This window comes from Cervus elaphus, chromosome 2 (assembly GCF_910594005.1).
Source record: "Cervus elaphus chromosome 2, mCerEla1.1, whole genome shotgun sequence".
NCBI classification, from domain to species: domain Eukaryota; kingdom Metazoa; phylum Chordata; class Mammalia; order Artiodactyla; family Cervidae; genus Cervus; species Cervus elaphus.
This window is the reverse complement of record NC_057816.1, coordinates 24616809-24760987: the sequence shown is the minus strand read 5'-3', so window position 1 is coordinate 24760987 and position 144179 is coordinate 24616809. Positions and strand designations below refer to the sequence as shown.

Here is a 144179-nt window from a genome sequence, read left to right as displayed (position 1 = left end):
TCCTTTCTCTTCCTACCCTTACTCCCACATGGGAAGAGCATATATAAGTGACTGAAAAGACAAAGATGAGCACCAACATGGACAGCCTGGCCCTTGGTTCCGTCAGTAACTCAAGGCCCATAACCATCACACCCATGTGTAGGAGGCAAAATCTGTGTGTAAAAGAATTTGACAAAGTTGAAACAGAGCCTCTGCATGTGGAGAATATGAAATGGATTCACTCCAGAATGAATATTCTGTCTCCATCTCAACTCTGGGATTCTTACCTTTTGTGTTCTACCAAGACCCCACACACAGAAGTTCTGGAAAATGGCAAGAACACAGGCCACGGAAGCAGAGGGGAAGCTTAGGTTCCAGTCCCAAGTCTGTCACTTATTCCAGCTGTGTGGCCTTGGGCAGGTGACTTCTATAAGACTGCTTCCTCACCCCTAGTAGAAAGAACGACAGCGCCTTTGCGAGGTTATTGTGGTTTTGGATATAACCTCAATGAGAGGTCCTTCAGTGCAGGGGTTTGGAGGACAGGCTCTGGGCTAGACTGATCAAGTTCATATCCCAGGCCCACGTTCTTCTAGCTGAGAGACCCCGAAACAGTTAGTTAATGTCTGAAACGTCTCTGAAATGAGGGTGCATTTCCTGAGAAGTACCTGCCTGAGTTGTGGAGAGTATCTTAGTCTGTTCAGGCTGCCACAACAGAGTACCATCGACTCGGTGGCTGATAAACAATATATTTACTTCTTATAGTTCTGGAGGCTTGGAAGTCCAAGATCAAGTTGCTGGCAGAATCAGTGTCTGGTGAGGACCTGCTTTCTAGACTTTTCTAGTCTTTTCATAGTAACCTCACATAGTGGAAGAAGACTAGAGAGCTCTGTGGAGTCCCTTTTATAAGAACACTAATCCTATTCAAGAGGGTTCCACCCTCATGAACATCTCCCAAAGGCCCCACCTCCCAGTACCATCACATTGGACAACAGGTTTCAACATGTGAATTTGGGGAGAGGGGATGGGGCAAGGGATGCGAACATTCAGTCCATAGCAGGGAGGGTCACCCTATTTCATCAGATGAAGTCTCCACTGATTCTGAGATACCCGATGTTTTATATTTCAATAAGAAATAAGAACCACTAACAGTCACCCTGAGAGCATACCGCTGGTATGCCGCCTGGGCTGGAGAGACAATCTGTAAGATGACAAAGTCTTTCAGAGATGTTAAAGTGAATTATTATCTCAGAATTCATTCAGAATAAGATGAACAAGTTTTTTTAGGTAAAGCCCTTGAAATGGTATCTAGCACATAGTAGGCACATAACTGTTGCCACTTTAATCTGAAATCATTTTAGAACCATTCCCAGGTGGCTCAGTGGTAAAGAACCCATCTACAAATGCAGGAGACACAGGAGATGCCAGTTCGATCCCTGAGTCAGGAAGATCCCCTGGAGGAGGAAATGGCAAGTGTTCTTGCCTGGAGAATCCCTATGAACAGAGGAACCTGGCGGGCTACAGTCCACAGGGTCGCACAGAGTTGGACATAACTGAGCAAGCGCACACTCACTGACCTCATACCCCAGAAGGAGGCTGAACCACTCATGTCTTAACACATTGCCCTTTCCTGTTTCAGGTCTCAGCCCAGTCCTTCCTTTTGCTGCCTCTGATTTGGAAGCAAGGCGGTCTTCAAAAGACAACTGTGCCAAAAACCTCTTTTCCACACGTGGGAAACCAAACTTCACTCGACACCCATCTCTCATCAAACTGGTAAAGAGCATAGAGAGTGACCGGAGAAAGATAAATTCTGCTCCCAGTAGCCCTATCAAAACCCACAAAGGTATGTTTGCTATCATGTCAGGGCTCTGCTTGAAAGAATCCCTCTCCATCTGACTTTTAGCTTCCTTGATCCCTCCTCGGGACTTGCTAGAGAATTGTTTGTTTCCATAGTCCCAAACACACTTGAAACCCAACTTACATATGAATTAAAGGATAAAATGTGAATTGTGGGGTTTATCATTTAATTACTGTGTGATTTGGGGGAGGAGGGCAGTGCAATTTTTCTGTTCCTTTGACCTCAGTGATGTTTCATTTGTGTGAAGATTCATTCTTTTGCTTTGACCAACTCCCTACCCCACCTTCTTTTTATTTTACCAGCTGAGAGCTCTCAGAATTCTGCACCTTTCCCGAGTAAAATGGCTCAGCTCGCAGCTATCTGCAAAATGCAGTTAGAAGAGCAATCAAGGTAGGTGGGCAACGCTCTTCAGTAACAGGATGCATCACTTTACATTGCATCATTAGGATTACTTATTTCATGTAAGAATAGGCAATAACCTTGGAAACTGGTGAGAGAATCGTCTCTAACTCATAATGTGGAATCATGACAGAAACTATCTGCTAGTTTCATAAAAGCGTAGCTTCAATCTGGGGCAATCTAAAATGGTAGAACGTTTTAGAGAACATGTGTTTCCACTGTCTCATGTTTTCAATCTTGTCTTTTAGTGAACCCAGAAAGAAAGTGAAGGTACAGCTGGTAGGATCTGGGCACTGCAAACCTGTGGCCCCTCTGGACACTCCAGCAAATGCCGAGCTAGAGATGTCGGCACCGTCCCTCATCCAGCCCCTGGGGGTGGTCCCCCTCCTCCCCAGCCCGTTGTCACCAGCAGTGCCCGTGATCCTACCTCAGGCCCCTTCGGGCCCATCGTATGCCATCTACTTGCAGCCTGCCCAGGCCCAAACTCTAACGCCACCCCCAGGCCCGAGCCCCACGGTCTGCCCCACCACCTCTTCTAGCGCTATGAGGTCAGAAGACTCCGCTGATGCCACCGGTGAGAATGCAGACGGTGACTCCCCAAAGTCCAGTGCATCCACCAGGCCTGGAAGTTTGCCGCCCGGGCTGGAGAGACAAGGTGCAAAGAACCGAGAGAGGGAGCCAGCTGGAGAAAAAGGCTCAAAGAGGGCGAGCGCGCTCGAGGACAGTGGTTCCAAAAAGAAATTTAAAGAAGACTCGAAAGCTCCTGAAAATGTCTCCACAGTAAGTACAGCCTTGAACTGTGCAAAGCTTTAGGTACTCCCCAGTTGATTAGGAGGGACTCTGCTGGCTTGTGAAATTTACCAGAGCAAAGAGCAGTCTCCCAGAAAACAGGGGAACTGTTCCTTAGCGTCCCATAATCCAAACAAGGCCTCGGACAGCTAATCCCCTGACTGGGATGGCGGCAGGGGCATTTTTAACCTTTGGAGGAAGGGATTATCTGCTCTCTTTTTAAAGCACCGTGGGTGGTTGTCCTTAAGTCCATTTCTCTGTCCCCCACTGGAATGCAAACACCTGCCATGAAAGTCTTAAATAATTTACAAGCAGACGTGACCCCAAATGAATGGATGGACGCATAGGGTTCCTCTAACTCCTGCTTTCTGAGTCATTACTTGATATTTGTTTGACGTCATGTAAGTGGCATCTGTGGCCAAGCAGAGAAATGGCTCCCCCCCGTTTTTACTTTCTTCGTCAAATTTAAACCAAAATTTCCATGTTGTGCAAAAAGAAAAATCAGACTTAGCTTGGCAAGGTTTAGGTGTATTTGATGCATTGGTATCTAGATGTTTTGATGTTCTAGACAGTTTTTTCCTGGATGGAGTTTAATTCGGGAAGGAAAGAACATGTATTGGCTGCCTACCCACATGCTAGATGGCAGAAGTGTTAAGCACTTTTGCATACGTTATCTCATTTTCCACTCTGGGGACAATTGTATATGAAAGACAGCATCACCAGATAAACAAACATCACTAAACATGGAAGCAGAAGTTAATCTCTCATTTTATCCCTGCTGTTAACTCAGGTTACTTTACTTCTCTACGTCTTGTTTTCCCACATCTATAAAGAATTTGTTCTGCCAGTTTTTCCTGATTGTCTACTGGGTATGAAGCACTGGTGCTCCGGATCAAATCAGCACCTGCCTTTGGGGATGATTGCTTTTGAGAACTTGCCCCAGGGCCTTATTACAGTTTTTGTGAGGTTAAGTGAATTTATGACATGATGATATACATAAAGGGGTTTGTGATCCTTTCAAGGCACTATAGAAGCTGAAGGGTATTATCTGTAACTGTTGTTGTTAAGGAGGCTTTAGAGTCTGTCAGATCTTCCCTGAGGATGGCCTCCTAGTAACCATTCAAAACATCCATTATCTTAGCATAGTATCATTTTGCATTTAATACACATGCTAGGGGGAAAATCACAAGGCTTCAGCTTGATTTGATTTTCTGGGAGGTCCATAATCTCTTTGGGGCAATGGGTATGATTTAATAATGGTCTCCTGTTGCTCACTTAGTTATTCAGGATTAGGGTTTTCACTGGATAGATTCCTCACACCCACTTCTCTTCTTTTCATCTCTGACTTCATTTTGACCATTTCTTTTTAGCATGGACTGAGCAGCACAAAGAAAGGGAGAGATTCACGTGTTAATTCTTTCAACAAACATTTACTGAGAATCTACACTTCTAGGGGTGGAGAGAAGAGAGTATACAAACAAATGCAAGCATATCAGGTAGTGAATAATAAGAAATATAGTGAAAACAAAAGAGGATAGTGTCCTAGGAAGAGGGGTAGGAGTGCTCATATAGTCTGGGTGAGAAGATGTACAAGTGGCAATATGTCAAATTATTTTCATCCTGCTACTTTAATAGTTCTAATTTTAAAAAAGGAATTGGCATTATAGATGAAACAATTTTATGATGAATGTAGTTTATAGGAAAAGGAAAAGTAATTATTATTAGAGTTTTGCTGGAGATTTGAAGAGAGTTAAACCAGAAAACATTGTACTATAAGATGCCAAAGAGCAACTGTTGGTAAAACACCTAAATCTACCCCTTGAAAATTCTCTATTCCTGCAGCCTTCAAGGAACCTGCTAGTAAAGATATTGAACAGAACCAAGCATCTAAGAAACAAAATTGAAAGTTTGTGGTACCCCTTAGCACTGGGGATTCTGACCGCACCTATTAACAGCTAGATCAAAACATAGGCCGTTGTTTTGACAGTGGTGAGAAGAAAGATCTGCAGGGAGATGAAAGGTGGGCCTCTGGTTTACAAGGGCTGCTTTTCGCTTTTACCAGTCCTGTTCCTGCTAAGACCGATCAGACTTTGCAGGCAGCTCAGCCACCCATGTAGGCTCTGTTGGAAAAGTACTGTGATGAGCAGGCGTGCTGCAGACACACACAGCCCAACACTCTGGCCATTTCTGTGTGGAATGTAACTTTATTCCCTAAAGCTTTTTCTGCGTGATATTTGGACATCTAATATGAATTAATCAGTTCTCTTATCTGTCATTTTTGAAACCTGGTATCCTGCCCTTTCATTTGTATATTATACAAGTGTTTGCTTGGTATCATTGGAACCTAAAGTACTAGGGGGAAAAAAGATCTATAGTTGTATAATTCCTTTATTCCAAATCAGGAGTCAGCAAACTTTTCTGTACAGATTGTGTGGTTTAGTCACTAAGTCATGTCCAACTCTTTGCGACCCCATGGACTGTAGTCTGCCAGGCTCCTCTGTCCATGGAATTCTCCAGACAAGAATACTGCAGTAGGTTGCCATTTCTATCTCCAGGTGATCTTCCTGACCCAGGGATTGAACCCACATCTCCTGCATTGCAGGCAGTCTCTTGTATTTCAGGTGGATTCTCTACCAACTGAGCCACAAGGGAAGCTTTCTGTAAAGGGCCAGAGAGTAAATGCTTTTGGCTCTGTGGGCCATAAGGTTTCTGTTACACCTATTCAACTCTGCCATTGTAAAAATTTTTTAAAAAGTAGGAATGCATCTGCAGACAATATGTAAATGAATGGGCATGGCTATATTCCAGTACAATTTTATTTGCAAAAACAGCCAAGAGGCTATATTTGGGCCTGTGGTTTGACATTCCCTTTCTCTAAATCAACATTTCTTAACATGTTTTTTTTTCCCTTAAATACCAATATTACCAAACATTTAGTTGCTGAATAGCCTGGGAAGTGTTATATGATGAACACTCTCTTGGAGATTCACATTGTATGCCATCATGAAAGTCCCTTAGAAATTATGTCATAAAGATTCCATTTTCCTTTGTTGAATTCAACATTTCCCCAAACATAATTTAACTATGATTCAAGTAGTACCTGCTTGCATCCCATAGAAAGAACTAGAGTCCCTCAGAAGAGTCTCTGGGAAATACCATCCCACATAATTCAAGAACAATCACATAATAACCCAGCAGTGCCACTACGGTATCGGCTGCATTCAGCTTGTTCTGACAGCACCACATCATACCAAGAATTCTGGAAACAGACTTAGGATGTTGAGGGTGGTGGGGAGTGCTAGGTAAATCTTGCCCTTAAGCAGACTCAGTGCTAACTTTAGGACACTTCCTAAGACCCCAGCTGGCATTTAAGAAACATGTGGTTATTCAGGACAACCGTTGGGATGGGAAGGACGGATACTGTCTTCAAAGAGCCATAGAGCTGGCCTGCCGTGGCCCATACCACTGAAGGCTTTGGTCTGATGAGACAACCAACCACCAAGGGATATTAGTCCCAGAAGAGGCACGTGGTCATTTTTCTTCCTGTTGTTTTTGTTTGGTCGCTTACTTGTGTCCGACTCTTTGCAACCCCATGGACTGCCACGCCAGGATTCTCTGTCCTTCACCATCTCCCAGAGCTTGCTCAAACTCATGTCCATCGAGTTGGTGATGCCATCCAACCATCTCATCCTCTGTTGTCCCTTTCTCCTCCTGCCTTCAACCTTTCCTAGTATTAGGGTCTTTTCTAATGAGCCCGTTCTTTGCATCAGGTGGCCAAAGTATTGGAGCTTCAGCTTCAGCATCAGTCCTTCTAATGAATATTCAGGATTGATTTCCTTTAAGATTGACTTGTTTGTCTCACCACAAAGAAGGCTAAGCGCCTTCTTTGGAAGAATGAAAGGATGAGAGAGTGAAGTGATTAAAGGCCTGCCTTCCTTGCAAACCCAGGAAGACTGCTCAAGGGACTCTCAAGAGTCTGCTCCAACACCAAAAGTTCAAAAGCATCAATTCTTTGGTGCTCAGCCTTTATGGTCCAGCTCTCACATCCATACATGACTACTGGGAAAACCATAGCTTTGACTAGACATACCTTTGTCTGCAAAGTGATGTCGCTGCTTTTTAATATGCTATCTAGGTTTCTCATAGCTTTTCTTCCAAGGGGCAAGCGTCTTTTAATTTCATGTCTGCAGTCACCATCTACAGTGATTATGAAGCCCAAGAAAATAAGGTCTGTCACTTTTTCCATTGTTTCTTTCTGTATTCCTGTGTAAAATAAACCCTTCCTCTTTGTTTTCTAGACCGTGTTCCCATCAGGATACCTAATTCCTCTCACCCAGTGCTCAACCCTGGGGGCAGAGTCCATTCTGTCTAGTAATGAAAACTCAGGTACACTTTCCCCAAATCACAGGATCTACAGCTCCCCGATTGCAGGTGAGTGTACTTGAAAACATCTTTCAAACACAGTCATTCTCAAGCTAACTTGAGCCTTATATACTTCTTGGAAAAATGCCTGTGCTTTTAAGATATTCTCCTGCCTTTTCTTTCCAGGTGTTATTCCAGTGACATCATCTGAACTCACTGCTGTTAATTTTCCCTCTTTTCATGTAACACCTTTGAAGCTAATGGTCTCACCAACTTCCATGGCAGCCGTCCCTGTCGGGAACAGCCCGGCTCTCTCTTCGAGCCACCCAGTTCCCATCCAGAACCCAAGCTCAGCCATTGTAAACTTCACCCTGCAGCACTTGGGCCTCATCTCCCCCGGGGTGCAGGTGTCTGCCAGCCCCGCACCCGGAACCTCTGCCGTGTCGCCAAGAATAGAGGCTGTTAGTGTCACACCCGAACATGCAGGCGTTCAGCAAGGAAGGGCCACCAAGTATGACTCATCCATCCTGAGCCAGAACCAACCAAATGGACAATCAGCTGTAGGGACAGGGGCACAACAGGTGAGAGTGTGTCCATTCATTGATGTTTTTTTCTCTTTCAGTTATTAGGTCCCAAATATCAGTATCATGGGAGGCTCATTTTTGCTTTCGGACAAGGAAAGGATGGGAGAAGGAAATGCTTAAAGGCCTGCCTTCCTTGTAAATCCAGCGAGAATGCTCAAGGAGTCCAGATTATGGGGTTATCATGAGCTTTTTTCCCCCTTAACAAAAATAGTTGAGAGTGTGAAACTCAGGCAGACTCACTTAGCAGATTTCGGAGCATTCGAGGTTCCCATCATGTGACACGTCCTTCCAGTCCACTTTGCTGAGTTTGCCGGGACATGTACTTGTCTGTTTGGGTCTGACTTTTCCCCATTCTTCTTTCTAATCAGCCTGTTCCTGTGACACCCAAAGGGTCCCAGCCAGTGGCCGAAAGCTTCTTCCGTACTCCAGGTGGACCAACAAAGCCAACAGGCTCCACCTGCATGGATTTTGATGGTGCTAGTCACACCTCTGTAGGAACTCTCTTCATCCCACAGCGAAAACTGGAAGTCTCAACGGAGGATGTCCATTAATTGACATATTTGGCTTCGTTTAATCTTCTGAAGAGTTGTTTAACAGAGAAGATGACCTCAGACTGATTTGGAGAACACGTTCTCTGAAAATACTGTAAATACGTTGAGGGTTTACTTAATTGCAAAACCGACACTTATTTTCATACTTAAATATATATATATCCACACAGACATATAAATATATATTTGTATTAAGCTAAGTTCAGCCATCAGTCCTACAAAATAAAATGTTGAACTAAGGTATATTAACTTCTGGGGGAAGGGGTTCATTTTTTTCAGCTGTGCCTATCCTATTATGCCAAGTAACTGTGTTACTTCCCTTTGGGTGAACCTGTGACAGGCCTAACACAGCGCTCTCTTCAACTTTGCACAAAGAAAACGCTGTGATGTATAATGTATTTTTAAATGGGAGAACTGTAGCTATATTTTTTTGTAATTTCTTTCCGCTGTTGTTGCAGTAAGTCTTTTTGTAAAGTTCGCAACAATCCTTAATCAAGTCTATGGAAAAATTATTTATAAAATGTATTTTTAATCATAAGTTGTTCAAATTAAAACTTTTCTAAAATGTATTTAACATCTTCATTTGGCCTGTTGGAAGAAAGTCTTGGTATGGAGCATGCATCCTGGTTCCCCTTAGATATGCCAAGCTTATCACCTATGTTCTTCCCCTCTTTTGATCCTGTATATGGCTCCACTTTTACAGAAGTGAGAATGGCTTCAGAGAAGCCGCTGCTTGGCCAAGGACAACCAGCTTAGTCCTGTGTGCTTTCCACCACACCCTGGGAGGTTGGAAATGAGAGGTGGGGGTCGGGGTGCTCCCTGCCCTACCCTAGCATGGCCAGCATCCACCCCAGGCCTCCCACTGTCAATAGAAGAGGGGCTGCAGTTACAGTCCTCCTTCCAAATGGCCCAGCTCCAGGGATGGGCAAATAGGATTCTGATTTCGAATCCTATACACACAAGGAATTACCGCATCAAACCCTCCATGAGCTTCAAGAGAAGGAATGAGCTACAATGTGTTCAGCATGCATTTTCTTGATCCTCTGGTTATGTGATGAATTGTACCTTAAGAATTGACACGTGCCTTCTCTGGTTGGGGTTCTTAAAGGATCATCATAATATCTATTTCCTGCATGTTTACTAAGTGCCAGGCATCACCTTACACATTCTAAAGGCATTACCTCTACAAGCTAGTATGACAAGGTCACTGAGGCTTCCAGAGATTCAAGCAGCAAGTCCAGGGTCACACTGCGAGTTTATGCAAGGACTTAACCCATGTCTTTATCCATTTATTACCCATCTGTCTCCAGATGCGTGCCCAGCAGCTCTAGGAGAACCAGGCACATCATTTCAGGGTAATCTGAATGTTTATAAACTCACCCCTTTCAAATACATTTGGTTTGAACAACCAAGTACAGCTAAGAGGGCAGATTTTCTTGCATTTTTTAAAATTTTTATTGAAGTATAGTTGACCTCCAATGTTGTGTTAGTTTCAGGTGTATAGCAAAGTGTATCAGTTTTACATACGCATTGTTGTTCAGTTGCTAAGTCATGTCCAACTCTTTCATTCCTTCCAATGAATATTCAGCCGTGACACCTTGACTACAGCCTTATAAGAAAACCCATCTAAGCCATTCGCAGACTCCTGACCCACAGAAACTAAGAGATAATAAATTCACACTGTTTGAAGACACTAAGTTTGCAGTGATATTGTCATGCAATAACCAACACAGCTACATAACCCACTGGTCTTCATAGATGTCTTTTTCCAGTTTATCTTATTATTGTTCACTGGTTTTATAGGCATTCATAGAAACAAACATCACTGAGACACAGAAGCCCCAAAGGGTTTCATGGGAGAATCACTCTCCATTTTTAAAGCTGGAAGCAACTTTAAAGATGCCAGATAGTAGAGTGGACAAAGTTACCTGCCCAGCACGAAATTTCTTCCTCAAACTGCCTCCTGAATTTCCTCTTAAGGAATAACTAGGTGGAGCCCAGCGGAATGTAACTGGGGTTCCCAACCCATATCAAGTAAAAGGGGGCTTGTCATCCAGTCTAAACCAACGTCCCTGGAATTTGATATTCATTTCATCCTTGCAGTAGCATTCTTACTACTCTGTCCCCACGGCAAGACTTGCTGGGGTTCCTGCTTCCCAGCCTCTGGAAAAGCCATGACACCTGCCGGAGTTCAAGCGTGATTTTCAGTCTCTGCTGACGCTGCACATCTTAGCTATCCTTCCAAGAAATGTCCTTTGCGGCAAGCGGCTGATCACACCTGTGACTGGCAAACAAAGGACCCTTACCAGATCACAGAGTGAAACTCAGAGCCAAGGTTTCCCAGCTCCCGGACTCTGTTCCCTGGGCCTGGTGAAATCCACCCAAAGGCTGAATAGAAGAGACCCTAAGAAATGCTTGGTGACAAAAGGTCTGTAAAGTCAAAGATATGGTTTTTCCACTAGTTGTGTACAGATGTGAGAATCAGGCTAGAAAGAAGTCTGAGCGCTGAAGAATTTATGCTTTCGAATTGTGATGACTGGAGAAGACTGTTGAGAGTCCCTTGGACTGCAAGGAGATCAAACCAGTAAATCCTAAAGGAAATCAACCCTGAAGGTTCATTGGAAGGACTGATGCTGAAGCTCTAAAACTCTGGCCCATCTGATGCAAAGAGCTGACTTTGATCAGAAAAGACTCTGAGGCTGGGAAGGACTAAAGGCTAAAGGAGAAGAGGGCAACAGGATGAGATGGTTAGATAGCATCACTGACTCAGTGAACATGAATCTGAGCAAACTGGGAGATTGTGGAGGACAAAGGAGCCTGGCTTGCTACAGTCTCAGGGATTGCAAAGAGTGAGACACAATTTAGTTACTAAACAACAGCAGTAGCTGATTCATGTTGTTGTACAACAGAAACTAGCACAATATTGTAAAGCAATTATCCTCCAATTAAAAATTTAAAAAAATTAAAATTAAAAAAAAAAAAGAAAGAAATGCTTGAGCTTCCCTGGTGGCTCAGAGGGTAAAGAATCTGCCTGCAATGCATGAAACCCAGGTTCAATCCCTAGGTTGGGAAGATCCCCTGGAGAAAGTAATGACAACCTACTTTAGGATTCTTGCCTGGAGAATTTGATGGACAGAGGAGCCTGGCAGGCAACAGTCCATAGGGGTGCAAAGAGGTGGACACAACTGAGCAATTACACTTTCACTTTAAGAAATGCTTATCTCACCAGAAAACGTAAGCAACTCACATATGCTCAAATGAATGCAACATGCTATTCAAAATACCTAGAAGGGTAGTGATAGTACGAAGAAGAGATGCAAGTAACCCAGGGAATTAGAGCATCAGAATTTGCTGCAGAAAAAAAAAAAAAAAATTGTTTAAACCCAGCTTTAAAACAAGTTTTCCTCAGCCTTGTCCTTTTCAAGCGATTAGTGTTTCTGCAGATAAAGGATAAAGAGATTTTCAGAATTTAAGCAGATAAGCTGCCTGAGCAATCCTATTAATTATACAGAAGAGTGTGGGTTGACTGCAGATTCTTTACTGTATTTACCACTGACTGGTAGTTTTTAAATCTTGAGAACCTAAAAGAAGAGATAAGCTGGAAAGAAAATTATCATTATTCTAGGTTGAAAAAAAAAAAGTATCAACCTTTTAATCAACTTAGAGTGATTTTATATCGCAAAGTTCTGTTGAGGGCATTCAGGTCAATTACTTGCTCAGTTGGATCAGTAACTAAATTAGATTTATTGTGATTGTCAACAATTTGTAGAAAAGTAGGTAGAGAATATATTATCAGTGTCCTTCAACAGTCAGGTAATTGACTACATTTCTGAGAGATTTCAAGAGAATCTTCCATATTCCATGAGTTAAGTTCAGAGTCCAATCTGCCCTGCATAATCTGATTTCTATTTTAAAAGCATTATTTTAGTTCAATCTCAGGTTTCATTCCCCCCCCAAAATAAAGCATTTATTCAATTTTTACCATATGCTCAGCATTGTTATGGTAAAACAATGCCAATTATCCTACTTTTGATAATAAAATATCCTCTGTGACTCTTCTAAAAGTTTATCCTTCATAAATTTTTCATTTTAGTTACTACTAATTAAAGTCTTTCTAAAATGATAATATAGCTTTCCAGATTCCTAAACAGAGTACTGTGAATATAACTAAAATATAACTTTTATAAAATATAACTTTTCTTCATGTTTCAGAGGTTCATGAGCATTATTTTATTAAATTCAAATTCAACAAACAATTTTGGGCATCTATAATAGAGTAATGTCCCCAAGGGCTATCAAATATATAGGTCTGTATCCTCCTAAAATTAATGGCTACAGAATAATTATGCTTTTCAAGTTCTGTTCTTCTGCTTCTCTTTCTCCAATTTTGATATCAGCTTCAACTTGCCTCTTTCTTCTAACTTCATGATTAATGAATCTCTCTCCTAACCTAGGAATATGGAAGGATTCCAGGAGAGCTGATGTCACCTCACTCACCTTTATAAACCAAGTCAATACAGAGGGATGGATAAAGATGCGGCACATATATACAGTGGAATATTACTCAGCCATCAAAAAGAATGAAATAATGCCATTTGCAGCAACATGGATGAACTGAGTGTCATACTGAATGATGTAAGTCAGACAGAGACAGAGAAATATCATATGACATCCCTTATATGTGGAATCTAAAAAGAAATGATACAAATGAACTAATTTACAAAACAGAAAGAGATTCACGGACTTAGAAAATGAACTTATGGTTGCCAGGGGGAAGGGATAGTTAGGGAGTTTGGAATGGTCATGTACACACTACTATATTTAAAACAGATAACCAACAAGCACCTATTATATAGCACATGGAACTCAGCTCAATGTTATGAGGCAGCCTGGACGGGAGGGGAGTTTGGGGCAGAATGGACACATGTATATGTATGTCTGAGTTCCTTTGTTGGTCACCTGAAACTATCACAACATTGTTAACTGGCTATACCCCAATACAAAATAAAAAGTTCAAAAATAAATAAGCCAAGTCAATAGATTCCTAACTACTGACAGAGCACTCTATTTCTCTCCTGTGGGGTCAAGTCCATGAGCTTCATCAGATGTTTCTCTTGCCAAATAGTGGTCCTTTCACTGTCGATACAAATCCAAAATTGTTGATACTAGGAATCTGGGACATGATGGAGTGCCAGGATTGCTGAATATAAATTATATACCTAGACTCATGATCAAAATCCAATACTTAGACAATAAGAGCATTCCTACACGGAGATATTCTGAGAAATAGTACATGTCTTAGATGTACTAGGAGAAAGGGTGGAACTAGATAAATAAAAGGAATCATTTTTATTAGAGCATCTACTAGTATACCTACTCCAAATCAGTATTATGGTCTGATTACGACTGGCCCCATTTACGAATGAGAAAGCAAATATGTAGCTTTTCAGAAAGTATAGCTCCAATCCCACAGTAAGTGTACAAAGCCAGCATGCATGTGCAGATCAGCCTGGCGACAAAGCTATTCTGATGCCAAAATATCCCACGTACCAGAGCTCCGTCACACTAAAGCTGTCACACGTTTTCAGACTGTGGTGAAACAGGCTGATTCCAGATTGTTCATGACAAATGAGAACAGAGCCAGGAACATTACTCTCAAAGCATGACAGCTATTTCTATTTTAGGCTCCCTACCTATAGTGATTAATGTGGTATCAAGTTGCTTAAGCCAAAACACCATTTCACAAAAACCCCTTCGTGTAATGGCTGTGCTTCTGAGTTCACCAAAAGAGGAGTGCTTGGCTCCTTGGACTGACAGGTTGGTGCCAGCCCTGATTCTCCATTTCACCCTTTCAAACCTTTACTCGCCCAGCTCCTCCTACAATGGTGCAAGGTCTAATTCCTGTAAAAAAAAAAAAATATATATATATATATGTGTGTGTGTATATATATATAATATATCCCTTATCGAGGTTCTGCTTCTCTGATTTAACCCTGACTATAAAACACTATGCAGCACATTTAAAAGGAAATGGGGTCGGTGGAGCTCCAGAGGTGACCAAGGGCTGTCTAGTGCCCAGTGTGCAGAGAATAGGATGTGCCAATATGTTGGCACTTTATAAGTTGTGGGTCATTTTGGTTGCCAAGATTTTCGTAACTGCAAATCCAGGAGCTAAAGCATTTTTAGGTCAACGTGTCCTTTACAAATGCGCTGCATGTAACTTAGTCACTGCGCACCCACTGCAGCATCTGACCCGGCTCAGTTATGATGCCAGGAGACTTTGCATCCGAAATCTCACCTGCCTCAGCTCAGTCAGACAGAAAATATGTGGCTTGGGAGCCAACGGCTGGCTTCTGGCCCCAGCTCTGACCCCCTAATTAAGACACATAACTGTGCAGGCCTGGTTTCCTCTTGTATCATTAGAGGTGTAAGCCCAAGGAAATGATTTCTGAGGTCCCTTAGAAATAAATTTTGAAAGCATGTTATGAAAAGCAAATTTAAAGTCCCTAGTGATTCCTAGCACATAGCAGAAACTGCACTCAACCAAAAGAAGTTTGTCAAATATATGGGAAAGGGATAATCCTAGAGAGAAAAGGAGCCACTTAATGAAACCACTAATCCTCAGACCTGAAAATACATAGTCTCCCCTCCTGGCTAACACCACATAAAGCAGATTGAGAATTTGTCACTGCTGTTATTACAAGAAGTTCTCATTTCCAATGAAACTCATCTTACAGGTTGAAACTCTGTTCGTTTCCCTGTTGGTATTACTATTTGATTTTGCCTATCAGTTCTATATATTTTTGGTCTGCTCTGTGGCATTATTTGAGACGACCTATGTGATCCAGAGCAACAGTTACATATTTGAAGGAAATGTATAGACAGGCACCTCCCTTAACAAGCAGCTTTCTGAATGGAATAGTCTCAACATAGAGCCTGAGGACTCATGGTTGAAAAGGACCTTAGAAATCATCTCATCCAGGGCTTCTCACACTTCCAGCTCAGATCTTAAGTCTGAGTGCCCCGCCCCCAAAACTGGTGCCAGGTTGGCTATATCAGAAACTGAGAAGCATCTTCTACAAATTCTTAGATTTCCATCTTCAAGAGATGAGTCTGGGAATTTTTTTTTTTTTTTTTCATTTTTATTGGAGTTAGTTTCTACTATACAGCAAAGTGAATCAGCTATACGTTTGCATATAGTCCCTCCTTTTTGGATTTCCTTTCCATTTAGGTCACCACAGAGCACAGTAGAGTTCCCTGTGCGGAACAGTAGGTTCTCATAAGTTATCAGTTTTATACATAGTAGCAATAGTATCAATCCCAATCTTCCGTTTCCCCCTTGGTATCCATACATTTGTTCTCTATGTCTGTGTCTCTGGAATTTTTTTTTTCTTAAGCTTGCCAGCTAATCAAATTTGTTGCTAGGTTTGAGAATAACTCTCTGCAAGAACCATCATTTGGCATTTAACTTGTCATTACAGAATTTCTGGTGCTGATCAAGACAGAGCGAGCCCATTATAGCCTCTCTCTCCCATTGATTATAACTAAAACCTCTGGAGAGAACACAATAGCAACTAGCTGAGGACTCTGAAAAATGAACAGTAGCAAGTAGATTGAGAAGGGAAGTCAAAATCTGAAGAGCAACTGGTGTGGCAGTGAGATGACTTGGTTTTTCTTTCCTGTATCTCTTGGCTTTGATCCAAGGATGGGCTAAGGCCTGCAACTGTTCACCAAGTATAGACTGCAACAACAAATCAAAAGGAAACCCCCTTTTCTTTCTTTTTTTTTTAATTTTTTTATTTTTACGTCAGACAGGTAATGTGCCGATGTCGTAACAAGGTTTGGAGGGAGGCACATGTCACGCAGCAGCGTGAGCACCCAGTCATCATGCTCATGAACTACAAAAGGATCAGAAACCCCCTTTTCTAACTGGAGGATCAGGAAAGTGGGCTTGCCAAGCAAAGAAGATGGGAGAGAATCTCTTTTTCTTTTTCTTTCCCTCCCAGACCTCAATGCCAGCCAAAGTCCTAAAGCTTCACTGTCATGATGGTGGCCGCAGAGTTGTGGGCACCTAAAACTCAAACAACCATCTCTCAGTTTACACAAAATTGGGAGAGGAAGTCCCAATGGCCTGAAGAGTGTGGGAGGATTCCTGTTATCTTTCTCTCTTCTTCCTCTTCATGTTGCCTAGGAAGCACCACAGGTGCTCAGAAAGTGCACGGGCTAAAATTCTGGGAGAAACAGTGGGTTTCTAGCCAGAAGACTGCCAAAAAGGACCCTTGAGAGCCAGAGGGAGTCAGGGAAAGTCCGAGGATGAGAAAGTTGGAGAAGGAAATCCATTAGTTCCGAATACGAACTATTACCAGTCTCAGACTCACTCCTGGGTTACACATTGCGCAACACAGACCCAGAGAATAATGGAGAAGGTTTTGGAAACTCAGTTATGATGTAAGTCACTGCCCAAGGAACAGATAAACACCTGAATGGTGCATGCGCTGGGCAGACACACAAGCACAGCAGAAGCTTTGAGAACTGAACTGACGTTGGAACCACCCCTCTCAGAAGGCAAGACACAGCTTGGGGTACGAGCCTAACCAGGTACATTGTCTACTAAAATAAACAAACAAAAATTAATGATCTCCAGAGGATTTTAATACAACCCAGAATCTCACAACCTAATATTCAAAATTCCAGAATACAATTCAAAATTACTCGACTCACAAAAAATGCAACAAAGAAAAGAGAAAATCTGCACAATTCTCAAAGGAAAAGAGCATCATCAGATGCCAAACCCAAGACAATCCAGGTGCTGGAATTATAAAGATTTTAAAGCGATGACTATAACCATGATCCATGATGTTGGACACTCTTGAAATGAATGGAAATATAGCTGTTTTCACCAGAAAAAAAAAAAACAGAAATTATAGATAAGAACAAAGTGGAAATTTTAGACCCTTAAAATAGAGCTTCTGAAACAGAAAATTCACTGGGTGGCTCAATAACACAAATAAAAACTAACATTCTCCAGAGATTTTAGAGGTACCCAGAATCAACAGAGATCAGAAATAGACCCATACAAATATGGTCAATTAACTCAATATAATTTTTTTATAAAAGTGCAAAAAAGTTTTAATGGAGAAAGAATAGTCATTTCAGCAAGTAGTGACAGAACAGTTAGACATCCATACCCACAAGAGTCAACCTCAACATACACCCTATGCCATATACAAAAATAAACTCATTATGGGTAATATGCCCAAATATAAAGTATAAACCTATCAAACATCTTGAAGGAACCATTGGAGAAAATCTTTGTTATTTTGAGTCAGGAAAAGTTCTTAAATACAACCTCCAAAACATCCATAAGTAACAAAAGACATTATTATTAACCTGGACTCCATCAAAATGAAAAATACGGAGTCATAAAAGGCTTTCGAGACCAAAAAAAAAAGAAAAAAGTCTTTCCCCCATGGCTCAGCAGTAAAGAATTCACCTGCAATGCAGGAGACGAGGGTTTGATCCATGGGTTAGGAAGATCTCCTGGAGGAGGAAATGGCAACCCACTCTAGTATTCTTGCCTGGACAGTCCCATGGACAGAGAAGCTACAGTCTATGGTGTCACAAAGAGCTGGACACGATTGAGCAAATGAGCACACACACACATTCATAAAAGGCTTTAAAAATGTTTTTAAAATGAAAAGAACATCACAGACTGGGCAAAAATATTTGAAAATCACATAACTGATAAGGAACTTGTATCCAGAATATATAAAGAACTCTCAAAACTCAACAACAAGAAAATAATCCAATTTTTTAAATAGGCAAAAGATTTGAACAGTTTACCAAAGAAAATATATGGATGGCACATGAAAAGATTTTCAACATCATTATTCACTGAGGAAATGCAAATTAAAACCACTTATTAGAATAACTGATTAAAATACCATTATTAGAATGACTAAAATTTTAAAATCAAGAAACTGATCATACCAAATACTGGTAAGGATATAGAATATGGAGTTCTCATTTATTGCTGATGGGAATGCAAAATCATACAGATTTTGGGAAACAATTGGGCAGTTTCTTATAAAATTAAATATGGAGTTACTTTATGACCAGAAATTCTCCTTGGTTTATTTACTTCAAAAAATGAAGAGTTACGTTCACACAAAAACCTATATGCTGCTAATGTTTGTAGTATTAGTAGTTTATTCATTCTAAACTGGAAACAACCCAAACATTCTTGAAATTTATCCTAATTGGTGTTCTCTGAGATTCCTAGATCCATGGTTTGGTGTCTGGCATTAATTTTGGGAAATTCTCAGTTATTATTGCTTCAAATATATTTTTTTCTGTTCCTTCCTCTCTTCTGGTACATTATACCTTTTGTAGTTATCCCACAGTTCTTGGATATTCTGTTCCAGCTTTTTTCCATCTTTTTTCTCTTTGCTTTAGTTTTGGAAATTTCTGTTAGCATGTTCTCATGCTCACTGATTCTTTCCTCAGTTGTGTCCAGTCTAGTAATGAGCCCATTAAAGGCATTCTTCATTTCTATTTTGGTATTTTTGATTTCTAGCATTTCTTCTTGATTCTTTCTTGGGATTTCCATCTCTGGATTTCCACCTATCTGTTCTTGCATGTTGTCTACTTTTATCATTAAAACTTTTAGCATATTAATCACGTGTGCTCAGTCACTTTAGTCACGCCCTAATATTTGCATCCCTATGGACTGTAACCCCACCAGGCTTCTCTGTCCATGGAGTTCTCCAGGCAGTAATACTGGAGTGGGTTGTCATGCTCTCCTCCACAGGGGATCTTCCCAACCCAGGGGTTGAACCTGCATCTCCTGTATTGCAGGCAGATTCTTTCTCACTGAGCCACTGAGCCATAGTTGTTTTAAATTCCTGGACTGACAGTTCTAACATTCTTGCCATATCTAAGTTTGGCTTTGTCTCCTCAAACTCTGTTTGTTGCCTGTTGACATACTTTGTAATTTTTGTTGAAAGCGGGATATGACGTACTGCGTAAAAGAAACCCAGTAATCATTCTCATGAGATTCTCAGAACCTACTTGTAGGTTTCTGTTCCAATAAATTGTGCTTCTCTGTATCCACCTATCTCTCTCTTCAATTTCAGGAGCAGTAGTCTTTCCTGTAATCGCAATTCTCTGATGAATATAAGAAAAGTTGTTGATTTTCAATTTGTTCAGCTTTTAAATTGTTGTTAGGATGGAGACATGACTTCCAAGCTCCTTACATGCCACACTAGAAACCAGAAGTCACTTAGATTTTCTTCAACTGGTGAATGGAGGGACAATGTGGTATATCTGTACAACGGAGTACTACTCAGCAGTAAAAAGGAACAAACCCTGGATGAGTCAACGATATGGGTGAATCTCAAACATACTATGCTGAGTGAAAGAAACATGTTCCAAAAGGCTGGATAGTATATACATTCATTTACATGGCATTCTAGGAAAGTCCCAGGCTTTCCTGATAGCTCAGTTGGTGAAGAATCCAACTGTAACACAGGAGACCCTGGTACAATCCTTGTGTTGGGAAGATCCCTTGGAGAAGAGAAAGGCTACCCACTCCAGTATTCTGGCCTGGAGAATTCCATGGACTGTCTTGTCCATGGGGTCTCAAAGAGTTGGACACAATTGAGCGGCTTCCACTTTCACTGGGAAAGTAAAAACTTTACGGTAGAGAACAGGTCAGTGGTTGCCAGTGCTAAGGGATGGGTGTTGATTTGACTACAATGGGGAAGCACAAAATAATTTTGGAGGATGGTGATGATTCTGTATCTTGATTGTTGTGGTAGTTGTAGGGGTCCATGCATTTGTCAGAATTCATAAAACAATACAATGAAAAGTTCATACATTTTAAATAATTTTTTTAATTGCCATTATAGCAGCCCATCTAGATTGTTTCCAAACTCTGCCTGAAGGTTGCCTATGATGAGGAATTTACTTTTTTCAGAGACCACTGATCATATTATTAAAGAATTTCCCCATAAATATGCTGTGAATGGATTACAGATTGTCAAGATATTAAACATCTCAGCCCTCAGGCAGGCAGGAGTCACTGAACCACTCTTTTCTACAATGAGCTGTAAAAATTCTTTCATTTTCTATAATTGCCATAAAGTTAAAAAGGATGCACTGTTAAAAGGATTTTTTATACATTGAAACAATATCAGCCTATCTATAATGTCTATTCTTATTGGTCCTAATTTTTCCTTGAAACAAATGTATTGTTTCCTTATATATATTGAAGCTCATCAGGTATTTGAAGATTTGCTATAGGTTTTCCTGCTCCCACCATCACCAGTTCTTCTCTGGTTCCTTGGGCTGTTCCTCACACGGCATATTCTAAGATTCTTTATTACCTCCTGGAACATGATTTTTATTTTCAGTATTCCTTCCCAATCTCCAGAATATGGTATTCAATTTTCAGCTAGCGTAGGATCTATAAGGAAAACATTTTTTACTGAAGTTGGTCCCCTGCTATCTACCTTCCCATATCCATCAGAAAGTGAAAACTGCAATCTTTCTTTGCAGACTGAAAATACTACAGTGTCTCATGATGTTCGAGTTTTGTGGTTTAACTGTACTGGCTCTGTGGCCTCTACGAGTTCTTGGAGCACTTTCAAATTCTAGCATTTGGAGACAACTCACTAGAAGGAATTCATAGACTCAAAATATCACCAAGCAAGTCAACAATAACTACAGCACAACCACCAGCAGCATATCTCAGCATCTATAAAAGTACCCACATCTATAAAAAGATCCACAGTTGTCACACCATATACTTGGCCACCCTCCACCACCGTGGCATTCTGTAACTAGAGCTCCTTATTGCTCTGACCCCTTTCTTTCAAATACTCATGGGGCAAAGCTCTCCTCTCATCCAGGAAACAGACCTTTCTTGGGTTCCAGCTAATCCTCTTAGGAAACTGTTCCTCACTCACATCAACTCACCGTCTACTTAACCCACATTCCAGCTGACAGACGTTGCCATAATATTATATATACGTAGTCAGAAATAAATTTTATCTACTGTGGGTTTGGGGGACATTAGTTTAAATCCCTTGGTCTATGACCTCAGATATAGCAAAAATGAATTTAAGAAATTAACTCACACGCCTATGGATACCAGATTATTTTTGACAAAGGGGGCAAGAATATACAATGGGAAAAAGACAGTCTCTTCAATAAGTGCTGCTGGGAGAACTGGACAACTAAGCATAAAAGAATGAAATTAGAACACTTCCTAACACCATACAAAAAGATAAGCTCAAAATGGATTACAGACCTAAATGTAAGACCAGAAACTTTAAAATTCTTAGAAGAAAACACAAGCAGAACACTGTATGACATAAATCATAGCAAGATCCTTTATGACCCACCTCCTAGAATAATGGAAATAAAAACAAAAATAAACAAGTGGAACCTAATTAAACTTAAAAGCTTTTGCATAGCAAAGGAAACTATAAATAAGGTGAAAAGACAACTCTCAGAATGGGAGAAAATAATACCAAATAAAACAACTGACAAAGGATTAATTTCCAAAATACACAAGCAGCTCATACAACTCATTACCAGAAAAATAAACAACCCAATCAAAAAGTGGGCAAGAGACCTAAATAGACATGTCTCCAAAGAAGACATACAGATGTCTAACAAATATATGAAAAGATGCTCAACATCACTCATTATTAGAGAAATGCAAGTCAAAACTACAATGAGATATCACCTCACACTGATCAGAATGGCCATCATCAAAAAGTCCACAAACAACTAGTGCTGGAGAGGGTATGGAGAAAAAGGGAACCCTCTTGCACTGCTGGTGAAAATGTAAATTGCTATAGCCACTATGGAAGACAGTATGGATATTCTTTAAAAAAAATAGGAATAAAACCACCATATGACCCAGCAATACCACTTCTAGGGATATATTCTGAGGAAGCCAAAACTGAAAAAGACACAGGTACTCCAATGTTCATTGCAGCATTATTTACAATAGCCGGGACATAGAAGCAATCTAGCTATCCATCGACAGATGAGTGGATAAAGAAGCTGTTGTACATATATACAATGGAATATTGCTCAGCCATAAAAAGGAACACATTTGAATCGGTTCTAATGAGGTGAATGAACCTAGAGCCTATTATACAGAGTGGAGTAAGTAAAAAAGAGAAAAACAAATATCGCATATTAACACACATATATGGAATCTAGAAAGATGGCACTGATAAACCTATTCTCAGGGCAGCAATGGAGACACAAACATAGAGAACAGACTTATGGACAAGGGCAGGAGAGAGGAAGGAGAGGGTGAGATGAATGGAGAGAGTAGGATGGAAGCATACACACTAACGTATGTAAAAGAGATAGTCAATGGAAATTTGCTATATGATTCAGGGAACTCAAACCAGGGCTCTGATGTTGAAGCTGAAACCCCAATACTTTGGCCTGGCCACCTGATGAGAAGAGCTGACTCATTTGAAAAGACCCTGATGCTGGGAAAGATTGAGGGCAGGCGGAGAAGGGGACGACAGAGGATGAGATGGTTTGATGACATCACTGACTCAACTGACATGAGCTTGGGTGGACCCCGGGAGTTGGTGATGGACAGGGAGGCCTGGTGTGCTGCAGTCCACGGAGTCGCAAAGAGTCGGACACGACTGAGCGACTGAACTGAACTGAACTGAAACCAGGGCTCTGTAATAACCTAGAGATGTCAGAAAGTGTAGGAGGTGGGAGACAGGGGACATAAATACATTTATTGCTAATTCATGTTAATGTCTGACAGAAATCAAACCAATATTACAAAGCAATCATCAATTAAAAATAAATAAATACAATCTTCTAGAAAAAGAAATTGGCTTGAAGTCTCCCAACCCCAAGTCATCCCCTCAATGGATCTTTGAAACACATCCTGCAAGTTATAACTCAAATCTGATGACAGATGATTTCCCCAACTTCTATTTATAACTCTTAAATCAAGGAAATACAAATGAAAATAGTCTATTTCTATAGGTTAGAAAGAAATTTCTGGATAACAAGGATTTCTGCTAAACAATTTAAAAGTAGAATTTTGCTTGAAAAGATCTATTAAAAATGAGACCGGATCCACAGAAATGGGTTTCTAGTCTTACCTCTGCCATGAACTGAGCTGTGTGCCCTTTGGCAAGTCAGTCCCCCTTTTGGATTTCTTTATTTACAAAATGTTCATGCTGGGAATTCATGCAGTGAAAACAGAATAAGGATACAAGTCACAGATGGAAGAAAACATTTGCAAAAGACATATCTGATAAAGGACTGTTATCCAAAATATACAAAGAACTCTTAAAACTTAACAGGAAGAAAATGAACAACCCAAATAAAAGATGGGCAAAAGCCCTGATCAGACACCTCACCATAAAGACATGCAGATGGCAAATAAATAGATGAACAGATGCTCAATATCATATGTCATTAGGGAACTGAAAATCAACACAATACACCTTTTAGAATGGCCAAAATCCAGAAAACTGACAACAGCAAATGCTGACAAGGATATAGAACAACAAGAACTTTCATTAATTGCTGGTGGGAATGCAAAATAATACAGCCATTTTGGAAGATGGTTTGGCAGTTTCTTATAAAATTAAACGTATTTTTACCATATGCTTCAGCAATTGCACTCCTTAGTATGTACCCAAAAGAACTGAAGACGTTAAAAACCTGCACATGGATGTTTATAGCGGTTTTATTCATAACTGCCAAAACTTAGAAGCACTCAAGATGTCCTTCAGTGGAAGAATGGCTAATAAACTGTGGTACATCCAGACAATGGAATAATACTAAACACTAAAAAAAAAAAAAAGAAAAAGCTATCAAGCCATGAAAAGACATGAAGGAAGCTTAAATGCATATTATGAAGTAAAAGAATCCAATCAGCAAAGGCTACATACTATGTGATTCCAACCACATAACATTCCAGAAAAGGCGAAACCATGGAGGCAATAAAAAGCTCCAGAAGTTAGTGAGTGAAAGAGATTGAATAGACACAGCATACAGAATTTATAGGACATCGAAACTATTCTGTATGAAAATATGACTGTGGGAACATGTCCTTACACATTTGTCAAAACGCATAGACTATAAAACACCCAGAGTGAACCCTAATGTAAAACTATGGAATTAGGATGATAATGATGTGCAGTGCAGGTCCATTGATTCAGTCAAATGCACCACTTCTGTGCAGGACACATATCAGAAGAGGCTGTGCATGTATATGAAAATTCTCAGTACCTTCCACACGACATTACCATGAACCTAAAATTCCTCTAAGAAATAAAGCCTAGTTTTAAAAAATAGCATTTCAGAATACTAGAAGACTTTCAAGTTTCCTGTACACAAAAGGAAATTGTTAGGTGCTGTGACATCACTTCACTCAACACCTTGAGGATTTCCAATTCTCTTTGCCCCTGTGACATACTGTAGACTGCATTCCTCAAAGACTTGAGTTTAAAGCCCCACCTCCAAGCATCTTCTCCTTCTCCTCCAAACCATCTTCGTGTACCACCCGACCCCTTTATTCTCTCCTCCATCTTTCTGAAACCATCAGATCTACTAATCTTTCTGAGGTCTTTTTCTTGGCCTTATGCATGGCCTTTCAACTTTAAAGGACCAAAGCCCTAACATTTTGTCAGTAAGGAGTTTTCTTGTTAGTTAATTTTGCTTTTTTTTTTTTACCCTATATCAAAAACTCTTGCTTCATAAAATATTTGGTACTATCTCTAATACATACATTTTATGTAATAGGGCCACAGTAGGAGAATGGTGTTTCTATGACAATATAGAATGCCTGCTCTTTTTGCTAAGGGACCATCACACACAAAAGGAAATAGAGACTTACTTTCCCTAACTAGAAAATAACAATATTCACATTTTAGAACTAGAAGACACCTTAAAGTCATTTGGTCCAGCATGAACTTTTGGCTGTGCTGTGCAACTTTCAGGATCCTAGTGCCCCGACTAGAGATTGAACACACGCCCTCGATAGTGAAAGCATGGAGACCCAACCACTGAATTGCCAGGGAATTCCCAGCATGAACATTTTGTAAATAAGGAAATCCGAAAGGGAGACTGACTTGCCAAAGGGCACACAGCTCAGTTCATGGCAGAGGTAAGACTAGAAACCCATTTCTGTCCATTCCAACCTGGTGCTATTTCTACTTCAGGCTGTATGGAGTGGTTACATGCTTAAATAAGGAACTTCTTCTTGCTGATTTTGTGCTGTCTCTTTTGCTGTTTATCTAAGATCTGGAAGGAATTTAGCCCTTTCAAGACTTCTCAAAACCACTCAGTTAGATGAATAAATTCAACCAAAATTTTTCAAATGCCTGCAGGTGCCAACACAGAGGACACAAAGATAAATATGATGCTCTCTGTTCCCCTAAGGAGTTCACTATCTCATGAGCCAAAATGACATATGACAAATTAGCCAAAATTCCTTGAAGGAGGCATGTGAAAGGAGTGTTTGTGGGCCAGCACACAGAGTGGCATATCCCACGTGGAAAGGGGCAGGTGAGGAGGCCTGCACTGAAGAGGTGGCATTTGAACTGCTCATGGAAGGCCAAGGAAGATTCCACCCGAGGGGGTAGGTAAGGAGGGGAGGACATTCCAGGCAGAGGATGGAGTGTGAGCAGAGCAGAGAGGCACGATAGAGGGCTGGCTATTTTTAGAGAATAGTGATTAGCTTGGAGAGGCTGGAAGATAGGAATAAAGGAAAGTAGGGTGGTGGGAGAAAAGGTTGGAATGCTAATCTGCGGCTAGAAGAAGAAACGAAATGCGATGTCAAAGTTTTGGTATGACTGCATACTAATGGGGTGTTAATGGGGCAGGGGTCTTTTTGAAAGCTCCCATTCTCAGATATGTGTTTCCAAAGACAGACGTTCTTGTAGCAGCGTGAGAGATGGAAGAGAGGTGGGGAAACTGAGCAGGAAGCTTCCCAAAAAAATCTAGGCAAGACATCTGAACTAAGACAGTAAGAGAAGCAGGCATAAAAAGAAAGACTGGATCCAAAAGCATTTCTATAGTTGATATGAGGGCTTCGCTGCTGGCTCAGTGGTAAAGAATCTGTCTACAGTGCTAGAGATGCAGGTTTGATCCCTGGGTCGGGAAGATCCCCTGGAGAAGGAAATGGTAACCCACTCCAGTATTCTTGCCTGGAGAATTCCATGGACAGAGGAGCCTGGGTGGGCTACAGTCCATAGGGTTGCAAAAGTGTCGGACACGACTTAGCGACACAACAGCAACAGCAAATTGTTGATATGTGTGAGCAGTGATAGATGCCACTCAAGCCATAGCAATCACTCCTAAAATGATCCCACTGATGCTCTTCTGAACCTCCTTGTGTTAATCTCCATCTGTCAATTTGCTGGCCCTGTGAGACCCACCTAAGGGTTTGCACTGCTTCGGGCTCCTCCTAGAGGCTTTACCCTGGCTGAACAGTGAATATAAATACAGCCTCTACTGAACCCCAGGGAACATTGATGCAAATTAAGCCCTGCTAATCTCTCAGGGCAAGGTGAAGTTGAGTTGCTGCTTTAACGGCAGGGTTGTTCTGACCTGCAGGGGCCTGCCCCTGCACTGTCCTCTCTCCCAACTACACAGTGAGATCAGATCAGCTGAAACTTCCCTCAGGGCATTGGCTCTGAGGCAGAGAACTGGAGCAGGTTCTCACTTTACCATTTACTGGCTATATGACCTTACCTCTCAAATCAGGTTCTTCATCTGTTAAAAAAATAAAAGGGGGGGGGGGGGCGGAAATAATACAGACTTCTCTGGTGATCCAGTGGTTTTAAAAGTCTTCACTCCCAATGCAGGGGCCCAGGTTCAATCCCTGGTCACGGAACTAGATTCCACATGATGCAACTAAGACTTTGCATGCCGCCACAAAGATCAAAAATCTTGCATGCCGCAACTAAGACACAGCACAAATAATAAATAAAAATAAATATTTTTAAAAAGAGAAAGGGAATAATAACACCTATCTATACCCTCCCATTGCTTGAGAAACAGAGAGAAAGGGACAGAGAGAGGAGAATCACATCTGAGAGAGAATCAAACGCTCGATGATGCCTTTAAAATAAAGGGGTTATGTAAGGAACCCTGTCATCACTACAATCAGCAGGGATATATGGTCATAAAAACAAAGAGGCCAGTAAAAAAAAAAAATCTGAACGATGCAAGTACATCAATTATTTGTTTCTCCAAGTCTCACTTCATTGCAGTGAGGATGACTATATATATATATATATATATATATATATATATATATATATCTTGGGGAAAAGGAACCATTTTGGTGCTTGTTGCTTTGCCCATTTCTCTGCCTTTCATGAAAGAACCACATGGCCAGGGGCAACCTTTGAATGGTAGTTTTAAATTAACTCTCTCTTGGAAATAAGAGCCAATGACAAATGTCAGACCACTGGTGCAGGAGAAATAGTGAAAAGCCCTATTTACTCTAAGAATGCGGCTGACGTTGAATACATTATAGTCCAATTATGTTTCTTTTCAGAGTGGTTTGGAGGAGCGGATGGAAGCTAAGATTCCCAGGCCTGTAAGTTCTCCCACTGCACATTTTCTCTGTGTCTGACATGGTTTAGAACAGTGGTTTTCAAAATGGAAGGGAGGCCAGCATCCTAGACAGCATGTGAAATACTAGAGCATGAGAAAAAGAATTAGAACATTTATTTTTATGCTTTTTAGTGCATGGTATGGAGTGTGTTTTATAGTATATATGACAGTAATATGTTGGGGCTTCCCCCGTGGCTCATAAGGTAAAGAATCTGCCTGCAAGGTAAGAGACTTGGGTTTGATCCCTGGATCAGGAAGACCAGGAATGGCCACCCACTCCAGCATTCTTGCCTGATGAATTCCAGGAACAGAGGAGCCTGGTGGGCCAAAGTCCATGGGGTCTCAAAAAGTAGGATGTTACTGACTGATTAACACTTTTTCATGGAGTGTGTTTTATACTGTATATTATAGTAATACATCTATAATTTACATATATATGTGTGTGTAAGGATATAAACAAAAATGTTTACTGAGGGGTCAATGATTCAATGAATCTGGGAACCAATGTTGTAGAAGGGATTTGAAATTCTATCTGGGTTTGAATTTCCTGTCTCCTTAAGAGATCTGTGTTTCCCAGTGACTTCTCAATTTTTGGTTATCCTAGGTGAACGGAAGGGAGGAAACAGTGATTCTAGTCCTGATATTGCTACTGACTCACTGTTGACTCTGCTGTATGGCCTTGAGGGAGTTACCTAGCTTTCAAGAGCTGTATTTATTTCATTCCTCACTCATGGGTATAGTAATGGGTACAGAAATATTTTCTTTACAAAGTCATTGAGAGAATTAAATAAAATACAGCTTATTCTGATCTGGGTATAAAGACTGTTTTCAGGCATGTATTTAAAATCATCATCCCATCTCATCCTCTTGCCTGATCTTATTTGTGTTCTATGTTTCACAAGTGACTCATTTGTGACTATTCTGGGGGAACAATGGGGCGGGAACAGTGGGTTCTGATCCTAGTATTACTATTTACTCACTGTTGAGTCAACACTCAGCTAGCATTGATTAGACACCCTGCCATGTGTCCAGTGCATGCTTAATATTATCTAGTCCTTGTAGAATCCAAAAGGCATTTGCTTCATTTTTCAGAAGAAGAAACTCTAGAGCAGTGCTAGTTAATAGAACTTCTGCACTGATGGAAACACGCTACAGCTGCACTGTCCAAGGTGTAGGCAGGAGCCACACGTGGGCAGTAAGGGCTTGGACTATGGCTACTGTGACTGCGGAACTGAATTTTTCATTTTGTTTGATTTTAAATAATTTCAATTCAGCTGCAGGTGACTACTGGCTACTGTATTGGACAGTACAATTCTGGAGACTGCTGAGCTAGCATTCAGGTACAGGCAAAATTGACCCTGTTATGGGCTGAATTGTTCCTCCCAAATTTCTGTCGAAGACCTAACCCCTGGAACCTCAGAATGAGACTGTATTTGAAGATAAGGCCTTTAAAAATAAAATGAGGTCCTATGACTACTGGGCCCTAAATCCAACATGACTGGTATCCTTTTAAAGAGAGAAGATTAGAACATAGACACACAAGGGGGAAGACCATCTGCAAACATGTGAGAAAGATGGCCATCAACAAGCCAAGCGGAAAGGCCTCAGAAGAAACCAGCCCTACTGACAACTTGATCTTGGACTTCTAGCTCCAGAATTGTGAGAAAATTAATTTCTGTTGTTTAAGCCACCCAGTGTATGTCTGTTACAGCAGTTCTAGCAAACATAATTTTCAATTATGTGTAAAACCCAAAATACTGTCATGGGTTAACTCTGGGAAAGAGAGTAGGATTGTGGGAGGGCACATTCTTGGCTTTTGTCCCACAAATACAGTTTGTGGGATCTTAGTTTCTGGACCAGAGGTAGAATCTGTGCCCCCTGCAGTGGAAACACAGGGTTTGAACCACTGGACCACCAGAGAAGTCCTGGGAGGGCACTTTTACGATTTATCCCAAGTACATCTTTACCATTTAGTCTTTCACAATAAAAACACATTCTTGTGTTACTTGTGTCATTAGAAGACATTTTTATTTTAAGATCAGAAACATTAGAGTCAAACCTAGATTTTCTGGCTCCAGAAATTACTCTACTGTACACATTGCATTTCCCTTTGAGCAAAATAAATCTCTTCTTTAGGCCTTAATATTTGGACTGATAAAATGAAAGTTGTGGGCTACATTTGTGACTTTCAAATTTTGTCTCAAAGAGGTATTTTAGAAGCTACTTTAGAGGTTCAGAGAAAGGCTATGTAAGTAGATCACCTACGTTTTTCAAGCAGTGAAGTTCCTATTTTATTTGATTTATATATTTATGTCCCAGTGAGGCTTCTCTGATAGCTTAGTTGGTAAAAAAAAAAAATCTAAAAAAAAAAAAAAAAAAATCTGCCTGCAGTACAGGAGACCCTGGTTCGATCCCTGGGTTGGGAAGATCCCCTGGAGAAGGAATAGGTTACCCACTCCAGTATTCTTGGGCTTTGCTTGTGGCTCAGTTGGTAAAGAATCTGCCTGCAATGTGGGAGACCTGGGTTCAATCCCTGGGTTAGGAAGATCCCCTGGAGGAGGGAAAGGCTACCCAGTCCAGTATTCTGGCCTAGAGAATTTTATGATCTATACAGTCTATGGGGTTGCAAAGAGTCAGATACGACTGAGCAACGTTCACTCACTCGCTATATTTGTGTCCCATTTAACACTATTTATAGAAAATAGTATTATAATTCTAAAAAAGACACACCAAAGTCTGGAAGCTGCTTTCCCTATATGACTTCTAAGTTCCTTCTAACTTGAACATCCTAGAGTACTTACCATTTCAATAACAAACACATTTTTGTATGAAAACACAGACTAGGGAAATCTCATATTGGGTTTTGCTGTATTCATATTTGTGAAATTATCACAAGCTTCTTTACAGTGAGGTATTCCATCAGTTAACCAACAGCTTTGGGTCATGTGATTAACAGGCTAATACGACTGATTTGGAGGGCTGGATTTCACACAACTCTTGGTTGGGTATTACCCACACCTAATCTCAACATCCAGATCAACACTAGTGGAAAGTACCTTTCCCTAAGAAACAGATAACTTGAATTTTGATCTAGGACCTGCCAAGTCCTAGATACACAGAAGAACTGTACAAAAAAAGATCTTCACGACCCAGATAATCACGATGGTGTGATCACTCACCTAGAGCCAGGCATCCTGGGATGTGAAGTCAAGTGGGCCTTACAAAGCATCACTATGAACAAAGCTAGTGGAGGTGATGGAATTCCAGTTGAGCTATTTCAAATCCTAAAAGATGATGTGTGAAAGTGCTGCACTCAATATGCCAGCAAATTTGGAAAACTCAGCAGTGGCCACAGGACTGGAAAAGGTCAGTTTTCATTAAAATCCCAAAGAATGCCAAAACTACCGCACAACTATACTCATCTCACATGCTAATCAAGTAATGCTCAAAATTCTCCAAGCCAGGCTTCAACAATATGTGAACTGTGAACTTCCAGATGTTCAAGCTGGTTTTAGAAAAGGCAGAAGAATCAGAGATCTAATTGCCAACATCTGGGGGATCATTGAAAAAGCAAGAGAGTTCCAGAAAAACATCTCCCTCTGCTTTATTGACCATGCCAAAGCCTTTGACTGTGTATATCACAGTAAACTGTGGAAAATTCTGAAAGAGATAGGAATACCAGACCTGCCTCTTGAGAAATCTGTATGTAGGTCAGGAAGCAACAGTTAGAACTGGACATGGAACAACAGACTGGTTCCAGATTGAGAAAGAAGCATGTCAAGGCTGTATATTGTCACCCTGCTTATTTAACTTATAAGCAGAGTACATCAGGAGAAATGCTGGGCTGGAAGAAGCACAAGCTGGAATCAAGATTGCCAGGAGAAATATCACTAATCTCAGATATGCAGATGACACCACTCTTACGGCATAAAGTGAAGAAGAACTAAAGAGCCTCTTGATGAAAGTGAAAGAGGAGAGCAAAAAAGTTGGCTTAAAGCTTACCATTCAGAAAACTAAGATTATGGCATCTGGTCCCATCACTTTATGGCAAATAGATGGGGAAACAGTGGAAACAGTGGCAGAATTTATTTTTTTTGGCTCCAAATTCACTGCAAATGGTGATTGCAGCCATGAAATTAAAAGTCGCTTACTCCTTGGAAGGAAAGTTATGACCAACCTAGATAGCATATTAAAAAGCAGAGACATTACTTTGCCAACAAAGGTCCGTCTAGTCAAGGCTATGGTTTTTCCAATAGTCATGTATGGATGTGAGAGTTGGACTATAAAGAAAGCTGAGCACAGAAGAATTGATGCTTTTGAATTGTGGTGTTGGAGAAGACTCTTGAGAGTCCCTTGGACTGCAAGCAGATCCAACCAGTCCATCCTAAAGGAAATCAGTCCTGAATATTCATTGGAAGGCCTGATGCTGAAGCTGAAACTCCAATACTTTGGCCACTTGATGGGAAGAGCTGACTCACTTGAAAAGACCCTGATGCTGGGAAAGATTGAAGGTGGGAGGAAAAGGGGACGACAGAGGATGAGATGGTTGGATGGCATCACCAACTCAATGGACATGAGTTTGAGTAAACTCTGGGAGGTGGTGATGGACAGGGAAGCCTGGCGTGCTGCAGTCCATGGGGTCGCAAAGAGTCAGACACAACTGAGCTGAACTCAAGTCCTAGATCTGGCCTTGACCTCATGGCCAGACCTCATGGTCTGGCCTTGAACAAGTTAGGCACCTGTTTCTTTAGCCATAACATAAAGACTTGGTCTACTGGGACTTCCTTGGTGGTCAAATTGGCTAACACTCTGTGCTCCCAATGCAGGGGGCCCAGGTTCAATCACTGGACAAGGAACTAGATCCCATATGCTGCAACTAAGACCTGGTACAGCCAAATAAATAAATGTATATATTATATATATATATATAAAATTTGTAAAAAAGAAAGCAATTTGTCTATTAAACCTCTGAACTTCTTGTCAGCTATCAAATTCTATAATTCATTAAGTCCTTGATGCTTGATCAAAACACATTTGCGCTTCAGGCAGCGAGAAATTAGATCTCAGAAAAAAAATGTGGGTTTACAAAGATTTGTCAAGACTTACTTTAATAGGATGCACAGCCATGTTAAATTCTTAAATCGAAAAAGATAACAAAGTAACTGAAAACTTTGGAGACAAAACTTTTCCTCATAGGATAGCAAGCCATGAAGTGACAGGACTTTAATGATTAGCTGACCTTATTTTCCCAAGCTGCTTTGAAGAGATTATCTAAGTATCATTCCAGACACCCATCACTCTTATTTTTAGCTCTGAGTTTCCTTCACAAGAACAGTGACCTGTGTCTTAGAGTTCCAGAGGGTGCCCAGATATGGTTCATGATTCATGTGCAGGTACTTTGCATTGATTTCCAGGAAGGTCAGGGGAGTGGGAGCCTGGAAAAATGATTTTAGGTGTAATATCCTTCCTTGGTTTTGTTCCTGTTCCCCCCACTTGATCAGAAATGCATACTCCACAAATTGATCCCTGCATGCCAAAGGCGATTGGCAAATACAACAAAACCCAGGCGATACGGTTCTCCAAGGGCCTCGCAGCTGGTGTGGGGGGAACGACACTCAGGGCTTTGGTCACAAGCTATTTTCAGCCTCTGATAGCAGTTGTGTTACTCATGTCTCATTCACCCCCTCCCCTCAGCCTCCCTCCCCTTCCCTGAACCGCGGGCCAAGGCTGGTGACGGCCCCCCCTATTTAAAGAGGACGTGAGCCCCCTTATGCAGCTGAGCCGACAGAGATCACAGACAGGTGAGTGGAGCGAAGGGCATCAGGCCTGGAGATGGGCTGGCCTGGGGGCCCGTTGGGACTAGGAGGGGTCCTGTAGAGTAAGGGTGTGTTTCACAGAGTAAGTGTGTATTTCTTTCAAGTGCCACCAGCCACTCTGGTTCTGTGTGAGGAGGCTCAAGTTATGCTCGACTCTGGGGTGGACCCAGTTGTCTACAACACTCCTAAAAGGGTGATTAGCATTTGAGGGTGCAAGGAAAGCTCACAGAGAATGAGTCTGGGATCATTTTTGGTCTAAAACTATTTTAATGGAATAATGTTTCTTATTGTCTTAGTCAAAAGACGTGCATTCTGGTCCTAGGATCACGTAAAGAATGATGTGTGACTTTGAGAAAGTTCCTGCCCTCAGGGTCTTGGTCCCCCCTGCCAGGATCAATATAAATGAGCTGACATTTTCCTAAACTGTGAAGCACTGCGCAAAGTGGTTACAATAGACATGATACAGCAGAAGCCACCTTTCCAATGCTTAAAATACAAGGATTTGTTCTTTTTCAAAAGGTGTGAGTGAGTGACTCAGATTTCTACAGTTCACCTTATCCTGTCTTGTACTTCAGTAAAACTCAAGAGTCATTGATTTTAAAACTGATTTTATATCCCAAGGATGTTCAGCAACAGGCTTGCTCTTAGTCATTTGAAACTAATTGAAACAAACTCCCCCAAAAAGACATGGCTCTGTTGAAAATCCATTAAAATTTCTGTTTCCTGGGAAGATAATTCCTAGCTGGGGCTTGAGGGGTGATTCCCATTGTTTCCTCTAGATTTCAGTACAGGATTTTGCTGTTGCTGTTGTTGTTATATCCCAGGGAATGACAGGCATGAGTGTGGCTGAGAATGAGAAACAAGTGAAAATGCTGCCCAAGGATCAGAGCCTCTAATTCCTGTTCCCTTCACTGAGCCAAGGTGATGGTGAACAGGTCTGAGGACCCCTGTCTCTGCAGTACAATTTACAATTCATTGCCATCGATGAGCTTGTACTGACTGTCTCCTGAATGCAAGGAAGGATGGGCATCAATACAAAAAGGGCAAGAAAATGGGGAAAACCTGTGTCCTCAGTTTATAATATTTTGGGGACTGAACTGCAACGCTGGGTACATTCAATTCATCACAATGTATATAAAACTTCTTTATGACCCAGAAAATGTTAGAGATTCTTCTGGCTTGACTTCGGTTCCATTCTGAACAACTCAGTCCTTAAAATGAGCCCTGCCTGTTGGTAGGGGCACAGGTGACCCCCAGGCTCAGCACCCTCTCAAACGGGCAGACAGCTGCTCCGCAGCCCCCCACACAAGCCATCCACTGGAGATGGAGGAGGTAGGGGGTTGGGGGACAGAGAAAGAGAAGGAAAGAGTGAGCAGGATCTTTCAACAGACGAATCGCTACCATCCTCTTGGAAAAAGTGGAGACAGACTCTTGGGAGAATACAAATTCAGAAATCCTGGGGGGCTTCCTTGGTGGCCCAGTGGTTAAGAATCCACTTTCCAATGCAGGGAATGTGGGTTTGATCCCTGGCTGGACTTCCCTGATCTCTCAGTTGGTAAAGAATCTGCCTGCAATGCTAAAGACCCTGCTTTAATTCCTGGGTGGGCAAGATCCCCTGGAGAAGGGATAGGCTACCCACTCCAGTATTCTTGGGCTTCCCTTGTGGCTTAGCTGGTAAAGAACCCGCCTGCCATGCGGGAGACCTGGGTTTGATCCCTGGGTGGGCAAGATCCCCTGGAGAAGGAATAGGCTACCCACTCCAGTATTCTGGCCTGGAGAATCCCATGGACTGTAGAGTCTATGGGGTCGCAAAGAGTCAGACACGACTGAGCAACTTTCACTTTCTTTCACTGGGGATCTAAGATCCCACATGCCATAGGGCAACTAAGACTTTGTACCAGCCTGCACACTGCAAAGAAGACCCAGTGCAGCTAAAAAAAAAAAAGTTCATGCTTAAAAAAAAAAGAAAGAAATTCTGGGAAGGAAATAGAAACAAATGAAGAGCCTCAGCCATAGAGGCAGTTCAAATTCTAGCTTTGAATGTCACTTCTCTGAGTTTCCATTTCTGAACAGTAAAAATTAAAGTTAGGACACCTATCCCAAGGGCATTTGTTAGAAACAAATGGAATAAAGTATGAGAAACTAGTCTGTAAGCTTAGTAAAACTGGACAAATAGTCAAGGCCTCAGAGAAAAGGCAAAATCGAACCCGGGTCTCCTGCATGTGCAGGCAGATTCTTTACCATCTGAGTCACTACAAGTGTGATGATAGAAGTCGAAGCAAATAACAAGCTGACCAAGAGTTAGATGATTAACCTGTTTTACAAGAGGAAGGACACAGACAAGGAATATAATACACAGGAAACAGGCAGACTTCCAATTAGAAGTGTGCCGCTCAGATTTTTGGGAGTACTATATCCAAGAGCAGGACTTCACAGCCAAAGAGAAATGGGATGCCTTCAACTGTGAAGAATCACAGTTATTCATCGCAATGAAGGAAAGCAGGAGAAGAGACAATCATTGTCTTCTTATTGGGGCCAAAAAAGACAGAAGCTTCCCTGAGCCTGACCAGGGACCTGATCATGGGAAAGGGGGAGGATCATGAATTGTTGGTTGTTTACTGCCCTGTGAACAAAGTTAGTCTATTTAAGTGTCACCAAAAGTTCTGCAAGACATCATTCTTCAGAGGAAGTAACGAAAGTTCAAAGAAGCAAAGTAATCACTCAGGGGCACACGGCTAGGAAGTGGCTGAATCAGCATGCAAACTAGAGTGCAACATGGTCTTTAAAAACAAATTATAAGGGCCAAGAGAGAACCAAGTGAGTTTCTGTCAGTAACAGTCAGCCACATCTCAGAGACGATTTCAGAAAAGATAGAATATGACCCGTGCGCTACAGCCTTAGTGTGAGGGGCAGGTGTGTCTACTCTGTCTGAATTTTAAAAGAGCTGGGTTTATTTTTGTACTAGGATTAAGTGACCTATGCTCCCCGGGCTTTGAGAAAGGGCCTCTGGAAGGGGGACTTCATGTATTTCTTCAGAAGCTTAGCAGGAAGCTGCTGACCTTGAATGTCCTACCCAGGGGGAGCCCCAGTCTCCCTGGGCCACAGGGACGCTGTTTGGGTTCACTGCTTCCCTTCCAAGTCCAGAGCACCAGCAAGGTCAGCGGGTATTAGGCACCAGAACTGCCAAAGTGAGGAAGTGGGTGACCCGGGGCACAGGCTCAGGACCCTGCCAATGTGCTGTCCCTGGTGCCAGGCATCCTGACCCCTATCCCCCTGCCCCCCAAGGAGGCTTCATCTGTTCTTGGGTATAGCACACTCTGAAGGCTGAAAAACAGAGTGGGTTCACAGTCTGAACAGAACAGCCATGGAGAAGGAGTGGGAAAGATTTATTTAAGAAAATGGATTTTAGGGACTTTCCTGGTGGCCCAGTGGCTAAGATTCTGTGCTCCCAATGCAGGGGGCCCAGGTTCAACCCCTGGTTGAGGAACTAGATCCCACATGCCATAACTAAAGATTTTGCATGCTGCAACAAAGATCGAAGATCTGGCTCAGCCTAGTAAATACATTTTTAAAAAAGAAAAGAAAATGGATTTTAAAACTGGAGATTAAAAACACTAACAGTAATAATGAAAGCAACTAAAATTATTAAACACCTGCTATGTGTAAGCATTTATATATAGTATCTTCGCTATTACTGCTGTCTTATTTAACCAAAAACAACCTTCTAAGAAAAGCCTTCTCATCCTCTCTTTATGTACATGATGACACTGAGCTCAAAGATTTTGAGTAATTTGCCCACAGTTGAATAGATAGTGTTTCTTGAACCCTGGTTTGGTTCTTTCCAAAGCCCTTGCTTTCCCACATTATCTGTTTTACCTGGATGAAGAAACTAAAGAGGCAGTATTTAAGAACAAACACCTCTGGGCAGCTTCTCTGCTAGGTGAGGCTCCAATCACCAATCAGATCCCTAAATCTGTATCAGGGCTTGAAGCACCCTTGAAAGGGCTTCACTACATTGCAGACACTTGGCCATCCATCCCAAACTAAGTCAAGAGGGAGAAAGAACTCTCCAGTCCTAAAGGAGCTCTTTCCATGTGTGAGGAGCACTGACTCTAAGAAAGTCCTTTATTTTACTGAATTGAATTCTGCTGCCCCATTACTCCCACCAGTGAGTACTCTCTCCGCCCCACGGAGAGATGACAGGTCAGTAAGACCCCAGTTCCTGCCACCTGTGAAGGTTGGTTAAAGGAGTTGCCAACCCTGGACCCCTCTCCAGGGACGTGGGACACAGAACCAGCTTAACTGGGGCTTGCATTATGGTTCTGCTGCTTACTGGCTACGGGACCTCAGACTTTAGCTTTAGCTTTCTGTGCCTCGGTTTTCTCATCTACAAAATGGGAATCACAACATTTGCTCTACAGGGCTGTTGTATTAAAAGTAGCGTATATAGAGCAACTGACACTCGGTAAACAATAAATAGTAGCTAAGGTTAACAGAAGCACACAGCTTTGGACTTAGAGCCACCTAAGTCCCACCCTAGCCATAGGACACAAACTATCCAAGTATGGCCGGAACCACTAGCCACCTGAGCAATGTAATTTCCCTCAGATTCCTTGCTTCTGTCTCTAAAGTGAATGTTGTAAGCACCTATCTTGAAGCGTGGCTGTGAAGATTAAATGAGATTTGCCACAGGGCCTGGTCCAAGGGCCAGGCTCCAGACAATTTGACTCAATAACAACATGACTATATTAGTACTGATTACCACTTAGATTCCAGATATGTGTTTCTATGATCCAAAATCTTTGCTTCAGCCAGTGTAGACAATTTAACTCACTATGTGGAATCAGGCCTCTAACAGAACAACCAACACTGAGATGAAAACAGCATTGTCGCTGGCGGTGTCTGCTCAAAGCCCATGGCCTAAGGATTCCCTCCCTGGGTCTTTAATGGACCCCTAATAAAGAAAAAGCAGAATCACTGAGCACCCATGTTATCTACCTCACCCACTTTTGCCCTAAGGTATTACCTTTCAGCTCTATAGTTGGTAGTTTAAAAAAGAAAAAGTATTGAATTAGGAAGAATGTGTCCAAAATACACAGTACAGTAATATTTTTTAAAATTAAGACAGATGTGTGACAACTTAGAGTTATTGCAGGACTCATCAGCTTTTACATTTTATAATACTCTGCAATTTCACTCACTCAAACAACTACCATCCTCCCAAAAATAGTGAAATAGATGAGACTCTTATGCCTATTTTAGAGAGAGAGATTGAAGTTCAGAGAGCCTGCATGGTTTTCCCAGATCACACAGCTTCGAAAAGGCCAGGCAGAACTAGAACTCTGGCCTCCTACATCTTGTTTACTGTCTTCAGTCCCCACAATAGCGCATTCCCAGTATAATCTCTTCCACAGCATTATTCATTAAGAAATCCACCCAGGTAGCTCTCACTGGGACCTGGGTGTTCAGCAGTCTGGAGTCCACCCTCTCCCTAGTTGACACGGTAGGGTCTGGCATTCTCTTTCATCCTCCTAAATCCCAGACTGTCCCCTGTTTTAATCCTGACTCACAGACAAGACCATCTCTGGGCCTGGCCCAGGGAGTAGCGCCAGGTGATGTGATGGAGACTCTGATCCAGGTGACAGATGGAGCTGAGTGACGGGCAAGCCTATATTTGGTGTCCCACCTTCAGTGACCCTTGCCTGTGCCAGGCAACGCTGATAAACAAGTGGCCCATCCCTTGTACCTTGCCAGAGTAAACTTGCACTCCCGGCCTGGCTCGGGGAATGTTGAGACACAGGAGGAATTCCAAAGCCACGCGAGAGGCTGAGAAGGTTAGGTATGTAAGCCAAGACCTAAAGGTTCTTTCAAATCATAGGGACTTAATTAGCAAATGGGTTCTATTTGAATAACCTGAAATAAAGTGAGTTAACAATGACTTACTGTTGAACAGCTTCTCAATGCTGCTTTAAATTCCATCATCTTTCCATGACCTTCACAAGGATCCTGTGAGGAAAGTGCAGGACATAACCTTGTCATTTTTCAACCACTTTCAAGGCCGCAAGGTCAAGATTAAAACCTGTGTCTTCCCATTCAGGCTGCTTTACAACACACTCTGCCTTTTGGCCATTGAGCATCCAAAGAAGAAATCAGAGACATCTCTTGCGTTAAGCCCCCATAGCTATGCTTCCATCTTTAGAAGTGGAACAGAGCACCTGTTTAATTGAATGCTTATGGATTTCTATTTTGTGTCCTGATGTCTTGATAAATGTATGTCAGATATTTATGATCACTTAAAAACAACCTGTGCAGGCTCCATTACCTTGTGAATAGCTATTATCTGTAATCTTATACTTACTTTGAAAAGTACCATGTGTAGACAACTGCTGAACACACACGCACAATCCCCCTAAGAGGCATCTCTGTCTCCCATTAAATTGCAAGACATGCCAATGAAATCTCCATTGAAGACGTGAAATGAGAAATTTGACCTGGGGTTGTTTTCATTGAAAATTTTCATGTCATTAATTTCACAAGTCACATTTCTAGATATGTGTGACATTTCTTCTCTATTTTATATTATGTTGAAACTCAGGATCAAAATGAACACGAGCAAAATTACATGATTCTACCCTTTTCCAAAAATGTATCATCTTTAGTTAGAGAAGGATGGATCTTCGAAAAAGAAGTTGGCTAAAATATTACCCCCAAATGTCTACTTTTCATGCTTCATCTTGTGTGTACATGAGGTCACAATATTAAAAATCTAATCTGCCCCTGAAAGTAAATATAAACAATTTGAGCTCTTCTGGGTGTTTTAAGATCACCAAGCCTCTCTATGTGCTCTTTTCTGTGCCTGAAATGCTCTTTTTCCTTTTCTCTGTCCTGTAAACTCTTATCCACCTTCCAATCCCCATTTAGACGTGATGTTTTCTGTGATCCTCTAACAACTCACTGCTTTCTTCCCCAATCTAAATGTAGGTAATTGGGTAAGTCATTTCCTCCTCTAAATTTGCATAGCACATCCCCAAAGACTCTTCTCTGGTACAGAGTATTCTGGTTCTTGCCTATCTTCCTAGATATCTTCCTAGAATGTAGGCTTCTCAAGGCTAGGGGATGGGACACAAAGTATCCATCTTTATAAGCTTTCTCCTCCTCGATTCTCTCACCAAGAAATTAGAGCAGTATCTGACACACGACAGAACGTGAAAGGTAAAAGTGAAGTCGCTCAGTCGTGTCCGACTCTTTGCGACCCCATGGTCCGACTCTTTGCGACCCCATGGACTATACAGCCCTTGGAATTCTCCAGGCCAGAGTAATGGAGTGGGTGGCCTTTCCCTTCTCCAAGGGATCATCCCAACCCAGAGATCAAACCCAGGTCTCCTGCATCACAGGTGGATTCTTTAGCAGCTGAGCCACAAGGGAAGCCCAAGAATACTGGAGAGGGTAGCCTATCCCTTTCTCCAGAGGATCTTCCCGACCCAGGAATTGAACCGGGTCTCCTGCATCGCAGGTGGATTCTTTACCAACTGAGTTATTAGGGAAGCCCAATACATGACACATGATAGGTGGCCCTAAATGCATGGTGATTAAATGAATGAATGAATGAATGCAGACTTGACCCCAAGCCTTTCAATTAAAAATCCATTACTCTTGCCACTCTATTAAACAACCTGAACTATAGAAATAGCACTAAAGGTTTCCTTTTTAAAAAAACGTTTTAGGGAATTTCCTGGAGGAGTGGTTAGGGGGCTTCCCAGGTGGCTCAGTGGGTAAAGAATCCACCTGCAATGCAGGAGACAAAGGAGATGTGGGTTCAGTCCCCAGGTTGGGAAGATCCCTTGGAGGAGGGCAAGGCAACCCACTCCAGTATTCTTGCCTGGAGGATCCCACAGAGAGAGGAGCCTGGCAGGGCTACCAGTCCATGGGGTCACAAAGAGTCAGGCACGTCTAAAGCAACTGAACACGCATGCATGCCAGTGGTTAGGACTTGGCGCTTTCATTGCTAAGGGCTCAGGGTTCAATCCTTGGTTGGGGAACTCAGATCCCACAAGCCTCATGGTGTGGTTATATTTTCTAAGATTTTACTGGATGAAAAGAAGAGCCTGTTTCTCTGAGAGGAAGGGTAGGATGTTTCTAGCCAACCTAACCCATTTTTGGAAGCAAGGAAAGCTCCTTGTAAAGCATGTAGATGGAGAGTTTCCCTTTTGTGCTAGTGTTGGGTTCCATGATCTGTTTGCTGTTTACCTTCTGTTTCTTAGCAAAACCTGTCTCTGTTATGAGGCTGGAAGACACAGTCCATACCAGGTGACCCAGGAGGCTTAGTGTTAATCGCCAACTATTATAAGAAGGTGACTGGCTTCCTGGAAGGGAAGGAGAAAGTCGAAGCAGCCACTTGGAATGGTCTGATAGCACTTGGTGCCAATGACAAGATGACACACCAGGCTTCTTACAAACCAAAGGACCCCAGAGAAAACTCAGCCCCCTGGGAGTGACAGGATTTCAGAGATTTCACTGAGCATTGATAGCTTATTTTAGAGCTCCTCTGGGGAAATGGAAAACTGGATTCATTCTTATACACAGACACAGAAGGAAAGAGGAATGATGCCTCTCCTAGTCTGATATCTCTTAAACACAGTTCTCTAGTAAGGGGACAAGGGTGGCCTAGGGCTGGCTGTCAGCAGCTCCTGGCAACAGAAGGTGCTTAAAGGATGTGGGCAGACTCACAGGAACATCACCTGGCTCCTGGAATCACACTGTCCCTGAGAGCAGTGATAAGCACCTTCCTGCACATCCTCTAAACAACTCTGTGAAGCAGCAAAGAAAAGAAGGACTCTCTTCATAGCACAGGTAGGAAAACAGATGTAAAGAGACACTATGAAGTTCATTTCCATGCACACGGCAAGTTGCCAGTAGCCCTAAAGGCAGGAGGTAGGTTTCCAAACCACTGATCTAGTATGATGCCAACATAGCTCATTGCCTGGGCAATGATATTTCTTAAAAAGGAATTAATGGGTAGATGAAATGAATCTGAAGAGAGTTTTAAAATATTACATATGTATATATATTTTTATCAGGGCTTCCCAGGTGGCACTAGTGATAAAGAACCTGCTTACCAGTGCAGGAGACCTAAGAGATGTGGGTTCAATCCCTGGGTGGGGAAGATCCCCTGGAGGAGGGCAACCCACTCCAGTCTTCTTGCCTGGTGAATCCCATGGACAGAGAAGCCTGGCAGGCTACAGTCCATGGGATCTCACAGAGTCGGATACAACTGAAGTGACTCAGCACACACGCAAGATTGGCGAAGGCTTTGCTAACCAAAGGATGGTTCACTCCTAGCAGCATCAGCCCATCCTGGAGTCTGAGACATGCAGAACTTCCTCCCCTCCTCAAATCAACCAAAGCAGAATCTGCATCTTAGCAAGATCCAAGAGGACTCAGGAAACACTTAGCTAGAAAAGAATACCATCATCATAGGTTCTTTCCACTTCTGAAGGAACAGTTTTAAAAACACCTACATGGAAGAAAATAACAATACTGAATATTTGCATACAATTTCAGATACACAAAACCAGTTTATCCATTCTTTCTGAAAACCCTGTGAGGTACACAGGAGCAGTGACTATCAATTTTTAACAAAAGAGGAAACTGAGACCCACAGTAGCAAAGTGACTGGCTCAGAGCTTGCTCTGAGTGTCTGAGCTTATCCGTCGACTTACACACAGTAACCATTTGCTGAATGAATGAATGAGCCACCAACAAACTGGGGCTTGACCCTGGTCTGCAGACCATCGCATTACCAAGGGTTGGTTCATTTTCTTTTTTTTTCTTATTGAAGTATAGTTGATTCACAATGTTGTGTTACTTTCTTCTGCACAGGAAAATGAATCCATTATAAATATATCCACTCTTTTTAATATTCTTTTCCCATACAGGTCATTACAGAGTATCGAGTGGTGTTCCCTGTGTTATTCAGTAGGTCCTTATTAGCTATCTATTTTATATACAGTACTGTGTATATGTCGACCATGATTGGTTCACTCTGGAGGCCACCTAAATTGAGGGTATTTGCTTTATATCCTGCTAGACTTGACCTTGATCAGAGCGTCTTCAAGATGCCTAACTGGGGTGGAGGAGCGAAATGCGGAGCCTGTGAGAAGACTGTCTACCACGCGGAGGAAATCCAGTGCAACGGGAGGAGTTTCCACAAGACCTGCTTCCACTGCAGTGAGTTGGATGTGAACACCATGACAGTCCCTGAGCGTACCAAGGGCACACCAAAGCTCACCCTTAGCCACAGATACTATGATCAGCTGTTCTCAGCAGATGGCCCCGGGACCCACGGCATCAGCATCCCCGGGGACCTTGTTAGGACTTTCACGCTGGGGCACCGCCTAAAGAAGGGACGGTGCTCTCCTGAGCACCCCCTCTCCAACCACGTGCCCGGCTCAAAGGCAGTTTCCCTGCAGCTCAGAATCAGAACAAGCTCCCAGTGGTGAAAACCTTGACCCCGTGGCGACATTTACAAAGTGTGACTTGGCAGAGAAAGGAAGCCATCACTTATCTGCAGCCAGGGTGGACTTGGCTCAGTGGGTTGTTCCCACAGGCCAGCGGTCGCTAAAGCCAGCTGCAATGGGTCTTTCCTAAGAAAAAGCCGGTGTCAGGCGAGGGGACAGCAGGGGCCGATTCTGGAAGGGTCAGAAAGGGAAGAGTTTGGGGCACCATCAACTTGACAAGGGGAATCTTTACTGTCCCCTGCTGGACACAGTTTCACAAATGTCAAAACTAGGGGGACATTTAAGACCCTGTGGTCCACCCGGGAGCCAGGCTCTGCCCAACTCATGTGACTCTGGACAAGTCATTTCTCATCTCTAAGCCTGGGTCACAGGCATCTGCAACAGAGCCAGGAGCAGAGTCTGTACCTTCAGACTCCCAGTCTAGTCTCCTCAACCCGACTGCCTTCTAGTCTCCTAGCAGCTTATTCCTATTTTAGCAGAGCAGTTCTGTTTTGGGCACTTACCTTCTTTGCTTCCCTCCAGTAGGTCTGGCTTAAGGGTTAGTCTTACTGGACATTTGGCAGACGCTCTCCCTGCCTAGTGCTCCATCCACCCTCATGTCTTACCCAGCAGCCGCAAGGCATCACGCTGCCTCAAACTGTTTCAAACAGAACTGCAAGGGTCGGGCTCCATCTGTTAGGGCATGGAGACCCTTCATCCTCTGGTAACAGTAATGTTTTATCTGCTGCAGAAGTTTCCACTATCCTGTTTCCAGGATACCTCCCACAACAAATATAATTCTCACCGAGCAACAGGGGAAAACGCTGCTTTGAGTGATTGGATTGGTGAATTTACCAATGCTTTAGGTTTTAATGATGGGTAATTAATTTTAAGTCATCATACATCCATCAGATTCACCATTATCACCACAATTATCCAGAAGTTGTTGCTCAAAAGGATTTATTCCATAACCCTCTGACTTCTGTCCCAAAATAGCGAGTGTTCTTTTAAAAGAGTAGGGATAAGAAATACTGGAAAGAACATTGGAATTGGAGTAAAAATGACTAGGGTTTGAGTTTGAACCCTGCCATGCACTATAACTGTGTGACCATGGAAGTCATTTCACCATGGTGAGCCTCAATTTCCCCATTTATAAAACAGAGATGGTTATACCTGCCACACTAGTTGTTATAAGAAGAAAGCTGGGGTTCTTCGCCTGAAGTCCAGTTCTCTAGGCCTTTATTTTCCTTTCATCAACTTGGATATCTGAGTGGGAGCAGGCAATGATAGCAATGCTTTCCATGGTGAGGGGTGTCTTGTCTTTTCCAGGAAGCAGGAAGATGCCCTATTTAATGGACCATGTAGAAAGGATGTGAGCATTTACATCCCTTTCAACCCTTGGATATTCTTAGAACTCGCGGGTGGGATGGGGGTCTGAGCAGGTTTCAGCAGTGGTGGACAGAAGCATTCTGGAGCAGAGCATGCTTTTCTATAGTTCCATCACAAGACTGATCTGTCCACACGTCACCCTGTAATTGCTGGAAATAGGGGCAGAATACCTTAGTTTGTCTTTTGGCCAGTGTTCTCCAAACTTCTAGACAAATCTTAATCCTTCCTACCAGCGCTGTACAAAAAAAATATAATGCAAGCCACATATAGAAAATTTTTCCAGTAACTCTATTTTTAAAAACATAAAAAGAAACAGGTGAAAATTTTAAACATTCAACCCAACATATAAAAAATAATAATTTCAATGTGTCACCAATACACACATTATTACCTCATGTGGTGGGCAAGTGGCTACGGTATTACACAGCACAGCTCTGCTGCGCCTGGGTGTGAAAGTTGGTCAGAAGTCAGGGAGTGGCTACAGAACTATTTAGGACAAGACAGGGTCCAGGAAGTCCCGGAGTGATGGGAATGAGCACTGGTGTAGGGTCAACGGGATCTGAGGCTGGCTCTGCAATTTACTGCTGTAAAATCACGGACAAGTCACTGATGCATGCATGCATCAATTCACTCACTCATTCACTCAACAAATGTTTACAGAGGACTGACTTTGGACTAGGCTCTGTGCTGTGTTCTGGGGATATTAACACAGTTTTCCCCTCAAAGAACTCAGTCTATAACATCAATAAATATTCAACAAGTTGTTCTGGAGATTAGGAATGACAGTGACAAGAAGGGCAGAGATAGGTATATACTTAATACGCTGAAATATAAGGCACTTCCCCCCCCCAGATTATTCCTCACAAAAAGGGTTCACCTTGGCTTCAAAGCCTTATAAAGTCTTTCATGCTAGAGGATGGTCTCTCAGTTTATTTAAACTTTTTTAATCAGAAAATTTAACACACATAATATTGACATGATTGTTTAATGAACTCCCATATGCCTGTTTCTCCAGCCACATAAACACTGACCTCTGGCCAACCCCACCTCTTCTACAACCTTATCTTCTCTCTCTCTTGTATTCAATTACTTACTTTTTGAAAAAAAATAAATTACCATTTGAGAAAGGCATATTAGCTTGAAACAATGTCATTAAATGTTGGATTGCTTATAGAGGTCACTTAATGGAACTGGTTTTCTAAAATGGAGGCAAACAAATTGAATGCACATGTATTATTATTCCTGGGAATATGACCTCACTATTATAAGCACTGCTTATCACCATAAACAGTCTTTAAGGCTCATCATTACAATGTGATACAGCAAGGTATTAAGCTGTGGAAATCCTACATACTTTTAAAGCTGCCCTAATATTATTGTTATTAGGTACTTCTCGTTGAGACACAGATTTCAAGGTGACAGCCTCCTGCTCAAGGAGACAGGGTTGCCTCTCAGATACAGACAGACATGGGGATGAGCTGCTCTGGGGAGCTGGGTCAGCTGCCCCAGGAAGACACTTGAGAAGGGAGATGTTGAAGTTGAAGCTGCAGAGAAATAATTTGGATGCAATTTGTTTCCTGAATTTGTGTTAGATTAGAAAAAAGGTAATGTCTCCAAAGCAACATATTTTTTATTTATATTATTAGATATTATAAGTGGGTATTTGACACCTTCATTTTATCCTTAAACATTTATTTATTCAAGTTGGCAAAAATTTTTTTCTATCAATTGAAAATTTTAATAGATTTTCTATGAAACTTCTTTTTGGAAAAATAGTCTTATGTAATATGTATAATCTATGTAATAACTATACTAATGTCTAATATCACCCACACTTTACATTAGGTGATACACAGTGACTTGAGTCAATGGAAGCCTAAGAGCAGGTCTACCCTTTCATTACTTCCCCTGCTTCCAGAACTGGATCAAAAGTAGTCTCAGCAGTAATTATCTCCCTGAATAATCACAGTGCTCTTCAAAGTCCATTTTAAATAGAGAAACTGCTCACTGCTGATTCTGATGTGATTAAAAAAAAAAAAAAGTTCCTCCCCTGCCTCACCCCCTGCCTACCCCCACACATATACACTCACACTTTCCGAAGTCATTTGGGGTGAGACACTCAGAAATGCAGGTTGTCCATGCTCAAGGACAGCTATTCTTAGCCGGTCTGAGACCACACACTGGGTTCCAGTCCTGGTTGCCACCTCTTTCCAGCTGGGCACCGCTGAAAACACTACTTCCCTTCTCTGTGCCCTCATTTCCTCATCTGTGAAACAGGACTGTCTCGGAAATCTGTCTCAAGACAGATGCACAGGTCAGGAATCAAAGTTGTGTGCTTGGCTTGGGGGGCCCTTGTGCTGGGCCCCTTGGTCCTTGGCAAGGGGGCCCTTGCACTAGTTGTTCACGGAAGGAGGGAAGAACCGCAGCCCTAACTCCCTGACCCTCCCCTCCCCGGCAGTGGCCTGCAGGAAGGCGCTGGACAGCACCACGGTGGCGGCTCACGAGTCAGAGATCTACTGTAAGGTCTGCTACGGGCGCAGGTACGGCCCCAAGGGGATCGGGTACGGACAAGGCGCTGGCTGCCTCAGCACGGACACAGGCGAACACCTGGGCCTCCAGTTCCAACAGTGAGTTACTGCCCCGCTTCTCCCTGCCAGGAAAGCCCCAGCTCTCAGGGTAGTTCATTCTGTTCCCATGGCAACGTCTTCTGGAGATGGGAGAATGGACCCCATTGTTGACTTGCCAACAACAGGAATACTCAGTCTGACCAAGTTCTAACAATGTGTCATCTCTCTGAAGACTCTCTTTAAATTATCTGCCTTTCTAAAGGGCAATCACTTTTACACCATGGCTCTTGGTTTGCATGTCAAGAGAAAACCCAGAATGTACAGATGTCCTATTGTTTGACCTTTGCAAAACTACATGGAGTCTCTTTCCTTCCCCTTTGAGCATTTCTGTGTAAATTACATATAGACGGCAGGGACGCAATGGCCCTTCTCTGTGTGTGTGTCACTGGAAGATCTCTCCCCTCGGGTTGTAAGATGACTAATGTCTACATTGTAGGGGGGAGTGGGTCCGGGGGGATGGACTGTGCTGAGTAAACAATCAATTCTGACTGTTCTTCGGGTCTCCTGGCTGCCCTGTCTGTTACCAGGACAGTGTTGAGGTTTCCCTAGCATTATCCTAGGGAAGCAGGGATTTCACACTGTGCCACCTCCATCTACCAGTCTGTTCTACTTGATGATCGTGCTGACCTCCAGCCCAAAACTGAGTATACAGACTGAAAGTCACTGGCCTGCAGCTGCTGTCTGGCCAGCTGGTACCCGGGCTCAGCTCTGCAGTGGGACTGGCAGAAAGGCCCAACCCAGTGGAGGCAGCGTCCCCCAGAGATCAATGAGAGCATCTGAAAAGTCATCTGGTCCCTTTCAAAGAGCACAGCCCATGGTAGAGCCTGTAAAAGTGCAGGGATGTGTGATTTGTCATTTAAATTTTTCTCATCACTCAACTCCAACTGGAGATGCTATTTAAAAAAGAAAGATGCTACCAGCTGCAATCTCTGCTTCACATTACCCAAAGCTCACTGTTCTATGCTAGGACTTTTCTGGGGTGCTGCACAGACAGAAAGAGAGTCTGGAGACCTGGCTTTCATCCCAGCTCCACCAGTTATGAGCTGCTGACACCTTGGGCAGTTACCCCTCTGGCCCTTACTCTCCAGCTACTCCTACCTACTTTAGAGGGTTATGATGAGACTCAAACGATAAATGTACAAGGAAACACCAAAAGATAAGGAAACGCAGGGTTATTACTGTGCCTCTATCTTAGACATGGCTCTCAAGAGGGCAGGTGACCTTTGGATGCAGGGTGACGATCTGAATTGTGACGAGGCATGCATCAGCTCACTGGACTATGGTTTGTTCAGTATCAACTGTCCAGATGCCATCTTGCCTCGTAATATTTTTACTCATTTTGGAAAGCAGACCTGTGGGTTTCCAGACGGTACAGATAAACCCTAAATGTGCAATCAGGATAATAACACAACAGCAATAATACAAGCTACATACATGGAACACTTGCTAAGTGCTTTACAACGGAAAGGAAAGACGTAAATGAATTCCTGCTAACATTCATTAGCCCTTACAGCATGCCAGGCGGGTGCTGCTCCAAGTGCTGTAGTCACCTGGCCTCATTTAACCTTCTCAACAGTGAGGAAGGTTACAGCCGGGAAGGCACTGTAACTATTCCCACTCTCAGATGAGGAGTCTAAGGCACAGGGAAGTTTAGTGACTGGCTCAAGGTCACACAGCTAGTACTATTTGCCAAGGGAAGTCTCTAGGTTTCATTCATTTGTCTATTTCGACCAGGTCCCCAAAGCAGGCACGTTCAGCCACCACCAGCAGCAACCCTTCCAAGTTCGCCAAGTTTGGAGAATCAGAGAAGTGCCCTCGATGCGGAAAGTCAGTCTATGCTGCTGAGAAGGTGATGGGAGGTGGTAAGGTAAGGACTTCCACAGGAGCCAGATGGGGACGTGTCTACCTCCACCCCTTGGGTTGGGAGGAATGATAGAAGGAGGCAGACCCTTCTTAGGTCCCAGGAGCCACTCATCCTCACCTGCCTTCCTGGACTGTGACGGTCACCCTGCAGTGCCCTAGGAAACCGGAACTAGTGGAATTTGATGCAATATGCATTAACTCACTAAAGGGAAGGCACCTAGCTAGGAGCTCTAGAGATACAAAGATACACAAGCTCCCTTGTCTTCAGTGTCCACAATCGTTTCAGAAAGTGTCAGTTCTGGAAGCTGAGGCCACTGCATAATTCAGTCTGTGCACCACACTGCACACAGCAAACACCCCACAGCAGCTAGAAGTATCCTCACTCAGAAACGCTGTGGCAACAGGGAAGAGTCCTCGACCTCTGAGACAGTAACGCACACCTGTCCACAAGCTGCAGTTCCAGTCCTGAAGCCAGGGATTCACCCAGGGATTTGCGCCTGAAGACAGACAAAGATCCTGTTTATACTAAACAGGGGGAGGAAGGCCACAGAGAGTGTCTTACTCCAAATATAGGGACTGTCTCCACCCCAGGACGGGCCATTTAAATATAGGTGAGGACCCTGGGCTGTGCATGGGGGACATGCAGATACCCAGAAGGCAGGCAATCTTCTGGATCATCTTAAGCCACACAACTTTCTTCCATCAGAAATACAAGGAGAGTGCCAAAAAGACTACAAATAACAAATGCTAGAGGGGGTGTGGCGAGAAGGGAACCCTCCCAAACACTGTTGGTGGGAATGTAAATTGGTACAGCCACTAAGGGAAACTGTAGGGAAGTTCCGTAAAAAACTAAAAATAGAGTTATCATATGACCCCACAATCCCACTCCTGGGCATATGTCAGAAAAGATGAAAACTCTTAATTTGAAAAGATACATCCACCCCAAAGTTTATTGCAGCACTATTTATAAGAGCTAAGACACAGAAGCAACATAAATGTCTACCAACACAGGAATGGATAACAAATGTACACACATACACAATGGAATATTACTCAGACATCTAATGAAATGATGCCATTTGCAGTAACATGGATAGACCTAGAGATTATCATACTAAGTCAGAAAGAGACAGGCAAGTATCACAGGATATCACTTACATGTGGAATCTAAAACAATGTTAGAAACGAACTTATTTACAAAACAGAAATAGACTCACAGACACAGAAAAGGAACTTCTGGTTACCAAAGGGGAAGGGTGTGAAGGGATAAATTAGGAGTTTGTGGTTAACAGACACGCACTACTATATATAAAATAGATAAATAACAAGGACCTACCTGTATAAACAAAGGAACTATATTCCATATCTCATAACTTATAATGGAAAAGAATCTGAAAAAGAATACACACACACACACATACATGTATCACTTTGCTGCATACGTGAACCCAACACTGTAAATCAACTTGCTTCAGTAAAACAAAGAGATACAGAGAGTTGAAAATGAGCCTGAATTCCCTAGATGATGGCCCGTTTCTTCACCTTTCTTTTTTCATTTTATATTCAACATGTTACCCACTGCCTCAAGTCCAAGTTCCCCTCTCTCCAGTTTATTTCTTGATCTTCTAGAAAGAGGAATCCTTCTTCTATTTAGTCTGTTCTGAAGGGATATATATGGAAATCACTTTGATAAATCCAGTTTCAGGGGTCCTAAGAATCGCTAGTCAAGCCATTTTCCTCAAACCCCTGGAAAAATGATTCTGGGAGCCAATCAGGTGGGTCAATGATTAGGACAAGGGCACTCCTTTATATGCTGCTGGTCAGGGGACTTAACAAGGAAGCAAATGTTCTGCCTGCCCTATTAAATATCCAACTACCCTGCTCTCCTGTGCCCCACAGCCTTGGCACAAGACCTGTTTTCGCTGCGCCATCTGTGGGAAGAGTCTAGAGTCCACAAACGTCACTGACAAAGATGGGGAACTTTACTGCAAAGGTGAGTGGTTCCAGAGACTCTCCTGAGATGTTTTCCTAGGGAGGGTCTTTGGGAGGGAAAGCTGTGTCCCTGCTGAGAGGCCTGTGCCTGCCTAGAGGCATAGCTTCTCAGCCTGACCCGGGTTTGGGCTCCCAGGATGCAGGGCAAAGCCAGCCACCGAAGGGAAAGTAACCTCCTGCTTGACCCACTTCTGGCCCCCTCCATAGAAGCACGTGGAGGGACCTGATACTTAATAGATGCTCAGGGAAGTTCAGGGCAGCTGGGCACCTGGCGAGAGGGAGGCCAAGGAGGCAGCAGAGTCCTGACTGGCCTTGGAAGGGGCCTCAGGTCTGGGCAAAAACATCACAGTCCCTTCCAAAAACCTGAATGCTCTGTGTACGTGACTGGCAGATAGGGGTGATGGGAGGTTGGGGAGGATGAACTCCGTTTGGCCTCTGATGAATTTATCAAGACACACCTGTCTCCTCCCTCCCTCCTTCCTTCCTGACATGTCCGGTTCTGAAGTTGCACGTCACTTAGTGATCACACAGAACTGACAAGCTGGTTTGCCTTCTGGTTGGTCCTCACAGGTCTGCCCCAAACTGCCTCCATCATCCCTCTGTCTTGCGGAGAGGAAGAGAGGCTTAGCTCCTTCCTGACACCGAGAAGAAGGGATGCTTTAGGGCCATGGCAGTGTGTCTGATCCTCAGAGCCTCTCCCAGCCCTATTCTGTTTCTCCGCAGGGTCCTCCCACCCTTTCCACTCAGTGATGGTGTTTAGGATCTCCGAACGTGTGTTAGAGCCGGGGAGGAGTGAGAGGGAGGATATTACTAACCAAGACCGCAGGTGGCCCAGCTGCTCCCAGGCTGGGACCGGGTGGAAGCTGATGCAGTATCTGACAGGGACTGCCTGCTCCCGGTAGGAGAGGATACAGAGGGTCCTCAGCATTCACGGGCCAGAAGACTCTAGGCTGCTGCGGCAGCTGGTAGGGAGATCAACCTGCAGGGAAGTATTAATAACTGCATTCCCAAGTGCTGCAAGCTCTAGTAGAGGATGCCACACAATGCAGGGCATGGAAAGTGATTCAGAAAATTTTCTTAGAAGAGAAGCTTCCTCTGGCTTTGGGAGGGGGTGTCCCAGGAACAGGGGTCAGTGAGTGCCAAGGCACCGAAGCTGGGACATCGTGGCTCATTTTAAGCACTGCAAGTAGCTGTGTGTACCTGGAGGGCAGGGAGGGAGGCAGGAGGCAGGAAAGGATGGGGCTGGGCAAGCAACTGGCAGCCAGATTATGGTGACTCAGAGAAAACGTCTCTGAACACACTTAGGAGGGTGCAAAGAAGCCTAAACACTTTTATAGACAGATATAAAATACAGTTCAACTTAAAAGGTAACTTATAAACACATTTATCAAAAGGATGCCTGAAAAAAAAAAAAAAAAAAAGGATGCTTGACCCAGGTAAAATAACTGTGCTCAGATGGAGGGAACTGAGATAATGGTGCTGACTGACCCATCCTCTCCCCCGTTCTCTTCTCTCTCATCCACAGTGTGCTATGCCAAAAACTTTGGCCCTACAGGTATTGGGTTTGGGGGCCTCACACACCAAGTGGAAAAGAAAGATTGAAACGAGCACCGTGTCTCAGGTCTCTCACCAGCCTAAAGCATTTCCCAAGTAATCCTGCCCAGATGGAAACCCCTCCCCAACCTCCTCTCATTGGGAGCTGAACAGTATCTCTCCTCAGAAGTGATCACAGTCTTTACCCGAAGTTAGAAGAGCTCTTTGGAAGAAAATTACTAACAGTCAAGTCCAAAACAAAATGCTTTATTATTTATGATACCCGGGGTGAGACAGACCAGAAATAAAATTTAAGTGACACCTTGTATGTCTCTGTATCTTTTCTTTCAAATAGGGGGACATTAAAAAAAAAAGTTTTTTAACAAGTTGTGCAGAGCACGTAATGGATTTTGGTGTCAGCTGAGGTGAGGAGGGGGAGGAGGCAACAGGCAGAGGGAAGCAGTCTTCTAGAATCTGTCGGCTAAGCTTCTTTCTATTTAGCACAAATGGAGAAGAAAGCAGGGGATCTCTGAGGAAACAACGTGGCAGCAAATTCTAAAAGGAATATCAAACTAATCAAACTGCTGAAGACCTCATCCTTTTCTCCTTACCACGGGCTTTGCAATATTACACATTTCGTGAAGACTCAGACATGGCAACAAAATGTGAAGTCTGCTTCTGTGGTAAACACAACTGAGCATGATTTTCTTTCATTCCGGGGCGATTCCCTAAGGTTTAGCAATTTTCTTAAAACTTCTCTGTCAAACTGCCAGCCTCACAAATGAAAGCCAGCCTCACAAATGAAAATGCAGCTGAGGAGGTCTGCCTCCTCAGCAAGACCTTGGCGGCTCAAGAGGGTGTGTTTTCTCACCTCTGCTTCTAACAATCACAGCATTTCTCCCACTACCATGCAATTCTCAATTCTTTGCAGCAAATGAAAATCTACTGACAAAAATTATGAAACACGAGACTAAACTGTGGGGCTTTCTGTGCTCCAAGACCCAAGGAGATGTTTTTAAAATGAGCATTTGTCCGGGGCTGCATACTTGCTGTCACAGACAAGGCCCTGCACCGAGTTCATTCAGGTCAGTTCAGTCGCTCAGTCATGTCCGACTCTTTGCGACCCCATGGACTGCAGCACGTCCATCACCAACTCCCAGAGCTCGCTCAAACTCATGTCCATCGAGTCGGTGATGCCATCCAACCATCTCATCCTCTGTTGTCTCCTTCTCCTCCTGCCTTCAATCTTTCCCAGCATCAGGGTCTTTTCAAATGAGTCAGTTCTTCGCATCAGGTGGGCCAAAGTATTGGAGTTTCAGCTTCAGCATCAGTCCTTCCAATAAATATTCAGGACTGATTTCCTTTAGGATTACCTGGTTGGATCTCCTTGCAGTCCAAGGGACTCTCAAGAGTCTTCTCCAACACCACAGTTCAAAAGCATCAATTCTTCAGCACTCAGCTTTCTTTATAGGCCAACTCTCACATCCATACATGACTACTGGAAAAACCATAGCTTTGACTAGATGGACCTTTGTTGACAAAGTAATGTCTCTGCTTCTTTATTATGCTGTCTAGGCTAGTCATGGCTTTTCTTCCAAGGAGTAGGCATCTTTTAATTTCATGGCTGAAGTCACCATCTGCAGTGATTCTGGAGTCCAAAAAATAAAGTCTGTCACTATTTCCATTGTTTCCCCGTCTATGAAGTGACGGGACTGGGTGCCATGATCTTAAGTTTTTTGAACGTTGAGTTTTAAGCCAGCTTTTCATAATACTGACTTCACTATTTACCTATTTATTATTTTCTGATGTTCAAAATGCAAATACATTTAACCATTTTGTTTGATTGGCATAAAAAGAATGGTTCAGGAAAAAAAGAAAAACAGCTGGCCAGGGTTGTGTCCCATTACACTTTCAAACAAGTAATATACAAGTATGCTTCACTCACCCAGAGATTCTTGCTGGGGTGATTCAACCACTGAGTTCCTCTCAAATAGCCTGAGGATAGAAATATTGTACATTCCAAATTCTCTGGGAAGGAAGCCCAGGACAGTGTATTTTTGATTTGTAAACTTTTTTCCAGAGTTCCCATCATTGTCAGTCAAACAATAATGCCAGTAGTGAACTGAATTAATTCAACCAAGTTCTCTTTAATCTGAAGTGACTTTAAAAGCTATACACTAACTTGGCCCTTCACTAGGAGGTCCCCCATACCAGGGACTTCCAGGTTTGCTGAGGGGTGACACACATAGGAAATGATCACCAGACAATGAATGCAACCTTCTCCTCCACTGCAGTGTAGCTACCAGCGTCACTATCCATCCACCTGGGAGACTGAGAGCTAAAAACTTCGGTCATCCTTAGCTCTGCCCTCTCAGACATCCTTCCTTGCCTCATTCCCCAAGCCTCCCTGATTCTACTTCAAAATGTCCCTAGAATATACCCCCTCTATCCCCATTCTTTGATATGTGTATCAGTCGGCTGGGGCTACAGTTGCAAAGTACCGTGGAATAGATGGCTTAAATCACAGAAATTGTTTTTCGCAGTTCCAGAGCCTAGAAGTCTGAGATTAAGGTGTCAGCAGAGTTGCTGTCTTCTGAAGTCTCTCTCCCTGGCTTGTAGATGGCTATCTTCTCCCTGTGTCTTCACATGGCCTTCCCTTTGTGTGTGTGTGTTTTCTAATTATCATAACTACCTCTTCTTATAAGGACACAAGTCATTTCGAATTAGGGACCACCTGAATGATCCTATTTAAATTTATTTCTGTAAGATTCCAACTCCAAATACATCACATTCTGAGATACTGAGGGTTAGGACCTGAACACAGAATTTGGGGGGCAGGGTGGGGAGCACAGTTGTGTTTGTAACAGTATGTCATAGAAAGGACACAAACTGCCTCGGACTTAACTCATTCAACTTAGCTTTAGACCATCTCTTCCATGTGAGCCCAGCTACACTCAAAGATGCAAAGCTTTCTGAATACACCAACTCCCGCACCTCATCATGCTTTTGCAAATGTTATTCTGGAATGCCAAGAACATGGAACCCACTCCCAACTCCTTAGCCTGCCGAACTCCTAGAAATCAAGCCACAGATCCAATGTCAATTAATCCACCTCTGTGTTCCCACGGCCGGTATATAATGAACATAGCATTTGTCTCACTGCCTTGAATTTTTAAACTTTGATCTGCCTTCTTGTTAGAATGTAACACACTTGCATTCACAGTGCTTAAAAAACAGCAGGCATTTAATAAACATGTATGGAGTGAGTGATGCGTGAGAGACTGTAGGCTGAACTAAAAGTGAATTCTGCTAAAATTTAGAAGAAGGTATCATTATACATGGGAGCAAAGGAGCTTGGAAATGGAAAAAAAAAAGCAAGAACTTTATTGTGGTTAGGCAGCGTTTGTGTTTCTCCTCTGCTTCCTGGGCATGTGGTTCTACTGAATTTCCCAGGCTCCCAGTCAGCGACTAGGACACATGACGGAGTTGGCCAATGGAGGCCCAGCCCCCAAGACCCCCAGGGCAGTCTCCACTCTCCCTTCGCACATCTGTGGATACAGAAAGTCTGGTGGACACTGAGGCCCTAGGAGATGGTGGCACCATTAGCTGGGAAGCAGCATGGGTCCCAGCATAGAACACCTGCTAGTTCTAAATACTGTGACAAGAGGGAGACACAAACCTGATGTTGTGTGAGGCCGCTGAGATTTGGGGATATTTACTATAGTGTTAACTCCCTTGACTAATACGTACCTAAAATATTGGATGTGCTGCATCCAAGACATTCACTGTCAAGTGTCCATCTCATCCATTTAGGTCACAGGGAGCATCATCAGGATTTTGCCTAACATTTGTGAAAATGATTCAGATGTGTCATCTCCAATGTGACTATACGGGCATTTGGGAAAAGGAATGAAGCTATGGGAAGATAGCATAAGAGTCACATGATTGGGCTTGCTTTGGTGTTAAAACCAAACAAAAACAAAGCCTTGCTATTCACCCACCGCCTTCTCCTCATTTTCAGAGCCAAACCATTAAGACTAAGACTCATTTATTCCTTAGCATCTCAGTATTTGGTTTCCAATACTCCCCTCAGCACTGATCACAAACTCTCTGGTCTTGCCTCAATTGTTCTTCTCAGCCTCGCCTTAGCTCCTGACAACTGCTCTCTCTTTGAAGGTAGTTCCCCCGCCTTGAATGCTATGACTGTCTCCTGATTACCCTCCTACCCAACCTCCTCTCAGCCCACCCCTTCTTCTCCAGCTCCCTAGATCCATATTCCCTAAGGTCAAGGTCCTGCCCTTCTCCTCTCTCTTTTCTTTTTGTTTTCGTTGGTTTTCATCTTTGGTCCACTTTTAGAACTGACCTTCCCGTTTTGGGAGGGCAACTCTCTTTTTATTTTCCTCTCATTTTTCTGTCTCTCCTGTGACAATCTCACTCATCGGCACTGGTGACTCCCATGCATGCCCTGGCTGAGTTCCAGCTGTCTTTTACTTCTTCCAGTGGATGGTTTACAAGTACCTCAAACAGACCCAACTACCAAACTCACCCCCCAGTCTCTTCACAGTTTTCCTTACTTCTCAAAATTGCACCCCCACCCCCCACCCCCCATTCACTGGATTCAACACTGCAAAGCCATCTTTGTCTCCTCCTCTTCTACCCACATTTAATCAGTAATACAGCTGGCCAGATCTCTCCTGCTCCTTTATTATTTGTTGCCTAGACCACAATTAAAAGTTTCTCTCTAAAAATTTTTATCTGTCCGGGTCCAGTCAGAAAAACAAACCACACTATTTTTTTTAAAAAGAGAGAAAATAATAGCAGAAATTGGCTAAACGGGTGCTAAAACATTTGAAAAATTAACAAGGTACACACTGACTTAACACAGAGATACAGGACACAGCTCCACCAACCCTGGGGCTGGGAAACAAAGAAGAGATGGTGGTACCCTCATCTACACGCCTCAAGGACAGCTCTCCCAGGGGCTTGGAGTCAGATCTCTGAGGAGAGCGCTCGGTCTGCAGACGGTTGTTGCTTCCAAGGGGCACCACGGAGCTCAAGTTAGACACTGCCTCCAGCTGTCATCACTGGGGTGAAGGGCCATTGTTTGAGCAACACTGAGGGGAACAGCTGGTGAGCAGAATGGAGTCAGTCCCTTCTCCCCTCCTCCTTCCAGCCTACTGGCAGAACTTAACACAAAGTCGGCTGGCAAAGAGATGATCATTTTCAGAGTCCAAACGTGGACGCACAATGTAGAGGAGAGAGGTAGACTGGGCACATTTCCTTACCAATAGCTTCTCTCTTTACAAGGATTTCTGAATAGCCAGCATTGATTGAGCCCTTACTATGTGTCAATGACAATTCTAAGCACTTTATATGATCAACTCTGATAATCCTCACCATAACACTTGGAGGTGTTCATAGTAACACTTGGAGGTATGCACTGTACTATAACTAATCAGAATACAAACAAGGAAACTGAGGCACTAGGAACACATGTGCCCAAAGAGACGAAAGTAACTTACAACTGACATACTCAGGATACAAACCCAGGGCGCCCAGTATAAAACAGATGCCCAAGCTTTTTTGTAACTTTCACACCCATGTATACCTGAGGCAGACACCAAAATAGAATAATGGATGTAAGATTCCTTAAGCAAATGATTTTCAAACTGTAGCATGTCTATGTGAGAATCGCCTGGGGAACCTGACAAAAATTCAGATTTCAGGACACTCTCTCAGAGACTGACTTAAAAGGTCTGAGATGAGAAATCTGAATTTTCAACACACTATCCCTGGACGCCAACCGTTCCTCCCACCCCAGCCCCTTATTCTGATGTGAACACAGTCTGTGGACCACCATTTGAGAACACGAACTTGGCAGGGGTTGGTGAGAGAAGCAGAGAGGATATAACTTGAAAAAGTCCACCTACCCCCAAACTGAAAATCGGTCCTCAAACACAACTCGGATGATATCATGTTCTGCTCAAAATCCCTTCAATTCCATTCAACAGATTCATTCAAATACTTACTGAATATATACTACATGCTAGACAGCATTCTAGGTGCTTAGGATACATCAGTGAACAGAACAAAGAGCCCTCATGGACCTTATATTCTAATGGGGTGGAGAGGGAGGCAGTATGCAGTAGACACAATGAGTAAATAACATGGTATGTTTGAAGGCGGTAAGTGCTAGGGGGAAAAAATGTAGTGTGGGGCAAAGAGGAGGAAAGGGGCAAGAAAAGGATGTTACAACTTTCAAAACGTGGATGAAGGCAGGCCTCATTGAGAAGTGGACATTTCAAAGAAAGCTGGGAGGAAAGGCACTGTAGATTTCTGGGGTTACAGCAGTCGCGGCAGAGAGAACAGGCGGGGAAAGGCCTGAGGCAGAAGTGTGCAGGGTGTGTGGGATGATCAAGGGGGAAGCAGGGCAAGCGGCCAGCCTGATCCTGCAGGCCAGTCAGGGCTTCGCCTCTTCCCCTGGTGACATGTTGAGACACTGGAGGACTCCTGAGACCAGGAGTGCTGTGATTCAATCTGCCTTGTACAGGGATTACTCCACTGCTTGTAACTGGGTGAGGGTGGAAAACAGGAGAGCGAATAAGAGGGCTGTAGTAATGCAGGCAAGAAGTGATGTAACTCGGTGGCCACAAGTCACTTCTGGATATATTCTGAAGACAGAGCCAGTAGGATTTCTCAAAGGAATGACTATGCAGTATTATGGGAAAAAGTGATCAAGAAAAAATTCTGAAGTTTTGGCCTCGGTAATGGAAAGGATTAAATTTCTGATCAATGGGTACAAAGAACACTGAGGGTAGGAAATAAGGTTGTTTACTTTTTATTCACTTATTTTAAAATATGTTCTATTTTTGTCTATTTTTAAAAATCTATGTTGTGCAGGTGGAGCTAGGATAGAAATCAGAAGTTGAGTTTCAATTTGGACAAGTAAATTTTAATATGTCTACTATTAGATGTTGAAGTGGATACATCAGGTACACAGTTTGGAGTCTGAGAAGGAAGCCTGAACTGGAGTTAATAACCTGGGGTGTATGTCACCACGAAATCAGATGAGATTATCAAGGAGGAGGAAGCGAGCTTAGATAAAGAGCAAGGAGATCAAGGACTCGCCTGTGGGACATTCCAGCATGAAATGGTAGGGGCGGAAAAACAACAAGAAGATGTTAGGCTCTCAGGAGCAACCAGTGAGATGAGGAGGAAACTCAGGAGTGCTCGCTTCTGGAGGCTGGGTGAGGAACTGTCAGATGCTGCTGTGGGTTCTGTACGATGGGCTTGGAGCTAACACTGAATTAACACGGAGCACTGGACAAGAGCAGCTTCCATGAAGTACTGGAGGTCAAAGCCTGCCTGCAGATGAGTTAGGAGGAGGATGGGAGAGAGAACCGGGAGAGAGTGACAAGGTTTTCAAGAACTTTTACTGACATGAGAGTAAAGAAACAGCTCCTTGGGACTTCCCTAGTAGTCCAGTGTCTAAAAGTCCAAGCTTCCAATGCAGGGGGCCCGTGTTCGATACCTAGTCAGGGAACTAGATCCCCGATGCTGCAACTAAACATCCTGCATGTCACAACTAAGACCTGTGCAGACAAATATATGTGTGTGTGTGTGTATATAAAGAAATAGCTCCTTATTGCTCACTTTAATCTTATAACTCCTTAAATTAACATTCAAGACCCCTGGTGATCTACTAATAGCTCCTGTATACCTTTCCAACTTATTAACCAAGCTCCCCACTTCCAATACTCTATGGGCCCAGGGTGTCATCATTCTGACTAGAGAGTTTTCTGTTGTCTTTTCTCAAAGTTCTCTCCATGAGAATGCCTTTCAATTCCAACCATCTACTTTCAAACTCAGTATCACAGAAGACTGTGATACTTTCTAATGCCCTGTCATCCATAAACACGTCCCTGATCACACCACTAAGGCTCTCCCTAACCTCTAAACTCTAACAATATTTTATTTGTATCCCTCTTATGGCTTTTAGTAGTTTCTACATTATACTATAGTTTCATTTATCTTAGCTTCCCCTCTAGACTGTAAATGCCAAGATTAGTATGCCCAACTAAATGTTTTCTGGCCTAGAATACCTAACATGGTGCTCCGTAAGTATTTGTGGGGTAATTTTATTTTATTTTTGTGGGTGTGGGGGGTAATTTTAAAATGAATGAAATGTGCTTTCCATGTTACATATCAATTAGATGTGCTAGACTACAGTGGCTCTGGGAATCTGAATCATAAACAAGTGAGCTCCAGGTCCCTGCCCTATCCCTGTGGTTCTGATCTAAACGGTCTATGGATCACAATTTGAGAATATTTACTTGGCAGGAGTTGATAGGAAAGGAATGGAGAGAGGATATAGCCTGAAAAATGTCATTCTGCCTCTCAAATGAGAATCAGCCTTCAGGCACAATTCTGGTCACATCATTTCTTGCTTTAAAACCACACATTTAACAAGTTAACTCAAATATTTACTGAACACATACGTGTCAGGCAGTATTCTAGGAGGCCAGCACTCTAGAGTGGGGAGCCTGGTTAGTATCCATGTGACCTTGGAGAACATGCAAACTTCTTTAGGCTTTACTTTCCTTATCTCAAAGGCTCTGTAGAAAAAAATGAGAACAGATCGTTGAGGAACTGAAAGATCTATGTGGTTAGAGGACAAAGTGTGGTCCAAAGTAAGATGGTAAACAAAATAAGGCTCTATCATGCAAGGCTATCTTGAGAAGGAAATGGCAGCCCACTCCAGTATTCTTGCCTGGGAAATCCCACAGATGGAGGAGACTGGTGGGCTACAGTCCATGGGGTGCAAAGCTGTTGGACATGACTTAGCGACTAAACAACAACAGTACAGGGTCAGCAGGACATGGTGGGAATTTTAGCTTTTACCCCCAGAGCAACAGGAAGCTAAGGAAGGGTTTTCAGCAGGTAGGAGTCATGTCCAGGGATGTATATATATCTGTGTGTGTGTGTATATATGTAAGTGTGTGTGTGTGTATACATATATGTATATAAATAACACCAAGAGTTAAAGTTGAACTAGCATTTCCTCCAGAAGGGGGAAATTAGCATTTATAATCACATCCATCTAATATTTTGAAGGTACTAAGTAAAAATTCTAATTAGTCTTTAATACTTCCAAAGTTCAATTTTCTAAGTATAACAGAAAACAAAATAAAAAATTGCTTATTTGTATTAACAATGATCTCACCTCATTCCTGGAACTGGGAATGTTTCTTCAGTCCTAAATACACCTTTTCTTAATTTAAGATTCAAGAAGTGTCAAGTTTCAGAAACTAAGTCTCAGCTACAAAAAAAACTGTTTTATTACATGTGAAAGCAAAACAGGTACATCTATTTAAATATTTTTTTACATATTTATAGATAAAACAAAGACAAATAATTTATCAAAAATTACAAGTTTAAAGAATAGTACTACTTTGAAACAGCCAATAAAGTATCTGAAAATACCACACTTTCTGCATAATTGGTGAATATTATCGCCAAAAAAAAAAGAAGGAAATTGCATTTTCTCGTGAAAAATATAAAAGTTCTTTTTAGACGTTGGCTAAGATTGTTCAGGAGCAGTCCGTCTTACTAAACCTGAAAAACTGTAAATGCTTTCTTGAGAACTTCTGTTTTTACCAAATGGCTTTAAAAGCCACCTGTGCTTTCCTTTGGGCTTAGGTGAACTCTAAATCTTCATTTCACTTGCAGACCACAGAGCATTGACATAAGTACAAACAAATCAAAGTGAGAGTTACGGGCTGCTCTTCTTCATACTGAGCGAAGAACTTTCTCTTTAGCCGGGTGAAAGACCATGGTGTACTGTGAAGTCCAGTCTACTGCACAGGGCTTGACCAAGCCAAAGCAGCCGCACTGGAAGAAATCTGCGAGGTTCTGTGTGAACCCAAGGCTGCCAAGAAAGGAACAGAACATGTCTTACTACATTTCCTGTTAGCACTCGATAAACATTCCTTCAAACCTTAAATGTGCACTGAGAACTTACAATACACATCCTTCTAAGATCCCAAAGAAATCCAGAGGTGAATCAGACAGTTCCTTGAATCTGTGGCCCTTAAAACTGAAGCCTGGCTCCATTTCTGAATGTGAATCCCTATTTTGAGATTCCTGGCAACTTAAGTTCATTTTGGATCCTCACTCACTGGAAGAGTCACCACCACTATTAAGTTTTTGTTTTTTCATTCCCACTGCTCTAATTCAGACCTGGACTATCTCAAAGGCCAGACAGGCCAGAAAACAACAACACCACCACCACACACACACACACAATAAATAAGATGGGATTCTTCTAAGGAACTCTCTAAATGTTTCTGTCTCAACTCCCCTTCTAATTCATCTTACATACTAGAGACTGGGCCTCCAAAAACATGACACATAATAGCTCCTCACCTCCCAATCAAAACCCTTTAAAGACATTCCTCTTTCCAGAGGCTCAAATCCAAATTCCTCATCTTTGTACTCAGAGCCCTACACAATAAAGCCCCAAGACTGCTTGGGTTTCGATGCTTCCAAACATACATTTTGTGATAGCTACCCTGGCTTTACTTTCCCCGTGATCACAACTGCATGGGCCATTCTACTGCCCTGGAACCCACATCTCCCTAATCTTGTATCAGGTAACACCCTCATCCTCGTAAGTCCTACCAGTTCTCAAGGCCCAGGGCAAGGCCCAGTTCGCCTTTGGGGCTGTCCTGACTGCATATATCTTCAGCATCTTTATTTTCCTCCACTAAATTCCTGACTGCTACTATCCGTTCCAGTTAGCATGAATATTCACTTTTATGCATGTGCCCCGTCTTACATGAGAACACCTCTGTGAGTGAGGATGAGTGAGTGAGGATGAGTGAGGGCCATCAGGAGGAGTTCCAAGGCTGCTGAGCAGGCAGAGCGCTGTCCACGTGGGACTGACGGGGTAAAAGCGGGAAGGCACGCTGGAGATCGACAGGGCCCAGCTCAGGAGCTGGCTATGAGTAAAACTAACTTAGGGAGGACAACTAAGACAGATCTTTGGGTTGAGCAGCATTTGGAAGCCAGATTCAAGGTGGCTCCAAGGCTTTACCATTAGTTCCTCCAGGGATGCTGCCATTACTTGTCATGCTCCAGCTCGTTCACCTCTGGCCCTTTATTCACTCTTCTCCGGGGCTTAGAATGCCCTTCCTTCCTTGTCTCCAACCCCATGTCTTTCAAGGCTCAGCTTAAAATTCCACCTCTATCACAAAGAGGTCCATACTTCGGTGGACTAAATATTTATTCCTCTGGTTACATCCCTGAGAAAGGGACTTATTACCACTGCCAGTCTCAAGCAATCAACACAAGCTTAACACCACTCTCTACTCTCCATCACTTTGGTCCCCTCTTCCCAATTAAGTCAATTTCTCTCCTCTAAACACACATCACAGTCATATTACAGGCTCTGATTTCCCTGTCTAACAGCCTAACAGTTTCATCTTGTACCATGAGTGTGCTTTAAAATAGACTGCTCATGAGATATGCAGTAAGCGCTCAAATCCCTGGAGGGCCCTGGGTCACCTCTGCAGTGCTCCCAGCCTCCAGATCCCGATATATGTGACAAGGAGATAAGCTTCAAAGCCTGATCGTTCACATCATAAGAGGATGGCCTTCCTACAGACACCCTCATTTTCGACGGAGGACGAGTTCCATACAGCTGGTCCTCTGGGGAGAACATATCCCAAACCTGAAAAAGTAGCTTTTCTTTGACACGGGTGGGCTCATTAAACCATAGGACTAAAAGAATTACTGGTGATAGAAAGTCAGGTTGAAAACCCTGGCAAAGCTTGCAATCTAACGCTTTCGGCAGAGAGCCTTGTGCCTGGCTTTCTCAGCCACGTGCTCACTTATCTCACACTGACTTCATGCCAGCAATATGCAACCTTGTGACCATGTGGCTTGACTGAAAAGATCCCCCGGCTTGGCAAAACTTCAAAGTCACTTACTGTTTGTGCTCAGTCCAGGAGACTAAATCCCAAATTCTTACCACCTTGGGGCTCATGACCTTACCACTCATCTGCTGTCACTAAGGCTTCCAAGAAAGAACAGGTTCGACTCCATCAGAAAGCCATGGCAGCAGGGCCACGGGTGGTGATGGCGAGGCCAGCCCCTTCCACAGGCCTGGCAGGAGGGACAGGTTTCACTTACTTGTACGGGGTCCTCCTGAGGGACAACGTCTGTTTCATGTGCTTGCTCTGCTTCAGCAGGCTGGTTCTCTCATAGGAGGTCAGGCCCAGAAAAGCAATCTGAAAAAGAATATTGGAAGGTATGCAAAAAAAAAAAAAAAAAAACGCCACCACACTGAGGCTCATCACTCTTGGCAGAGCATCAACAGCACACTGATAAACAATCAGCTCTTCGCCCCAAAGACAACATCACCAAGCCTTCTAACCAAGGATCGTGATAAGGGCAAGGACTTGACAGCTCGACACCAGACTCACCTATGTACATCTAGTAGCTGGGCTTTTTTTTTTTTTGGATTGTCTGCTTTTTATTAACCTTCAAGAAAGCAGAGGGCATTGACTGATAGTCATGAAATGATGTGGCTTATGGCCGTGTTTATAGATTCTCAACACATTCAGCATTCAAATTTCAGATGAATCAAACAACATAATATCAGTATTAATGCAATTATCTCAACCTCTATATGCTTCTCAGTATCTCTTTGAAAAGGGTCAAATAAAGTTAATCTGAAATGAAGGACATTTTAAAATCATCCTTTATAAGGACAGCCATAAATTTGGGGAAGGGTAAGAATTAAAGAAACTTTAAAAATTCTCAAGAAAAAAAAAATAAATAAATAAAAATTCTCGAAGCATTAAAACCAATATTATTCACTGAGATATCTCATCCAATCCTCAAAACAACTCAAACATCAAGTTCCTTATCTGTAAAACACAGATTATCACAGCACCCACTTCAGCTTGTCTAAGGACTTGCGATAATATGTTTAAAATGATCTAGTGCAGAGGTTGATAGAGGTGAAGCAACTGGTCCAAGGCCACACAGCTTAGAAAATGACAGAACTGGGATGGACACCTCAGTCAGCCTGAGAATAAAGTCCATGGTCCCTGTCAGCAGTCTACACTCTCAGTTTGACTTGCTACAGTCAAAACCATGACTCACCAGAGCACTTAGGAAATCAAAGACTTCAACTAATTAGACTATTTTCTTTATTAAGAAAACAACTTTACTCTGAATTCTCGTATTTGAAAACTATCCAAAACTTTGAGCCCACTTTCCTGCCTTAGAGAGTATAAACAAACTTTCTTTTAAAAAGCAAAGATATTATATCCTCAAATACTTGTACTTCTTTTAAGAGCCCAGACAGAAAGAAAGAAAATTAGAACTGATGTCTCAAAATCTTAGGTTTTGCCTCTAACTGAGCCCTATGGCCATAAGTAAGGTACTCAACATCTCTTAGGCTTATCTTTCTCATCCATAAAATGGACACATGACTTCGGCACAGTCTCCATCTCAAATGTTTGTGAGGCCACTGACAGGAAAGTGCTTTGGAATACTGAAAACATATATAAATAATAATTTGCATTAATAATACCTAATATTTATATATGCTCCTAATATTTATATATGCTTTACATATTCCAAAGCACCTTCCCATCAATGGGCTCACAAACATTTGAGATGGAGACTGTGCCGAAGTTGTGTGTCCATTTTATGGATGAGAAAGCTAAGCCTAAGAGATGTTGAGTGCCTTGCTTATGGCTGGGCTTCCCTGGTGGCTCAGATGTTAAAGAATCTGCCTGTAATGCAGGAGACCCAGGTTCAATCTCTGGGTTGGGAAGAGCCCCTGGAGGAAGGCATGGCAACCCACTCCAGTATTCTTGCCTGGAAAATCCCATGGACAGAGAAGCATGGTGGGCTGAAGTCCATGGGGTCACCAAGAATCAGACATGACTGAGTGACCAACACATTTACTTAATCAGAGGTGGAGTTAGAGGCAGAACCTAGGATTTGAGACATCAGTTCTAATTTTCTTTCTCCTTTCCTGGACTCTTAGAACAAACTTATAAATGATTATGGCTTCCCAGGTCGTGTGAGTGGTAAAGAATCCACCTGCCAATGCAGGAGACACAAGAGACAAGGGTTTGATCCCTTTCAGGAAGATCCCCTGGAGTAGAAAATGACAACCCACTCCAGTATTCTTGCCTGGAAAATTCCATGGACAGAGGAACCTGGTGGGCTACAGCCCACGGGGCCACAAAGAGTTGGACATGACTGAGCATACACACATTACAAATGATTATTATAATATCAATAATCATTGATGCTAATATTCATTCTTTTTTTAAATTATTTTTTGGCCACACCACATGGCATTCGGGATCTTAGTTCCCATACCAGGGATCGAACCCACACCCCGTGTAGTGGAAGCAAGGAGTCTTAACCACTGGACCAACAGGGAAGTCCTGCTAATATCCATTCCTACTGTCCGAGTCTATAGATGGTGGATAGGAGATTAGGACAAATATTCAGAAACCTCAATTCAGTCAGTATGATAAGCTTAATTCTTTTCTTCAGCATTTCCCCCCCTTTTCGTCTTTTACTTTTTACTATTATTGCAGAATTGGTTACTTCCTCATAAAACTGGAATACATTTTGCTTTTGTTGAGTAATGCTCCAGTTATCTGACGTCTGGCAGTAATCGGCTCAGACTGATCATGGCTGTCCATTCCATGAGGGAGGCCGTAGCAACAATGGGAATTAGGTTACGCTCTTAAAGGCAGGCACGCAGCAGGGAAGAAACAGAAGCTTCACAGAAAGCTGAAGGTGGTGGCTACTGCCCTGGAGCGTGACCTTTCTAATGGTCATGACCTTCTCTGCAAGTATAATTACCATGCCCATCTTTCATTTCTTCCCCACTTCCATGCCCTTAAGGACCACATAATAACAAGGATAACAAACAGGGCTAGGAAAAGGGAGGGAACATAATCATCTCACGTCTGCCCAATGCTTTACAGTTTATAACATGCTTTTACACACCACATAGTTTAATTATAGGATGGAAAAAGCCCTTGAATGGAATTGTCAGAAGACCTGTTACCAGTTCTGATTTTTGCCATGCAGTGGGTGACCTTGAGCAGTTCAGTTCACCTCCCTGACCTCTATCTGTTAAAGAGGTCAGCTTAGATAACTCTTATGACTATACTAACACCTTATTACTCTAACCTTTAAACCATTCTGTTAGAGTTGACAGCAATTACTATCCCCCCCACTTTACAGGAAATTGCAATTCAGGGGTCAAATGACATGCCCAGACCCACAGCATAAATGACAGAGGTAGAACTCAAATCTAAGTTTTCTGACTTGAAATTTAAGTCCTTCTACCTCACTATGTGTTACTGGATATGCATTATAAGAAAATAAATACCTGAAAAAGTTGATTTATTAATAAAAACATTGACCATGAGAAATGAAAACTTGCTAACATGAAGATATACATGACCCAAGGGGAACAGGTCACAGTCTGATTGAGGTAGGTCCACAGTCCATCTTCTTTGAAAGTTGTGGTACAATGATTTGACCAATCTGTGAATTCACAAAAGAGGGGTCCATTATTTAAAAAGGTAACAAGCTAGTGGTCATTCTTCAAGAGGAAAAAAATCGCTGCAGTTCTATTTAGGGAGAAGAGAAAGTAACACATAATGGCACAGATCAGAACTCAACTTAAAGATTTTATCTTCCAAATAAATGTCAGCTTACCAAAGTTTTTTTTTTAAATGGTGTTGTTAAGGCTATGACAATACTGCATTGGTAGTTGGCAGTGAAGGAATAAAAGCCAAAACCTTTATAAAACCATCACTGAAATCAGCATATTCAGCATGAAATAGACTGGCCAGAAGTTATTCAAGGACTTGATAACTGAGAATGATTATATATTCAATAAGTACTTGTCTGAGAAAATTCTCTATCTTATCTGTGTTACAGCAAGACAAGGGTCTGTTACAGAATTGAACATAAATTCTTATTAAGGGCTCAGCTCAACAGGCCATTGTTGAGGACACAAAAAATCCTATAAGCACCTGGGTGTCACTGTAACACAACCTAGAGCATGTAGTTACTGACTGTACTTGTGCTTTGGGACCATAATTAATCCCACAGTGGGAGAAAAGCCAGGTGAGAGAACTCACGAGTCAGCAACTCAGTTTCTCCCCAGGAACATCTATTCATATGTCAATCAAAAGTGAGGTCTCCATGATACTGACCCCCTAACCCAGGAAGCCAAGAGCATCAGTAGGGAGAACACAGGCAGGAATAGGCAGAAAAAAAGGAACAGATCTTCCAGGTAGTGAAAGTGAAAGTCACTCAGTCATGTCCGACTCTGCGACCCCATGGACTGTAGCCTGCCAGGCTCCTCTGTCCATGGGATTCTCCAGGCAAGAATACTGGAATGAGTAGCTGTTCCCTTCTCCAGGGGATCTTCCCAACCCAGGGATCAAACCCAGGTCTCCCACATTGCAGGCAATCCTTTACTGAGCCACCGGGGAAGCCCAATGTAAAAACCAGTGACTTCAAACAGGCATCACGAGCATTCACAAAGGACAAGGAAATAAGAATTGTGTAGATGTGCACCCTGAGGTTTTATAAATGCCTCTGATAATTTGAGAAGTAGTTTCAGACATTTTCCCAAAGCAGCACTTAAGAGCTCCTGGGACATAAACAAATGAGTCCATGACTTAACTATCAACTGTCTGACCATTTTAGTCCTGAAAAAAAATTTTTCTTTTCTGAGTTTGATTTCCAACAATCTTTCATGAATATATGCCAAAGGCATTCTAAGGGCAATCATCACAGAGCAACAATCAAGGTTAAAAAAAACTTTAAGGCAAATTACACTCTCTTTAAAGCTGCTCATTAGGACAGCAAACAAAGATACATTCCACATACTTACCTGATACAAGAACAAAAAAATATGTATATAATTTCCAACAGCAGGCTTAGGAAACAGCTGCTGAGCGGGAAAGAGTATCTACTCTCTTTCTGCTTATGAATGTCTACTGCTCCCTTCTGGGAATTTTTTGATAACACAGCATGACTTTGAACAGGAATTTTCAGAGGACTGATTTCAGATTTATCAAAGATATGGCTGCAAACAGCCACATACATTATGTTATGCAGTACAACACTTTAATGTGTACTAATAATACATTTTTATCAGGTGGCCACTGGCTAATAACAGGGAACTCATATTGCTCCAGATCAATCATTTTCATCTTTAAATAGCTCTGACAGTTATGGTGTTCTTTCTAACAATGATCTAAAAATCTTTGTCCCTGTAGCTCATAGGATGTTGACACTTTGACTGACTTACTGTCCACCCTGAAAACAGACCTCACAAAAGGGAAAACGCATGGAGATTGCTCAAAACCAGAGTAGCTAGAACTGGATCCCACGAGGAGGAGGGTACACAGCAATGTTCTAGCACCAGGAGTGTTAATGATAAAGAAGGTGGGATGACAATGAGGCCTTGTTAGAAAAATGGAGTGAAAGTTCACTTTTGCTGTCTGTGAAATAATGATAAACGGACACGATGCTCTCATCCAGTATAAAGAAATACTGTGACCACCACAAAATAGCAAAACAATAAATTAAAGTAACAAAACACGTTCAGCTAGTCTACACAGTTGTTAGGGAATGTAAGGTGGGATTGTTTCTAAGAAACAAAAAATGTAATACAAAAACTGTTTGGAGCCAGAGAATAAAGACAAAGAGGAGGGAAGAACCAAATGAATGTAATACAGAAGCAACTTGGAAAGAATGAATGTGATGGAAAATTACTTCTGTCCTTATCAATACAGTCTTATGCTGGACACAGCCACCGCACAAAGGGGACTATTTTTAGTGACAAGAGAGAGTGCAGAGAGACAAGTGTGGCATAAAATCTGGCTCTTCTCCCTGAGGATCAAGTCCAAGGGACAAGCTGGTCCAGGGGCCCAGCTACAAAAGGTTTTCCAGGAATATGCTTTATTTTCAGGCCTTTAAAAGGGCAGCTCTTTCAACAGAAAGAAGCATTAAAAAAAAAAAAATCTTTAATTTCTTATACCACAGGACATAATAATCTATGCAGTTTTATACTTTCAATGCTCAGGATTACTGATGGTCTTTGACAAGAACTGAGGTCAGGGATCACAACCTACTGACTCAGCTCCATTTGAGATGGTGGCGGTCACGCTAAGCTCCAAAAGCATCCCCTAGTGATCAGAGACACCAAAGATGTCTGGTAGAAACAGGGCTGTCAAGGCAACTGAGGTCTTCTCCATGCCTATGGCAGGGCTAAAAACAGACCATTTCATGAATATCAATTAACAATCTCTAAACAAAACAAAAGGGACTCTAGAGAGTCCTTTGGACTGCAAGGAGATCAAACCAGTCCATCCTAAAGGAAATCAGCCCTGAATATTCGTTAGAAGGACTGAAGCTGAAGATGAAGCTCCAATACTTTGGCCACATGATATGTGAAGAACTGACTCATTGGAAAAGACCCTGATGCTGGGAAAGACTGAAGGCAAAAGGATAAAGGGGTTGCAGAGGATCAGATCGTTAGGTAACATCACTGACTCAATAGACATGAGTTTGAGCAAACTCCAGGAGATAGTGAAGGACAGGGAAGCCAGGTGTGCTGCAGTTCATGGGGTCGCAAACAACTGACACAGCTGAGTGACTGAACAACAACAGAACACAACTTGTAATACTGGATGGTTCTGGAAGGATATCTGAGAGGCTGCGGACAGCACACTGAAAAACGACCTTCCAAAAACTAAACAAAATTTAACCTAGAGAAAGCCAGCTGGTGAGTGGGGTGGGGAGAGTAAGGAGTGGAGAACGTGGGATTCTAAAGAGGAAAAGAAAAAATGTAGGAATAAATTTTCCACATCTGCTAGAATCATTCCACATTTTAGCTCAAGCAACAGACTTGTATCCTACTGGCAAAATCCAAGACTTGAGCATGAATATAATGGGAGTGTGGATGGAAACAGATCAGCAGTAAAGCCTCTGCCTCTAGAAACAAATGCTCCTAAAACCTTCAGAATAAATAAATAATAAACAGTTAAACCAATAAAATCAAAATAAACTATAAGCTCTGTAAGTTTTTCCAGTTAGGTAGCCTATTCTTAGGTCTGAAAAGCATAGTCATGCGATTCTTAAGAGCTAATCAAAACCCTTCTTGCTTCAATTTAAACCCTCTTCTTATTCGATCACGTTGGAACAACTGGACGTCACTCCCTACACGAGCCCCCCCCACCCCCACCAGCCCCCGATGACCTCCTACATGGCTACTGAAAAGTTGTTTTCCTTTCTCAGGGAAGCAGAATAAGTGATCTGCTGTTTTCTTCCAAGTTATTATTTCCAACCTTTCAATCACTGTCACTGTTTTCCCATCAGTTCTAAGTCCTGACTTGATATTTATATCAAATGGCACAAGCTTTCAGAGTCCTGTGGCTTAAGTACCATGACCACCTCCAACCCACTCTCTCAGCCTCTCTACCACCAACTTTCCCCCCTATTTTATTTACTTATCACTTCCCCTTGCTTTGTATTTGAGCGACTGATTTTTACTCATCTCACTGAGGGATAAATCTGCACTTAAATGAGTCTATTTTTGACCACTTCTCAAACTTATCAAGGTCACTTCAGAGTTCAATCTCTTCCAAACTACTGACAACTAACCTCTCCTAGCATTTCTTACAGATTCCCGATGTTGAGAGAGTCTTAAGGGCATTCGTTTCACTTTTATTAGGGTATGGTTTATAGTCATCCAGCCACAATGTGATATAAAAGAGTTCACAAGAAACAGCGTATTGAGTGTGGGTGTGTAAGTCTGCTATAAGAAAAATGTATACTTACAGATGAAAGATTCATATATAATCCAGTCACACACGATGGAAAGGAAAAATAAGAATAATATGTAATAGTGATGGTTGCCAAAACCTACATCAAAAAAGAAAAACAACATACTTAACACTTTCTTACAATGATTTTCCAGAACAAGGTCTTATTAAACACTTTCCTGTCAAAAGCTTTCACTAAAGTAAAAAAGAACTAAGCTGTTGTTTTGCTTTTAAATGCCATTAAACCCAAACCAAACAGCTTTGATATGTCCTGTTCAAATGTCCACATCAACTGAACTAATATTTATTCATTACTTACTAAAAGAAGATACTTTTTTTTGGACAGAACAAAGCTTACTAAGTAAATCCTATACAGCCCCAGGATGGCCTCTACAGTGCTGGCGGCAGGTGAGTGGGCAGGACTTGGGGCAAATCATATCCTGTCTCTTCCTTCCTTCCATGTAATGAGTTTACACAAGTACAATTTCTGGACATCAAGGACTGACTCAATCAGGGGAACCCAGAAAACAAACAGGGGGAACAGATATCTTGCAGGGAACTGGATACAGCAGAAGAGGGGCAACCTGTGATACCTGAGAAAGGTCTACAGAGGCAAGAAAAGGGGGAGGGTGCCAGGTATCCCAGCCCCACTGTGGCATGTGCGGCCCCCTCCCCATGCTGGAAAAGGCAGCATTTTGACAGCTAATGACAACAAAGCTCCTTAGCCACCATCATGTTCCCAGCTTCTCAAAGCCCAGCAGAAGGAACAACACCCACTGGAATCAGGAGATCCTGATTTACAAATGACAAGTTGTGTGACTATAGGTAGGTCATTTAACTTCTGATTCAGTGTTCTCATAACATGAGGAAAGTATCTCTTCTGTCTACTTCATAAGCCTGTGGCAACCAAAGAGGATGATATAAATGAAAATACTACACAAACGCGGTGTGATAAAAACATGTGGGCTTATACTATTGTTTTCCCACTGCCATTCAAAGCTGCCTGTCATTAATGCCATTCATCTCATCTCTATGGTGGGATGGGGTCCACAAAGCCTGGGAACACAGAAATGACCTCTTCACCTGTTCTGTAGACACAAAAGCTCACAGAAGTGTTAAGTCACTCAGTCATGTCCGACTCTTTGTGACCCCATGGACTGTACCCCACCAGGCTCTGTCCATGGGATTCTCCAGGTGAGAATATTAGAGTAGGTTGCCATTTCCTTCTCCAGGGGATCTCCCTGATAGTAGAGAACATCAAAATGCACCACGGAAAGGTGTCTTTTGTTCATCAAGATTCTACAAGCACAGCTTCCCCTTGAAGACTCATGAGACTGAAGTTCCTCATAATAAAGCCCTGCCTTTTACTGTGATGGCTCAGAGGAAACCCAGGGCTGCAGATCAGGACAATGAATACTCCCTGGGAAGGCAGACCCCAGAACTCTGCCATCTCTGGCTCTGGTGCCTACCTGAGCCTGGGAGGCAAGGAGAAAAGGTGAATAAAAGGGATAAGATACAAATTATGGAAAGAACATGCTATCTGGAGTGGAAAACTGATACTACTAAAGTGAACTCAAGCAAATAATTTGACCTTTAGTATTTTTTCCAACTCTAAAATGAAGATAGTAATACCAACCTCTGATGATCAAATAGGATACTATCTATAAAGGTGCTTTATAAATTATTATCAACCTCAACAATCAGTGTTCCAAAAGTATTAGACCACAGGGCTGATCCTCTGACAAGCAAGAGCTACAGATGCTTAGATCCTCTAATGCTTCCTGCTTTTTCTGAGCCACACGCATTGATGAAAAGAGAGCTGAACTTCAGATGGAAACCTGACACTCACCTATGCACCGTCCGGTCCACAGGCAGTGTTGGTCGTAGCGAGCCACACAGGAGTTGCACACGTGGCAATGCAGTGACCTTAAGGGCTTCCTCATCTAAGGCAACAATTACGAGAGCGAAAAGCAGGTATCAGAATCCCAAAGCGGTAACAAACCAAAAGCAAAATCTTCTTTCTAAATTATAAAGACACACTGGCACAAATAATCCTATGTTGATCATCAATTCACTTAGGCTCTGGAAGGCCTTGTTACTCTTACTTCCAGATGTCTACTTTAATTAGGCCATCACTAAGGGGGATTCGAAGTCCAGAGCCTTCTGACACTGACAAAGGGCAAATGAGGCAGCACCACACAGGATGAGTATCGGACTAAGAAAAAGCGAACACGAGTTACATTTCTGGCTCTGTCAGTAATTTGGGGAAAGTTACTTCCTCCTTTAGGCCATGAATCTTCAGTTGCTAAATCAAAGGTTTCACTAGGTGGTTTCTAGGGTCACCATGATCCTGAGACTCCAAGTCAGTTCTAACATATGCTTCGTGGCAGGAAAAAGCAAACCAAACACATAAAGAGATTTAACCATAAGCAACTTCAAGAGATTATGAACATCATTCTCTTATATGTTCAAGGCAGAAAATTTTTCTGACAGCAATGCGAAATTTATAAAAACCAATTTTATACCTGGTAAAAAGAAAGGTGTATAAATATACCAGGAAGATGTGAAAAATGCTTACATGGGCATTGTAACAAAGAATTTGCTTTTACTATGGGAAAAGAATTATAGATGAAAAGACTCACTCACAAGACAGGATGTACAAAATGTTCTGAAGTCCAGGCAGCCGGTCTCTGCAAGGGTGATGATACTCTGAAAGACATTAAGTTTGACCTTACGTTTGCTTTTTACTGGGGGAATGGATGATGCATGGTTATATCCCATTCTCACAGTTCTCTCTCCAAACTGCAATAGCTAGAAAAGCAATTTAGAAGACCTGCCACCATATCATTCTGTGCCTGAAATATGTGACTTTTCAAGGCTGCATTTTCAACCACAGTCAATAAATTAGAATGCATAAAAACCGCACCTCCTCCCTGTATTCCATGAATGGCAATGATCTTTCAGTTATAATATGCTAGAGAAAAATAAACACACACATTATACACTCATAAAAAAGGAACAAAAACCACCTATACATCAGAATTGATGGTTATAAGTGTCAAAGGCAGTCTTTCAGGAATACTGGCTTTGGGTAACAAAGAAGACAACAGTCTCCCCAACTTCTAACACTCACGAGCAATGGGAGACATACCATGACTCCTGACAATTTCAGTCTGAGGACAAGAAAGGGCATCTCCTCAGCCAGTAAGAAGAAGGACTCCCCTTGGCCCCATCCTAGATACTCTCCATATATTTAATAGGGGAATTTAAGTTGTATTATCATTACCTAAGTATTATTATAAAGAAGTAGGAGCTCATATCTACTGACAGAAATTATATCTGAAAAAGTCTTGGTGGTGTATTACTGTAATGGAAAATAAAAACATTTTTTAAACTTTCATATAAATAAATGACAGTGAAGAAATCTGTTTGCTGATTTAATTATTCCACATTTACGCTGTATCTTTTATGCGCCAGGCTTCCCTGGTGGCTCAGATGGTAAACAATTCGGCTGTAATGAGGAGACTCGAGTTCGATCCCTGGGTTGGGAAGATCCCTTGGGGAAGGGAATGGTAATTCACTTCAGTAATCTTGCCTGGAGAATCCCATGGGCAGAGAAGCCTGGTGGCGACAGTCCATGGGGTCACAAAGAGTTTGTCACGACTGAAGCGACTAACACAGTGATTAGCTGCGAGGCACTAGAGATGCAATCACAGTAAAAACTGACATAGTTTACATGCCCTTCTGTAAAACAAATCAGTAACGTTACAGAGAAGACTCACCATTTTCTTTTCTTCTTCTGAAGCCTTAGTGAACCCTGGGTCAGTTGCCCAAGTCTTGTAGAAAAAATAGAGGAAGGCTACTATGCTGATAATGAAAAGGAAATATAAAGGTGTGCCTGCGACATGTGAAAGCTGAGTTAAGGAACATATCAGACTTCCAGGAAGAAGAGCCTAACTGTGATGTAGGCACATTTCATCACTGGTGCTCAAAAGTCTCTTTACTCTGCACTCTACCCTTACCTTTCCTACACACACATACCACTATGTAGACTAACCCTAAAACCTGGTCCCATCCTATGTTCTACTCCTATACGAATTTGCTCATAGTTGACTAATAATTATCTCTTCTCATTAGGTGAAATTCATGAGAGGAATAGTTGCGGTATATGAAGAACCTCCTAAATACTGAAAAACCTTCCAGATCCAAACAAATTAATATCTAATGGTGTAACTGTGGCTCTCTTGTGTGCATCTAAAATGGTATTTTCTGATCATTCAATAAATTTTAACAAAACTATTCAAAGAAACAAATCACTGAATTCAGAGCTTCTAATTAAAAATATTCCTCTATATATTAGATTAATGCTAGCAAACATTTCTTACACCGAAGTTTAATAATGTAATTCTTCTCCTAGTAGTATTAGGCTGAGTTAATTCAGAAACAAACAAATTGCTCTCCTTGCAAAGTGGTTACAAATTAGATACTATTTGGAAAGGCAGATACTATGGATAAGTTAAGATAAAGTGTTTCAAAGATAGACATTACCCACTTTCAAGTGCTTTTAAAGTGGTTCAAATCCTTTGTATCAAAAAGGAAAATTTTGCTCCAGGGAAGGATAAATGAATGTGCAATAATGAACCAATAAACCAGCAGTAAGCCAGTTCTCCTTGTCCAATTAAAATCATTATATTGACACGGTAACCGTATCTGCCTTCCAAGGTATTGCCAAGCTGCCTGGTGCTAAACTTCAGAGTGGAAAAACGTAGCCATAGAACAAACTCTAAACTCTTGCTTCTCAAAGTGTGGTCTGTGGACCCATAGCAATGGCTTTACCTGGGAGCTTATTAGAACGCTTGAGCTCCAGACCTCACCCCAGACCTGCAGAAGCAGACTCTGGAGTTTACCAAGATCCCTAGCGGATGCACACGCACATTATAGTTTGAGAAGCACTGCTCTTACCCACAAAAAACAAGCAGTACCACATCTGGTTCTGGTAGGAAGGAATGGATCTTGTTGGTTTAGTTTATTAGTTTATCTGCAGATGGGCCTGGCTTTATGAAAAAGACAGGATCCAAAAATTTTTTTTAGAAAAAGCTGTGTGAAATTGAAATTGAATTCCCCTAAAATCCTGATCAACATACATGACACAGTCTCAAAAACCTCCAACTGAATCACAGGATAATCTCACATACTGAGTGGAACAAATATGGGGCTCCTGTTCTGAATAATCTTAAAGACAAATCCTGCAGAAATCGATGGATCCTCTCCTTCCAAATAAAAGGATCCCTTCACTATTTCCTCACATGAAAGCCAAGCATTCCTTGTTCCCATGCCCTTGCTTTGTATGGCTCACTGTTCTCAAGTGTTCCCCACTTCCCCCATCTACTTCTAAAATCATACTTTTAGGATGTCCAAGTCCTAACTGCCTTCAAGACCTGACTTATAGCCTTCCTTTCACTTGAGGTCTTTCCCTGTGGAAAAGGATTCTCTCCCTTCCCTGAACCCAAGAATGTTAATTCTATGGCACTCAGCCCTGGATTATAGTTATCTGTAGACAATTTAGCCTCCCCAGTTAGCTTGTGACCCTTTTGCAGCTAAAATACTTCTCAACATCAATCTGAGATCTGCCATTTTATAACTTGGATTAACTGGTTTTCATTCTTTAGCTCCTTTATATCTACACTGTAGATCCACACTATAGTTGCCCTATAGGCAGATGCTACAGGAGCTGCTTCCAACATTTTTATTGAGTGCTCATTCTGTACAATGCACTGGCTTCCAAATGGCAGACTTTCAGGCACTTGAAATTGGAAGGCAGAGCTTACACCTCCAGGATAAGCAGCAATATCACTGCTCGTACAACCCGCTTTCCTGCATATGTTCCTCTGTTCGCCACTGTCTCTTTTCAAAAGAACAGAATTTGAAACAGAGCAAACACATCTCAGGTGTGTTCTGACCAGTGCAGTAGACAGTGAGATGCTGATGTCTTTTGCTTGGACACTCACATCCTCCTAATACTACTAGACAATACACTGGTTTCCTCGAAAGTCGCATCACTACACATACCAGGCTTCTAGTCAAAGCTCCTGGTTCTTCTTCATTTGCTCTGAAGCTGTGTCATTCTCACCACGATGTGTACTTGTATCACGCTGATTCTCTGAAACTCAGTATCAGGACTTCACATATTTATCCTTCTTAAACTTAACTTAGCTATAGCTGGAATCCGAAACGTCATGTTCAGAGGTTCACCATCTCTTTGCTAAATCTTAATCTTACTTCCAAACTTATCAGTAAGGCCTTCTCTCCTTCTCTCAAACCTGCCTCATAAAAGCCACAAGTACACACAAAAGGCACTAAAAGAAAGTGTTCCTCTCAAGAGCTAACCTAGAGCTGCTCTTAAAATTCCAACGTAAAACCTTCCACACAGATTTTGTTCATAAGAGTAATTGATAATAATAATAGCTATTATTTACAGAATGGGGACTAGGGGCAGCATTTTATAGACATCCTAACATAGCAATACTTGCAGCCACCTGATGAACTTGGTACTGTTATCCCTAATTTACAGGAAAACTGATATTCAGTGAAATTATTTGCCCACTGGTACCATGGCTCAGCAGGTAAAGAATCCGCCTGCAATGTGGGAGGCCTGGGTTCGATCCCTGGGTTGGGAAGATCCCCTAGAGAAGGGAATGGCAACACAACTCCAGTATTCTTGCCTGGAGAAGTCCATGGACAGAGGAGCCTGGTGGGCTACAGTCTATGGGGTCCCAAAGAGTCGGACACAAATGAACAACTTTCACTTCACTTCACATAATAACTAGTAAGAAAAAAAAAAAAAAAAGCCAGAACTCCAATTCACTCTGTCTGATTCCAGAGACCACACTCCTTCCACAATGTTCCCAGGCTCTCTTCCCGTGATGGGCAAAGTGGCTGTGGGAGTGGAGGCCCCATGCAATGCAGACACGGCAACACGACTAGTCTACACCCTCAGGATGGGGTCTTTCCAGGGAAGCACCTCGGTTCACACTCAAGGCAGTTCAGATAGCATTTAGCATTCAGCTTGGAAAACACCGATCTGATGGCGCCACCTACTGACTGATCTGGCCCTTCCTGTCAACTCCACCATCCTTTAAGACTCTGTCCCAGCTATGGAAATTGAATCAGTCCTTCTCATGTTATGACATCTTCACAAATACTGAACAGCAGTAAACCCAGCTGAATACTAACTAACTACCTCTGTAATTGAGGTTTTCAAACTATGGTGGAGTAACATTTTTGTTAATACTTACACTGCAAATTTGAAATAATTCAATGTAAAAACTACCAAACTTCTTTGGTGCAAAATCTGAAAGAGCATGAGTTACCCACATTTTAAAAAGGCATCAAGAAACACAATTTTTAAACTATGTTTACTCCACTGCATATGAATTGGTAAATAAAAATATCAGCCAGCCCTTTCAGTACTACGTCAATTACCAAAGCTTTTACAAGCCTTGGGACTTCTATAAGTGATAAAGTATTTTTGTATCACATAATGACATCACCCAAGCCTTCATTAAGCGGTGGTCATAAAGCCAGTGCTTAAAAAGCTGCCCTCAAATCAATAATTGAGATGAAAGTTAATGCAATAAAATCTTTTGAAAAGTCAAAATGACCCCCATGGTATACTGTGTCATTTATTTAAAGGAATCCGAAAAGTACTAGAGATAACGCTCAGAAATAAAGAGCATCATTAAAGTAAAAACATGCTATAATGAAGGGTGACAAATGTACTCAGAACTCATATGCCTCTCTCACTTTACATTTATTCCAATGAAAAAAATGAGTGAACGCATCTCTCTTATAAGCAGCATTCTTTCTTTTCAAGTGTATCACTCCCAGAAAGAGGAATAACAGAGAGTTAAAGGAATATGCTTAAAGGTACACGTCTATCCACCACATCCCTTCTTCTTCTGGCCTGTAAGGAAAGCAAGGCTTTTAATGGCTTCCTAGGGCCCTTTGAGGGAGAGAAAGGAGCCTGGAAAGAGGTGGGAACTCTGAAAATTGGAGAAAATGCATCCTTCCTGATGGGAGCTATAAATAGCTATAAACTAAGAAGTAACCCCTATCCTCACTTTCAGGTGACTGGATTTGGCCTGGGCCCTGCTCCTCAAGTGATAAACCAATCTCTTAGATGACCTGTTGTTTTTTTAAACTACAAGTTGCCATCCACTAGTAGGTCATGAAAGATTTAAGTGGCCTATGACTCACATTTTCAAAAAAGGAAATAGAATAAAATACAAAAATGTTAGAGTAAAGCACATATTAGGATGTGCTTTTGTCTCACATATATTTTGGGTGGCAATGCAAATTTTACTGTGCACTGAAAATCACTGCCTTGGACAATAACACCGCACTGACCACTGCTGAGGAGGACACATTTCCTTCAATGTTCCACCTATACAGGTAATCTTGGTACCCAGATTTATTAATCAATTATAACTGCTGACCAAGTTAAAAGAACCATCTGACCTTAAAGAGAACCTCAAGGCAATACAGTACTTTTTATGGATCTAAATAATTTATAATTCATTCACTGTTTTAATATATTGTTAAACTGTTTCCTTCCTATGTGTAATTAATACTAAACACCTTCTGTTTCCATAGTGTACCCTGAGATCATGTCCAGAATTCAGCAGATTTCCAACATTAAACACCTTCAATCAGGACCATTAAATTAATATAAATTTGATTTACATTCCCTGGATCTCATCTAGTATCTAAACTTTAGTCATTTTTAAAAGCTAAATGAGATATGCATTTAAGTGTAAACTTGAAGGATATCAGGAAAGAATAAGATGAACCAAGTCATAAACATCCAAAATATGGAACTCAGCAGAAAGACTGTTGGTAAGTATATAAGGCTCTTGTACCCGAGCAAGAACCTAAAAGAAAAAAAGCGTAAACATAAGGTATTAGTGAAAGTAAGTATGAATCATATTCATTTCAGTTCTAAATTCCCTTATATAATAATAATAGTGAGAATAAAGAAGACCTCAGATAACAACAGCTTTCACTAAGTGCTATGTGCCACTTTCCATGTGATAAGAGCTACACACCACCATCGCTTCATTTTACATGGGAGAAAACTGAAACACTGGGACTCTCAAAAAGTAAATGTTCTAGTTCCTGTAACTAACTTACACATTATTCCACCCCCAATAACACTATATTTTCAATTAATCTTTTTTATTGAAACACATATTTGTATTTTTGGCATGTTGTATTTTCAAATACACGTTATATTTTCAAAATGCAAAAATTTAAATCCCTGGAGAGTCATCTTCACATTTAACAAGCTAAATGCGAGGCTAGCAGTGTATTTTTGAAACACACAGAGGCACACAACCTTGAGCATTTCTATCCTATAATCAGCTTGTGAAGCAGACACGTAACATAAAAAGATACATTCAGGTTAACGGTGGCACTAGTCATCAAGCCCCAGCCATCTTGCTTGGATCACAAGCAAAATGGAAATCCACATAAAACTTACTCAAATGTTTACTATTACAGTTTCAAAAGAAGAAAAAATCTTTTACATTAAATATTCAATACAGTAAATCTAGACATGAATATAGTTTACCTAGATCTATTTTAAAATTTATATCATAAAACAACAATGATTGAACACACATATTAAAGGGTTTTTAAAAAGCTATCAAGATCCTAAGCACAACTATGATAAAATAACACTTGGCAACAAATAAAGATCCCACACCTCAGGCCCCCAATACGCTGCCAGAATAGGCCAACTGGAGCCCACATAACCTTCATGGCATGGCTTGTCTGCAGCAAAATTTGTTTGACCTAATTAAGTGATGCAGCGAACTATCTTATTTGTAACAGCCTGCTACTACGACCTGTCTACTTCTGACAGGTATCACATAGCAGCCTGGATCAACAAACAACCTCCTGTGGAGCCTAGTAATAGTGGAAGTTTATAGCCTCTTACTCCGTGAAATTGGGACTCTAAAGAGTGGAAGAAATAAAAGTAGAATGGACAAAGCTGCCATATGCATTTGCCTCCCATTTGAACAGTGTCCATATGCTAACTAAGCATAGCATATGAAGCCCTCGACTCACAGTTTCCATATAAATATTTTATAACATGAGTCTCTATTAACACAAAATCTCAAGTGCCCCTATCCTAGGTGAGTAGATATTGCCAGCCTTTGCTTTCTCTCTGGAAAAAAGAAAAACAGTGATTGCAATTTGGCTTAAAATTTATTTGAAAACCAAATCAATCCAATTAGTGGGAAATGAATGAATATCTCTAACTTACAAATTTTCTGCATAGCAAGCAATTTCAGGCATTTTACTATTTTTCAGAAACTTGAGCTTTTAAATTAATTTCCAGCCTACTGTCCTGCTCTTGAATGACTAAGTGGTAAAATGTGCTAATGCTTTCTCTTTTAAATAACAAAAGCAACTCATGCTTATTCCACAAAATGCTGGTAAGCAGACAAAGGACATAGGAACACTCATAATCACACCCTGAAGACAGCAACATGCACTTTCTTTTAGATTCTCTCCTATAGATCATCATCGTTACGTTTTCCTTTCCTTCAGTGACTGAAAATGTTCGACAGGAGAGACAAATGTCCTGCTTGTATGGGCCTTACATTCCAGGAAACAGTAATTAAGCGCCATGAAGAAAATACAAGGGGAGGATACAGCAGAGCCAGTCAGACACGGCTTGGCTAAGGAGGGGACGCTGGGAGCTGAGGTCCATGAGACGTCTCCCGCTACTAACAACACGGCACAGAACAGAGCCCTCCAGAAAGACACACGAGCAAGAGCCAGGGCCCCAGGTGGGTACGAGCTTGTTGTGTTCTAGAAACAGAAAGAAGGCTGGAGGGCAGTGGAAGTAAGAGATAATGCCAGAGGGGAAGGGGTGATGACATAGCACCTCACAAGCAAGGAGTCTGGATATCATTCTGAGAGGAATGATATGCTTTATGCGGGGAGGGCTTTATGCAGGGAGAGAAGACAGAAACTGGTTTTTTTTTAAAGCCCACCCTTGATTGCTGAGTGAGGAGGAACTACGGGGGGGGAGCTGGAGCCAGGAGGTCAGTGAGGAGGCCTGGCTAAGAAGCCAGCTGAGGAGAGGGCGAGCGCAGGCCAGCTGGGGCAGGGCAGGGAGGACTGGGAGGGCACTGGGTGTGGGGGGTGAGGAGCAGGGAAGAACAGCGCGGGGCAGTAATCGAGGATGGGGCCCATTATTCTTGTGAGAAACTGGATGCCACGCCACTGGGAAAGGGAGACGAAAAGAAGCGCTGGCTACTGATGACTGAGCACTGGGCGTCAGTCACGGTTTTAACCATTGTATTTGTGTTAACCACAAGGCAGGCATCGCCATAAACATCACCCTCATCTTAGAGATGAAGAAATCGAGGCACAGAGAGGGAAGCCAACTTGCTCAAGGTCAGACTGTCATGTGGTAAAGCGTGACTTGAACCCAGGCAATCTGACTCTTAACTAGCGACTACATATATACATATATATAATGCGTGAATATTTTATTAAAAATAGAACTATACCACAGTTACTATTTTATAACTTCTTATAATTTACTTAGGTTGCTTCTTACCTAAAAAACATTAAGAACTAAAAACAACTAGCTTAAAATAAATTTAGATTTAAAATAGAAAAAAACGATTTCCGAAAAATGGGCAAAAATGCTTCAAGATGCAAAATAGTTACAAAAATCTTTCCATTATTCATTAACAATTCAAAAAGTGACCTAGGCAAAAAAAGTGAGCTAGTATATTTATTTTCTGCCAATTGTCAATGCAATTAAATTATTGGATTGACTGATTTGCTATCAGTCAAATCATATACCACCAAAGCCCTGCCCTCCCACCTTGAGGATCATTCTATGTGATAAGTAACATTGATAGTTCAATAAAAATCTGTGGCTCCAGCTAGTAACAGTAAAAAAAAAGAGTACTCAAATTGGAAATGCAATAACCAGCTTTGCAAAGACTAATACACACCTTGGAAACAAAGACGTCAGAAAAAACAATATTATTAAAAGAAATCCTTTTAGAAGCCAAGAATCTGAATCGAAGTCCAATATGTATCCAACAGCCCACATGGTAATCACAGAAAGTAGCAGTAGCAGGAAGACCTATTAAGAGATTCAGAATTTTAGAATTTAATGGATTTTACCTCCTAAGCACCTAATAATAGTTAGTTCAAAAGAAAAACTATTTCCTAAATATATAGTAAGTTAATACAACAGCACAAAACAGTTTTTCTTCAAAATTGCTGATAGATAAATCTGACCTTGCTTGAAAGCAATCTTTTAAAACCTTGCGTTAATAAAATGTTGCTTAAACATGTTTAGTTTTGCTGTCTTCCACTCCAAGAAATGTTGATCTTCTAGAAATGTGTTAATGATAGCTGACATTTAAAAAAATAATTTTCAAACAGTATTATATGTCAGAAGGCATAAAGCTGGACAAAAAGACCACACAAAAATCAATATACCCAAGATTCAATGAAGAAAGTACAAAAGTTCCAATCTAGGCATTGCATGGTGCCATACCCTAATAAAGAAGGTCAGAAGGAACAAGTTTGCAGAAAAGATGACTTTCATTTAGGGCATGTGGAATTGTAGACATCTAGGAGACAGCCAGGAGTCAGTCAGAAAAGCAGATCTACCATACAGGACAAAACTTAGTGTTTAATCAGTACACCGAGTGGAAAGACAGGAATGAAAAGCATCCTGAGGACTGTGTGCAGGTGAATAGGGCAGAAGCTTGGCCAACAGAAACATTCAAGGGGAAAAAAGCTAAGTCCCAAAAGGTAAGTAGGGAAGTATGACCGGTATGACCAGAAAGGCAGGATGAGGACCGCAAGAAATGTTCCAGTCAAGCCAGGGAAGGGAGTTTCAAGAAGAGAGTAGTTCTCAGTGTTATATGTCACATGGAGGTCAAAGTCTGAAACACATCATCAGGATGCTAATAATATGAGTTTATTCCACAAAGTTAAAAGAAGGAAGCAACACTGTGGCTGTCTGTATTAAAGCCGGACACCACATCTGTGCAATGCAGTCCCTTAACTGCAGTATGCATGACCTTTATATTCTGCTCTATCTTCTTCAATCTTTACTCCTTTAAACCATGTTCTGGGGATGGATAATTTCAAATGATAAGAAGCCTTTAATATGCTTCCAATTCTAATTTGCATGATAACACATAATGAGCAAGTCTAGGGGTTTTTTTTTAAGGTAAACTTAGAATCTACATGCAATATAATCTCAGAACAGAAATAACAATTAAATGTGAATCTCACAATTTTAATCGCAGATATAACACTCACGGGTGAGCCACACTATTTCCTTGCTCAGCAAATGTCCCAGTGTACATCATGTGCCAGGCACTGTTCTAGGCACTTGGGAACACATCAATGAATTTAAAGTCCTTCTCTCATGAAGCCTAAATTCTAGTAGGGGAAGACAGACAAATGTACTAAGTGAATTTCTTAGTATATAGAAAGTTGGATGGAAGCTTTTTAAGGTTTTTGGCTTTTATTCGGGGAGAAAGGGGGAGACATCACAGTATTCTGAGCAGATGAATGATAGGATCTGACTTACATTGTAAAATTTATCCGATTGCTCTATGGAGAAGAGACCAGAGGTGAGTGGAGGCAGAAAAATGTCAGAGAGCTGCAGGATTCATATAAAAAATAATGGTGGCTGGACCAAAATGTCATGGTAAAGTGGTGAGAAGGGTCAGATGCTGGATATACACTGAGGGCTGAACTAGCCAATATGCTTTTCTGATGGACTGGTTACGTGATATGACAAAAGAGGCAAAGGTAACCGGAGAGTAAGTTGCCATCTGCTGAGATGGGGAAGCTCTAGACTGAATAGTTAGGGGCAGTGGGGAGGAGAGATCAGAAGCTCAGTTTTGGATGTTATACTGATGATGCCTTTTGGATGGTGAATGGATTAATCAAGTAGGCAACTGGATAGGTCTGAATTAGAGATACATTTGGGAGTTGTCAACATGTAGACGGCATTTAAAACCATGGAAGCACATGAAACCACCAAGGGAATGACTAGACAGAAAAGAGGTCCAAGGACAAGACCCTGGGACACTCTACTAATAAAGCAGGGGAGGGAGCAGAGGAGATGGCAAAGGAGACTACGGAGTAACTGTTATTTCTTTTTTTCTCCCTTCCCATACTTAAATGCAAAATTGGTGTAGTATTTGTGGGGATCCTCTGCATAGAAACCTCATGCCTGTTAATCCAGAATATGAAGGAATTCTATACATTCTGAAGACAACACTATCGTATGTGAAGACATTAAACAGTAAAATCAATTCAATATCCATTTTAACAATCTTAATTACATTCTCTATTACAACTTAGATTTTGCTGGACATAAGAGCAAGCTGACCATTCTAATTTTTTCTATCATTCCATTCACTTTTTCATTATTGTTGTTCATTTTTAACTTTAGAAGACCACCACTCAGAAGAACTTCCAAGTTAAAAAAAGAATAAAGGTTCAGTTTCATCTCTCAAAATTGTGAATGCTTTTGATTTTATGAAGTGACATCAAATGCCTGAAGCTTGCAACATTGTAATTTTTTAAGTTTAACTCTTCCTGATTCTAAGAAAACATTTTGAATGTTATTATTTCCCCTTTGAAAAAAATTTTAAGAGGAACAAGCTCTTTAAGAATAACTCCAATAAATTCCTTGCAACAATGATTTTTCCTTTTGCTTCTCTAAGAATCTAAACCATTTGTGTTTCAATTCACTCATGAAATAAACATGGAAATATGTTATGGTATTCACAAGGTAACATGGAGCTGTAGAGCCATCTAGCTGAGAACCAACAATAAATTGGCAGTAAAAGTGCCAAATTTCCAACTTTGGGTTATGGGATGTATGGGAAAGATATAACCTGCAGATACAATGCAGCAGTAGGCCAACTCCTTGGTTTTCCCTGATGCCTTCAAATGCAAAAACAAATGGACAAAACAGTTCTTTGAGCCCACAGGATAGGCCCTGTATGAAAATACCTCGCATTTCTGCAGCCATCTCCAAAGTCTGAAATTTTTGTTGGCTCGAGTTTTGGCCTCTGTTTTTAGCATGTGAATAATGAGCCGATTTTTGCTTTGCAGGGCCATGTCAAGAGGGGTTTCTCCCTAAAAAAAGAAAGAAAAAGTTCAATTTTATTTTTGATAGAGCATAAGTGCTAAACTTTTTTTTAATATTTATTTATTTGACTGAGCCACATCATGGTTGCGGCACATGCGATCTTTAGTTGCACATGCAGGATCTTTTATAGCTGTGGTGTGCGAACTCTTAGTTGGGGTATGTGGGGCCTAGTTCCCTGACCAGGGATTAAACCCAGATTCCCTGCATTAGGAGCGTGGAATCTTAGCCACTGAGCCACCAGGGAAGCCCCAATGCTAAACAAGTTTTACAAACTCATGAGAATCATAGATTCAATGTATTTATTCCAAGGGTAGCCAACTATGATTGTTTATATGTATCGTGTGGTAACTGAAGACGTAATAAGCTAAGAGAGATAAACACCTGGCCATACCTTAACATTTCGGACATCCAGGCTAGAACCAGCTTCCAAGAGCTTATCAACAGCATTAACATTTCCTGCTGCAACTGCCCAGTGAAGTGGAGTGTTTTGATGTATTTTATCAACTATATTGAGAGAAGGATTAAACTTTAAAAGAAATCCAGTTGGTTCTGGCCTGTCTCAAAACAATAAAACACCAAGGATCATTTATTAGAATGATTTGAAGGGTAAATGTAAATAATGAACCTGTTTGATAATATATCAATGAACCAATCAGTAAGTATTCCGAAAACTGCAGAACTTCTCTGTGCAGAATTCTACTCTAGGTGTTAATACTGTGAGGCCCAAGTTGCTGCCCCGAGAGAAATCTATTAATTGTCTGCTACATAATGTAATTTTAACAACAATACAATGGAATAATTGCTTTTGTTTTTCAAATTTTTATTTTCATGTTACTGTTCTAATGATTAACTTTTTTTTTTTTTTTTACTTCAGCCAACATTAAATGCTATGTTATTTATCCAGTTAAAAAATTAAACATACAAAAAAAAAATTAAACATACAATATCATATTTGAGGAGACAAACCAAAAGCTAACTTCACATTCTCCCTCCAACCACTTATTACGTAAAGTGGTATAAAAATGCCCTAAATCATTTATCAAAGAAAGTTATGGACTTGAAAGCAGAATTCAATTATTTTTTTACTTCATGTTCAACACTTTTACTTCTTTCATGACTACTCAAGAGATTCCTTTAATAAAATAATAATTTATTTTACTCATTCTATTCAAGATTTTAAAACATTATACATGACCTCAGAGTTACCAGCAAAGATGACAAAATGCTTTTTGACAAAATTCTACCCCAAATTCGAGCCCTACCAGTCTATGAACTAAAAGGAAATAGCATCAGAACTAACTCAGTTCCTAGGAGTGACAGCCTAAGTAAGAGCAGACTCAGAAACTAAGTACAACACTGGAAACGAAATTGATAAAGGACAAAGTATAGCATGTATTTGAGCAGAAGAATAACAGAAGTTGGACAATATGGTGACCAGTAATCACAAGTAGTAATGATAAAACACACAAAAACTTAAATATCTAAGTAACTGATATGAACATATAAACATGCTATCTTCATAACTGCAATTTTCAATTACAATTAATATTTTCAGAGTAGTCAACAATGTCAGAGAACCCTCAAATTTATTGTTTTTTGAAATGCATATTTATCATCTAGATTTCAAATTATGGGAGCATTTAAACCTGTAGCCATTCTTGAGAAACGTGAACTAAGAAATGCAAATTCTGTTAATTAAGTCTATGCTCTGGAATCTCCAGGTGTTCTGTAAGAGAATTTTTTTCTTATTGGTAGCTTTCAAACTTTTCCACAAAGCTATCAGAAAAGAGAAAATTTATTTCAAAGCTGCTTTTCTAACTACAACTATATTAAAAGTGCATGTCACAGACACAAGATGGAAAATCTTACTTTCTTCAGAATGCTGTGTCACCTCACATAGAATAAGATACTTAAATTGCTGGAATCAAGAGTCAGAATAAGGCAATTCAATTAAACTTACTTACCCAAGTACTTTGTTAGCTGATAACATGAGAGGTGTCTGCCCGTTTACATCTATCGTGTTCACACTCTGTTAAAAAAGAAGAGTTGATCAGCCTAACTGTAAACACAGTCAAGTTTCTGCTTCCTCTCTTAGTAGAAGTACCTCTTTAATACATTCAACACCACCAGTGTGTCTACAAGGGTTCAGATATCATTTGAATAAATAATGTTCTGTTTCACATCCATAGGGTAAAAATCCACTGATTCCTACAAAATATTTTTAAAGGGAAAAATCTGAATATATGATTTTAAATGTTGTATGTTGTGAGTGGAAGAAGACAAAGGGACAGAAAAATGTTGATAATCACCATCAAATATGAGACAGTAGAGACCTTAGAAGTTATCTAGTTTAGACTTTAACTGACACATTAATTCAAACTATCACCTCTTGGACAAAGTCATCCAGTCTCTACTTAAACACTTTCAGTAAGAGTTAACTCTACCTTCTGAGGCAAGAATACAAAATAAATTGTATTTTTGAATTTACTATGTTTCAAAGAGTAAAACATGAAAAATTCTTTTCTATTTTTGAGAATATAGGAAATAAAAGGGAAATCATAGCTCCAAGAAGATACGGTCCACTTAAAAAAATGGGTCCAGAGTTGAGGTATACAATACCTCAACCAAGGGCCCCCAACCCCCCAAAAAAGTCAGTGACTGAATATTCTTACAGGCCTTGGAGGAGGAAGCCCAAAGTGAAGTAGAAAAGATGACTCTTCATACAGCTTTCCAAAATGAGAACCAAGAGGTTATAATTATTCTACTTGAATTGCTAAGTCTAACAGAAAGTGCTAATTTAAAGAGAATACAGTCATTCCAACAGCATTCGTGCAAACATGTTTCCATGCCTGCTACAGACGAAACTACTGATATATAAACTAGTTGCTACCAGAAAGCATATATCCCAGGAAAGCAGAACTGACAGTGAAACTCCCACTGCCAACAACCCATAATTTAACCAGTGCCATAAATGAATGTCTCTTAAGGCAAGTCATTTTTCATGGGATTACTTCAGGGAACAATAAGAAACATACATTCAAACTGATCTCCATTTGGACTCAAATAATGAAAGCAAATGATGGGTTAATTTAGTGATTTGACTACCATTTCCACATTCAACCAAAAGAAAAATACAGGCATTGAAGTCATGTTTTTGAAAAACTCTGCAAATTACTGGGATCACAAGAAAAACTATTATAAGCTTACCAGTTTCAGAAACAACTATTATATGTTACTGAGCTAAATGACCTATCCTTTTTGCTCCAGTGAAGCTGGAAAAAGCAGTATTCAATAGCTAGACTTACTGAGGCTAGTATTTGAACATTCAGGTATCTGTAAAAATGATTTTTATACCTTAAAAATGAGGACTATTACTAATGATCCTCTCTGAGTCCTTTCAGATTTACAACAGCTAGAATACAAAATATGTCTCAAAACATACCTGTCCTTTAGAGATGAGATATGCTATAATGGGCATGTGCTGAAATAACACGGCCAGGTGGATGCCGCAGAATCCCTCTCCATCAATGAGAGCGGGGTCTGCACCATACTGCAGTAATAATATGACCATAGGTAAATGCCCTTGTCTGGAAAAAGAGAGAACAAAAATTATACTGTACCCTATGGTGCAAAAGAGAAAAATTCAGGGAGAAACTAATATTCCTAAGACATGAGGGACTGTGGTTATATATAGAGTATTTCTTAACAGTGTACAGATTTTTAAAACACTGGAGCTTCTCTAAATATCTTTTACGTAGACATTCCAAACTTAGAACTATCTGGACAGTCCTTGAGTGCAGGTAATAAGCTTATTAGTAATAACCTCCCAATCTACCTTAAATCTTATGTGTAAGACTACTACCATGTATAAATAATTTTACATAACAATAAAAATGGAAATTAAAAATCACTTGGACTTTGCCATTGCTGTTTTAAAAACAAAAAATAATCATGAAACAGGTTATGTTGAATGTAGGGTAACAATTCCCAGACCACAGGTGATAATACTGTTCTTAGGAGCTACATATTTCTCTTTGAATACAGCTCATTTCCATGTAAAGCACTGTAGCTTACGGGGATGAGCTAACCCCAGATTCTTCAAAATTCTTGACTCCAGAGAAAAGACTGAATTCCTTGCCTTAAATGAACAATTATCCACTTCACTTTCAGGTTTGTTTCAGTTCCACCCATCAGAGAGAATGGAGTTAAATTGAAAGATGAAGAAGTTGCTACGTATCCAAGCAGACACTTACTAACTCCAGCTTCAGATGCCAACACATACCAGGGAAAAGAACTGATGGAGTTTACACTCACTAAACTACCACATTTGTCCATATGATCAAATATTAAAAACATTTACTTTAATTATAAAATATAATACATACAACTTAGTTTGGGCCCTCAATTAAACACAAACACATCATCTACACAAACTCTTTAAAATGGTATTTTTTTTTAATGAAGCGGTAAAAACAAAAGAGTCTTTTAAGTGGTCTGTAACTGCAATTCTAGTATGAACTACTAGCCATATATAGTTATTTAAATGCAAATTAGCTAAAATTAACTAAAATTAAAAACTCAATTCCTTAGTGGCATTAGCCACACTTTACATTTCACATGTGGCTAGTGGCGCTACCTTATGGGACAGCACAAACATTTCCATCTTCACAGAAAATTCTGTGGCAAAGTGCTGGTCTGTAATGTTCAGAACATACGTAAATCAGTTTTGATTCTGAATAGCAATTTCAGTATTTAAAGAAACCTTTACCTGATGGCCCAATGAAGAGGAGTTGAGTTTAAATCTCCACCCAACTGATCTACCACAGCGCCTTTTGAAATATAAAACCTGTTAAGAGCAGACATAAATGAAAATAAGATTTAAAACTTAAAATTCATACTAAGAAATAAAACATCCATTTTTCTTAGTAATAAATGTATTTGAAAACAGAAATTATAATAATGCCCCTCTCTAAAACACTCAGATCTGCAGAAGTCTGAAAGACTCACATAACAGCATCAAACAGATCCCTGGTGAAATATTCTCATCATGTAAGTAATTACTCCTGCTGTCATGAGTATCCCTTTACAACTATACACTAAACACATAATAACTACTCTCTGCTGATTCTAACCACAAAACTCCTGAAATGGTTTATATTTCAGTTCAGTTCAGTTCAGTCACTCAGTTTTGCGACCCCATGAATCACAGTACGCCAGGCCTCCCTGTCCATCACCAACTCCTGGAGTTTACTCAAACTCATGCCCATCGAGTCGGTGATGCCATCCAGCCATCTCATCCTCTGTCGTCCCCTTCTCCTCCTGCCCCCAATCCCTCCCAGCATCAGGGTCTTTTCCAGTGAGTCAACTCTTCGCATGAGGTGGCCAAAGTACTGGAGTTTCAGCTTCAGTATCAGTCCTTCCAGTGAACACCCAGGACTGATCTCCTTTAGGATGGACTGGTTGGAAGGTTTCTATTACAGATGATCTATTTAACTTGCAAGAAGAAAGGTGAAACTATGTCACAATTAACAGCTTAAAGTTAGAATTACTATGTGGAAATAATGATGCTAAAAGCAGCTAGCAAAAAAATAATTCAAAATTTTTCCAGAGAAGTTAGACATTTTGAGTATTTCACTCTATTTTGGAGGCATAGATGGGACACATTGTATAAAGTTAAACTATAAGGTAAAGAGACTTATTTTCTTCTGTGGCTTACAGGAATTAGTCTCATTATTTTAAAGTTGTGCTTCACATATATTATGTAAAAACACCAGTTTATTTCCACAGAAAAGGAGTATGGCTGTGAGTATATCTCATTATTCTAACCTTCAGTATATTTTTACTTTCTTAAACCACAGGATTTTAAATGTGTATAATACAAAACATATACACATTCATGTACACAATACACATTTTACATGCTAAAGATATAAAAATAAACAAAACACAGTAGTGCTTTATGTACGGAAATAATTTTATACAATCCAATACATGCCTAATCTAAAATGCATTCCATATTTAATTTTGCTATTAAATTATTCCCCTACCCATCCATTCCTCCTGGCATCATTACAATATAACAATTTCAGTGATTCTTTTAAACTTGGTGAAACTATCCGTTCTATTGTGAAAAATGTGTTGTTATTGTTCAATCACTCAATCATGTCCTACTCTGTGTGACCCCATGGACTGCAGCACGCCAGGCTTCCCTGTCCTTCATCATCTCCTGGAGCTTGCTCAAACTCATGTTCATTGAATCGGTGATACCATCCAACCATCTCTTCCTCTGTCATCCCCTTCTCCTGCCTTCAATCTTTCCCAGCATCAGGGTCTTTTCCACTGAGACAGTTCTTCACATCAGGTGGCCAAAGTACTGGAGTTTCAGCTTCAGCACCAGTCCTTCCAATGAATATTCAGGGTTGATTTCCTTAAGAACTGACTGCTTTGATCTCCTTGCCATCCAAGGGACTCTCGAGTCTTCTCCAGCACCACAGTTCAAAAGCATCAGTTCTTCGGTGCTCAGCCTTCTTTATGATCCAACTCTCACATCCATACATGACTACTGCAAAAAACATAGCTTGGACTATACGGACCTTTGTCAGCAAAGTAATGTCTCTACTTTTTAATACACTGTCTAGGTTTGTCATAGCTTTTCTTCCAAGGAGCAAGTGTCTTTTAAAACTTTCAAGGTTGCAATCACCATCCTCAGTGATTTTGGAGTCCAAGAAAATAAAGTCTGTCACTGTTTCCATTGTTTCCCCATCTATTTGCCATGAAGTGATGGGAACAGATGCTACGATCTTAGTTTTTTGAATGCTGAGTTTTAAGTCAGCTTTTTCACTCTCCTCTTTCACCTTCATCAAGAGACTCTTTAGTTCCTCTTTGCTTTCTGCCGTAAGGGTGGTATCATCTGCATATCTGAGGTTACTGATATTTCTACCAGCAATGTTGACTCCAGCTTGTGCTTCATCCAGCCCAGCATTTTGCATGATGTACTCTGCATATAAGTTAAATAAGCAGAATGACAATATATAGCTTTGATGTACTCCTTTCCCAGTTTTGAATCAGCCCATTGTTCCATGTCCAAAAATGTTCAAATTCATTGCCTGAACTGTGACTTCATTTTTAATTTTTATTTCTGGCCAAAGAGAGTCCTGGTCCAGATGATCTCTGAGGTCCTTTTCAGTACTATGATAACCACTGTGCATGGCACAAAGTTCAAAGATTCATTTATAATAAAGGATTAGAGGTGGCTCAACATACACACTTGCACTTGAAAAGAGAAAAGACAAATGAAGGAAAGGTTTAGAATTATAAAACACACACTTAATTAACACACATATATCCCATCTTACTTTACAAGATCCAGCCTGTTATTAATGGCAGCCCAGTGAAGAAGAGACACATTTTCTTTGTCTGGTTGCCTGACATCATATCCTGCTTCTACCAACTCTTTACATCGCTCAAAAATGCCGTATCTGCAACAAGATGGAAAATAAAAGGCATAACTGATACCATTAACATAATTTCAGCTATCGAAATGTCTTTTTCTTTTACCATGTCTTTATCCGGTGTGTCTTTCAGCCAACACATAAATATAACAATTAGCAAAGATATTCATAAAGTGGATGGGATGTAAACCCAAACAACAGAAGTAAACCTGGCTACTAGCTGATCAGACAGATAAATCTTTTTGGACTTGAACCTGATTTTCTGAAATAAACTTTTAACATTCATAGTTTTCCTCTTTCAATAAGTTTCACTGGATCTTCCACTATGCACCAGGAATACATGGCGCTGATTTTGGACAATAATCTTATCCCCAAATCAAACAAAGCCCAAGCGATGATCTCACAATAAGGGAGCGAGACTAAAAGCAAACTGGAACAGGATAAATTCAACAATAAAACATGGACATGGTGTAGGTACAGAAAAGGAAGGAATGATTAGCTCTTCCTGAAGTAGATGGAACATGATGTACAAGCTATGAAGGGAAGACATTTCAGGCAGAGGTAACAGCATGTACGAAAACCAGAGATATGAAACTACCCAGATGTTTGGAAAAATAATAAGCAATTTAGCACTGCAGAAGCATAAAGCATAAGAAAGGCAATGGCAGGAGATGAGGCTAGGAGAGGCAGGCAAAGCCTGCATGATCCTTCTCTGCCATGCTGTGAAATTTAGTCTTTATGGCTCAAGGGGAAGCCAGTGCAGGTTTTAAAGAAGAAAGCACTCAGGCTTTGGGCTGTAAGAAAGATCACATTAGTGCAATATGGAAGCTAACTTGAGGTGAAGACTGAGAGACCAGTTTAGAGGCTCTTGTATTAGGGACAGGTGATCAGCAAAGGGAGCCTCAGGGAAAAGAATGGAAAGGAGGGGACGATTGAAGGGATAATTCAGAGACCTATTTAACTATCAGAATGAAAAGCAGGAGAGAAATATCTCTTTTTAATGCTAAAATAATTTTCAAAATCATTCATTAGCTCTATTTCTTTTCAATAGAAACTATTAAGTCCTACTAGACCATTCAGTTTCTTTGAAACTTACTTTTATTTAGAGGGACCTGAATGTTTTACTGTGCCTTCAAGGGTCAAAATCAAAACAAATGGCAGAATGTCTGTTTCCCACACTATTAAATAACTTCCACCTCATCAAAATGTGTACATGCCTGTCTTTATGGCATTTTTTAAAAGATAGATACCCATCTGACAACAAGAAGTGAAGATATTAGAGAAAATGAGTTGTTGATAATGATACATATATATATTTACATTCTCCATCTTTTAAATATCAACTTTAACATTTTATTGCAAAAGAAATACTCCCCTGTGATGATCTAGAGGGGTGGGATGGGGAGAGGAAGGAGGTTCAGGACAGAAGGGATATATATATATATATATAGAGAGAGAGATATATATATATATAAAATTATGATTGATTCGTGTTGCTGTATAGCAGAAGCCAACACAAAATTGTAAACCAATTTTCCACCAATTAAAAAAAATTAATTAATAAAAAATAATTGGGAATCAAAAAAAGAGAGATACTCCCTTTACATGAGAAACATAAAGAGTACAAATTATTTAAGGACATTATGATTTAAAAAATACAAAAATACCTATCCTAACTAGCTTTTTTCACCCTTCCCAAATACTACCTAAATATCTTCTCACAACCACTGAAGAAAGTCCAAGACCTGAAGAAAATTTTAGGAAAGATATGAGTTTTTATTGAGATTCCCTATGATGTAGCCTAATTTTTCACACTTATTATAACAGAGCTTTACTGAAAGCAGTGAAACATATAAATGTTTCCATTTTAATTAAAGCAAATATCTATTTACCTTAAGAACACTGTCATCTTCATATAAATATAACAATAAAAACATTCTCAAATAATATTCAACTAAAGTAGTGGTTCCCAGGGCCTCCAGAATTCATGTAAATTAGTAATTAGAATATTAAAATAATTGTCAATTACTTTTTAACAAACATAAGCAATATATTAGTCTGTTTAAAGCCAAACAGGTTAACTAATCACCAAACATCTTCACTTTTGACAGAAACTATATCAAGTTTGTGCAGTAACATTGGTTTCTTTCATGCAGATTAGAAGCTCTGACAGGCAGGCCTATATTTGATTACTGATAAAGTGGCCTACTAATTAACATAATCTGACAGGCAAAATATTTCAAAACATATTCAATGGCAAGAGATGTGGTAGATGTTAACAATCAGTGAGATCCATGAGGGTGAAAATGTTGGAAATGATTTAAGGCAAATACTCACAGGTGGAAATCTTAAGGAGAAACTCGAAACATTATTTCATTTTCAGTGAAAGCAAAACAACCAACTATGTTTCAAGTGGTCGGAAACTATAGTTTCAAGTGGTCAGAAAACCTGTTTCTATTTTACTGACTTTCTTCTAGTGCACCCAACAAAATAGCTACATAGAAAGTAATCAATAAATGTTTAAAATACCCATAAATGTGTGAGTTGTATTCATCTCATCTTCATATTTAGGTTGTAGTATAGTTTAAAAGCCTAAGATGTGTATTTCAAACTCAGAGTCTAGCATGAGTGTCATTTAAAACCATCTGCTCACTCAATGAACACTTATTGAGAACCTAATACAATACAGAAACTGTGCAAAAGCACTGGGGTTACAAAGATGGAAAAGACATGCTTTTGCTCAGAAGTTCACAATCTAATGGAAGAGACCATTAATAAAAAACTAAGGTGCACTGTATCAAATGCTCCGATGCTGGTATGACAAACATATATCACTGGAGTATGAAGGGAGGAAGGTGTACACGGGAGTGCCATGAACTGCACATAGGTTATTGTAACTCAACAGAAACTAAGGATAAAGCAAAGCATTAGGCAGACTTACTGAGTAGCTTTTACAATGTCACAGTTACTAGAATCCTCTATAAGAGGAAGAGCTTCTCTCGCCTTGGCAAGTTCTTTGTTTTCATGCGCACAGACTCCATGTCGGCCAAATCCTGGAGGGTAGGGGCCATGGCTGTGATTCCTGCACTGAAGAGAAAGAGTAACTTGACGAGGCACAGCAAGAGAATCAATGTCACAATCAACTGCATCATAAAGCATCTGGTACTATCGACAATATCTATCAGTTAAATGATTTGTTTTTCATTCTTAGAGGTATAGCCTACAGAAGATTTTCCTTTTAATTCTATTCACTAGGATTAGATGCTTAATATTAGAAAATTCCAAATTAGGTATTAGGTTGATGCAAAAGTAATTGTGGTTTTGCACTGTTGAACTCTACCTTTCAACACTGGAATACATTCTCAAATAAATGTGGTTATGTTATACATCACTTTAATGCATACTTCTCACTTGGTTTTGTTGCTAATGACTTATTACCTGATGTTTATATTTATCTTAGACTATGAAATGATGTTAGACAAAAAGTAAATTCCAGTTATTTTTTAATTCAAGTTCAAAATGGATCATAAAGCAGCAGAGACAACTTGCAACATCAACAGCGCACTTGGCTCAGAAACTGCTAACAAACAGTATGTGCAGTGGTGCTTCAGGAAGTTTTGCAAAGGAGACGAGAGCCTTGAAGATGAAGAGTGCAGTCGACAGCTGTTGAAAGTTGACAACGACCAACAGAGAGCCATCATCAAGCTACTCCTCTTACAACTACAGAAGGTGCTGAAGAACCCAACATCGACCAGTCTATGGTCATCCAGCATTTGAAGCAAACTGGAAAGCTGAAAAAGCTCAATAAGTGGGTGTTTCATGAGCTGACTGCAAATCAAAAAAATCGTTTCGAAGTGTCATCTTCTCTTATTCTACACAACAACAACAAACCATTTTTTTATTGTGATTGTGATATGCGACAAAAAGCAGATTCCATACAACCCAGGGTGACAATCAGCTCAGTGGTTGGACTGAGAAAAAGCTCCAAAGCACTTCCCAAAGCCAAACTTGCATCAAAATAAAAGGTCATGGTCAGTCTGGTGGTCTGCTGCCAGTCTGATCCACTAGAGCATTCTGAATCCCTGTGAAACCATTACATCGGAGAAGTGTGCTCAGCAAATTGATGAGATGAACAGGAAACTGCAACCCCTGCAGCTGGCATTGGTCAACACGAAGGGCCCAATTCTTCTCCATGACAATGCCCAACCACACGCTGCACAAGCAACGCTTCAAAAGTTGAACAAAGTGGGCTACAAAGTTTTGCCTCATCCACCATATTCACCTGAAGTGAAAATGTTAGTTGCTCAGTTGTGTCTGACTCTTTGCAACTCCATGGACTCTAGTCCACCAGGCTCCTCTGTCCATGGAATTCTCCAGGCAAGAATACTGGAGTGGGTAGCTATTCTCTTCTCCAGGGGATCTTCCCAACCCAGGGATTGAACCTGGGTCTCCTGCATTGCAGGCAGATTCTTTACCATCTGAGCCACCAGGGAAGCCCTCATAGTCACCTGCCCTGCACCAAATGACTATCACTTCTTCAAGCATCTCGACAACTTTTTGCAGGGAAAACCCTTCCAAAACCAGCAGGAGACAGAAAATGTTTTTCAAGAGTTTGTTGAATTGCAAAGCACAGATTTTTATACTACAGGAATAAACAAACTTATTCTTGTTGGCAAAAACATGTTGACTATAATGGTTCATATTTTGATTAATAAAGATGTGCTTGAACCTAGTTATAATGATATAACACTCATGGTCTGAAACTGCAATAACATTTGCACCAACCAAATATTTCTGTCATAAAACAAAGGCCATCTGCAAAAGACACCAAAGTATCCTGTTACTTGTAATAGGTGGAGGGTCATGGTTCTTGACAGCAGGAAGGTCACCAGGCATCTGCTTCAGGAAGTCACGGCGAATACACCCTAAGGCTATATCCCAATGTATAAATGAAATCCCAGAAGAGGAAGAGGAAATACTTTCAAATATTTGACTAAACAACAGCCAAAAATCTTCCAAATTTGGTGAAAATTATAAACCCATGGCTCCTACAAGCTCAACAAACCAAAGCAACACCAAGCTCATAATATTACACCAAGGCATATAATAATCAAACCACTCAAAATCAATGATAAAGATAGCAGTCCAAGGAAAAAAACACATCATGTTCAAAAAAACAAAGATGAGAATGAACTCAGACTTCTTAGCAGTAAGTACTAGCCAGAAGACAAAAGCAAGACAGTCTTTAAAATCTAAAGGAAAAAACAACCTGCAAACACTAACAAAAATATTCTTGAAAAATAGGAATGAAAGAAACACTTTTTTCAAACAAATCAAAGCTAAGAAAACTGCCAACAGACACTATCTTACAAGAAATAAAAAAGGATGTTTTTCAGGCTAAAGGAAAATAATACCAGACAGAAATCTGAATCAATACAAAGAAATAAAGAGTGACAGAACTACATGGGTAAATACGTATAATTACTTGGGTCAACATAACAGACTTTTCACATTTTAAAATTTCTTGATGACAATAAACAGAAGTATATTGTTACAGGAGATTCTTAAAACAGTATTTGCAGATAAACAGTTGTAAGTAAACCCAAGAGCAACTTCTAAATAAATAAAGTCATGCAATAAGCCAATAGCAGAAATAAAATAAAATACTTAAAACATACTCAGTATCTTTCAAACTGCAGGAAAAGCAGAGGGAAAATGAACAAAGAACAGAGAAGGAATAAAACATATAAGGTAATACATTTATACTAAACTATGTTTATAATCACATTAAATACTCATGGTCTAAAGAAAACCAAATGAAAGACAGTTTGTTAGACTGGATTTTTAAAAAAGCAAACACCAAGAAAACTACACGTCCTCTACATGAAACTCACATTAAATACAAAAACATACATAGGTTAAAAATAAAGGATAGAAAAAAAAAAATAAAGGATAGAAAGAGATATGCCATGCAAAAACAAAATAAGCATAAGGAATTCAATGGTTCTATTAATATAAGACAAAGTAGACATCAGCACAGGAAATATTAGCAGAGATAAGGAGGGACATTTCAAAATATTAAAGAAGGCAATTTATCAAGAAGATATAACAATCTTAAACACATGTGCAACCAAAAGGAACTTCAAAATTCATGAGGCAAAAAAGAAAAACAGGAAAATTCATTATTAGAGTTGAGTATTTTAGTACATCTTTCAGCTACTAGAAAAGGAGAGAAATCAGAAACAGATGCACGTGTGTGTGCTCAGTCGCTCAGCTGTGTCCGACTCTTTGGGACCCCATGAACTGTAGCCCACCAGGCTCCTCTGTCCATGGGATTCTCCAGGTAAGAATACTGGAGTGGGTTGCCATTTCCTACTCCAGGGGATCTTCCTGACCCAGGGATCAAACTCGCGTCTACCCTGTCTCCTGCACTGGCAGGCAATTCTTTACCGCTGCACCACCAAGAAGACGTAACACTACCCACCAATTGGATCCAACTGACGTTTTCATAAAATCCCACCCAACAACAGAATAGATATGTGTTCCAAGTACACATGGACTATTCACCAAGACAGATAATATACTGGGCCATAAAACAAGTCTCAATAAACTTATATGGGTTGAATTCACACAGAGTATGTTCTCTGGCCACAGCTGGAATTAAATTAAAAATAAATAATGAAAGGATATGTAGAATATTTGGAAACTAAACAACACAGTTGTAAATACAGTAAATGTTTAGCTTTAAATCCTTATAATGGGAAAAAGACTCTTGAGAGTCCTTTGGACTGCAAGGAGATCCAACCAGTCCATCCTAAAGGAAATCAGTCCTGAATATTCATTGGAAAGACTGATGCTGAAGCTGAAACTCCAATACTTTGGCCACCTGATTCGAGGAACCAACTCATTGGAAAAGACCCTGATGCTGGGAAAGATTGAAGGCAGGAGGAGAAGGGGACAATAGAGGATGAGATGGTTGGATGGCATCATCGACTCAATGATCATGAGTTTGAGTAAGCTCCAGGAGTTGGTGATGGACAGGGAGGCTGGTGTGCTGCAGTCCATGGGGTCACAAAGAGTCGGACATGACTGAGCAACTAAACTGAACTGAGTGGGAAAAAAAGAAGAAACTAAAACAAATGACCTAAGTTTTTGCCTTAAGAATCTAGAGAAGGAAAGTAAACCCAAAGTAGAATGAATGAAACAATAAGGATAGGGAAATCCATGAAATACAAAAAAGAAAAAAAAATGCAGAATCACTGAAACCAAAAGCTGTTCTTGGGACTTCCCTGGTAGTGCAGTAGATGGGAATCTGCCCATGGTTCCATCTGTGGTCGAGAGATTACATGAGCCATAGCGCAGCTGGGCCTGTGTGACACAACTACTGAGCCCACGCTCTAGAGCCCACGAGCCACAGCTACTGAGGCCCACACGCCTTAAGCCTGTGTTCCACAGCAAGAGAAGCCACTGTAATGAGAAGCCCACACACTGCAATGAAGAGTAGCCCCTGATTGCTGAAATTCAGAAGCCCGCCAAAGCAATGACGACCTAGGGCAACGAAAATAAATAAATAAATAAAAATTACTTAAAAAAAAAAAAAAAAAAGAAAAGAAAAGAAAAACATAGAGTGTAAAGTTTTTCTTTAAAAAGCTGGTTCTTTGGAAATAATAAATCAATAAAATTGATAAACCTCCAGACTGACCAAAAATAAAGATGTCAATGACATATAGTAGGTTTAAAAAAGAGGACACTGTTATAAGATTCTGCAAACACTAAAAGGGTAATAAGGGACTTTTGTGATCATGTTTATGCCATTAAATTCAATGACCTAATGAAATGCAAAAAATTTTCTCAGAACACACAAGTTATCAAAATGGAATTAAAAAGAAATGAGTAGCACTCTATCTATTAAAGAAATTGAGTTCATAATTGTAAAACTTCCCAGTAGGGACTTCCCCATAGTCCAGTGGCTAAGACTCTGTGCGCCCAATGCAGGGGGCCCAGGTTTGATCCCTAGTCAGGGAACTAGACCCCACACACCACACCGAAGGGTTCACATCCCACAGTGAAGACCTGGCGTGGCCAAGTAAATAAATAAAAGTATTAAACAAACAAAAACTTCCCATCGAACAAAAACAAAACAACTCCAGGCCCACGTAACTTTTAACCAGCAAACATTAGGAAAACATTCAGGGAAGAAATGATACCAACTCCTTCAGAATACAGAGGGATTGCTTCCTAGCTCATTTTAGGAGGCAGCATGATCCCGAAAATAAAACCAACAGACATTCTCAGTAACAAAAACTACAGACTTAATACCCTTCATGAATATACATGTAAAGATCCTAATGAAATGTCAGCAAAATTGTATTCAGTGATTCAAATATAAAAAGCATAATATACATTACAACCAAGCTTAAACATTTCAAAAGGAATCAGTATAATCCATCATCTTCACAAAATAAAGATACTCAATTCAGCAGAACAAAAGCCTTTGACAGAATGCAACACCCATGCATGACAAACACTCTTCCCACACTAGGGAAAGAAGGGGATTTCCTCAACCTGATAAAGAGCATTTATAAGAAATCTACAGGGCTTCCCTGGCAGCTCAATGGTAAAGAACGCACATGTCAATGCAGGAGACACGGGTACGACCCCTGGTCTGGGAAGATCCCACATGCTGCCAGCAGCTAGGCCCACGCACCACAGCTACTGCGCCTGTGCTCTCGAGTCCAGGAACCACAGCTACTGCGCGCCCATGCAGCCTGACTACTGAAGCCTAAATGCAATGAGAAGTCACCGTACAAGAAGCCCACGTGCTGCAACAGAGAGCCGTTCCCTGCCCTCCGCAACTAGAGAAAGGCCCGCACGCGGCAACAAAGACCCGGAACAGCCAAAAATAAATGAATCATTTTTTAAAAATCTACAGCTACCACACACTTAACAGTAAAAGACTGAATGCTTTAAGTGTAAAGACTGAGACGAAACAAGAATGCCCACTATCACCACTTGTCATCAACAGTGTAATGAAGTCCTGGCCAGAGCAAGAGCAAAGGAAAGAAAAAGTGCATACAGGTTAGAAAAGAAGCAAATCCACCTTTATCTGCAGACATGATCATACACACAGAAAACCCGAAGGGATCTTTTTCAAAATTTACAATAGCATATACAATATAAAATACTTAAAAAGACTTTCTACTGTATCCAGCATGTTTAGTTGCATTTAAGGGAGAGGTTCACACCAAATATCTAGCAAATCATTCCTGGAAATCCAAACTGGCTTTTTATTTTATAATCTCATCTATGGTAAAGATACCATAAAGCTGTTACCAGACTTTTATCCATCTTACTCACCAGACCTGTCTCTGAACAACTTCTCATTGTTTAAAGTGAAGTCGCTCAGTCGTGTCTGACTCTTTGCGACCCCATGGACTGTATAGCCCACCAGGTTCCTCCGTCCATGGGATTTTCCAGGCAAGAGTACTGGAGTGGGCTGCCATTTCCTTCTCCAGAGGATCATTCCCAACCTAGGGATCGAACCTGGGTCTCCCGCATTGTAGGCAGACGCCTTACCATCTGAGCCACCAGGGAAGTCCATGTCCCCTTGAGCCCCTTTTTTGGGGGGTGGGGGCGGGGGTGGGCAAGAATACCTGAGTGGGTTGCCATTCGCTTCTCCAGGAGACCTTCCTGAGCCAGGGATCGAATTCAGGTCTCCCGCACTATAGGTAGAACGCTTTACCACCTGAGCTACCAGGGAAGTCTCATTGTTTAAAAACAACTCTGAAAGGATGAATACACATCAGGAACAGAAAACTGAAGATACGTGAAATGTGCTTACATCAATTCTCCAGGAGTTCCAAAAGAGATTAAAGAAATGATAGATTTACTGAAAGAAGTTCACAATCCCTCAAGAGGTTACTCATTAAGTGATCAGTACTTTTGTTCTAAGTTATCTTACAGTTAAAGTGACCTCTTGGTGTATAGTTCTGTGGGTTTTAACACATGTGGAGTCTTGTAATCACTACCAAAATCAGGATCCAGAACAGGTCCAACACCTCAAGAGACACCCTTGGGATATTCCTTTTAAGCCACATCTCTAGCTCAACTACCTCAGCTCCTGGCAACCATGGATATGTTCTTCATTACTTACTTTTTTCTTTCCCAGACTGTCAAACAATGGAATAATGCAGAATATAATCTTCTAAGACTGGCTTCTTGCACTCAGCATAATGCTGAGACTCATCCAAGTTACTGTATGTTATTAATAGTTCCTTTCCTGCTATATAGTATTCCATTACATGAATGTATCACAGTTTATCCATTTAAACAACCCACCTGGGTTGTTTCCAGCTTCTGGCAATTATAAATGGAGCTGCTATAAACATACATTTTGTGCGAACATATGTTTTGCTTCTCTAACAGTGAAATTTACTTGACCATCTGGTAAGTAGACGTTAAATTTATAAGGAATTGCCAAATCGTTTTCCGGAGTGGCTGGACCACTTTGCATTGCCATTAGCAATTACGAGAGTTCCACTTGCTCTGCAACCTCTGGCACGGATACTCTCTCGTCAGTATAATAGATGTGTAGTAGTGTTTCATCAGGCCTCAGACTGAATATCCCTAATGGCTAACGGGGGCTGAGTGTCATTTCATGTGCTATTTGCTATCTGTATATCTTCTTTGGTGAACTGTCTTTTTACTCATTTTTTCAATTGGGCTATTTTCTCACTGCTAAGTTTTGAGAGTTCCTTACATTACACACACTAGACATAAGTAAGTCCTTTGTCAGATATGTGATTTGTAAATATATTCTACCCATCTGTAGCTTATCTTCCCATTTCTTAAGTCTCTTTCATACAGCAAACGTTTTTAATTCAATGAAGTATAATATAGCGATTTTTTTTTTCTTTCATGGATCACGCTTCTGCTGTCACTTCTAACAACCACTGCCTTGGGACCACAACTCCTCTGCTCAGAGAGGAAGTTCTCCTCCCTCGGAGTTTCAGGTGCTTGTGCTGCCAGGAGACCACTTTACTGCCTCCTGAACCTGAACTAGAGGACTTCTCCATGAGCACTCCTGTCTGCAGGGATGCTCACTGCCAGAGTTCAAGTCCCAGGGTTGGGGGTGGAGGAGAGGAGGGGACTCAGATGGGACAAAGGCAAACTAGCTCCTGGTTCAGTGGTTTTTCAAATTCTGGTCTTTCCCCCTGCTCTGCCTGCTACAATTTTCTTCTGCGAATCCTTAAAGAGCATTCTATTCTATCCAGTCCATTCAAGGGGACAGACATGTTGGAGGGTTCTTTGCTCCTTAGCCAGAGCTAGAATCACAAATGTTTCTTGAATACACAAGTTCTGACTTCTCTGGTAAATTCAACCTCACTGCATGACACTCTTATTTACATGCACACCCTCACATAGATAAATATAAACATATACGTAATGAGATTAAAACATCAAAAGGACATCAGGATTCTCTTCACCACATCACAGTAATTATAACTACCTCCAACTAAAAGAAGACAGAGATCAAGGAAAGAGTTAAACTCTACTCAGAATTTCTTCAGTCTCAATAAACAGCAGATATAGATAACAGAGAAATCAGTCTGCTTTTTATATAAAACTTAAAATTTTTTAAATCATAAAGTAATTCACACTCATTTTAAAGCTCCAGCAATTACAGACCCGAGCAGTTTAGCTGATATTCTGTACTCTTTCCCTCCCAATCTTGTACCAGTAGAGATACTATTATTAACAGTTTGGTATATATCCTTCCTCACTATCTGTATATACTTTAATATATATATAACATCATAGAGTTTACACAGGTTTTTATGATTTTCTTCTTATATTTAACAAAACATCTTCAAACATGGGATTTGATTATATAATTATTCATCAACTTGCCTGTCTCACCTAACAATATATCATGTACAGCCCTGGGGTCAGTAAACAATAGTTGTTTGTTTGTCTACAATAAATAAACAACTGTTTACAGTTGTTCGTTGTTTACAATGGAATATTATTCCATTGTAAAGATCTAGCATAATTAGACGTTAGACATGCAAGCTGATTTTAGCATTCACTCTCTAAACAACCCTATAATTAACATCGTATACATTCTCTAACATTGATTCACCAACACAGAACTGCTGGGTCAAAAAAATATATATGTATTTTAAACATAAACAGATACTGACCAATTATCTTCCCTAATTCACATTCCCAGAAGCAAGTATAAGTGTTCTTTTTCCCAAAACCTCCCCATAACTGAATATTACCAATCTTTTTACAATCTTTCCAATCTGATGGCTAAAAAACATGGCATCCTGCTTTGCATTTCACGGGCCCCTAGTTGTTTATTGTTTATTGTCTCATATTTTCTCTTTGTGGGTTGCCTTTTCATAGTCTGTTTTTCTAGTGGATTATGTATCTTTCTTCCATTTATACATTAAGAAGATTAAGCCTTTCTTTATATACAGATTTTTCATCACAAATAAATGTTGTATATTATATAGATAAAAATGTATTACTTCAAAAAAAAAAAAAATGTATTACTTCTCATTATGCCTCAGGGCTTTAAGGACATCAGTTTCATTTTTCATGCAGAAAGTTGAAGAGGATTACACATTTCAATATAAAGAGCATTTATTTATTATCAACAGTTTATTCAGCAATTAATTACTGTGTTTTTATGACATGCAAAGCATTATGCTAGAACACAAGACATCAGTGCATATCCTCTAGGAGCTAAGTCTAACAGGGCAGCTGAGTCAGAGACAAAGAGATACTTCAAGTGGTAACTGAAGCAGTATGTGATGGAACGGCAAAAATTGGTGATCAAGAGTAGACAACAGGAGGTACCTTGTGTTCATGTCGTTTTTGCCTAAATCCAAATCAGAGTAAAAGCTAAAAGTGATTACATAAACTCAAAGCCGGTGTCAAAGCCAACAGTCTCCAAAGCGAGGCAAGTGCACTCCAGGCCAAGCACTCAGTAACCCATTCGGGAACAGAAGAAAATGTTAAAGTTGCTGTTATAATGACTTCTGTATGTTTTACAAAGGGGGGAGGGAAAGCCACAAAAGTTTATAAATTTGTCTTCTTTAATCTTTATGAGTTTTTAGTCCTGGAGGACTCATGCGATCTGTATATCCAGCAGGTCACTCCTCATGGTCTGTTTACAAGGTAACTTGGGGGCAGCGTAAAGGTCCACACCCAGAGGGGTTACAATGGGACCTTCACCATATTGCGGCATTCATCAGGCTAATTCTCAAGGTATATTACCTAATTTTAACTACTAACTAATTTTAAAACTATCCTTCCCAAAATAAGCAAGTGGCTTACACTGATTACTCCAAAGAAACGATGAACTGAAATAACAGTAGTATTGATACAAGGTCAAGCAAACAAGAAGACGGCAGAGCTGACACTTGTCGTAACGGGTGCTCTTCACTGGCCACAAGTGCAACAGAGAAGGTCTGATCTGATCTAACAGAAGGCCAGCCTCCCTCCAAACAAATGTTCAAATTATCAAAAAGGCTGATCTGAAGCAGACTTATATTCAGTATTTTTAACTCAAAACCTTACCATGAGTATATACTGAGCTATTCACTTACGGGTACAACTGAGAAACACACTGTCAAATCCGGTAATAACATGATGATATGGATTTGGAGACTGGCTCCTTCTCCCAGGCCCCGGGTACATCAGAGGAGCTGAACTTTTTACGTCCCAGCTCACCACATGCCCCAGGATCATCCCTGTTAACACCTAAGTTAACTGGTCAGGGGCCAACAAGGGACAACGAACTGTGGTCAGTAGTATCTGGATGATCTTGACTGTGCAGCTGGAGGCCTCAGCTTCCAGCCAGCATGCAGTGCACGTGCCTCTCATCATTCCCTTAATCTCACAATACAGGTCATCGTACAACAAGGAAAACTTTAATGCCTGCTTTTCACATTGCAGGTGGTTTACTCTAGGGGTGCAAGCCCAAAGCTGCTTTACTGATAGGACTGCATGATCAAAAAGCTTAGAGGACACAGCTGTAAGCTATGTTCTTTGCTCTAGATATCACTCACTCTCAAAATTCTGCCTTAAGAGCTACAGGTGAGAAAGGAAATGACCTGCTTTGCGGGGAGGTTAACTTCAGGACAGTCACATAAAATGTTTACAGAAAACCACCATGCAGTCCCAACACAAAAGTTAAAGCAAAGTTTGTCGCGATCCTACATCCTTCTTAGAAATTACTTGCTGGTTTTTTTTTTAAGTTTTCTCTAGTTGTTTCCTTTTTACCATGTTGAAAGGTAATCTCCGTGAGAACAAGGTCCAAGTCTCAGAATTCAGGTTGGCTGTATGATGGTAGCTAATCATCTACCTGATTTTGGGCTTCAGTTTCTACATTTGTAAAATGATAGGACATCAATGTAGCTATAAAGTTATTTCCAAATCCATGTTTACAGTTCTAAGAAGAGCTGTTACAGTAGTTATTATTGACATGTATACTGGTAAAGGCATCACCGCATAAGCAAACACCCTTCGTGGCAGTGGAAGCCTAACTGATATATGGCTGCCTACAATATTAGGGTAATAGAATAGATCGAGCAATAGACACCAGCAAACTCATAAGAGTTTTCATTAATCATTCACTCAGGGAAATGTAAAGAACACCTACTATATACCAGTCAGGGTACTAGGTACTTAGGGATAAAGGATGAATAAGACAAAATTTTTGCTACAATCCATTCATTCATTCATTCACCAGGTGTTTCTTGAATGCCTCCTGTGTGTCAATCACTGTTCAAGAAACACCTTGATATGGCCCTGAACACAATAGACACAGTTCAAAATAAGAAAAAGAAAAGGAGGGGCAGGGATACCAAAAAAAAGACTTGTAGCTAGCTGAATACTCTCCTCCACAAGGAGCAGAAAAAGCAGAACAAGATATTATAAAATTCTATAAGACAGCTATGAATACATCTGTGGTGACTATTATAACAAAGTCCCCAAGTTCTTTGATACTTCTCCATCAAGAGGAAAGAATCTACGTCCTTCCCTCTCAAATCTGAGCTCTCTGACTACTTCAATAATAAAATACCACAGAAGTGACACGGCCAGCGATGCTCGGCAGGCTCAGGCCTCAGAAATCAGCAGCTTCCTCTTTCTGTCTCTCGAAATAGTCACTCTTGGAACCCAGCTGCCATGCTCTCCAGAGGCCCAGGCCACGTGCAGGTGTCCCTGCTCAAAATTATCATGACATGTGACTGAGGGTACCACCAAATGATACCAGCCTGAGTCATCCCAGGGGACAAGTCTTTCCAGCAGAGGCTCCAGACATGGTGGAACAGAAACAAACCATCCCTGCTTTACCCTGGCCAAAATCCTGACTGCTATGATTTGGGATGATTTGTTACACAGTAGTAGATGACTGGAACACAGTTAAGATATAAGAGGTATTTTTCATGTGGAGATACCTTGAATCCAATTACTTTTTCTATATAGTATATAAGTACCATTAAAGTTAATTAACTAAATAGAAAACCAAGATCTAGAAAACCATATTTAAACTCTCATGAGGCTCAAAATCCTGACGATTATCAAATAAAACAAAGAGAGATCAGACAGATAGCCATTAATATTTCTCATGGCATTAACAAATACTCTGTATTAACAGAGTTAAGTATCCAAGTTTATTCACTGGGCAATTATTTACAGAGTATGTTAATGACATTAAATGCTGAGAAGAAACATAAAGGAAGAAAGGAGGTTAGGGAATGTTGCTGATAGTGGCTATGATGGGGAGGGCCTGCCAACATTGCCGTGACATTTGTGTCAAGACCTTACAAAAGTGGAGGGAGTAAGCCATGTGAACATATGAGGAAAGAGTTTTCTAGATAGAGCGAATAGTAAGTACAAAGGCCTTGGGGCCAGAGTGGCTTTGGTTGATTGAGCAAGAAAGCAGTATTAATAAAAAATGAGGTCAGAGAGGAAACTGGGGGCCAGAAAGTAAAGGCAAATTCTGGTTAAAAAAAAAAAAAAAAAAAAAACACCTTTCAGCTGGAATCAGAGGAACCAAATTCAATCAGAGCAGGAATGTTCTTGTCTGTTTCGTTCACCAATTAATCTCCAGCACCTGTAACAATGCTTAACCCCTGGTAAAAGGAATGAGGTCTTGGCTCTGTCACTTAGCAGCTATTAGCCTTTTAACAAATGACGACTCTTTTTTTTTTTTTTTTTTGCCTCACCACAAAGCCTGCAGGATCCTCAGTTCCCCAACCAGGGAATGAACCTGAGCCACGGTAGTGAAAGCACTAAGTCTTAACCACTGGACCACCAGGGAAATTCCATGACTCCCAACTTTTTGAGCCTCAGTTCTAATCTTTAAAACTGTAGTAACAATCCCTCCCAACCTCACAGAGTCACAATGAGGATTAAGAATACAGAAGTATTTTGCAAACTGTAGAGCATCGTATACAGGTAAGATCTTTACATTATTATTGAAAAAGTTAATAGCAATTATTATTAACAACAACAATGATCTCTACCCTGTCCCATTTAATCTCAACCTCTGAATCATGCTCTCCCTCCATGTGGCAGGGAATTCAAGCAGGGCAATCTTTCCTGAAGCACCAGGTAATGAAGTTTAAGCACTTAAAGGCTTCTGTAAATGAGTGGTAGTAATTAAGATATGATAATAACTTTTCCTTGAAACTCTAAGGGGGAAGAAAACAAACAAGACAATTTCCATGTGAAGGTTCTACACTCTTTTGTAATATCTGGTCTGCTTGCAAACCTTTTTTATTCTATCAAAATGCAAGAACATTTGACAATTTCCCTCCTGTTTTGCTCCTCACTTAATCTTACATCAGCTTGGTGAAAGAATGGAGGGAAAGGGTGAGCATGAGGAACAGTCTCAAGATGGCAAAGATGTTTTTTAGAGAGGCCAACTAAGCCAATCATTTCAAACTGCTTGAATCCCACTTAGGGACAGAAAAATCTACTACCCAATTCACTCCAGCTGGAGACAGCTTCAGTTTTCTCATCTGTAAATGGGGATTCTATCACCTTAAGGATGCTTCAATTCTGTAACTAAATAATGCACACAAAAGCATTTGGTGTATATATATGCTAAGAACTCACTAGACCCTGGCTGAACCTGAGTATTTTTCATATATTCAACAAATACTAAGTAAACATCTATAATATGCTCAGAACCACAAATAAAAAGGATAAAAATCTAGTTCTCCTGGAGCTAACATGTACCTCCTGTCACTCCCCATTAGCACCTCCTGTTTTCTGAAACTACATTTGGCTTCCAGCACGACCTCCGCCACACACAGAGTCCTTTGGGATTCTGCAGATAGCTATCACGCACCTCCCTCTCCACCCCGCTTTCTCCGGCCTAAACAAACAGCCTCAGATACTCCAAGGAGTAAGCAAGGATATGGAAATAGGGAGCTGGAACAGGGCTGGGTGGGGCGAAGGCAGGTTCCCAGGCGCCTCGGCCGAAAAAGAAATGAATAAAACCTCCCAGACTTCAGGCCAAGGTCAAGAAGGGCTGGTCCAACTCAGGTGTGTCACCTGACACCTCTCCCAGGAACGGCTTCCCTCCCCTCCCAGGCCCACAGCGGTCCCGGCCCTGAGGTGGATGAGCAAGAGCCGGTATGGCACTCATCCCTATGTCTTCGCCGTTTCTTCCCGGTCGCCTCGGAGAGAATTCCCTGCATCATTCTCGGCGTTTCCAGGCTTCCCCCTCCCTGGACCCTGCCCCTCCGCTCCCTGAGGCCCCTCTGAGAGCTACCTCACACCCAAGCTCTCCGTCTCTTCATCGCCTCAGCTACCCGCCGGGCCCCGGAGACGCTTGAGCCCAACCGCACTCACCTGCGAGCCCAGTCCCGGCCCCTCCATCTCCCCAGTGGCGGCGGCGACTCGACAAAGTGGCGGCGGCGGCCCGCTGGCCAGCCCGCCTCGAGCCTTCTCTACTCCCACTTCCTCCTGTGACTCCGCCTCCACCGCCTCCTTGGCTCGAGCGCTGCGCCGTCAATCGGCCTCGAAAAAGCCAATCCCTGTCCTCCTCTCGGCTGGGGGCGGGACTCTCGCGCTGCCAGGGAGGCTAGTGGAGAACTGCGAGTCGGAGGCCACGCCCACGCCCCGCCCACGCCGGTGCTAAGAGCCGCCGGCCAAGGCTGTGCACTGCTCGCCCAGGTAGGTGTCCACCTGTCCGCACGCCTCATCCTGCCGCTAGTACAGGTCCAGGATCTGGCTGTTATTCCAACGTCAACCACCATCTGCCGAGTGCAAATCGGGACTTAGCTGTTTAATAGTTAAATGGCCTTGTGAAATCGTCTCTTAGCTTTACCTCAATTTCCACATCTGTGAAATGGAGAAGACGAGGGTACCTATTTCACAGAATTGTCATAAGGATTAAACGAAATAAAGCATGTAAAGCTCCTTAGCCAATGTTTGACATAAGAAGGAACCAATAAATGTTAACTATTAAAACATTTGCCACTCTCTGTTCCTGTGATCCTGGGCAAGTCTCTTTCACCTCTGGGGCTGTTTCCTCAGCAAAAGAAAAATATATATGAGTTCCATCGCTCAGGCGGATTGGGAAGAGACCCCATCCGCGCTCCCCATGCCCTTTTGTGAACTGCACTGAAGTAGCTGACACCTAACCTCTATTCAGCCTGAAGGACAGATATGAAGCTAGGTGAAGACTTAGCTTCTGCCCTTGGGAGTCCACTGGGGCAATGGGGCTCTCCTACCTCAGCCTCCAGAAAACACTAGGGCTTCTTCTAGCCCAGCATTTAATACAGTCTTTGCAATTATTCCTTAATGTATCTGTTGCCAAACCAAACCTTTGGAAGTTAAATGGGAAAAGGATTGAAAGAATTATGTCTCCTCTATTCTACTAAAATGGTTCTAAACCATAAAATAAATGTCTAGAAAGTAAACAAAGTGCTGGTTTTTCCTGTGATAAATATTGTAATACAGTATAATTGTAAAGCTTTACTGTTATTATTATTATTATTATTATTATTATTATAGTGCCACTACCTATTGCGAACATCCAGTCCCGAGAAGGCAATGGCACCCCACTCCAGTACTCTTGCCTGGAAAATCCCATGGATGGAGGAGTTTGGTAGGCTGCAGGCCACGGGGTTGCTACCAGTCGGACACGATTGAGCCAATTCATTTTCACTTTTCACTTTCATTGATTGGAGGAGGAAATGGCAACCCACTCCAGTATTCTTGCCTGGAGAATCCCAGGGACAGGGGAGCCTGGCAGGCTGCCGTCTATGGGGTCACACAGAGTCGGACACCACTGAAGTGATTTAGCAGCAGCAGCAGTTCTGAGTTGCCCCAAAAGCCCAAGGTCTTCAAGACTGGGGCCTTATCATATCCACCTGTGAACTCCTGGTGCCTGGCACGGCACTGGGACATGGAAAGCTTGGTACAATTTTACTGAGTGGATGGGTGGGTGGATAGGTGTGTCATCAACTTCTATGATACAAGGAAGGATAAATTAAGTGGCAAATAGAAGTGCAAGCAACTTTCCTTGAGACAAGTCAGTGGAGCAAGCAATCAATCTGAACACCCTAGGATGAGACATTGGACAAGGTTTCACAGAGGAGACAGCCTTTGGTCATGGTCATTTCACTTAACAAGAGCTCTGTTTATTGATCACTTGCTATGTTTCCAGAAGGAGAAACTGTGGTTCAGACTGATTCCATAAACCCCAAATCACTCAGCTGGTAAGTGGTGGAGAAAGGATTCTAACCCATGTCTCTTACTGCAAAGTGATTTGGCAGAAGTGATTTGGTTGTTTCACTTTCAAGTCTGCTCTTTTTTTTTTTAAATGCCTCTACTGAGCTACTTCAGATTGGGATGGGTATATCTGCAGCTAATGGCTGAAGGAAAGCAAACCCAGTGAGGCCTTGAAATGCCATCCTTACTGGTCATCTTTGAAAATGCCTCTGGCTTAGCATGTTGACATAGCACTGGAGAATATCCTAATGGTAGGGGGCATGTTCCTAGAGCAGACCGCCTGGGCCTAAATCCCCACTGAGTTGTCATACGATCTTAGGCAAGTTGCTCAATCTCTTTGTGTTTCAGTTTCCTAATCTGTAAAATATAAAAATGGTAAAATGATAGGACTTACTTCACAGGGCTGTTGGGAGAATTAAATGAGCCATTGTACGTAAAGTACGTAGAGGAGTGCATGGAACCTGATAGGCCCTGTATGTGGGTTAGCTATTGTTGTCATTGTTATTGTCCTCCTCAGCAGTGGGTGGTGGAGAGAGTACCAAATCGACCAGCTGGAGGTGTCCATATAAAGGGCTGAGGACACACACTCAGCAGACCTGGCTTCCAGTCCAAACTTTGCCATTATTTACTGTCTATATTAGTTGGCTTAGAGCTGCCATAACAAAGTACCACAGGCTGACTGGTTTAAACAGCAGAAATTTATTTTTCTCACAATTCTAGAGGCAAGAATCCAAGATTACAGTGTCAGTGGGGTTGTTTCTTCTAAGGCTGCTCTCCTTGGATTCAGATGGCTATCTTCTTCCCGTGTCTTCACACTCCCTCTGTGCGTGTTATCTGCACTCTATCTCCTCTCTTATAAGGACACTAGTCATAATGGATTAGGGCCCTAAAATGACCTCATTTGAACTTCTCTCTTTAAGACTCTACTTCCAAATTCAGTCACATTATATGGTGCTAGGAGTTAAGACTCCAACATATGAAGTGGGGGGAGGAGCAAAATGCTGCCCATAACACTGTGTTCAGTTTAGTTCAGTTCTTTTCAGTTCAGTCGCTCAATTATGTCTGACTCTTTGTGACCCCATGGACTGCAGCATGCCAGGCCTCCCTGTCCATTACCACTCCAAGAGCTTGCTCAGACTCATGTTCATTGAGTCGGTGATGCCATCCAATCATCTCATCCTCTGTCGTCCCCTTCTCCTTCTGCCTTCAATTTTTCCCAGCATCAGGGTCTCTTCCAATGAGTCAGTTCTTCACATCAGATGGCCAAAGTATTGGAGTTTCACCTTCAGCATCAGTCCTTCCAATGAATACTCAGGACTGATCTCCTTTATGATGGACTGGTTTGATCTCCTTGCAGTCCAAGGAACTCTCAAGAGTCTTCTCCAACACCACAGTTCAAAAGCATCAATTCTTCAGTGCTCAGCTTTCTTTATAGTCCAACTTTCACATCCATACATGACTACTAGAAAAACCATAGATTTGACTAGATGGACCTTTGTTGGCAAAGTAATGTCTCTGCTTTTTTACTATGCTGTCTAGGTTGGTCATAGCTTCTCTTCCAAGGAGCAAGTGTCTTTTAATTTCATGGCTACAGTCACCATCTGCAATGATTTTCGAGCCCCCAAAAATAAAGTCTGTCACTGATTCCATTGTTTCCCCATGTATTTGCCATGATTGATGGGACCGGATGATGCTGAGTTTTCCAAATTTGCTGGCAAATTGAGTGCAATACTTTCACAGCATCATCTTTTAGGATTTGAAATAGCTCAACTGGAATTCCATCACCTCCACTAGTTTTGTTCATAGTGATGCTTCTTAAGGCCCACTTGATTTCGCATTCCAAGATGCCTGGCTCTAGGTGAGTGATCACACCATCGTGATTATCTGGGTCATGAAGATCTTTTTTGTATAGTTCTTCTGTGTATTCTTGCCACCTCTTCTTAATATCTTCTGCCTCTGTTAGGTCCACACTGTTTCTGTCCTTTATTGTGCCCATCCTTGCATGAAATATTCCCTTGGTATCACTAATTTTCTTGAAGAGATCTCTAGTCTTTCCCATTCTGTTGTTTTCCTCTATTTCTTTGCATTGATCCCTGAGGAAGGCTTTCTTATCTCTCCTTGCTATTCTTTGGAACTCTGCATTCAAATGGGTATATGTTTCCTTTTCTCCTTTGCCTTTAGCTTCCCTTCTTTTCTCAGCTATTTGTAAGGCCTCCTCAGACAGCCATTTTGCCTTTTGGTATTTCTTCTTCTTGAGGATGGTCTTGGTCACTGCCTCCTATACAATGTCAGAACCTCTGTCCATAGTTCTTCAGGCACTCTATCAGATCTAATCCCTTGAATCTATTTGTCACTTCCACTGTATAATTGTAAGGGATTTTATTTAGGTCATACCTGAATGGTCTAGTGGTTTTCCCTACTTTCTTCAATTTAAGTCTGAATTTGGCAATAAGGAGTTCATGATCTGAGCCACAGTCAGCTCCTGGTCTTGTTTTTGCTGACGTATAGAGCTTCTCCATCTTTGGCTCCAAACAATATGTTGTGAAAGTAGCTCAGTTGTGTCCAACTCTTTGTGACCACATGGACTCTACAGTCCATGGAATTCTCCAGGCCAGAATAATGGAGTGGGTAATCCTTTCCCATCTCCAGAGGGTCTAATCAAATAATATAATCAATCTGATTTCAGTATTGACCATCTGGTGATGTCCATGTGTAGAGTCTTCTCTTGTGTTGTTGGAAGAGGGTGTTTGCTATGACCAGTGCATTCTCTTGGCAAAACTCTGTTAGCCTTTACCCTGTTTCATTTTGTATTCCAAGGCCAAATTTGCCTGTTACTCCAGGCATCTCTTGACTTCCTACTTTTGCATTCCAGGCCCCTATGATGAAAAAGACATCTTTTTTGGGTGTTAGTTTGAGAAGGTCTTGTAGGTCTTCATAGAACCATTCAACTTTAGTTTCTTCAGCATTACTGGTTGGGGCATAGACTTGGATTACTGTGATACTGAATGGTTTGCCTTGGAAACGAACAGAGATCATTCTGTCGTTTTTGAGATTGCACCCAAGTACTGCATTTCATACTCTTTTGTTGACTGTGATGGCTACTCCATTTCTTCTAAGGGATTCTTGCCCTCAGTAGTAGATATAATGGTCATCTGAGTTAAATTTGCCCATTCCAGTCCATTTTAGTTCGGTGATTCCTAAAATGTCAATGTTCACTGTTGCCATCTCCTGTATGACCACTTCCAATTTGCCTTGATTCATGGACCTAACATTCCAGGTTCTTATGCAATTTTGTTCTTTACAGCATCAGACTTAACTTCCATCACCAGTCACATCCACAGCTGGGCATTGTTTTCACTTTGGCTCCATCTCTGCATTCTTTCTGGTGTTATTTCTCCGCTCTTCTCTGGTAGCGTACTGGGCACCCACCAATCTGGGGAATTCAGCTTTCAGTGTCATATCTTTGTGCCTTTTCATACTGTTCATGGGGTTCTTAAGGCAAGAATACTGAAGTGGTTTTCCAGTGCCTTCTCCAGTGGACCACATTTTGTCAGAACTCTCCACCATGACCCGTCCGTCTTGGGTGACCCTACATAGCATGGCTCATAATTTCATGGAATTAGACAAGGCACGTTCTCCTGCAAGAACTCCAAAATTACAACTCGTTGTTGAACAACCATCAACAGGAGAGTGTTGGATCCCACCAAAAAAAGATACCCCACGTCCAAGGGCAAAGGAGAAGCCCCAGCAAGATGGTAGGAGGGGCAAAAATCACGTTTAGAATCGAACACCATACCCGCCAGAGATGCTCAGAGGACTCAAACAAAACCTTGTGTGTACCAGGAGACTCCACAGAGATTGAACCAGACATGCCTTTGAGGGTTTGAGTGTCTCCTGCAGAGGTAAGGGTCAGCAGTGGCCTGCCACAGGGGCAGGGGCTCTGGGTGCAGCAGACCTGGGTGTGGCATAAACCCTCTTGGAGGAGGTTGCCATTAACCCCACCATAGAGCCACCAAGCAGATGATGCACAAACTGCAGAACAATTATACCAAACAAATTCTCGCATTGTTAAGAAAGTTCTAGGACTCACAACAGATTTCCCAACCTGGGGATCTGGCAAAGGGACGGAGAACCCTCAGGGAATTTGACTTTGGAGGCCAGTGGGATTTGATTACAGAACTTGCACAGGACTGGCGAAACAGAGTTTTGGAGGGCACAAACAAAACCTTGTGCGCCCCAGGACCCAGGAGAAAGGTGCAGTGACCCCACAAGAGACTGACACAGACTTGCCTGTGAGTGTCCAGGAGTCTCCGGCAGAGGCCTGGGTCAGCGGTGGCCTGCCTCAGGGTCGGAAGAACTGAGTGCGGCAGAGCATGCACAGGACTTTTTACAGGAGGTCGCCATTACCTTCATTACCTCCACCATAGCTGGTCTCCAGTCAAACAACAGGAAAGGAACACAGCCCTGCCCATCAACAGAAAATTGGATTAAAGATTAACTGAGAATGGCCCCACCCATCAGAACAAGACCCAGTTTCCCCCACAGTCAGTCTCTCCCATCAGGAAGCTTCCATAAGCCTCTTATCCTTATCAGTCAGAGGGCAGACAGAATAACACTGTGTGACCCTGGGCAAATCCCTCTCCCTGTGACAGTTTTCTCATCTATAAAATGGGTCTGAGAGCAACAGTGGGAACATTAACCCTAATTTTGACAGTCCCCCCTCCCCCGCAAGGTTTTGATCAGGTGATGTCTCCAGCTGAGACTAAGCTCTACCTCTCCAACCCCCATAACATGTTTTTAAAATCTCTTTCATTTTTAAAATATACTCCTTTAAGTATATGGTAGAATTTCCTTATGGGACCTTCTGGGCTAGATACTTTCTCTCTTTTTTTGGCTGTGTTGGTTTTTTGTTGCAGCATACCAGATCTTCATTGCAGAAGGCAATGGCTTCTCTCTAGTTGCAGCCTGTGGGCTTAGTTGCCCCAGGGCATGTGGAATTTTAGTTCCCCAACCAGGGATCAAATCAGTGTCCCCTGCATTGGAAGGTGGATTCTTAACCACTGGACCACCAGGGAGGTCCCTTTAATCTCTTTTTGATGACACTCCTTCTCTCATTCTGCAAATATATATTGGGTGCCTACTACAGACCAGTAAATTTGGAAAACTCAGCAGTGGCCACAGGACTGGAAAAGTTAAGTTTTCATTCCAATCCCAAAGAAGAGCAATGCTAAAGAATGTTCAAACTACTGTACAGTTACACCCATTTCACATACTAGCAAGGTAATGCTCAAAATCCTTCAAGCTAGGCTTTAATAGTACATGAACTGAGAACTTCCAGATGTATAAGCTAGATTTAGAAAAGGCAGAGGAACCAGAGATCAAATTGCCACCATTAGTTGGATCATAGAAAAAGCAAGGGAATTCCAGAAAAACATCTGCTTTATTGACTACACTAAAGCCTTTGACCCTGTGGATGACAACAAACTGCAGAAAATTCGTAAAGAAATAGGAATACCAAACTACTTTACTTACCTCCTGAGAAACCTGTATGCAGGTCAAGGAGGAACAGTTAGAACCAGACATGCAACAAACTGGTTCAAAACTGGGAAAAGAGTGTGTCAAGGCTGTATATTGTCACCCTTCTTATTTAACTTATATGCAGAGTATGTCATGGGAAATGCTGGGCTGGATGAAGCACAAGCAGGAATCAAGATTGACAGGAGAATTATCAACAACCTCAGATATGCAGATGACACCACCCTCATGGCAGAAAGTGAAGGGGAACTAAAGAGCCTCATGATGAAAGCAAAAGAGGAGAGTGTAAATGCTGACTTAAAATTCAACATTCAAAAAACTGAGATCATGGCATCCGGTCCCATCACTTCATGGCAAATAGATAGGGAAACAATGGAAACAGTGACAGACTTTATTTTCTTGGCCTCCAAAATCACTGCAGACAGTAATTACAGTTATGAAATTAAAAGACACTTGCTCCTTGGAAGAAAAGCTATAACAAACCTAGACAGTATATTAAAAGCAGAGACATCACTTTGCTGACAAAGGTCCATCTAGTCAAAACTATGATCTTTCCAGTAGTGTTGTATGGATGCGAGAGTTGGACTATAAAGAAAGCTGAGCGCTGAAGAATTGATGCTTTTGAACTGTGGTGTTGGAGAAGACTCTTGAGAGTCCCTTGGACTGCAAGGAGATCCAACCAGTCCATCCTAAAGGAAATCAGTCCTGAATACTCATTGGAAGGACTGATTCTAAAGCAGAAACTCCAATACTTTGGCCATCTGATGCAAAGAACCAACTCAGTGGAAAAGACCCTGATGCTGGGAAAGATTGAAGGAAGGAGGAGAAGGGGTGACAGAGGATGAGATGGTTGAATGGCATCACCAACTCAGTGGATGTGAGTTTGAGCAAATTCAGGGAGATGGTGAAGGACAGGGAAGCCTGGCGTGCAGCAGTCCATGGGATTGCAGAGTCAAACACGACTAAGCGACTGAACAACTACAGACTAGGCACCGTTTAGCACTGGGGATTCAGTATGGAGCAAGACCAAAATGTATCCCCTGGCTTCCTGGGGCTTTACTGTCTAGCAGCAAGAGACAGACTTTAACCAAATGGATTCACAAACACTGCCCTTCTAGAGTCAGCCTTGCAGTCCTTGGGTAGACTCTTTACTTGGCCATGGGCTTCTGGCACACCTAGCACATGCCAGATCTGGCACATGCTAAAGGCTAAAAAAGAAGTGTTGTCCAAACAAACGAACTGATGAATGAATACAGCTCAACTGATGGTTTTCAAAAGGAAATCAAAAGTTGTTCAACTTCATACATCACTCTAAGAAGTGCTGACTGCACAATGCTTAACAATTCTTAGCTTTGAAAAAAATTTCCACATTATGGTTTGCTGATCCTCACTGTCACACTACAGGCAGCAACTGACTTCATTCTGACTCAACTTTTGTACCTGGCCTCCTCGTTTCTTCCATAGCCCTGCGAAGGACAGGGGCCATTTTTTTGAAACAGGGGCTCATTGTAGTCATTTCAATGTTGGCACCAAAGTGACCCTTTGCAATGTCAATAACAACAGGGGGGAGAAAAAAAACAAAACAGAAAACCCCACACGTTTGTTAGCACAGAGATTCCCAGAGACACCAGTTAGGAATCCCCAGTGCTCTCTGGTACTGAGGCCAGCAGGGCTGGGGTGAGGAGGAGTATTTGCTAGGACCACTTCAGGCAACAAATGTTTATTGAGTTCCTAATATGTGCCAGAGACAGGCTAAAATACATGAGTATAGTGGTGAATAGTACAATCGCTGCTTCTCTGGAGTTCAAGTATTTTGGAGAGGTCAAGTACTGATAGAGACAATTAAATCAATTTTTTTAAAAAAAGAAGAAGAAGTAAAATGATAAGTGCTAACAAGGAAAAGTAGCAAGAATATAACCTGGGGACCTGCTTTAGCCTGGGCGGGGGTGGGGGGTGGGGATAGGGTAGGGTAGAGGGTGGTTTTCATAATTCATAAACTAGCTCAAAGGACTTTTCTAACTTCCTCTGTTTATAAATGGGGAGACTCGGGCTTGGGAGGGAAGTGACTTACGCAAGATCACCCTGCAAGCTACTGATGGAAATAGGATTAAGGCAACTCTTCTGATCTATCACGGCTATCTCACCAGCCATAGGCAGTTTCAGCTTTCTAAATACCACCAATCTCACAGATTTTCAGGACTGGGGGTTGAGGGACAGGACTGGGATTGCTTAGAAGTCTTGCTCAATTACGTGTCTTCTATCTGTGAAAAAGCTTCACAGTTAAAAACTGAAAGTGATTCTTTCACTTCCTTTTATGTACAATTTATCAAGATCTGGTGATGAGGTACTATAAAAACCTCAGCTAATATGATCCAGGTTAGGAGGACATGGTACACGTCTTATATTTTACTTGCCAGATTAACCAGATTCATATGGGTGTGGAGGGGGGGAGGGGTAGAGAGAGGAAGAGAAAGAAGGTGAAGCAGGAAGTATATTTTGCAGGTTGCTGTTTTGAGTCTTAGTCACCTGATTGCCGTCCCACATTTAAATACCTGCTCCTAAGGAAAATGTTCTGGTTGTATCCAAATCATGACAGCAACACTCAGGATTAGGTAATACATCTACCTTGACTCTAGTGTAGCAAGAACCTCTTCTCTACCTTCTATATCCATCCATCAGAGCTCTGTATTTGTTGGTTTATATATCCATCTCCCCTAGTCTCTGTGCTCCTAGAATACACTTAAACATCACTTCATGAGGAAAGCCAGTTGACCCCAGGGGCATCAGGCTAGAGCTTTATGGAAGAGACCTTACCACTCTCATCTGCAAAATGGGACTGGTAATAAAACCTATGCCACAGAGTGGTTGTAGGGATTAAATGAACAAATGTATGGAATGTGCATATAATAAGTGCTGTATAAATGTTGGATGTTACTAGGTACAGGAAACTGAGAAAGCCTGAGATCGTAGGGAAAACTCAGGAACTTAGGGAAAACCTAAACAATGATCATGACCCAACTCTGGAATATTCCTGACTTTACAGCAAATACAATCAAGGTTCCCCCAGCCAGTATTTACTCCTTGTTTCAAAAAGGACATGGGTTGTGATATTTGATAGAATTTCACTTCCCTGTTCTGCACACTAAACTATTTATGTTAGAGAGAAAAGCTACATTTCCCTCAGCTGTGCCTTCCCTAGAGGACAAGACACTAGTTAAATCTGCTGTTAGCTGCTGCCTGTCGGCTCTGATTATAGTGACAGAGTGGTGTCCATGGTAACTGGCTAAGCTGGCTTGCTCTGGTGCAAGTTGTTCAAGAATACAGAAGAAGGGACCATAAGAGGCTGAACTGGTTGTCATCTCAGTTTCTAAATGAAAAAATTCCACACTGTGCTTTGATTGGATGGTAAATCCAGACAAAATCTGGATTTCCTAAGCAGGAGGGACTGAGTTCATTCCCAAGGCCACTGAGTTTCTGATGAATCTGACCAGTAGAGATAGTTGGCTAGGGCAGCAGTGGGTGACATGGTAGAAGAGACAGAATACCAAATAAAATGAGGGACAGAAACCCTGCCACTCCCTGGAATCTTCTGTGGCTCCCTACTGCCTGCTGCAGTCTTGTGGGACTAGAGTTAAGCACTGAGATACTCTCAAAAACTAAAGTAACCATGGTCACTATTTTCTGTCTCATGTTTGTGCCTCTGGACATTGGTTCTCTTCTCTCTGTAGAGCAGGGCCCTCTGCTTTCTCATGGTTCCTGCTTCCCCACTACTTCTGCTTGCATGTGACATTGACTCCAGCCCTGACTCTCTAAGAGTTTACAGTCCCAGCACCCACTACCTGCTTATCATCGTCTCTGTGCCTCTTCATTCAGAACTTTGAAAAACAGAATCCATTTGGTTGTTCTTGTTCAAGGGCTTAGATGGCTCTGGGTTGCTTATCTACTCTGACCAGTTGGTGGTGATGGAGTAGCTTGTTTTTGCCATGATCAAGAAGGGATTTAGCAAGGACTGTATGTGGGGACAATTCACAGAGGAGGGGACATACACCACCTGAAATTCCATGAATTAGAGATGCCTTTGTCCTTACAAGTAAACAGATTCAGCAGGATGCATTGGTTTCCTAGGGCTGCCATAACAAAACACCAGCCTGGGTGACTTAATTCTAGTTGTTGTTCAGTTGCTCAGTCGTGTCTGACTCTTGGCAACGCCAGGGACTGCAGCACACCAGGCTTCCCTGCCCTTCACCATCTCCCGGAGTTTGCTCAGATTCATGTCCATTGAGTCGGTGATGCCATCCAACCATCTCATCCTCTGTCTGATTTAATTCTAGAGGCAAGTCTTAAATCAGAACTGGTCCTAATTTAGGACTTTGAGGAAGTCCTAAATCAAGGTGTACGCAGGGCCATGCTCTCCCTGAGCATTCTAGGAGGATTCTTTCCTGCCTCCTCCTAGCTTCTGGTGGTTGCTGGCAATTCTTATTCCTTGGTTTGTGAGCACATAAATCTCTGCCTCTCCATGGCATTCTCTCCCTGTGTCTCTCTGTGTGTCCAAACGTCCCTCCTCTTATAAAGACACTGAATTAGGTTTTACCTTGATTCTATGAGCTCATCTTAACTTGATTGTATCTACAAAGACCCCATTTCCAAATAAAGTCACATTCACAGGTGCCAGGAGTTCAGACTTCAACATACCTTACAGGGGGACACATTCAACCCACAGCAGAAGGAAAATAAAGAGAATTCATCTAACCCCCGTGCCTCTGTCTGAGAAAACAGCAGTTTGGGTTTGGGAACAGGCAGACATGAGCTGGAGGAAATGCTGAGATCGGGGGCACTTCTTGGAGGGAGAGGCCAGGGAGGTGGGATCATAAGGGACTTTGGACTACCTGGAGGCAGTGAAGGGACCTGGGTTCCTGGGTGGTGGGGAAACAAATATATCAGGAAATGGGAGAAGAAAAGATTTACTTGTTTTAAATAGTCCAGAACCGAGGGTCACAGAAATCTGGAGGCAATTCCCCATAACACCTGGGACAACATCTCTTAAATAACAGGCACTCAGGGGATTTCAGTGAGAGAGGAGGTGGGGGATGGGAGGAGCAAGATGGCATGTGCCGCAAAGTCTCCCGGCACACCGCCTCCCACCCCGGGGCTGGGGGGACCGTCCTTGCCCGCACCCCACAGCTTTACAGGTCGGCGCTTCCCTTACCGTATTGTAACTGCCCGTGTCTCCAGTCTGCGATTCTCTGAGCGAAGGGGCCATGTCATTTTTGCTCTCTGCTGCAACCCCGGCGCCAGCACAGAACATACAACACGCAGGCGCGCAGTTCCCCTTGATGATTCCACACAGGAGCCCCAGCCTAAGGCCTGGGCCGACAAGGCTAAGGAGGAACCGAGGAGAAGAGGCGATACATCGGAGGCTAACCCGGGGCACCACGGTTCCTAATTTCAGCTAATCACATGACTCGTGTCCACATTCCACAGGTGCCCTGCCTCCCTCAGGACGGGATTAGGAGCACACCATCCCAGGTCGCCTTTGCTGTGGAGAGCAGTGGTGTAGCCCGTGGCATGGGCCCCAACAGCTATCCTCAGGCCGCGGAGGCCGCACATAACTCAAGCAGGAACTGCCCGCAGGACTGGGATACCCCCAGGGTGGGGCTCATTCAGAAAGGAGAATTGAGACCTGTGACTGGATCCAGGGCACCAGAGGCCAGGCCTCCAGCTGTGATCAGCCCCACAGAGGGTCTGAGGCAAGAGCCCCATCGCTCCCTGTTTCAGCTTCCTCCTCCACCAGCGCTGACGCGGGGCAGCCTTGAAGGGGACATGTGGGACAGACAGTGTGAGGGGCTGGATGAAGAGTCAAGAGGTACAGCTTTCAAGTCTTTACTTGCCAATTACTAGCTGAATTGCCTCTGACGAGACATGGAAGCTCAGTAGGTTTTAGTCTGCCTGCGTGTGCTAAGTCACTTGAGTCATGTCTGACTCTGTGCAACCGCATGGACTGTAGCCCATGGGGCTCCTCTGTCCATGGGGATGCTCCAGAACACTGGAGTGGGTTGCCATGCCCTCCTCCAGAGGATCTTCCCGACCCAGGGATCGAACCCTTCATTGGCAGTTGGGCTCTTTACCACAGCACCAGCTGTGCTGGCAGGCAGGGATTTCACCAGCTATACTTCCACGGGGCTTCTCACAGCCATACTGAGAAAGGAATCTTTTTTTTTAAGGACTTTGCAGCTACTAAAATAAATTACCCAGTCTCAAAAACAGGAAACCCACCTGTTTTGTTTATGGGATTAAATATTGCACTTCCTTAGGATAGAGTTCGGTGGTGCTGGATAGTAATGAAAAGTGTGTGATGTGATAGCTACGTGATTAAACCTACGTGATTAGCTCACGTGGGACTCCTCCAGGCTTTCTGTAAATAAAGACAACAGTGATTTGAGGTTACTCTAGGCCAGAGAAGATTTGGCTTAACTAAAGGGCTGCTGAAATCCTGCTCAGTCCAGTCTGTTCTGGTCCCAAGGCAACCTGAACCTGGTTTCCCTGGGGTAACTCAGGTAGGGCCTAAGAAACCAGATCAACACACTCCAAACACAGCTTTGTTCTTACCCAGCCAAGGGTAAAGCAACCCGTTTCCTAATTCCGCTTAATAAATACCAGTTATAGACTAACTTGACTCAGCACGTGCCTAAGGGAGGCTGAAGATGAGGCCCATGCTGGGCTCTGACAAGGCAGCGGTGTGTGTCCCGGGAAGCAGTGTGGTCACTAAGAAAGAGCAGAGGACAAGGACAAGGATTTTACTGCACAAGAACTCAGCGCCTCAGGCTCCTCTGAAAGGGGATGGAGGTGGGATGGGATTAAATACTGTCAGCCCAACGAAGCACCCAGAACCCATCCAGGATGTCCAGCCTGGGGGAAATCTTCACTGAGGCTCTTTTGACAGTGATTTTCCTGATAGCTCCATGTCTTCTACATCTTCCTGTAGCAGGTGTTTTCTCCTGAGTGTGACATGAGTAGAATATTAAAAAAAAAAGTGGCACAGTGACTCACAATTTATTATTTGCACTGCAATTATCTATGACAGTCATCTTCTGAAATCTCAGATATTAACATTCCAAACCTCTTCCAAGTCACATTTCATAACCTCCCCAACATAGATCCATTCATGAATAGGATTTCATTATTAAGAATTTCATTTCTCATAATGGATGTTTTTTTCTAATTTAGGCTCCATGGGCTATGTGCTGAGATGACATGATTTATTGCCTCCAGTTTGCTGACCTTGGATATTCAGCCTGCCTGTGTGCTAATTTCATGGCACACTGAATTTTTGCTTCTTTTTTTTTTTTTTATTGAATTTTTGCTTCTTTACCAGACTCTTCCTGAAGGAGGAAAATCCCTAACACCTTCAAAACAATCAAAAAACACCCTTAAAATACAGAGGCAAACCTTTTTCTTAGAATGAAAGGCTCACACTTGTTCACAAAGCTATTATCCCAACCATGGGCTATTGAAGATAAACTGCAGAAAATGTCGGACAAATAATTGTTCCAGTAGAAAATGGAGCAGACTGATTAACTTTTAATTAGTATCCATGTAGAATAAATATCCTTATACAGTAAACATCTAAGCATGACCCTTATAGACATTAGATTCTGCTTTAAACATATCTACTCATAGCAGAGGTCTCTTCTATTGATAATGAGATTTATATGGAAATATATATTATTTGCTGCACAACACATGTGCACTTTATTTTCCAGAACTCAGAAAAATTGCAGAGAGGGAAAATTATACTGCTTTGAGTGTACAAAGTTCATAGCAGCATTATTTACAAAAGGCAAACTATGGAGGAACCTAAGTGCTCATGAGTGGATTAGTAGATAAAGAAAATGTAGGGTACACACACACACAATGGAATATTACTCAGCTGTAAGAAAAAGAATGAAATTTTACCATTTGCAACATCATAGGTAGACCTGGAGGGTATTATGCTTAATGAAGTAAGTCAAGGACAAATGTGGTATGATATCACTTACATGTGGAATCTAAAAACTAAAACTAGTGAATATAACAAAAAGAAACAGACTTACAGATAGAAAACAAACCACTGGTCACCAGCAGGGAGAGAGTAGGGGAGGAGCAGGAGAGAGGTAGGGAATTAAGAGGTACAAACTCCTATGTACCAAATGAGTAAGTTGCAGGGGTATATTACACATCACAGGGAATATAGCCAATGTTTTATTATGATTATAAACAGAGTATAACCTTTAAAAATGGTGACTCACTGTTGCATACCTGAAACATATAGTATTGCATATCAACTATACCTCAATAAAAATATATAACTGAGTATGTCCATTTTCTGTGGCTGTTGTAAAAATATGCCACAAAACTGGTGGCTTTGAAAAACAGAAATATATTCTCTCATGGTTCTGGAGGCCAGAAATCTGAAGTCAGCACCATTGGGCCAAAATCAAGGTGTTGGCAGGGCTGCACAACCTGTAAAGGCCCTAAGGAAGAATCCATTCCTTGTCACTTCCAACTTCTCATCAGCATTCCTTGGCTTGTGGAAACATCTAAAACTCTCTTTGCCTTATCTTCGCCTTCTCCTCTGTGAAATCTCTCTCTAGCCCATTCTTATGAATATACACATGATTGCATTTAGGGCCCACTTGGATAATCCAGAATGCTCTCCCTACCTCAAAATCCTTAATCACATTCACAAAGGACCTCCAACACACACTTTTTTTTTTTTTTTTGCTATATAAGGTAACATAGATTTCAGGGATTAGGACATGGATATCTTTTGGAAGACCATTTTTAGTCTACCACATTGAGCATCTACACTGTACCATTTCCTACCTGTATGTATATACCTGTATCTCCTCCAACAAGCCCTCTATGAGGAACATGTAGTGGGAAAAACCCCCAGTTAGGAATTAAGAAATCTAAGACCTTTAGGTCATACCTGAATGATCTAGTGGTTTTCCCTACTTTCTTCAATTTAAGTCTGAATTTGGCAATAAGGAGTTCATGATCTGAGCCATAGTCAGCTCCCGGTCTTATTTTTGCTGACTGTATAGAGCTTCTCCATCTTTGGCTGCAAAGAATATAATCAATCTGATTTCAGTGTTGACCATCTGGTGATGTCCATGTGTAGAGTCTTCTCTTGTGTTGTTGGAAGAGGGTGTTTGCTATGACCAGTGTGTTCTCTTGGCAAAACTCTATTAGCCTTTGCCCTGCTTCATTTTGTACTCCAAGGCCAAATTTTTCTTTTACTGCAGGTGTTTCTTGACTTCCAACTTTTGCATTCCAGTCCCCTATAATGAAAAGAACATCCATCTTGGGTGTTAGTTCTAAAAGGTCTTGTAGGTCTTCATAGAACCATTCAACTTCAGCTTCTTCAGCATTACTGGTTGGGGCATAGGCTTGGATTACCATGATACTGAATGGTTTGCCTTGGAAACAAACAGAGATCATTCTGTTGTTTTTGAGATTGCATCCAAGTACTGCATTTCAGACTCTTTTGTTGACCATGATGGCCACTTCATTTCTTCTAAGGGATTCCTGTCCACAGTAGTAGATATAATGGTCATCTGAGTTAAATTCACCCATGCCAGTCCATCTTAGTTTGCTGATTCCTAGAATGTTGACCTTCACTCTTGCCATCTCTTGTTTGACCACTTCCAATTTGCCTTGATTCATGGACCTAAAATTCCAGGTTCCTATGCAATATTGCTCTTTACAGCATCGGACTTTGCTTCTATCACCAGTCACATTCACAACTGGGTATTGTTTTTGCTGTGGCTCCATCCCTTCATTCTTTCTGGAGTTATTTCTCCAGTGATCTCCAATAGCATATTGGGCACCTACCGACCTGGGGAGTTCCTCTTTCAGTATCCTATCATTTTGCCTTTTCATACTGTTCAAATCCCTTATGATTATACAGTGGAAGTGAGAAATAGATTTAAGGGACTAGATCTGATAGACAGAGTGCCTGATGAACTATGGATGGAGGTTCATGACATTGTACAGGAGACAGGGATTAAGATCATCCCCATGAAAAAGAAAAGCAAAAAAGCAAAATGGCTGCCTGAGAAGGCCTTACAAATAGCTGTAAAAAGAAGAGAAGCTAAAAGCAAAGGAGAGAAGGAAAGATATTCCCATTTGAAAGCAGAGTTCCAAAGAATAGCAAGGAGAGATAAGAAAGCCTTCCTCAGGGATCAATGCAAAGAAATAGAGGAAAACAACAGAATGGGAAAGACTAGAGATCTCTTCAAGAAAATTAGAGATACCAAGGGAAAATTTCATGCAAAGATGGGTTCAACAAAGGACAGAAATGGTATGGATCTAACAGAAGCAGAAGACATTAAGAAGAGGTGGCAAGAATACAAAGAGGTGGCAAGAAGAACTAAACAAAAAAGATCTTCACGACCCAGATAATCACAGTGGTGTAATCACTCACCTAGAGCCAGACATCCTGGAATTCGAAGTCAAGTGGGCCTTAGAAAGCATCACTACAAACAAAGCTAGTGGAGGTGATAGAATTCCAGTTGAGCTATTTCAAATCCTGAAAGATGATGCTGTGAAAGTGCTGCACTCAGTATGCCAGCAAATTTGGAAAACTCAGCAGTGGCCACAGGACTGGAAAAGGTCAGTTTTCATTCCAATCCCAAAGAAAGGCAATCCCAAAGAAAGGCAATCCCAAAGAATGCTCAAACTACCACACAACTGCACTCATCTCACACGCTAGTAAAGTAATGCTCAAAATTCTCCAAGCCAGGCTTCAGCAATATGTGAACCATGAACTTCCAGATGTTCAAGCTGGTTTTAGAAAAGGCAGAGGAACCAGAGATCAAATTGCCAATATCCGCTGGATCATCAAAAAAGCAAGAGAGTTCCAAAAAAAACATCCATTTCTGCTTTATTGACTATGCCAAAGCCTTTGACTGTGTGGATCACAATAAACTGTGGAAAATTCTTCAAGAGATTGGAATACCAGATCACCTGACCTGCCTCTTAAGAAACCTATATGCAGGTCAGGAAGCAACAGTTAGAACTGGACATGGAACAACAGACGGGTTCCAAACAGGAAAAGGAGTGCGTCAAGGCTGTATATTGTCACCCTGCTTATTTAATTTATATGCAGAGTACACCATGAGAAATGCTGGGCTGGAAGAAGCACAAGTTGGAATCAAGATTGCCAGGAGAAATATCAATAACCTCAGGTATGCAGATAACACCACCCTTATGGCAGAAAGTGAAGAGGAACTAAAGAGGCTCTTGATGAAAGTGAAAGAGGAGAGTGAACAAGTTGGCTTAAAGTTCAACATTCAGAAAACTAAGATCATGGCATCTGGTCCCATCACTTCATGGCAAATAGATGTGGAAACAGTGGAAACAGTAGCTGACTTTATTTTTTTGGGCTCCAAAATCACTGCAGATGGTGACTGCAGCCATGAAATTAAAAGACACTTACTCCTTGGAAGGAAAGTTATGACCAACCTGGATAGCATAGTAAAAAGCAGAGACATTACTTTGCCAACAAAGGTCTGTCTAGTCATGGTTATGTTTTTTCCAGTGGTCATGTGTGGATGTGAGAGTTGAACTATGAAGAAAGCTGAGGGCCAAAGAATTGATGCTTTTGAACTGCGGTGTTGGAGAAGACTCTTGAGAGTCCCTTGGACTGCAAGAGATCCAACCAGTCCATCCTAAAGGAGATCAGTCCTGGGTGTTCATTGGAGGGACTGATGCTGAAGCTGAAACTCCAATACTTTGGCCACGTGATGCGAAGAGTTGACTCATTGGAAAAGACCCTGATGCTGGGAGGGATTGGGGGCAGGAGGAGAAGGGGACGACAGAGGATGAGATGGCTGGATGGCATCACCGATTCGATGGACATGAGTTTGAGTAATCTCCGGGTGTTGGTGATGGACAGGGAGGCCTGGCGTGCTGCGATTCATGGTGTCACAAAGAGTCAGACACAACTGAGTGACTGAACTGAATTGAAGACCTTTAACTCACCAGCATAAGTGCCTGCCTCCTCATCTGTGTCCAGGGCAGACATTGCTAATCAGAGAGTCAATTCCTAGGTAAGTTGATAAGTCCAGGGTCCCTGAGGAGGAGAAAGGGATCTGGGCCTCTCAAGGAAGAGATACGGGTCTGGAATTCTCAAGGAGGAGCAAAGGACAAATATATATATATAATTTTTTCTCTACATTCCTTAGTCTTAGTCTCATAAAACATTTTTTTCTTTAAGCCTAGAACTGATGATTACACAACAAACAACTCGGTTAAACTCTGTTCTAAGGATTATATAACAACAATGTATCCTGCTTGAGGACAGTGTCTTCTTCCTGAAAACCTTCTGGCTAATCCTGTTATCTTAAAATGTAAATTATGGGAGCGGGTCTAGTAAGATCTTTACAACCTTGAGACATTCTTTTGATTTATTGTAATAACTAATTTAAAAATATATAACTCCCTTGCTAACACTAGAGGGGCACGCTCCGTCCCCCTTCTGATGTCTGTGTCAGAAGATTTCTCCCTTTTTATATTTTAATAAAACTCTGCTATACAAAAGCTCTTGAGTGATCAATCCTGGTCCCTGGTCCCAAAGTTAAATCTTCTTCTTCAGAGATTAGGAATCCGACACTGTTCACGGTAAGCTATCACTAATTGATCACAGCATTAGTTTTCAGTGAACACCTAGATCTCCCCTCAGAACCCTCAATGCAGTGGTCCAGAAAGTCAAGGTGAATTGAAGCCTACTTGTCACCCCTATGTTGAGTCCTCAATTTCCTCTTCAGTAAAATGGGAATACTTTCTGCACATCTTCCTCCTGAGGACCGTGTAAGGATTAAATGACATAATGGATGGGAAAGCACTAATGAACACTTAACGCAGGTGACTAAAGAAGGTATGTCCTCAACAGGAACTCATGGGAAGACTGTTGAAGAGACCCCTGCCTAAAAAGCTATGTAGAGGGCTCTTAAAGCGAGGAGATGGTGAAACTTAAGCTCAGGGTAATGAGCATAGGTCTCCAACATAGATCATTCTTCTCTTTATTTCATCCAGTAACATAACAAGCAAACACAGCCTACACATTAGTAAGGATAACTTTAAAAATAACATTATGAAGCATGTAAAATTTGCTCTACTGTTTGCTTGGCTCACAAGAGCCATCTGGTACATGTCAGTCTGAAGTCAGGACTATATGCTCACCAGGTATGCGGGCACTACTGACTCTGCTCCAATTACAACCCTTCAAGGACTAATGAAAATGCATCCCTCTAGGAAGTCTTCCCCGATATAATAGGAAGTGCTCCTTGCCAACTCCATCTGCAACTCTGTCATGCTGCATTTGCATTTCAAGGTTCCCGTAGACAGGGACAGGGACGACTCATCCTTGTCAACACAGATGCTTCTTGGGTTCTGCCAAAAAGCCTTTAAGTGAATATTTTAAATCCCTCTGCAAGATTTCAAAGTATCTCCTGTTTTTTCCCACTTGAGGAACCAGAAGACCATCCCTCAGGATTTCAGTGACCTCTCTGAGTAACAGCTCCATCCGGGTTGTCTTTACTGGGATCTGGCTTTAGGCTTGGCGCTGCTACAGACCAGCCGTGTGATTCTGACATGCTCTGAGACTCAACTTGCTCCTCTATAAAATGGGAAGAGAGTTGAACACTGTCCTCCCTGCCTCTCCCGGTTGTTGGCAATGACTAACAACACAGGCTTGGTTACCACATAAATGGGTTTAGATCTCAGCTCATTCACAGTCTAGCTGTGTGATTGTGGCAAAACTGCTAAATTTGCTGAGATGGTTTTTTCACCTGTAAAATGGGAATGCCTACCTTCTGGAACTGTCAGTAGGGATAATACACGTACAACTGTTAGCACAGTACCTGACATCTAATATATACTCACAACCTGTGAGTGGGAGTTGTTATTTTAAAGGAACTGCTTTAGTTGAAAGAAATGGGATTGTCAAATGAGGTGCACTACGCAGGACAGAGACAGATGAGACCAGACGGGGAGTCCAAGAGCAGGCAGGTTCAGGAAGGGCGATCTTGCAGTCTGCGGTTCAAGATCAGGCAGGTTGTGTTGAAATAAACCTAATGGTAATCATTGACACACAGGATGAAATTGTCCTAAGCCTTTGTATCCCTCTTCCTGTTCCCCTCACCCCCACTTCAGTCTCCAGCTGTTTCTGGACCTAGCTTCACAGGAATCAAGAATATGGGCAATGTGGTTATCAAATTCAAGGCGAAGACCCTAAGCATGGTGGCAAGCAAGGACTTGCTCTTAGAAGCTAAACAAATCCCAGGTTGTAAGCATGGAAGTCCGAGGTCATCTCCTTCCTTGCACTAAGGCAGCAATTCCCTGGTGAGAGTGAGGCTGCAACCTGTCCAGCCATATGTAAGGCAAGGCAGACTGAGATAAATGCTCTAATCGAGGATAATGCTATTGTATAGATGAAGAAACTGAGGCTCAGAGAGGTTAAATGACTTGCCTAAAGATCTCACAACCTGTGACAAAGATATCCATCAGAACCAGGTCCTTGGGGAGGTCTCATCCTTGGCGCTCTCTGATACACGATGCTGTCCTGAGATTCCATGAAATGAAGTGGTAGTCCCACACACCACTTCCTCCCCTCCTTGAGCATTTTCTGTCTCTGATGGATTCACCACTTTGGTACCACTGTTCAGCCCACTGGGCATCTCTATGGAGAAGCCTCATCTCACATCTGTCAAACCTTTTCCTCCTGAGAGTCCTCATTGCTCACCGAGACTGGGTGAAGAGGGGAGCAGCGACGGGGCCAATAGGAAAATCTGGGGGTGATATAATTGGAGGTATGTATGTTGGTATACATTTTCTGGAGTGTTGGTAGCAATGTGTATCAAAATCTTAATAATATGGATATGCTTTGATGCAGCAGTCTCACTCCCAGAAATTTATCCTGAGGGAATAATCAAACGAGCATATAAAAATACAAATAAGTGCAAAAGAAAAAGGAAAAAGAAAACAAAGTCTAAAAGGTCTTAGTAAGGGGTTGGGTAAAGATGCATATCCATACAATGGAGTACTATGCAACCACCCAAAGTGACAATGTCAGACTATATTTATTACCATCTAAATAAACAACATGGCAAACAAACAAACAAAAAAATGGGCCATATGGACAGTATTATTTCAAATTTTGTAAACATATTATATTAATGTGTATTGTGTGTTTTTGTGTATTTCCTTACAGCGTCAACTCTCCTAATTGATATCCAACCATCTAGCTGACTCATCAGTTGAGTCAGTCCACCCCTTCTACCTAGAAAACCTCCAGGACTGATGCTCAGGCCCACTGATGGTTCTGGATGGAAGGCTGTGTGCCTTTGTGCCCACCCACTTGTGTTCCCACCAGACAGCTCATGTGTTTAGCAGGAGTCAGTTTTATAGTTCTCTAGCCTCTTTATTCCAATTTACTTGTTAGTCTATTAATAGTTAAATGTTACATAAGTCAGAAAAATGAGTGAACACAGAGATATGTATTTTAAAAATTAAGTTGAGAGCACTGAAGAACGCAAGTGTTATTGTAGTGAGGTAGCTATAATGGGTTAGGGGAGGGGGATAATGGTCAAGGTTCCAAAGTCTGCTCTCAGAATGCTTCCAAATATTCTTAACTTTTCTTTCTTCTTCAAAGAAGCCAAAACAAGAATTAGGAGGTAAAATATTTTGGTGTCTATATAAGAAAGACAAAGGTGAACTCCCTTTAGCAGAGTAACAGTAACATAAAAAGCTATTGTAAAACATTGATATATTTTAAGTGAAATAGAAAAGTTAAAGAATATACATCATTTGTTATTGTTATTTTTTTATGTTTTTATTGAAGGATAACTGCTTTATAGAATTTTGCTGTTTTCTGTCAAACCTCAACATGAATCAGCCATAGGTAAACATATACCCCCTCCCTTTTGAGCCTCCCTCCCATCTCCCTCCCATTCCACTCCTCTAGGTTGATACAGAGCCCCTGCTTGAGTTTCCTGAGACATACAGCAAATTCCCATTGGCTACTTTACACATGGCAATGTAAGTTTCCATGTTACTCTTTCCACACATCTCACCCTCTCCTCCCCTCTCCCCATGTCCATAAGTCTATTCTCTATGTCTGTTTTTCCATTGCTGCCCTGTAAATAAATTCTTCAGTACCATTTTTCTAGATTCTTTATATGTGCATTAGAATACGATATTTATCTTTCTCTTTCTGACTCACTTCATTCTGTGTAATAGGTTCTAGGTTCATCCACCACATCAGAACTGACTCAAATGGGTTCCTTTTTATGGCTGAGTAATATTCCATTGTGTATATGTACCACAACTTCTTTATCCATTCATCTGTCGATGGACATCTAGGTTGCTTCCATGTTCTAGCTACTGTAAACAGTGCTGCAACAAACAATGGGATACATGTGTCTTTTTAAATTTTGGTTTCCTCAGAATATATGCCTAGGAGTGGGATTGCTGGGTCATATGGTGGTTTTATTCCTAGTTTTTTAAGGAATCTCCATACCATCTTCTATAGTGGCTGTATCAATTTACATTCCCACCAACAGTGCAAGAGTGTTCCCTTTTCTTGACACCCTCTCCAGCATTTATTGTTTGTAGAATTTTGATGATGGCTATTCTGACTGGTGTGAGGTGATATCTCATTGTAGTTTTGATTTGCATTTCTCTAATAATGAACTACGTTGAGCATCTTTTCATGTGCTTGTTAGCCATCTGTATGTCTTCTTTGGAGCAACGTCTGTTTAGGTCTTTTTCCCACTTTCTGATTGGGTTGTTTATTTTCTGGCATTGAGTTGTATGAACAGCTTGTATATTTTGGAACTTAATCCTTTGTCAGTTGTTTCATTTGCTATTATTTCCCCCCATTCTGAGGGTTATCTTTTCAGCTTGCTTACAATTTCCTTTGCTGTCCAAAAGCTTTTAGTTTATTCAGGTCCCACTTGTTTACTCTTGTTTTTATTTCTATTACTCTAGGAGGTGGGTCATAGAGGATCTTGCTTTGATTTATGTCACTGAGTGTTCTGCCTAGGTTTTCCTCTAAGAGTTTTATAGTTTCTGGTCTTACATTTAGGTCTTTACCATTTTGAGTTTATCTTTGTGTATGGTGTTAGGAAGTGTTCTAATTTCATTCTTTTACACGTTGCTGTCCAGTTTTCCCAGCACCATTTACTAAAGAGGTGGTCTTTGCCCCATGGTATATTCTTGCCTCCTTTGTCAAAAATAAGGTACCCATAGGTGAATGGGTATATTTCTGGGCTTTCTATATTGTTCCATTGGTCTATATTTCTGTTTTTGTGCCAGTACCATACTGTCTTGATGACTGTAGCTTTGTAGTATAATCTGAAGCCAGGAAGGTTAATTCCTCCAGCTCCATTCTTCTTTCTCAAGACTTCTTTGGCTATTCAGGGTCTTTTGTGTTTCCATATGAATTGTGAAATTTTTTTTTGTTCTAGTTCTGTGAAAAATGCTATTGTTAATTTGATAGGGATCACACTGAATCTGTAGATTGCATTTGGTATTATAGTCATTTTCACAATATTTATTCTTCCTACCCAGGAACATGGAATATCTCTCCATCTGTTTATGTCATCTTTGATTTTTTTCATCAGTGTCTTATAATCTTCTGTGTACAGTTCTTTTGTCTCCTTAGGTAAGTTTATTCCTAGATATTTAATTCTTATTGTTGCAATGGTGAATGGGATTGATTCCTTAATTTCTCTTTCTGATTTTTCATTGTTGGTATATAGAAATGCAAGTGATTTGGAACCAGTCTGTTGTTTCATCTCCAGTTCTAATTGTTGCTTCTGACCTGCATACAGATTTCTCAAGAGGAAGGTCAGGTGGTCTGATACTCCCATCTCTTTCAGAATTTTCCACAGTTTGCTGTGATCCACACAGTAAAAGGATTTGGAGTAGTCAATAAAGCAGATGTTTTTCTGGAACTCTCTTGCTTTTTTGATGATCCAGCGGATGTTGGCAATTTGATCTCTGGTTCCTCTGCCTTTTCTAAATCCAGCTTGAACACCTGGAAGTCCATGGTTCATGTACTGTTGAAGCCTGGCTTGGAGAATTTTGAGCATTACTTTACTAGCATGTGAGATGAGTGCAATTGTGTGGTAGTTTGAGCATTCTTTGGGATTGCCTTTCTTTGGGACTGGAACGAAAACTGACCTTTTCCAGTCCTAGTGGCCACTGCTGAGTTTTCCAAATTTTCTGGCATATTGAGTGCAACACGTTCACAGCATCATCTTTCAGGATTTGACATAGCTCAACTGGAATTCCATCACTTCCAGTAGCTTTGTAGATAGTGATGCTTCCTAAGGCCCACTTGACTTCATATTCCAGGATGTCTGGCTCTAGGTGAGTGATTACACCACTGTGATTATCTGGGTCGTGAAGATCTTTTTTGTTTAGTTCTTCTGTGTATTCTTGCCACCTCTTCTTAATATCTTCTGCTTCTGTTAGGCCCATACCATTTCTGGCCACAGTCTACAGAATCACAAAGAGTTGGACACTACCAAAGCGACCCTGCATGCATAGACGCAAGACTTTTTTGCCTGTGGCAGCTCTGCCCCAGTGAGAGTTGAGCATGCAGACAGCGCAGCTGCTTGGGTTGCAGGGACCCCGGCGGTGCCAAGTGTCCAGGGACTGCTTCCGCTGCAGGAGTTATGGCCCTATCAGATTCTTTTTTCGACCCTCTTGTAGTTGGTGATCAGAAAGCCATTTTGGCCAGTCTTTCTCCATAGCTCCACCCGTTCAGGCACTTAGAGGGCTCCCTTGCCTGGGGTCCTTCTCTGTTGCTCGGTGGGTCAGGTACATAGAGGGGCCCCCCTGGTTGGGGTTCTACTCTGTAATTCAGCACATCAGGCACTTAAAGGGGCACCCTGGGTGGGGTCCTGCTCTGTAATTAAGTGCATCAGGCATTTGATGGACCAGCCTCTCTATTGTTCAGCTTCCAGTGCTGGCATGTAGGGGGAGAGAGGCATGGTGATGGCTCCACCCCCTACACATGACTCATCAGTATCACCTTGCTTCCGTGGCTGCCCTGCTTTCCTCCACAGGCATTTCCCATGACAATCTCCTCCCTCACACCACCTCGATCCATCGCTCCACAGTCAACAGCAGCCCTTGCCCTGGGATTGCTCTATACTCCCTAAACTCCAACTCCCAGCTGCTGCGCCTTCCAGGGGCCTTGTGTCCCTGGCCAGGGTATGTATGGCTGCAGCAAGGACTGTCTGATTCTCATTCCATTTAGGCTGCCATAGATCGGCTGTTTCACTCTCAGTCTTAAATGTTTCTCTTCTGACTCAGAAAATTGCCCCGATGTGGGGATCGGACCCCTGCTTCAGTTCCCCCACCTGCCAAGGGCAGATCCAGTCTTACTAACACACCTATTTTTCCCCCTAGTTCCTTCCTCGTACAGAGTTTTGCCTGGGTCTATATATTCTTTTCCACTGGTCAGATACTCCGGTCCGCTCTCAGCTGGTGTTCTGCATGCACTTCTGTGTCTGAAGGTGTATTCCTGATGTATCCATGGAGAGAGACGTACTCCACGTCCACCAACTCCTCCGCCATCTTGTTCTCCCTGTTATTGTTATCATTTCTTATTTCAACTCTTTTTTCCTTAACTCACTAAGCACAGTCCCAATACGATCAGATAAAAAGCCTTCTGCTACAGAGGTCTAGAAAAAGGAAGGATATAGTGATAATATCAGGAAAGATACAGTGAGATTGCATGTGTGCTCAGTCATGTCCAACACTTTGCAACACTATGGACTGTAGCTCACCAGGCTCCTCTGTCCATGGAATTTTCCAGGCAAGAATACTGCAGTGGGTTGCCATTTCCTACTCCAATAGTGAAATTATGGTTGCTTTTATCTCTTCTTTGTGCCTTTCTACATTTTTAAAAATAAGAATGTCTATTGCATTATAATCAGGAAATACCACAAAGCTATCACCATCTTGGGAAAGGAAAACGGAAAGAGAAGCTTCAGGATGAAGGAAACAACGTGCTGATGCTGGCAGGTGGCCCGGGAGACCCTTTCTGTCTCCCCTGATGACTGGAACTGTTTGAGTTATTTTGTTATAAATCCTAATGGTGTTGATGAGTTTACCGCCTTGGTTTTGCCCCATCCTGAGTGTCAGGTTGACGTCAGCACTCAGACATCTCAACACACTTAATTATCAGGGAAAGGAAGTTCAAGGCTCAGGCAGGCAGGTCTCAGGAGGAGAAGTGGACCTTCCCAGATGATGCAAGTTGAGGGCTCCATGAATAAGCCAGATCAGGATGCAAATAGAGGGAAGCAATTCTGAGCACCTCGGGTTACTCTCGTTCATATAGGTTACAGCAAGTTGCTAAAGGTCACACACCAGCAGATGCAGACTTGCATGAAGATGGGCAACATCCCTGCATAAAAAACCTCACAATCTTCATTTTTTAAATAAATACATTGTTCTCATAGAAACTGTAAAATAATTATTCATTCTTGACTTACAGAACTATTTGTTGAAAACCAACTTCCAACTACAATAACAATTCTAAAATTATAATCAAGTGGTTCAAAGTCCTGCATAAAAAAATGGAAACAAAAATCTGTTCTTATTCCACCATCCTTCCACAATACACTCTATGTCAGTGCTAGAAAGGCTGGGACAGTTGGTCAGAGAAAAGGCAAACCTGACAGTGTTGAAGTCCTGCCTTTGGCAATAGCATTATTAATTGTGCCAGGATGTTCTGGGGAGATGGAGTTTAACAGCAGTTCAAAGGGCAAAGACTTAGGGCTCTTTATGGAATGGTTGTCAAGGGAGGCGGTCATATATGAAAGCACAGGGGACTTCCTGGTGGTCCAGTGGATAAGAATCCCTTATCACAGTTTCGATCCCTGGTCTGGGAAGATATCACATGCCAGAGGGCAACTAAGTTCATGCACCACAACTACTGAGCCTAAACTCGGGGGTCCCTGCTCCGCAACAAGAGACGCCACCCGAAAGAGAAGCCTGCACACCACAACTAGAGAGTAGCTGCCTCTCGCTGCCCCTGGAGAAAAGCCTATGTGCAGCACTGGAGACCCAGTGAAGCCTCTGTCCAAGGGACTTCTCAGGGCATGGGTATTGCCATGCCCTCCTCCAGGGTAAATAAAGAAGTAAAATAAAAACAAAGACTTTCTCACAGAAGTACAGAACAGACTTTTGAACTCTGTGGGAGAAGGCGAGGGTGGGATGTTTCGAAAGAACAGCATGTATATTATCTATAGTGAAACAGATCACCAGCCCAGGTGGGATGCATGAGACAAGTGCTCCGGCCTGGTGCACTGGGAAGACCCAGAGGAATTGGGTGGAGAGGGAGGTGGGAGGGGGGATCGGGATGGGGAATACATGTAACTCCATGGCTGATTCATGTCAATGTATGACAAAACCCACTGAAATGTTGTGAAGTAATTAGCCTCCAACTAAAAAAAAAAAAAAGACAAAAAGACTTTCTTTAAAAAAAAAAAAAAGGAAGGAAGGAAAGCAAACGGAAGCCACTGTAATCAGTCTAGCTGGGACTGATACAGGGATCCTGGGCTTAAGGAACAGAGTCAGGTTGGAGCCCAGGCGTGTGCAATGGAGCAGGGATGAGGAAGAGTCTATCTTCCCTTCCCTTTGCCATCAGGAGCAAAGGCAGGCATCTCTCAGTGTGGGATTAGAACCCCGAGAATTAACTTCACTCTAATGCTTAGTGATGGGCTCTGGGGTTAGCCAGACCTGAAGCACAAGCTGGCTCCACCACCTACAAGTTCTCAAACACAGATATTTTAAAAACAGATTCAAAATAGAGGGTATGGATTTTAGCATTTAGCACAAGAAGGGCACTTGTGCTAAAATCTAATCAATGGTTCCCTCATTTTGCATAATTGATATGACCCAGCAAGGTGACATGTACAGCAAGTGCTGGATTAAATGCATGAGGGGCACATTTCTTCCTTCTCTCTCTCTCTGTCTCTCTCACATATTTACACACATAAAGTCAGTGTAAACCACAAGACTTAAACGGAAGAAGCATCACTTCTTACAATTTTCTAAATTGACACAAATCCTGCTTGGCTTCCATCTGCCTGGTTGGCAAGGCCAGGAGGTACAATCTTGATCATTTTGAGGGCTGCTCCCCATCTGCTGTGATGGTGCATAAATTTGGATCTTGCATGATCCAGGAACTCAGAGGAGAGATGTAGATCCTCAGGGAGCCTGCAGATGCTGATGGCGAGGCCAGCGTGTGTGTGATCCGTTTTAAGGTGGTGACCCCCACGCCACCCCAGGCATACCTTGGGCCTTCACATGGCTCCAAAGGCTTGGTGCTTTGTGCTTAGCCCCCAGGCAGCCCCACAGCCCTACTGCCCCTTTGGAA

At 41.7% G+C, this 144179-nt stretch overlaps 3 protein-coding genes and 1 non-coding gene across 7 annotated transcripts in view; 2 read left to right on the top strand and 2 right to left on the bottom strand.

The window, feature by feature from the left end:
- E2F8 (E2F transcription factor 8) overlaps positions 1 to 9088 on the top strand; it is a 17814-nt gene extending 8726 nt beyond the window's left edge. For all 3 annotated transcript variants that reach the window (XM_043875028.1, XM_043875014.1, XM_043875020.1), the window contains exons 8-13: positions 1616 to 1819; positions 2137 to 2224; positions 2482 to 3013; positions 7321 to 7453; positions 7571 to 7965; positions 8337 to 9088. In XM_043875028.1, coding sequence (XP_043730963.1) covers positions 1616 to 1819; positions 2137 to 2224; positions 2482 to 3013; positions 7321 to 7453; positions 7571 to 7965; positions 8337 to 8519 — 1535 coding nt within the window. In that variant the 3' untranslated portion in view covers positions 8520 to 9088. The remainder of the gene's footprint in view (positions 1 to 1615; positions 1820 to 2136; positions 2225 to 2481; positions 3014 to 7320; positions 7454 to 7570; positions 7966 to 8336) is intronic.
- A 7236-nt stretch (positions 9089 to 16324) lies between these two features.
- On the bottom strand, positions 16325 to 16429 carry LOC122677510. The gene has a single exon (XR_006335822.1). It is a non-coding gene; the product is annotated as a small nucleolar RNA U13 (small nucleolar RNA).
- A 17405-nt stretch (positions 16430 to 33834) lies between these two features.
- CSRP3 (cysteine and glycine rich protein 3) lies at positions 33835 to 54195 on the top strand. Its single transcript, XM_043875060.1, has 6 exons — positions 33835 to 33952; positions 44055 to 44194; positions 48311 to 48479; positions 50214 to 50346; positions 52242 to 52335; positions 53860 to 54195. The coding sequence occupies exons 2-6, from the start codon at positions 44083 to 44085 to the stop codon at positions 53934 to 53936; spliced, it is 585 nt and encodes a 194-aa protein (XP_043730995.1). The 5' UTR covers positions 33835 to 33952; positions 44055 to 44082; the 3' UTR covers positions 53937 to 54195.
- Positions 54196 to 63182: 8987 nt separating this feature from the next.
- ZDHHC13 (zinc finger DHHC-type palmitoyltransferase 13) lies at positions 63183 to 114428 on the bottom strand. 2 transcript variants are annotated; one of them, XM_043875044.1, is made up of 17 exons: positions 114317 to 114428; positions 99378 to 99518; positions 96341 to 96463; positions 93754 to 93831; positions 92428 to 92572; positions 90950 to 91014; positions 89377 to 89539; positions 88847 to 88972; positions 85804 to 85937; positions 82592 to 82692; positions 77545 to 77669; positions 76409 to 76471; positions 75612 to 75705; positions 73779 to 73862; positions 69304 to 69461; positions 66060 to 66157; positions 63183 to 63795 (listed from the first exon to the last, which is right to left on the bottom strand). In XM_043875044.1, the coding sequence occupies exons 5-17, from the start codon at positions 92554 to 92556 to the stop codon at positions 63657 to 63659; spliced, it is 1479 nt and encodes a 492-aa protein (XP_043730979.1). In that variant the 5' UTR covers positions 92557 to 92572; positions 93754 to 93831; positions 96341 to 96463; positions 99378 to 99518; positions 114317 to 114428; the 3' UTR covers positions 63183 to 63656. The 2 variants fall into 2 exon arrangements, with proteins under 2 accessions (XP_043730979.1, XP_043730970.1); XM_043875035.1 differs by having other exon boundaries at positions 99378 to 99523; positions 114317 to 114422.
- Positions 114429 to 144179: the final 29751 nt, after the last annotated feature.

Coding starts and splice junctions, on each gene's coding strand:
- CSRP3 (XM_043875060.1), top strand. CDS start 44,083: ATGCCTAACTGGGGTGGAGGAGCGAAATGCGGAGCCTGTGAGAAGACT. Junction 48,480..50,213: donor CTGGGCCTCCAGTTCCAACA/GTGAGTTACTGC, acceptor TATTTCGACCAG/GTCCCCAAAGCAGGCACGTT. Junction 50,347..52,241: donor AGGTGATGGGAGGTGGTAAG/GTAAGGACTTCC, acceptor TGTGCCCCACAG/CCTTGGCACAAGACCTGTTT.
- ZDHHC13 (XM_043875035.1), bottom strand. CDS start 114,343: ATGGAGGGGCCGGGACTGGGCTCGCAG. Junction 91,015..92,427: donor ATCTCATCTCTAAAGGACAG/GTATGTTTTGAG, acceptor CTTTTTTAACAG/AGTGTGAACACGATAGATGT. Junction 85,938..88,846: donor GATGGCTGCAGAAATGCGAG/GTATTTTCATAC, acceptor ATCTCTTAATAG/GTCTTCCTGCTACTGCTACT.